Source organism: Prunus avium, chromosome 1 (genome assembly GCF_965620075.1).
Source record: "Prunus avium chromosome 1, drPruAviu1.hap1.1, whole genome shotgun sequence".
Taxonomy (NCBI): Eukaryota; Viridiplantae; Streptophyta; class Magnoliopsida; order Rosales; family Rosaceae; genus Prunus; species Prunus avium.
The window spans coordinates 34,489,349-34,614,462 of record NC_142284.1 but is presented as its reverse complement, the minus strand read 5'-3'; the positions used below and the strand labels follow the sequence as shown (position 1 = coordinate 34,614,462).

General features: G+C 37.7%; 13 protein-coding genes and 1 pseudogene across 19 annotated transcripts; 7 read left to right on the top strand and 7 right to left on the bottom strand.

The window, feature by feature from the left end:
• Positions 1-17,647: 17,647 nt before the first annotated feature.
• Positions 17,648-21,050, bottom strand: CHX19 (cation/H+ exchanger 19). Its single transcript, XM_021956569.2, has 3 exons — positions 20,428-21,050; positions 19,248-20,249; positions 17,648-19,037 (listed from the first exon to the last, which is right to left on the bottom strand). The coding sequence occupies exons 1-3, from the start codon at positions 20,614-20,616 to the stop codon at positions 17,778-17,780; spliced, it is 2,451 nt and encodes an 816-aa protein (XP_021812261.1). The 5' UTR covers positions 20,617-21,050; the 3' UTR covers positions 17,648-17,777.
• Positions 21,051-21,193: 143 nt separating this feature from the next.
• LOC110755367 (large ribosomal subunit protein uL18c) lies at positions 21,194-23,208 on the bottom strand. Its single transcript, XM_021956546.2, has 3 exons — positions 22,927-23,208; positions 21,959-22,120; positions 21,194-21,523 (listed from the first exon to the last, which is right to left on the bottom strand). The coding sequence occupies exons 1-3, from the start codon at positions 23,113-23,115 to the stop codon at positions 21,374-21,376; spliced, it is 501 nt and encodes a 166-aa protein (XP_021812238.1). The 5' UTR covers positions 23,116-23,208; the 3' UTR covers positions 21,194-21,373.
• Positions 23,209-23,641: 433 nt separating this feature from the next.
• On the bottom strand, positions 23,642-28,847 carry LOC110755384 (DEA(D/H)-box RNA helicase family protein). The gene is made up of 8 exons (XM_021956572.2): positions 28,360-28,847; positions 27,371-27,993; positions 26,521-26,715; positions 26,075-26,262; positions 25,287-25,500; positions 24,654-24,785; positions 24,293-24,468; positions 23,642-24,086 (listed from the first exon to the last, which is right to left on the bottom strand). Exons 1-8 carry the CDS (start codon positions 28,616-28,618, stop codon positions 23,849-23,851), a joined length of 2,025 nt encoding a protein of 674 aa, XP_021812264.1. The 5' UTR covers positions 28,619-28,847; the 3' UTR covers positions 23,642-23,848.
• Positions 28,848-29,639: 792 nt separating this feature from the next.
• RBL14 (RHOMBOID-like protein 14) lies at positions 29,640-31,194 on the bottom strand. Its single transcript, XM_021956578.2, has 2 exons — positions 30,840-31,194; positions 29,640-30,672 (listed from the first exon to the last, which is right to left on the bottom strand). The coding sequence occupies exons 1-2, from the start codon at positions 31,050-31,052 to the stop codon at positions 29,881-29,883; spliced, it is 1,005 nt and encodes a 334-aa protein (XP_021812270.1). The 5' UTR covers positions 31,053-31,194; the 3' UTR covers positions 29,640-29,880.
• Positions 31,195-32,262: 1,068 nt separating this feature from the next.
• Positions 32,263-34,943, top strand: LOC110755386 (Galactose oxidase/kelch repeat superfamily protein). 2 transcript variants are annotated; one of them, XM_021956577.2, is made up of 4 exons: positions 32,263-32,545; positions 32,655-32,793; positions 33,091-33,666; positions 34,066-34,943. In XM_021956577.2, coding segments are annotated over exons 2-4 (1,161 nt in total). In that variant the 5' UTR covers positions 32,263-32,545; positions 32,655-32,791; the 3' UTR covers positions 34,649-34,943. The 2 variants fall into 2 exon arrangements, with proteins under 2 accessions (XP_021812269.1, XP_088106250.1); XM_088250124.1 differs by lacking the exon at positions 32,655-32,793.
• Positions 34,944-54,449: 19,506 nt separating this feature from the next.
• LOC148297716 (uncharacterized) lies at positions 54,450-55,243 on the bottom strand (annotated as a pseudogene).
• Positions 55,244-55,649: 406 nt separating this feature from the next.
• On the top strand, positions 55,650-64,477 carry LOC110755377 (Alkaline-phosphatase-like family protein). Its single transcript, XM_021956562.2, has 20 exons — positions 55,650-56,189; positions 56,269-56,303; positions 56,388-56,509; positions 56,767-56,856; positions 56,983-57,102; positions 57,201-57,284; positions 57,370-57,447; positions 57,822-57,947; positions 58,030-58,119; positions 58,552-58,587; positions 58,686-58,741; positions 59,516-59,660; positions 60,318-60,762; positions 60,883-60,974; positions 61,144-61,693; positions 61,954-62,089; positions 62,301-62,342; positions 63,815-63,971; positions 64,077-64,160; positions 64,249-64,477. The coding sequence occupies exons 1-20, from the start codon at positions 55,927-55,929 to the stop codon at positions 64,387-64,389; spliced, it is 2,892 nt and encodes a 963-aa protein (XP_021812254.1). The 5' UTR covers positions 55,650-55,926; the 3' UTR covers positions 64,390-64,477.
• A 205-nt stretch (positions 64,478-64,682) lies between these two features.
• LOC110755378 (protein NRT1/ PTR FAMILY 4.5-like) lies at positions 64,683-67,929 on the top strand. The gene is made up of 6 exons (XM_021956564.2): positions 64,683-65,351; positions 65,468-65,561; positions 65,656-65,873; positions 65,966-66,388; positions 66,537-66,661; positions 66,786-67,929. The coding sequence occupies exons 1-6, from the start codon at positions 65,349-65,351 to the stop codon at positions 67,702-67,704; spliced, it is 1,782 nt and encodes a 593-aa protein (XP_021812256.1). The 5' UTR covers positions 64,683-65,348; the 3' UTR covers positions 67,705-67,929.
• Positions 67,930-69,146: 1,217 nt separating this feature from the next.
• LOC110755374 (pectin acetylesterase 10) lies at positions 69,147-73,737 on the top strand. 2 transcript variants are annotated; one of them, XM_021956557.2, is made up of 12 exons: positions 69,147-69,764; positions 70,267-70,349; positions 70,875-71,004; positions 71,121-71,194; positions 71,493-71,579; positions 71,658-71,782; positions 71,866-71,926; positions 72,430-72,483; positions 72,622-72,699; positions 72,932-73,037; positions 73,165-73,310; positions 73,454-73,737. In XM_021956557.2, exons 1-12 carry the CDS (start codon positions 69,560-69,562, stop codon positions 73,559-73,561), a joined length of 1,257 nt encoding a protein of 418 aa, XP_021812249.1. In that variant the 5' UTR covers positions 69,147-69,559; the 3' UTR covers positions 73,562-73,737. The 2 variants fall into 2 exon arrangements, with proteins under 2 accessions (XP_021812249.1, XP_088101816.1); XM_088245690.1 differs by lacking the exon at positions 69,147-69,764 and adding an exon at positions 70,033-70,136.
• A 31-nt stretch (positions 73,738-73,768) lies between these two features.
• Positions 73,769-75,409, bottom strand: HYH (HY5-homolog). The gene is made up of 4 exons (XM_021956558.2): positions 75,075-75,409; positions 74,620-74,938; positions 74,189-74,345; positions 73,769-74,080 (listed from the first exon to the last, which is right to left on the bottom strand). The coding sequence occupies exons 1-4, from the start codon at positions 75,214-75,216 to the stop codon at positions 74,015-74,017; spliced, it is 684 nt and encodes a 227-aa protein (XP_021812250.1). The 5' UTR covers positions 75,217-75,409; the 3' UTR covers positions 73,769-74,014.
• A 3,791-nt stretch (positions 75,410-79,200) lies between these two features.
• On the top strand, positions 79,201-82,370 carry LOC110755373 (neurofilament protein-like protein). Its single transcript, XM_088245684.1, has 2 exons — positions 79,201-79,522; positions 80,211-82,370. The coding sequence occupies exons 1-2, from the start codon at positions 79,478-79,480 to the stop codon at positions 82,032-82,034; spliced, it is 1,869 nt and encodes a 622-aa protein (XP_088101810.1). The 5' UTR covers positions 79,201-79,477; the 3' UTR covers positions 82,035-82,370.
• A 6,319-nt stretch (positions 82,371-88,689) lies between these two features.
• Positions 88,690-89,970, top strand: IAA31 (indole-3-acetic acid inducible 31). Of its 2 annotated transcripts, none has more exons than XM_021956561.2 (4): positions 88,690-89,053; positions 89,229-89,428; positions 89,561-89,657; positions 89,742-89,970. In XM_021956561.2, exons 1-4 carry the CDS (start codon positions 88,821-88,823, stop codon positions 89,797-89,799), a joined length of 588 nt encoding a protein of 195 aa, XP_021812253.1. In that variant the 5' UTR covers positions 88,690-88,820; the 3' UTR covers positions 89,800-89,970. The 2 variants fall into 2 exon arrangements, with proteins under 2 accessions (XP_021812253.1, XP_021812252.1); XM_021956560.2 differs by having other exon boundaries at positions 89,558-89,657.
• Positions 89,971-93,184: 3,214 nt separating this feature from the next.
• On the top strand, positions 93,185-97,281 carry BSH (transcription regulatory protein SNF5, putative (BSH)). Of its 4 annotated transcripts, none has more exons than XM_021956575.2 (10): positions 93,187-93,360; positions 93,478-93,566; positions 93,675-93,769; positions 93,864-93,929; positions 94,030-94,077; positions 94,165-94,248; positions 94,361-94,399; positions 94,536-94,618; positions 94,785-94,847; positions 96,249-96,729. In XM_021956575.2, exons 1-10 carry the CDS (start codon positions 93,311-93,313, stop codon positions 96,346-96,348), a joined length of 717 nt encoding a protein of 238 aa, XP_021812267.1. In that variant the 5' UTR covers positions 93,187-93,310; the 3' UTR covers positions 96,349-96,729. The 4 variants fall into 4 exon arrangements, with proteins under 4 accessions (XP_021812265.1, XP_021812267.1, XP_021812268.1 ...); XM_021956576.2 differs by lacking the exon at positions 96,249-96,729 and adding an exon at positions 96,830-97,281 and having other exon boundaries at positions 93,188-93,360; positions 93,858-93,929; XM_021956574.2 differs by having other exon boundaries at positions 93,189-93,360; positions 93,858-93,929.
• A 1,031-nt stretch (positions 97,282-98,312) lies between these two features.
• Positions 98,313-99,400, bottom strand: LOC110755381 (uncharacterized). Its single transcript, XM_021956568.2, has 2 exons — positions 99,066-99,400; positions 98,313-98,809 (listed from the first exon to the last, which is right to left on the bottom strand). Exons 1-2 carry the CDS (start codon positions 99,163-99,165, stop codon positions 98,685-98,687), a joined length of 225 nt encoding a protein of 74 aa, XP_021812260.1. The 5' UTR covers positions 99,166-99,400; the 3' UTR covers positions 98,313-98,684.
• Positions 99,401-125,114: the final 25,714 nt, after the last annotated feature.

The window sequence follows — 125,114 nt, the reverse complement described above, 5'->3', positions numbered from 1 at the left end:
TAAGAAAGTGATGGTTCAGAGAGTGAGACCTCCAAATAATGATGATTAGGAGAAGGCATTAGCTTTTGTGCATTTTCTGAAAAAAATTTATGATGTTACATTGAAGTTTAGTGCAACCAAAACTTATACATCAACAATAATTTTCCTAGAATTGGTTGGGTTACAAGTTCTAATAGAAACGAAAACGAAGGATTCTAGAAATCTTACTATGCAACATGTAGCATCTTCAATGAAGTTGAAATTTGACAAATATTGGGAGAGTTTTGAGATTGTGAATAAGCTTATATTTTTGGGCAATGTGCTAGACCCAGGGATGAAGCTTTCAATACTCCAAATAAGCTTTGGCAATCTTGGGGCGGATGCTAGAAAGCAAGATGAGGTTGTTAATGAGGTTGTAAAGTGTTTGAATGATTTGTATAATGAGTATAAAGGGGTTGGGAATGATGTTGTGAGCCAAATTGATGAGGATGAGGTTGCACAAATTGGTGAGGATGTTGATGCCACATTTCAACTAATGCAACAACTTCTGCAAAGAAGGAAGGATGAGCAATCCGTTGAGATATCCAATGAAGTGGATAAGTACTTGGAGGATCCTTTTGAGAGCCATTTGAGCAAACAATTCAATCTCTTGAATTGGTGGAAAGAGAACCAAACAAGATATCCAATTCTTTCACAAGTTGCCAAGGATATCTTTGCAATTCCAAGTTCTACGATTGCTAGTGAAAATACTTTTAGCCTAGGCAAGAGGATTGTGGAACTTTTTAGAAGCTCATTGTATCCTAAAATGGTAGAGGCATTAGGGTGTACTTATGACTTTAATTAAATTTGCATTGCATTTTTCGTTTGGGTTGTAACTTTAATTAAATTTGCATTGCAGTTTTCTTTTGGGTTGTAACTAAATTTTAACTTTATTTGCTCGGGTTTAAATTTACTTATTTGGGTTGTGAGTTTATTTGCTTAAATTTGTAAAGTTAAAATGTTTGGACTCAAAGGGCTTCAAAATAAACTTAAAAACTAGGTCTACAAAAGTATGGAAAAGGGGAGCTGCTAGAATGAGAAGGTTAATAAGCGGGATGTTAACAACCGTCCAACTAAAATGAACGGTTTAGTTTTAAAATTGTAGTTTTTTAGAACCGAGTTAAAATTACCATCACAAAAACTACAACCCGGAACTTGTCTCTCATCTCTCCCCTTTTCTCTAACGTACTTTCTCTCTTCTCTCTCTCTTTCTCAGAAAACAAATATGATTACAAGATTTTCAAAGTACAAAGAAAAGAAAAAAACAAAGACACTCTACTGTGAAGGACGCTGAAAGAGGAGGAACAAGGGTTTAAGCCCACAACTCAATTCTTTCACTAGCATGTATTTTTCTGCCCCATTACAAACTCTTTTATTCAAAAAATATTCTATTTTGCTAAACCCCTGTGTAAACTTATATGTTCATATTTCAGGTTGTGCTATCATTGATGTTGCAGAAAATGAATCATCATTACCCATTACAAGAACTATAACCTGAGAGCTCTCTTATTCTGTCTTTGTATTACAAAAATTATTTGCGAGATCTTTATAGTAGATAGAAAAAAAAAAGACCCATGATATGTTGAAAGAGCCTCTGGTAGTCTATCACTCGCCTAACTTTGCACTCTGCTTCTAAATAAGTAAAACCCAAGTTTTGAAGAACTTGCAGTACTCTTCTTCAACTCCAACTGCTTCAACTCCAACTGCGATGGTAAGTCAAACACTCCAAAACCACTTCTCTTTGTTTCTTTGTTTCACTGATTTTGCTTTTAATGTTTTCCATTTTTTTTTTTTTTTGGGTTCTCTTTTGTATTTATATTTCATTCGAAAAATTGATTTTTACAGTTTTTATTTTATTTTCATACATAAATATTCTTTCTTGTGTTTAACCCCTTATTGCTTTGGGTTTGATTATAACGCCTTTAGTATATTGGTAAAACATACACGCGCATCACCTTGAACTAGAAGGTAGGATTTATTTTTTCTTCAGTAGGCCAGGCTTCAATAATAAAACACCAATCGTTGTTGTTACAAGCGCTACAGTGTTTGAACTTAATCCTCCCATAGTTAAACATATCTACTACATGTCTTGAAACAAAGAAAACTCGGGTTAATCTTTGTCTCAAAGCATATTTGGTTCCTTTGATATCAATGTTGTTACATTGATTCAAATAACACAAAAATTCTAGTGCATCCTCTTTTGACTAACCAATTTCGAACATGCCAAGTAGGCCAACTAAATATGCCACTTCCAGATGACCTGCCATAGCCTTAATGCGCGTCCCATACAACTCAGGGTTCACGCATGCCTTGCATTGTTGAAAGAAAAGTTGGACTGAATGATTGGCATGGTACCAGTTAGGATGGTCTAGGTATTTTGTCATTGAAATGGTGTTCCACACTTGTGGAGTGTTTGAAAAGGTATGGAATAGTGGCACACAGAAGCCATATGGAAGAGATCTTCCGATGATTGAGTTGCACATATAACATCACTTTAAACCAAGCTAATTTTAGGATGAAGGCTTAGGGCATATCCAAATGGATATGCTTCATTCTCTTTCCTCCGATTGTAACGAAATGTTTCGAATTCATTAAAAGTGTTTTGGAATGGAACGATATGGGGAGTTTAAGAGGGGAGAAATGAAAATATATGGGGTTTTACTTTTGTTTTAGCTTCTATTTTTAGTGTTATAAGTTGGTATTTCGAATTGAGATTTTGCTTCTTAAGTTCATTATTTAAATAACATCTAATTGGGAGTTGGAACAAAGCTAAAGTGGGTTGCTATTAACTCGCTACTTATGGATCCATACTTAAACAACCACTTTATTGGCACCCTTTACAGGATAAAACTAATGGATTATTGACTAGTGATAGAAAGTCCCATCAAATGATTTTTCATTTTCACGCACTAAACCAACTCAAGTAAGCTTATTCAAATCGAACCAATGCTGATGGATTCTTATCCAACTAGTTACCTTCAATGAATTAGAATTAAAATAATATATTGCAAGCAAGGTCATATATTTGTAACAAATTTCACATTAATATTTTACTGGTTAAATATTATATTGCATTTTTGGGGTAAAAGGTGGCACAATCCTGACGGTACAAGTGTCTAGATCGTTACTAACCCACCCAAACACACCATTGGAGGATATAGTTCGATTTGGGGAGAGATGAGAGAGACCTAGGTGAGAAAATGTTTGAGTGAGAAGATGTATGAGTTAGAAGATGTATAAGTGAGGAGGTATGAGTTAGAAGAGGTTTGAGTGAGAAGAGGTACGAGTGAGAAGATTCAATGTGTCTTCGTCTTCATCTACTGCTCAAACAAAGAGGTGTTAGTATTGTGGAGTTGCAATGGTGCTTCGGGTTTCGAAATCAGATAAAAATCGGGAGAAACCATTTTGGAAGTGCCTAACCTGCTATGTAAGTTTTCATTTCCATAACATGTATATGGGTGAAAAAACTTACGTCTAACTCTAACACACTTGTTCTGCATATATGATAACTCCAATTAGGAAGCTAGCAGTTGTAATGAATTCGAATGGATTGATGTAACCTCCCCTCAACCAGAACACCAAGATGACAAGTACGAGGCTAAGGTGCTGAATATGCTCAAGTCCATTAAGGACACGGTATTAGTTTTATTATTTGTCTCAATTATTAGCTTCTTTGTCCTTTAATGACCAATTAAGTGCACAGTTTCAAGGGTTGTAAAAGTTCTTCCCAAAATGACCTATTGTGTGAGGCCACGGGACATCATTTCCACTTTGGTTTAGAGTTGCTAGATATATTGTTTTGGTTTTAAAAAATGTTGTTTATACTTGAAATGAAACATGGCTTGAAAAAGTTGTGGAAAATTACCTACATATGTTGTTTTTAATATGCAGATTTGCTGTTTTAGTCACTTTTCTTGCATCTAATTAGTTATTTGAGAGAACTCTCGATATAATGATGTTAATTTTAATATTGCCCTTAAAAGGCTCAGTCCTTTGTAATTATCTACAGCACTAATGTATTAAAGTTAGTATTAGTAACACAATCTCAATCATCACAAAATGTTTCAGACAAAAAAATAAATAAAATAAAAACCATCACAAAATGTTCAACTAATAACTATTTGTAAGCATCTCCCCGTAATATCTCTGCAACCAACTTTAACTGGAAAAATGGCATGTTATGTGAGGTGCAACTAGTTAAAGGAATCCTAGCGCTCAGAAACTCAACACGAACATGCCATAATTGCCTCTGAAGCAAAAGAAGAACCCAATCAATTCAAGTAATACATTCGAGCGTAATTGACAGTTTAAAGTAATAAAATTAAATTAATAAGTTGTGCTCACTCATTAGACTGCTGTGAAACATCCACACATTCCATTGGCCAGAGACACCACCAATCTTGGATGCAATCATTTACTTAAACGCTTTCTTCATAAAAGTTCATAGCATTCAAAATATTTGGAAGTGAAGTTGAAAGCAAGGCAAGTTCTTCCTTTAAGATCTCATCCGGAATAAGTGAAACCATTGAATCGTACACTTTGATTGCACAATTAACGAGATCAATCATTAGAGCCACCCAATGCTTATGCTTCGTCAACATACAATGGCATACACATTATACATGCTATGCCAACTCATCTCACACGTCGGAAGCTCCCCATTGACAACTTTGAGTAAACTGTTTCTAATTTTCCATTCCACCTGCTCTTTTTTTCTTTTATTATCCACAAAACAAGTATGGATGTGATTCTGTGAAATATAAAACATAAGTTGTAAACATCTCCACAAAGCAAGTATGGATATAATGTGTCATTATTAAATGCACTCAATCATGGCCTAAGACATACCATGAAAAATACATATGTGGTTGTCCACTCCAATACTTCTACAGCCTCAAATTTTTGTTGTCGCTTCCGGATGTGATACAACCCTAATCAATGTGCTGCGCATGGTTTTGTTACTAATGTAAAAAATTATGTACATTAAAAGAAATGCATAATAAATTAAACTTACATCTCCTTGCAGTCAACCGTCGTCTTTGATGAGGGGAGCGAAAAATTCAATCCCAACTTCCACATAGCCAAATTCCATCACTAAAATAGGAATGTAAAAAAGTTTTACATGAGAACATTTCAAAAATATATACACTCTCTTAAAAAACAAGGGACTTACTTTGATCCTTGGCGCCATTCCCAAAAAAAATTCATCAACTTCACCATATCATCATGCGAAATCGCCTTCATTGGGTCTAGCATCAAAAGTCGGGTTTTCATTGCCACAGTTTTATTCATCAATTCACTAGATTCGATGATCTTCCACATAAAAATATTTTTCTTCCTCTTCCATAATTGGACCTCTTGTTTCATAGGTTTAACTTCATCATTCAACTAAATACTCAATTGAGATAGCACAGTTGTAGGTTGATTCAAATCAATGTCCCCGACACTAAACTCAACATTTGTCAAAGATGTCGCATTCACCCGCTCTGAAGATGCCGCCATGGTGTTGCCATTGTTATCATCATCCCAAATAACTTCATCCCCCTCTTCCTCACTTCTTTTTCTCTGCACTTCCTCTTCTTCTCTCTCACTTCTTTTTCTTTGCACTTCATCCCCTTCAATCCCCTTCTTCCTTTTGCTCTCCCTCGTTTCTTTTACTTTGCCCTTCATCCTCTTCCTCACATCTATTAAATAGATGTGAAACGACACAACGATTGGTCCGATTTTTCAGTAAAGCTAGGTTCGTCCTTACTTCCAACTCAAACTTAGGATCTAAACAATAGTCCAATAGTTTTTCCATCCTTATGACCCTTACCTCAATGACTTTTTTTTTCCCCATTTTACTCGATCCAACTTGGACCTGAACAAGCTTACCACCTTGTTCATGTCATCAAGGTTAGCACATGAAGAGGGAATTGACTCTGACGAGACATAAGCAGGGCAATCCTATGGCAAACTCCAATATGGTTGTCTAATCTCCTCCTAACTCGGATGTATCGCCCGCAACTAGACTGACTGTTTAAGAATACAAACAAGATTCACATTCAATCATTCTACTTAATAATTTCATTTAACTTTATAAACAAATGCTTGGTTGCAAACCAAACCTCTTTACTCTGGAAAAAATAATTGTTCAACTTTTTGAACTCGAAAATAGACATCGTACGCCCAAATCTACACAATTCACAGGATATATGTCATTATTTAAGTTTTAAAGTTCACAAAACATAACTAACATAAACATTATTACCACGTACCTAGAAAGCATACGTCAAACTTTTAAAATTCCAGCTAGGCCTTTGCACTTCAACATGCTTACTCTACTTGTCCTTCTGATTTCTCCGGCTTGTTTTCGTTAATTTACATGATGCCTTACTTTTCCGCTTCCCTATTCCATCTTCCTTTTTACAGCTTTTGGGAAACTCTGCTGGTACGAACAATATATTGTCTTGGATTTTGTCAAAGGACACCAAACCCTATGGATAACTGTTGAACGCATCCAAGTCCTCTACAGGGGTCAGGTAATTGGCATTAATGTTCAAATGCTTGTCCCTTCCCAGAACCACAAACTCAACAAAGTGAACAAGAGCTAGCTTGTAGATATCATCGCTCTTTCTGCACCTAAAAAATGCTTCTTCTAATTCAGAACATGTAATTCCTTAGTATAGAAAATATCTTTCCTTAAGTCTGATTTCATCACTGTCTCCATTGGAAATTTCAAGCACTTCCCCAAAACAGAGCCCTGTGATGAAACAGAAATCCTCACGAGTGAACTGAGCAATGCCGCATCCTATTAAGAAACTCAGTCCATCCAAGTCTTTCTCACCTTGCTTGATGACTCAACGCAAGACAATCCCATGCACAATTTGCCCGCTAAATTGAATCTTATATATATTTCCAAGATGACCAAAGCGTGATTTCTTGAATTGCTCTAATTGTTCTTTTGTCAACTTCGGTCGAATTGTAGTTAGGCATGAATTCGCGTGCGAGCAGTTATTCACCCGTGACGCATATGCCTCTAATTCGAGCCATACTAGCTACACGTTGGATCCCATTTCCTGAATGAATTCTTACACAAATACAATATGAAACAACGTGAGCACATATACTACCAGTTATTTGCACTTACTACTAGGTACTTTATGCAACCAGATTTTACCCAAAATAAAAAATAAAAACATAATTAATCAAGTGTAATGGATCCTCAATTAGACAATGACATAAATAAATTTATTATCATTGTTTCTTTTCTTATGAAGCCTAATTAATCAAATGTCTACCCTTTACTACATAGTCATGCCTTTGGTTTGGGGTTCGATTCCTTAGGATACTTGGAGATTTTCCGATCGCCGGAATCGCTTTGGACACCCATGCGATGCCGGCGCATGTGGGGGCACGTGGGCCACTTTTTGGCCAGTTCTTGAGTCCTAAAATAATCCTCATGTCATCCCGAGCACGACGGTATGCTCGGATATGAATTTGGTTATCGTTTGATCGTTGATCGGATACCGCATATTAGGCGTTATCTAGGTTCGATATGTTCGGACCTTTGCATCAACTCCAATTTAACATATGTTGATCTAGGCATTCCTAGGATCGTGTAGGAATTCGCGGATCGTGAATCGGAGCCCCGGATGTTCCGATTCAATAATTTAAAGTATAGTTTAACGATAACCGTCCGATCGTACGATCGCGAGTGAACCAACCGTCCGATTTGAACCAAACTTACAGGGCAAGTTTAGTAAAGTGTGTTGAACCTATAGGAACTCTCGGATTGGTAATTGGAGGTTGTGGGCCCCACGGGCCCAGTTGATCAATTTTGGGTAGTTTGACCCCTTGGTTGACCGTGAGTCTTCCGATATAGTTTTTACCCTTCGAGAAGTACTAGGACGACCATGTAAACGAGCCTTGACCGGTAGTCGAGTTATTTTGTTTATGTTGAGATTAGGAAATTCGTTTTATAGTATTTAATGGAAATTCTTGGATATCATATTGATAATTGAAGTTATGGGATTTTCTTAAAGGTTATTATTTTTCATTAAATGATATCATTATGATTATAAATATAGTATTATATTATATGGATTGGGTAGTATTGGGTTATGTATGGAAGTATAATGTTTTAATTGTGGGATACGGTATGTTATGGAATTCATGTGAAAACAAATGTTGAATTCTATTTGAATTATTTCGAATGTTTAGAGGATTTATGTTTGTGTGGGTGTTCATTGGGTTGTAATGGCATTAATTTCATGGATTAAATTACCATGAAACTTATTAAGGGTTTATATGAATATGGAATGAAAATATATAGGTATATATTTATATATATAGATTGCTAATTGTGAATATTTCTACTGCTTTGATATTTGAGATTATGTTATAGTATTCCTAAAGGTTACTTCCGATATTTGAAGATTATGCATTATTGGAAATGGGGAAATCTCTAGGGGTTGGGGTTATTTAATTATCTATCTATTTATTATTTATTTAGTTATCTATTACTATTAAGATTATATATATATATATACTTAGTAGGGGAAAATGCGGAATTATGGACACTAGTTCTCAACAGTATATAGTGTAAATTTCAAGGTAGTTGAGAACTGATTTCTGGAAGGTGACAAAAGAATTTAAATATGATTTGTGAAATAAGAGAAATTTCAAAATAAGTGTTAGAATATGGGTTTCAAACCCACCTCAGGATTACCCTCCAAGTTGCCTTGAAACAATTTTGTTATTTCTGATAATGCCCCACGAGTCTCGGGGACGCCCGAACCGTGTGGTGCGAGGATTGTGGCTCGGATTGACTTGGTGTCTCCGAGACCTGCGAGGATTGCGGCTCGGATAGACTTGGTGTCTCCGAGGCCTGCGAGGATTGCGACTCAGATTGACTTTGTATTTCCGAGGCCTGCGAGGATGTGTCATATTATGTGACACAAGGAATTGACGGTATATTGTGGGAATTAAATAGGAAATTATGGAATTGACATAATCTTATCAAAATTGACGGTAAATTAAAGGAATTGACGGAATATGGATGGGGCTACGTCCAGGTGGAGAGTTTTCTAAGTTTAAAGGATTTTATATAGATCACAAATAATTTCTTACGCGATGAGTTTGTTTTATAAGTAAAAGGGAAAAACATATGTTTCAGTTAAGTTGTTGCTATTGACATTAAGATTTCACTTGGTCAATGTTATTTTACTAATTTTCTCGTTTTCCTATTTCTTTATAATAAGTTGATTATAAATCTTTTTATATATGTATTTATAATTGAGTTTTATGTGAGTTTCGAAGGAAATGTTAAAAATGTTTTCGCCGGTGTTTGCTCTATTTTATCTTTATTTTATTTTATATATATATATATATATAATAATAATCTAAGCCAGTAATATATTAATTGATTCATGAATTAGAGGGAGTTTAGTGAGTGGCTTACTTATGTTCTGAGTATGACCCATTTCGAGAATTGGGAGGTTGCAAAGTATTGCTTTAGAGTTTGTGAATATTATTGAGCATATCATTCACATGAGACCTTGGTTTGATTTGCAAATCACATGGGAATATAACAAATGATAAAGATACTCAAGTGCATTATAAAAGGGAAAGAACTACGTGTGGCTTGATCCATTGTTAAGGGTTTGGGCAACCTAGAGTTACTAGGTGCAGCCGCAAGTTCAAGTGATTGAAAAGTTATTCAGCTTATTTATTTTGAAATTTTGTTAATGTACTCTTGATGTTTTAAAAGTCGAGATTAGTTTAGATGACATAACGATTTATTTGGGTTAAAAAGGCTTGAGGCCGAAATAATGTTATGTTTGGTTGCATGAATTATATTATTGTGCATGCTGAACGTTTGGGATTATAAAAATTATGTTTTATACAGGTAAAAATTTTGGGAAATGAGTGAATTACAGGGGAGACTTTGCCGAATTTTTTGCAGAAGTCAAACTTGAATAAAAAGAATTTAGGAAACTTAGAAGGGTATTTTGGTCAAGAGTGCCCGATACCTGCCAGATGTCGGATACGCACAAGGTTCGGCTTAGAATCCAAAGTGGAATTTGGGTCGGGTCCTATCAACAAAGCACAAGCAGAAAATAATCCTAAATGCAATTCTTCTAGTAACAAGTAGAGAGAAAGGGAGCAACATAAACACACACACACAGAGTGAGAGAGAGAGAGAGAGAGTTACCTGAACAAGATTTAATGGGACGTGACCATAGAAAACCGCCGCCATGAAATTTGTAGTTAGTGCTACAACATTGATTGTAAGCTGCAACTGCATAAACTTGATAATATTTGCATGTACATCAACCCCATTTAAAAGCCTACATCCATTAAACAAATTCCAATGTTATATAATGATCAGCATTAACTATTTTCAATTAACAACAAAATTTTAAAAAATTCAGTTCAAGCATGTGACAAGATTATGTTGGGATTTATCTTACAAAAACAAACCACAAATTATTCATCAATTGGGCCTTTGGACACAAGTTACTTAAGACACAAGTTATTATTTATTAATCAATCTAGTAGACTTTCTCGAATGCTAATAGTGGCATGCTGTTGTTAATATTATGTTAACTCGCAATTGTACGGGGCAATTAGTAGTATAGCAAGACAAGTACGAGGTCGTACCCACGAAGACTGAGAAGTTAAAACTAGTTATGTACTTAGATTACCAAATTCAAGAAAGTAGGAGGTTATGTCTAAAACATAATTTAAAGTAAGAGTGGTTGTGATTGTTGAACAAAAGAAGCAAAATGAAATTGCAAACAAAAACAAGTAAACAAATGTAACAAAGAGTGGTTTTAAGAGTTGGAAAACAGATTTGGAGACTAGGGCATTCGAATCACCATAACAATTCAATTCTGGGTTATAAGGAGTCAAGTAACAAGTCTAATTCATATTCAAAGATTGATTCTAGCTAAAGTATGATTAGGCCATGATGACTAGTTCTAACCTTGTGTTCCTAATTCCCTAATTTGATCATTTGTTGTCTAACCTAAATTAAGCATTAGGAACCCATTAAGCATAGAAGAATAATTAAAACAACCAAGCATGTATCTAATCCCTGTTGTCGAATGTCCATACATACTCTTCCTATTCATAGTTCAATTTGAATCAAAGCATAGTGTCTACTCTTGATTCAAACCAAGATAGCTAACATACAAGTTCTAATGGTGATCAATCATTCAAACAAGTATATTAACTGATAAGCATAATGAATAAAAACATGAATCATGAATCAAACTTGAAACTCCAAACTTCAAACTTATAAACCCAGAATATTCATGTTAGGTTACATCGAAGCCCTAGTTATGAAATTAGCTGCTCATAATGAAAAATAAACTTATATAGAAATGAGAAAACATAATGAATGCAATAAGAGTAGAAAAACCCCTTTTCTGAAGTTCTTGTGGTGTCCAAGACTTCTTCAAGTGCTTCTCCACGTCTAATGCTTCTCCAAGAGCTTCCCCACGTCTAGAATGATGTATGACAGCTAGTAGGTGATTTGGGATGAGTTTGGGTGAGTGGTGATGGTTGAGAAAGAGGAAATTCGTAGGGAAATGGAAGGGAGGTTTTCTGGAGCTGTTTTGGTGATTTTGGGGCAGTTTAGAGTATTGGGTTGATTGCTGGAGTGTTTGGGGTTGTGGGAATGTATGAGGATGATTTCTGGATGTGTTGATGGAATGATGGAAGTGTGGAGGATGGCTGAAGTGAATTTTGTAGCTTGAAGACTTCTCTATTTATAAGGCTAAGAGGGAGGAACATCATGATGAAATCTGATCGGTTCATAATTGTATATCATTTTGTACCCTTCTAGCTTATGATTTGGTTATGTTATTGAGTTAAACTTGTGCTTTTAATTCATTTTCTATTTTGATAAGTCCATAATTTCATACACTTGCATGCCTTCTTTACTTAGTGATTTTGCTTAGTTTCTCTTTATTTTGAGTCACTTACCTATGTTTGTGTGTTTTGTAGGTTAAGATAGCAAGAGATCACATTTGATGCAATCCATGCATGTTAAGGGCTGATTGGGATAAGAGCAAGAGCTTAAAGACAAAACCAAAGTTGGGCCACACTTCTTGTCAGTCCAGTTTCGTAAGTCACCTTGCAGGTCTCATTTCAGCAATCTGCACAACTCGGATGAGGAGACATTCTTCATAGAAGTTGTTCAATTGGGTGTCTAGTATAACATATCCAAAATTCAGCCCAATTGAACATATGTGGAGTCCTTAGCCCGTCCAACACTGAACCATGCTCAGAAGGATTTGCAGCTGCCAGCTTTGAGCCTTGTCTCCTCCTTTAAGCCATGTGCCTCACCCATGCTGCAACTGACTTTGGATCCAACATAATGAGTGAAGTGGGGAGGCATTCCAGCTATGAAAGTCTAAAGGATCAAGTTGGTACATGCTGGAGTTATTATAGAGAAAGCATGTGAAGCAAAAAGAAAGAAAACAAATGAAATGAAGTCAATTCCAGTCTCTGTTCGGCAGCCAACTTGCAAGGCCCAAAACGCACACTTCTACCGCTCCGATGGGAATACTTTCTTCATAGAAGTTGTTCCAATGGGTGTCTAGTATAACATATCCAAATTTGAGCCCCATTGGATACGTTTTGAAACCTCTGGCCTTCCTACACCAAGACTGGTTCAGAAAACTCGTTTTTCAGCAACCAAAAGGCAATCACATGGGTTGGCAGCAAAACTGATCACCTTTGAACCCATGTGATGAAAGCTTGTGCAGCAGCAAAAGATGAAGGATGGTGTGGGAATCCATCATGATGTTCCTCCCTCTTAGCCCTATAAATAGAGAAGCCTTCAAGCTTCAAAACACACCCCAAGGGGGGGAGCTCTCAAACACTTCTCTAGAGCTCCCTTCCCTTCTCTCCCTCAAATTCTCTTAGTTTCTCTTTCTAAGTTGTCAATTGTTGTAACAAAATGAGTTTACTAAATTTTCTTTCAAGTTTTCTTAGTTCCACTTTACTTTTATTGTAATGTACATTCTTTCTTAAGTATTCAAGTTTAATTAGTTTCCAAGTTTCAATTATGATTTTTGTTCTTATTCATTATGCTTATAAGTTAATATGCTAGTTTGAATGATTGATCACCATTTAGGCTTGCATGTTAGCTATCTTGGTTTGAATTAAGAGTAGACACCATGCTTTAATTCGAATTGAACTATGGATAGGAAGAGTATGTATGGACATTCGACAACAGGGATTAGATACATACTTGGTTGTTTAAAATGTTCTTCTATGCTTAATGGGTTCCTAATGCTTAGTTTTAGGTTAGACAACAAATGATCAAATTAGGGAATTAGGAACACAAGGTTTTGACCAAACACCATGGCTTAATCATACTTTAGCTAGAATCAATCCATTAATCTAATTGAACTTGGGAACTTATTTGCTTGAGTTATTTCCTTTTTTCTTGTTTTATTTATTTTCTTTTTCATTTCTGTTTTATGTAGGGGAAATGAATTGGATCATTCAATCACCAATCCTCGTGGGATCGACCTCGCACTTACATATGCTATACTACCAAACGGCTCGTGCACTTGCGAGTATCACAAGTTGAGGATGCAGCTGAATCTATTTTGGTGCAGTTGAATCGAAGCAACAAAATCCAACACCACCATTCCTCCTTTAATACAATCCATAACTCCCACTTTATCTTGTCTATGTTAGTGTGGTTGGAATCAATCCCATCCCATACTTCTTTTGCTGTATCTCAAGCTTTCTTCACATGGGTGTTCAAAGTTGTTCAATTGTGACTGCCTTTTGCTGCCAACCCATGTGGGTTTTCTTTTTGGTTGCTGGAAATAAAATATTCTTCTGAACCAGGCTTGGTGTAGGAAGGCCTGAGGTTTCAATATGTATCCAATTGGGCTCAAATTTGGATATGTCATAATAGACACCCATCGGAACAACTTTTATGAAGAATGCATTCCCATCTGAGCAGTACAAGTGTACGTTTTAGGCCTTGCAAGTTGACTGCCGAAAATAGACTGGAATGTATGGTATGCATTTTGATGGGCCCACGGATTGGGCTTGACTTCATCAATTAATACGTTTTAGCAGTCCCTCTTGCAGTTCAGAATCTCTTCTTTCCAACCACATATAAATTGGGCCAATACAAGTTGGGAGGAGGAAGATAAGGCCGAAACAAATTGCTAACTCAGTCTGCTCGTTATTGCACCATTTTGCATCTTTTCCTATCCAAAGCCACCATTGCTACCTAAGGCCCAATGAACTGAATGATAAATAGAAAAGGGATTAAAAGCACAAGTTTAACTCAATAACATAACCAAATCATAAGCTAGAGGGGTACAAAATGATATACAATTATGAATCGATCACATGCTCGCATCTCACACAATTTCTTGACCCATTGCTACGTCCAAAGCTATTTTGGGTAAACAATAATTTATTTAACAACATGATCATGCATGTCAATCTCTTTTTACTCTTATTAGTGATGGTCACGCTTGATGTGCAAGCATAGGTGACCCTGGCCCAGGGCGACCAGAGCTACAACCCGGGGCCCAAAGCTGAGAGGGGAACACAAATTTTATTTATAGCCCATATATGTATATTTATTAAAAAAAAAAAAAATAATAATAATAATAAAAGGAACCAAACTTCAAAACTAGAAGGAGCTGTTCCTGATATGTTGTGGTGTCATAAATCACTTTTTGATTCTCTCAAGGAAACTTACTTGAAAAACAAAGTCAAATATATTTTATATATTATATAATATAATAAAAGAAAAACATAACATTGGGAAATTAAACAAAGATAAACCAACATGCCTTCTTCTTCTTCTTTTTTAATCAAAAAGCAAAAAGTCTCTCAAAAACAACACAAGAAGACTCTCAAATGCAAGCAAATTTTTATTTTTATTTTTTGTGATTCTCTTCTTCTCCAACACTGAGTTGGAAAACAATCCTTCACAAGACCAGACCAGTGCCTTTCTTTCAAAGGTTTTTTTTATTTTTTTATCTATCAGATCTTTCAAGGTTCTTCCTTTGAATAAATATTTTGTTAAAAAGACCAATGCTTCACTTGAAAATTTACCAAATGCATCTAAGCAGTGTTTAATTTTGATAAAAATTGTAATTTTAGTGTTTAATTTGTCTAAAGGGGCATACTTTTCGAAATTCGCCCAGGGCCTTAGAAAACCCTGGACCAGCTCTGTGTGCAAGATCTTATTATTTTATAGAGGATAACTTTGTTGCCGGTCATTTGATTAAGTTTAGCCTCATTGTAGAATTAAATTATTATGTTCTTGATACATCTACAACCAGTTCTATTTTTTTAGGCTGGAAAATAGTGTTAAGGTGACTCGGCCCAAAGGTTTGGTCATTTGGTTTTACACGAAAATTCAATTTGGTCACTAAGAAATTTTTTCATAGTAAAATTGGTCACCGTGTTTCCCAAAGTTTACAATTTATAGACATTCCATTATCTTTCGTTAAATGCAGTTTTTATTTTTAGTTTTCTAGGAAGCTTGCTCAATCTTGTTCCTCTATTATATTTTGGTGCTCTATATTGAAGTGTGAATCGATTAAGTGAGAACCCTATTGTGACTTCGAATGTTAATAATGAAACGTAATCAAGGTGATAGGGCATCAAAATATATTGGTAAATTTTTATTCCATTTTAATTTGGTTTAGCTTTTTTATTTTCCTTATACTTCACAATTTTGATTTCAACCCAAGATTTCCCTCAATTTGTTTAACCCTAATAGCACAATATACCACAACTAGTTGAGTTAGAGAAAGAAGATTGAATGTGCTTCCTAAGGAAATTTTTTTAAATTTTTTTTTAAAAAAAAATTGCACTTGAAGGAAGATAATAGAATGTCTATAAATTGTAAACTTTAGGAAACATAGTGACTAATTTGGCTAAATTTTTTTCTGAGTGACCAAATTGAATTTTCATGTAAAACCCAATGACCAAAAAAGTATTTAACCCTTTATAATATTTTACTTTCAATTTAGATACAAATTGAGAAAGAAAAAAAAAATCAATTAAACTTTTTTGGGTTAAATTGGTTAATCAAATTAGTTTGGTTTTTGAACCATATCAAAGAAAACCCCGAAGGCCATAAATCCCATCTCTCACCATCTTCGTTTGTTTATGTAAACCCTTGTTCCTCTTCTTTGTCTGTCAACAGAATAGAATGGGCTCTACAAGGGTGTCCCTCAAATAAGCTTATTCGAGGGATCCATTAATGGAAGCTCTCTGTATATGTGTGTGTGTGTGTATATATATATATATATATATATATATATATATATATATATGTTAGTTTAAATTTTTTTTTAATGTGTTTTTAGTTAAATGGAATTGACGAAAATGCCCTTAAATTTAATGGAGTTAGACGGAGGTGGTACATTGCTACACTCTATAGAGTTCAGGTGGTTAATAGTAAAAATTAAAAGTTCGGGTGGTAATTGTGCACATACTTAAAAGGTCAGGTGGTATTTATGCAAATTTCCCTTCTTTTTATTTTTATTTTTTTTTATACTAAACTTGTGTTGTTTTATTTGTAGATGGTGGCCATACACAATCGAGTCCTTCAAATTCACTCACCACCAACACTTGAGTTCTCTATGTTTTATAACTTTAATTAAATTTGCATTGCATTTTTCTTTTGGATTGTAACTTTAATTAAATTTGCATTGCGTTTTTCGTTTGGGTTGTAACTTTAATTAAATTTGCATTGCATTTTTCTTTTGGGTTGTAACTAAATTTTAACTTTATTTGCTCGGATTTAAATTTGCTTATTTGGGTTGTGAATTTATTTGCTTAAATTTGTAGAGTTAAAATGTTTGGACTCAAAATGCTTCAAAATAAGCTTAAAAACTAGGCCTAGTATGGAAAAGATTATAATTTTTTGACCCAAAAAGACCCAATTTAAAAGACCTAAAATGTTGAAATTTATGCCCAAAATGGCCCAATCGAAGAATACCGCATTTTTCGCGGACACCGACTGAGTTGCGGTTTCACTAAGACATGGTTAACTGCAAAAACTCGGCCAGTTTGTGGTCCCAAAATAAGCCATATCACAAATACTCGGGCTGTTTGCGATTTTCCCCAAAAGTCACAGTTACTGAATCACATCCACCCTTACTTCTCTCTTCCTCCCTTCCCCATTTTCATTTTTTGCTTAATTTTCTTATTGTTTGAAGTAATTCATTGTCATTTTTGGTATCTCACCTTCTCTTTTATGACTTTAACCTCTATTACATTATGAAATGCAACACAATGTAAAACAATTAGATGGAAATTCTTACCCGTTGATAAGCTAATAATCGATGAAAGAACAATAGAAGGTAGCTAGAGGTTTCATTTTTGGGATTTAGAATTTGAATTCAAAGTCTTAAATCTAGAGTTTAGAATTTGAAATCAGTGCCTAAATTGGATTCTGAATTGTGGAATATAAAACTTGTAGAAATGCCATTTGCATTGCTATAAACTTATAATTAAGAGAATCATGAGAAGAATGACTTGAAGTTAACCAAGCAATAAGAATGGTATTCATGTACTAAACAAGAAGAACCAAATTTTATATGAGAAATACAAGTAATTATAATTTGACTAAGTACATTATCGTTTCTATAGATCATCTCCTAAATCGATGTAATTAAGGATCGAAATTTCTAACAAGACTTTTTATTCCTCATCTCCTAATTAATTTCAGCAAATAAAACATTTTCTCAAACTCTCACACGCAACACTCAAGCCATTGACGTTTCCGGTAACTCATAATCAGCCTCTTCCACCACAAGCGGCTGCGACGCCGTGGGATTATAGTGTTGAAGCACCACAACCGATGCCGTGGACGAAAACTCCGACGCCGCCAAGAAGCTCCCCACGGGGCCCAACTCCGCGCAGTCACTCGTGCTGTCCACCAGCGGCGCCGTTGGAGGCATTCGTCCCACCACAAACAAATTGACATTTCTGCCCATCGATTTCAACACGACACAAATCTCCCCCTTGCTCTCCACCACCTTCTCCTCGTACAGCATCGAAGGCTCCCCGCCCTCCTTGTTCTTAATGTTCTTCACACTCATGTACTCCGCCAAAAACGACTCGTCGTCCTCCTTCTCGTCGCCGCAATCTTCCTCCTTCAAAATCTTCTTGTTCTTATCCGAAGTGATCCCGACCAACTTCGCGCCAAATATCAACGTCTTCCCCGGTGGGGCCACAAACTTCACTAAAGTCATCACAATCCCGGGATGCTCCGCCAGTCTCATGCCATACGCCAGCGCCTCCCTGTCGTCCTTCCCTCCGAAAAACGCCACAACCACATTATAGGACACGTCGCTGGCCGAGACCTGCGCAGTTCCGCCCAGACCCCTGTCCACCAAAATCCCAACCGAGCAAGGCGCGTGCCTCAACACGCGCTCGTTGACGGACCTAAACGAGTTCCCCAGAGACTCCATGGTGCCGTCGAGCCGCTGGTGCTTGTGGAAAGGGAGCAGGATCATGGCGACGCTCTTGTGGTGGGCGCTGGCGCAGATGTCCTCGTGGATATCGTTGAGGGAGGAGATGGCGGTCATGGGGCGGACCTTGACGGTGCTGAGCTGCTCGTAGGCCTCGAAGGCAATGACCATATGGTCCTTGTTGGAGTTGGTGTCGTCAGTTTTCTTGTTCCAGAAGGGGAGGCCGTTGTAGCGGGCCTTGTGGACCATGGAGATGGCGGAGGAGCGCTCGGAGAGCTCCATGAGGTGCATGGCGTAGACAGTGAGGCGGCCGCGCTTGCGAGTGCCACGGGAGGACTCGATGAGGTTGATCATAGTGGGAATGTTGCGGGTGCTGTGGAAGCAGGCCAGCATTCGGAGCTCTGTGTCGGGGTTTTTGCGGAAAACGCTGCGGTTCTTGTAGGGGGCTCCTCTGCGGGCTGGCTTGTAGATGGCCATCACCAGTGGGGTGGTGATGAAGGTGGTGAAGAGCGCCATTAGAACGAATATGGCGAAGGTTTGGTCGTTCAGTACCTGCCATGCGTACGTAGTGACGAATATAAAAAGTAATTAACTTGTAACATATATTGGATGTAACAAAATAATAAATAAATAAATTGTAAAATTTGTGCTGAATTTAACATCCAATCCAATATCATACGTACTAAACATTGCATTGCAAACAAGTAAAAGAGAGAGCAGCTAGCTATGCAGAGCATTAATTTAATTCGTAAACAAACAAACCTTTCTATCCTTGCCAATATTGAGGACGATGAGCTCCACCAGTCCCTTTGTGTTCATAAGGAACCCAAGTGCCAAAGCTTCCCTGAAGTGCACCTTACACATCATCGACAAAGCCACCGTCCCCACAATCTTCCCGAAAGAAGCCGTGAATATAACCAGCACCAGCAGCCCCCACGACAGCCCTCCGCTGATGGTCGCCACGTTCGTCTTCAACCCACTCGAAACAAAGTAGAGCGGCAAGAACAGCCCCGACACCAGATCCTCTATCTTCTCTATCAGCACCCCAGCGAACGGCCCGTCCTTCGGCACAACAATCCCAACCACAAACGCGCCAAACAGAGCGTGTATGCCAATCGTATCCGTAACGAAACTCGCCGCCAGCACCAGCGACAGCGTGATGCATATGTACAGCTCCTTCACCGGCTCGCCGTCCGGGGACCGCCGCGCCATCATGGCAAGGAGCGGCCTGAGAGCAAAAATGCAGAACCCGATGAACCCGGCCCCGCAGAGTAGGACCCACACGGAGACGAGAGGGGACGTGTTGGTGCCGGTTAGGGCGATGGCGAGGGCTAGGAGGATCCAGGCGGCGACGTCGTTTATGGCGGCGGCTGACATGGCGATGCGGCCGACGTCAGTGGTGAGGAGCTTGAGCTCGGCGAGGATGCGGGCGAGGACGGGGAAGGCGGTGATGGAGAGGGCGACGCCGATGAAGACGAGGAAGGGGCCCTGGCTGACGCCTTTGGAGACGGTGGCGCGGAGAACAAAGGAGGTGAAGACACCGAGGACGAAGGGGAGGGTGATGCCGGCGACGGCTATGCCTAAGGATTTCTTGCCCGTGCGGCGAATGGCGCGGATGTCGAGTTCAAGGCCGATGAGGAACAAGAAGAAGAGGAGTCCGATGTTGGCCACGGTGTCCAGTACGGTCATTGATTTTGCCGGGAAAACGGTGTGGAGAAACTTCTCGCTTCTCCCCAATGCCGAGGGTCCAAGTAATATCCCTCCCTGCAATTACATGCATGTGTGCATGCACGATGAATTGAATTTCATGACGAAATTAAATAATGCATGTAAAATTAACGGGATTATGTTGACAGACTGTGAACCTCGAGGATTATTATGTGGTTTTTTGTCGAAAATGGAAGAGAACAAAGATTAGGCGATTAATTGAGAAAAGACTTACAATGACTTCGGCTATAACTCGAGGTTGCCGCAGCGGTTTAAGAAGGAATGCGAGTGTTCTGGTGAAAACTACGACCAAGCAGATCTGGAGTATGAGTAAGGGAAGAGCAAAATCCAGAGGATTTTCACCTTGAAACGATCCATTGGATGTTGCCTTCATCGGGGCAACAGGGCTGGCCGGCGGTGCCATCTTAAGTAACTAACTTAATGAATCAAAGATTTAAGGGATCACCACAGGCACAATGGATCCGCCACCCCAGCAGCACCCCCACCCCAACGCACCCACATGTAAAAGGCAAATAAAAAATCAATTGATGAGGAGATGAAGGAATTCAGTTTCCCTTTTCTTTTGATTTGGTGAAGAGAATTTCCTGAGGCTGGCTAGATGTGGGAAGTCTTATATGATGATCGAATCTTTGTGTATGGCTGGATAGATCGATCTCTGCGTGTGCGTGTGCGTAACTGTAATTCGGCTCGGCAACGGACTTCGGGGGAGTAACAGAAGAAGCTATAGCACAGCAAGAGAAAGAATAATGCTAAAAATAGAAGAGGACAACTTGTTGAACGCTTTCTTTGCTTGGGAGTTGGGAAGGGCATGATAGTTCCTTGTTCCCCTCCTACATGTGGTTCTTGTTAGTTTGAAGATTAATTTCAACCTGAATTTATTTCAACTCCAGTCTTGGATTGACCCAACAAATCTCAACTTTGAATGCAATGCCCTGCTAGATCATTTGATAAGCTAGCAACCAAGGGACCATAAAATGAGATGAGAAGAACCGAGAGCATAAATAATAAAGTAAATTGAAAGCCTCTCCTTGGCAAATGTTCAATTGACTAGGAAAAAGCAACTCTGCTTACACATTAATACATTCTACCATCCCAAGCTTTTACAAAAACTGAAAAAAGGAGGTACATCAATCCAAAATAGATTTGAGTCCGACTAAATCTTAGAACTGAAGGCCATGTTCCCTAGCCGCATCAGCAAGGGCTTCCACACGACCGTGATAGGGGTATCCACCCCTATCAAAGGCCACCTTTGTAATCCCTTTCTCCAAACAGGACTTTGCAATCACTTCTCCCACCTTCTTTGCTACTTCCTGATGACACAAACGTGAGTAGATCAGGACTTTTGTTTGAAAAACATCAAAGCTAAGGGCAAGAAGTTTTAAAAAATACGTAGAAGGTAAATTTACCACATTAGCAATTGACGAATCAAGTACTCGGTTCAATAATAAGTCATTTTTCCAACTGTTAAGTTTATTACAATCATCATTTATCCATGAATCATCCAATATGAATTGACCTACTGAAAGGTAAACAGTAAAAGACGAATGATAGAAGTAGCCTACAGATTGATGCTATGCAACAGTTCAACTAAGCAATAGGCTTCAGAAAAATAAAGCTATTGAAAGCCTATTTGGCCATATTTCCATAACAGAGATGTACAACTGAAATAAACTTTTCAGACTAACGAACCACATGGCAGAGCAAGAATATTTAACAGGTTATTTAGTTGATATCTGTGAACTTACAATGGTAGGACCAGCAGTGTAATCAAATTCTTCAGAGATGGGTTTCTGCATTGTTGAAGCTGAAGCAAGTGTGTGCATCTTGGTATCATCAATCACTTGGGCATAGATATGCTTGTTAGAGCGGAAGACAGCTAACCTTGGCCTTTCCGGAGTCCCTTCAACCTGAAGAAACAACAAATGCGTCATCCATAATCATAACCAGCAACTCTCATTTTCAGGAGATATCTTTTAACTTATTAGAGGAATGAATCATACAAAAGAACCACTAAAATTTAGAGGCTCCTTGAACCAGCAAAGCAAACAAATGTTCACAAGATGATCCCATTTGGTAATTTTAACCAGTATGCTTTGATGAGTGTATAGAAGAAACTAATAGAATCAAAGGGAAATTGTTGCACTTTCATTTGCATTTCAAGGGGAGAGTGTATCAATGTTACTAATCAGCACCCAAATTAAAGCTTCCGAATTTCACTTCGAAAACTGCCAACAGAGAAAACACACTAAATTTTTCCAAAACCACCTAGTACAAGAACCTCTAGAGATTATGGGAGGCATACTCAAGAGAACTATAATCTATGTTTAATAAGGTAAATCAAGACCAAAACAACCAAAACAGGCTAACCCAGTTCATGTATACGTACAATGAAGACACATTTTCCTATCTTGGGAAGCTAAGCTCCAGTAATGTATGTTGGTATAATCTAATGGCAAAAAGTCCATGCTCTTGTAGAAGGGGAAGAACCCATTACTCAGAAACTGACAACAAAGAGTTTCTGGGTAGGTAGGGAAGAAGATAAGGGAAATTCGGAACACGTAAAGTAAAAGGGGGACAACTCAGATGCCTGGATTTTGAACGGTAAAATTCATCTTACATTATGTGGGTTGAAAGCGAAGCAACCAAATTACAGAAATTAGATAGAGAAAACAAGAGAGGGAGAAAGAGAGAGAGAGATGGTTGGCAATGGTACCTTCTTTCTGATACGAATATGGCGGGCGGTTCTGTCTTCTCTTTTGGTGGTGGCTTTGGCTTCCACAAGAAGAGACTGAGATTGAGGCCTTGGACTTAGAGTCGTTGTCACTCCCACAAGCTTAGGACGCAGCCATAGCTGTTGGGAAGACGCAATTGCAGTGCCAAGGAACGAAATTGACGCTGACATTGTAGCTCCCTATCTCTCTATCTCTCTCTGTCTCTCTACTGTATTTCTAAAGCCCCGTTCCTCTACTTGGCACCTTATCCCATTCCACCCAGAACACAACGCACCGTTCTCAACATTACCCACTCTGTTTTTTTTTTGGGCACAAGCTAAGGTCATTTCTCTACTTTTTGTAAGTGAAAAAAAAAAGCTTTTGCCAATGGGAATTTTTTTTTGGGTCTTAGGCAAATTTCTCATTTTGTTGTCCAATCTTGAAGATGGATTTTTATTTTTTGAAATTATTCAGCGAAAGTGTGATCGAAATTTTTTTTTTTGTAGGGTAATTTCCTTCACTTAAAGGAGTTGTTTTTTAATCCGCTGAAAAGAGATTCAAACTAAAAACTCTTTCGACATTAGGAAAAGAAATATTACTAGAGTAAGAACTTGTTTAGCATTGGCCTTATTTTAGGAAAGAACTTGTCTAGCATTTGTGCTGCTGGCCATGCTGGGGAACCAACTGATAAAATTTGCTGAATGTATGCTACCAACAATAAGAAGCAAACTTGGATTAAATCATATAAGATCTGCTTATAAGAAAAGTGTATATACGAGATTGTACTTTTCCAGAATGCCAAGCGCACATGTTTAAGAAAATGGCTGGTGATTTTTCCCCACACCAGCCTTGCAACTTGTGTGTCATGTGTCAGCTCTTTTGGCAATTCTAACTCATATATTTTACAAGCAGGCAAGTAGGCTGTTAATACAAAAGCTCATATGCAGCTGGTACATCATGCACGGGGTGACCTTTTCGGTTTCTTTCCGTTATCTTTCGTGCAAGGGAGACTTGCTTGCCCACCACAAAGATGAATGCCTTACCTATTCCTCCAGCACCTCTGGCAGTTCTTCCAACACGTCGAACATACTCACTTGGATCACGAGGGAAGTCGAAGAGTATTACATGATCTACGCCGGAAAAGTCGATTCCACGCGATGCTCTGCCAGATATTTCATAAACGTCAAGTTGCTATATACTAATATGACTCACATTTTTTCACCCCAAAAAAAAATATATATATATATATATATATATATATATATATATATATATATGACTCACATTTAAGGAACAAACAATTAACCAGATTATACTTGTTGTGCAAACAGAGTTTAGTACTGGAAATCATGCGCAGAGAGCAATTACCTATCAGTGCAAACCAAAAACTGTGAGACTTCCTTTGAGTGAGAATTGGTGAATTGCTTCATATTTGCAAGCCTAGATTCTTGAGCCAGAGCAGAGTGGAATGGTAGAACTTGAACACGAGTTCCACTTCTGTCAAAACGTGTTAAGACATTCTCAACTTTTCTGCATGTCTCAATCTGCAAATGGGAAAGGAAAAGCTAACTTGAATTAAAATTTCTCAAACGACCTGAGAAGAAATTAAGTTCCATATTCATAAAACTCTATGTTCTCTTTTTCCTCGAAAGAAAGTCAGAAATGTATGTGAAAGCCCACAATCCCCAGGTACATGGTAAGCCATCCAGAAGGAAAGGTTCCACCTTACCTTGTTACAGAAAATTATTGATTTTGCAACTGGACTGCCCTCCACAAGTTGCAGAAGAGCAGATTTCTTATTTGAGAATGCCATCTCTGGAGATCTTTCACTTCCATCATCTCCGCTGCAATCTACAAGAACCTGGACATGAATCATGATAATTAAAATCCATAATGTTGGAGTAATTAAAACTCTTCAATTCTAATCAAAATGATTTGAAGGGGAAGATAAGAAAAAAAGTTGATTAAAAGTAGAATTAATAATGCGGCAATGATAACAAAGGAATACCCTTTTCTCCAACAACTGATGGTGTTTTTCTTTTCTTTTATATCAGAGTAAGATGTTATAAAATTAGTAGGACTGTCCAATCAAAGTTGAGTAGGATAGTGGGAAGGCCCAGAGATCATAAAAGATGGGATGGGAATGAAGGCATTCCAGCCCAACATAATCTGGTGAACAGATCGAGTTCCCCGTGGAGCAGTTTTTTTTCCGTCCTCGATAGTCAACAAGTATGATAATGAAACTATGTAAACCATAAAATAAGAGCCTTCGTATTGACCTAATTACCAGGACCACAATTAAATCCATCATGCAACGCTTCAAAATATAATAATTAAGATACTAAGCAACAGGAGAACTAACCTCTTCAAGGCCAGGGCTTACACGGTGCATTCCAGGTGCCATGACCACTTTACAATCAGGAAAAGATTCCACTAATTTGTTGTAAATGCCAAGAGGTAAAGTTGCAGTCACAAAAAGATATTGTGTGGTAACAGGTGAAGAATTGATCAAACTTTCCAGTGCTGCTTCAAAATCCTCATCATTAAAGAGTATATCTACCTCATCCAACACAGCACTGCAACAAGAGGGTCTCATTATATTAGCACCAGTAAAATGTCTTGTCACATAATGATGTGCCATGTATGTAAATCAACAAACACAAGCATGAATGCAAGCACACACCCAGATCCACTCACAAATATAGAGATTGACTAGTCAACAACATCACCAAGAACTCCTAAGTTCTATTATTTATACTTACATCTAGATTAATTTTGGATGACCGAGTGAATTTACTTGTCATAGTGAAGGAAACATACAAGGTGTAACAGTTCAAGACAGTTTATTGTGGCTGGAGAAGACAACTACAATACTATACCAACCAAACAACCAAGATAGCTAATGAATACAGAACTGAAATCAAGGTCCATAGTTTTCAAACCTCCCAGAGTTGTTAAATAAACTTATCACTCCTTGACAACACAGGCTATGAGAACCCATCCCAGCAAATCCTTAGTTACTTATTCATGTCTCATGCTCTGTCCAAAATATATGGGACCAAAATTCAAATTACAAAGAAGCTTTAATTTATCAACCCAGAGACAATATGACAGAAAAAGTTATGCAAAGTTAAAGGAAAACTGGGTTACCATCTTAGATTTGATAATTGCAAGAAGCCCTCTTTAATTAGATACATGAATCGACCAGGTGTTGCAATTAGAATATCAACATCTTGTTGTAAATTTTCCAACTGAGTTTTCTGTCGATGACCACCTGTTACAACCATAGACCTGACTGGAACCCCAAATTTTGACATTGAACGGCAAATACCCAAAACCTGCACAAGTACACTTGCATTAAGCACTTGCTGCAGCCAGCATGACAATATAATTATAAATACATATAGGAAAACAGTTCACATTTTTCGAAACAGAACAAGGTCAAACAACTGAGAGCTGGCAATGAACTAATATGTGAAGAGCTCAGAAAACTGTTGTCGAATCAACCTGAGCAGAGGCGACAACTGACAACAAGAACTAAAAGCATGTAGATCACAAGATGAAAATAGCAAGTTAGAAACACAACAGAAACTGACCTGAGAAGCCAACTCAGCAGTCGGTACCAGTATAACGACTCGAGGACTCTGTGACAGGGGCTTGCTCAGTCCTTGAAGTTCTTCTTCCCTTAAACGCTGAATTACTGGAGCAAGATAGGCTAATGTCTTGCCAGATCCACTTTGGTCAGCTATAATAGAGGTTTTTCCCTCAACAACTGGAGCAAATGCCATGGCCTGCATTTATATAGGACGTGTAACAAGAGTATTAATTATGAGTTGGTGCATCCTTGTACAAGTAAACTAAACATGAACTTCATAAGAGTATATTAGCTGGATATTGCACATTCCACTAATTTTCTGATATTTTAACTTTATTAGCAACCCAACCTATCAAACTATCATCACGACATTTATATCATGGAATTCATTCAGTCAAATCTAAAGAAAAAGTATTTAAGAAGAACGCTTCCATGATTACAGTAGCTATAAAAATGCCAGATGTCTGACAAGGCAATCCTAAAGGATCACAATGTGATTGCAACCACATAGAGATTTCAGAATCCAACGTAGCAACCACAGGCAAAACTACCAGTCTCAACATACACTAGACTTTAAATCAGATAAATATGATCAGATGATTGAAAGGAAAACGTAATGAAACAGAGTCAGACAGGTACGTATAAAAACTGCATCAACCAAAACACGTTTCTAACAGGTCAGAAGTTCTAAGTACAGGAACAATAACAGGATGAAGTCCAATGAGTGAATAACTATTTATAATATTTTACACGACATTATATATGGGACACTTCTTGAAGTGGATACATTTCAAAGCAAACACCAAACCAAATTCTTCGCAGATGTAAATATGGGAACAACATTGATGTACCTGAATATGTGACGGGCGCTGGAAAAGCTGCCTCCTTAGACATTCAATCATATAGTCACCGCATCCCAAATCCCTAAAGGATTTTCGACTGAAAAAATCACTGTCAGTGGAAAATTTTCTTCGCTGCTTTAGGTCTGGCAACTCAGACAAGTCATACATGGACCCTCCTCCATTACCCCATCCTTTTGCATTAGCAGAAGAACCTCTTGAAACGGAAGCCTTTTGTCTGGATACCATGGTGTCAGACCTATGAGGCTTATGCTGTTTAGTCTGATCGTCAGTGAGCGGCTCAAAAGCATCTTTCACATTTACACCAGAGCGGTCAATGCCGTCTGCTGTCCCCTTCTTCCGCCTCATGTTTCTAAATTCTTCTGAGCGAGAAGCACTTGAAGCTCTTCCTCCATGACTGGGGGCATTTGCATTCTTCTTGTTCCCCCTAACTTCAAGTGTAGATTGTGAATTGATAAATGGTGGTGCATCTTGTACATTTAGTTCATCATCACTTTCATCTACTTCTTGCTTCATCCGAGAATTTTTCTCCACTATGGATTTCACTCTATGTACTTTCAATCTCCCAAAACTTGCAGCAAGTTTCCTAGTACGTGCTGGTTGACGGTCATTGTCTGTAAATGGTGGCACATGCTCAATTCCGACAGGATAAAAAATATGTGCAGTTTAGATGGGACAAATTATGTATGCATGTTCAACCAACCCCTGGATTACTAAAGTGCCTTATATTTACAACTTTAATTAGTCTAAAGCTTCACGGAAAAATATAATTTTTTTTAGGAAAAACCAACCTTGTGAAATTTGAAAAGATAAAATTGATTCTCAAAAGAGGAAGTCTTTGACTCACAAATATTAGTAAGTTTAGGTGGACATGAACAAACAGAAACAATAAGCAAAACCCAAATTGAAATAAAAGGAGAGAGAGAGAGAGAGAGAGAGAGAGAGAGAGAGAGAGAGAGAGAGAGAGAGAGAGGCAGGACCTCTATGGGTGGTGTTTCTGTTGGGAGGAGGGTCATTGTTGGCTGGTCCCAGAACAACGAAATCGTCCATGAGGTCATAAGCAGGTGCAGGGTTATCGGTGGGGCTCTGACTGAAACTACAACTTATCCCCCATTTTCTCATCTGACGAAGATGGACACACCTGCAGTTGTAAGGTGCCAGTGCCACCGTCCATTCTGGTTCAAGGCGTTTTGGCCGCAGGTGGTGGTTTACTGCTGGAGCAGGAGCTTTGGCCAGCATTTCAGTGTTTCTGGTTCTGGATATGGGCAATTGGGTATGGCTAATTGGCTGTTACTTATTAACAATAACGTATTGTTGAGCATCAACTCATTTAAGCAAAAGAAGAAGAAGAAGAAGAAGAAGAAGAAGAAGAGTCGTTGGATGGTGGAGGAAACAACGGTTATCTCTTCACTCCCTTATCACTACTCGTTCTGCTGCACACACAGACAGAGATGCCGCGCAGTTTACTTCGCTCGACGACAGTCGACAACACTCAGACGAAACAGGTCTGCTACAAACTTGGACCGGCCCAAAGAAAATTTTGGGATCAAAGCCCACTTTGGGCCTTTTTAAGCCCAGTTTTCTTTTTCGTTTTTCTTAACGAACCCTAGTTTTTTATTTGGTAGGAAAATATACTTTATTGAGAAATATCGTAAGACTTATTAAGACGTATAATGGGTATCCAAAATAGTCAATCCACAACCCAAATGCTCAGATTATGAACAAGAGCAGAATTTTAGTTAAAAAATGATTTTTAGTGAAAAAATTTGCTGCTTGAATACAATCGCATGGTACAAAGAGAGCAAAACTACAGAAACAGAGGCAATAGCAACAAGCAACATCGAGCCAAGTTTCCTTAACAAATGTCTTTGTAAAGAGTAATTACTATTTAATGTTAGAGAAACATATTAATATATGATTAGCAACGTTTTCTTGCTACCAAGATCGATAAAGTTGATTCTTGTAAAAATGCGGTGATTGCATTGCAACACACGTCTTTATGTTTTTTCACTATACGATTTCTAATTTTATTGTGGAAACTCTCTTGACAGCCGATGCTCCCATACTTCATTTTCTTTTACTAGTTTTCTTGTCAAATGGCAACAAATGTTTGATGATGATGCTTTTTTCAGACTTCGGTCTGATTTTTTTATTGTTTGCCCTTTAAATCAAGTTACTTTCATCTACCATTCCAGATGTTACATTGGACCTACCAACATTCATTCACAAAACATAAACCCAGGCCATCCTGAGACATAGAAATTCTCAACGATCAACAAACAATTGATAAAAGTTCAGCAATAGTTGGACAAAGACTAGTTAGCTAAGACAATACGTTCCAAGTTCTAACCAAATGAGTTGATTAAGCAGCATAAGATCAGCATCAATGATGCCAGATTGAACATTCAAATGAAATGGTGTGAGGGGAGGAAGAGGTATTGCATTTGCATGTCATGCATTGCCAACAACATCTGTAACAAGTCTCAGGAATAGGGACCCTATCATCTCCCAAATCTTTCCATCCTCCGCCGACGTAATTCTTCCAAAGGAAGGTCACCGGAATAATGTGCCGATCGCGGTGAAGCCATACCATTGGCACTGCCAGTGCCCCTCCTATTTGTCGAACACATTTCGCATACATTTAACCAAGCAGAATTCTCATACGTACAAGCATGGCATCTCCAGAAACCAGACACAGAAATTCCTCTCTGACCCCCACCAACAGGTCCTCTACCGGATATCTGCCTCCTTCGGAATGGAAACAAGCGTCGTAAAAATCTCACAGGCCATTTCAGCACACCAGTAAGACCTCTGATGATACCAGTAAGTGGGTCTGAGCCATTGTAAGAACCCCTCAACTGGATATAGACAAGCCCTGCAAGAATTCCACCCAAATGACCAATAAAAGAGACACCAGGAACCAAAAATTGGACCAGAGCCAATTCCGCCCACGCAGCGTAACGAGATGGTACCGGAATTCCATAAACATAACTGTTCTCAGTCTGGGAATTGAGCACAACCTTCATGGCAAAGAGCACCCCAGAAAACCCAACAGAGTATTCAGTGTAGTAAGCCCATTCATAGTCAAAGAACGCAAGCAGGGACTTGGAAATCAGCAGTGAGATTCCTTGGGACATGCCCAGTAGCACAGCAACCATGGAAGCAAACTCAGCACTGTCCATTGAATTTTCCAATTGAATTCCCTTCCACAAGAGGGAGAGCATGTTGTAAACCAAGTGAGACTCTCCCACATGGTAGAACGGCGACAAGAAGAAGCGCTTCAAGTCTCCATTCTGTTCAAGCAATTTCACAAACAGCTTACCCGCATCAATATATAAAACACCCAGTTCACATATGAAATCAAAAGAGCAAAAACTAATAATTCAAGGTTTATTACAGAGTGGCAACATTTCAACCATTTGGGGTTTTTGTGAACTTAGAAATGAGAATGAGAAATTACCTTGACGATGAGGTGGGGGTTGAACCAGACTTCTTGGAGGGATGGGAGAATGGGGTCGAGAAAAGCAGGGCGTAAGTAGATGAGAGAATTGGCGGCAATGAGTCCGGCGGTGACCGGAGGCTTCCGGTCGAGCCTGTAATACTCGCTCGCCGCGTGAAGTGCTAACAGCGGCAGCATTCCGTTCGATCGCGGCCCGTTTCTTGTTCTCGCCATCTTCGTTTCGGTTTAGGGTTTGATGATTTTGATCTGCAGCTGCAAAAACAGAGCCTTTTCTCTCGATTTGCCTCCTTGGTTCGTACGAAAAGCACCTTCTAGAGTCCCCAAGACGGTTCGGCTTCGCGGTTACTTTTTTCCTTTTTTCTTTTCCTTTTCCTTTTCCTTTTTTTCTGTGTTTTTAATTGGAGTGTGTCATGGGCTATTTCTGTTCGAAAAAGAAATAGCCTGGCCCATTAACTCATGGCGCTTCATGGCCTGCTTATTTTCTTTTCGATCACCTGCTAATGATTTGACAAAATAACAATAAAAACTCTTACTATACATTATTTATAGATTATAAATAAATAAATAAAAGCTCTGATCAGTGATCACCATAGCATTTTTTATGGTTTTGTTTCATTTTTCATATTTATTTTTACTGTTTTATCTTTAAATTGTTCTCATTAAGTTAATTCATTTTTTATTAATGGCGAAAGACACGAATTTGAGATTTTCTTTTAAGATGACGGCAATATTACCTCATTGTCCTTTTTTCCTTTTTCGTTCTATTTTCTCCTTCTCATCCCACAATTTGATCATATGATTAAGTCATATTGGTTAAACATTTTTAAAATTGAATAAATTAATTTTTTTATCAAAAAATTAATATTTATAGTGACATAAAAAAGATAGAACCACATTGTGAGATGCCAAAAAGGGGAGAGAACATATATGGTGGTACAATGAGGAAAGCAATTAGCATTTTCTTATTTGAATATTGAAAATAAAAATAGCAGTAGATTAGTAGTTGAATTTATTTACAATATTTTATATTTGTTGTGATATAATTTATATTTCTTGGTAGGAGTGGTATGTTATAAATCTGTCATATCACCATAGAATATTAGCCTGCTACCAAAAAGAAAATGGAGTTTCACTAAAACACCCAAAATAGGAGCTGAAATTATAAAAAAACTCAACACCCAAAACATTTTATAAACACACCCAAAACCCATCATTACACACACTCAAAATCCATTTATAAACACACCCAAAAAATATACAATTGTTGATTTTGGGGTTGATTTTGGGTGTGTTTCTATGTTTAAATAGTGTGTGAGTTTTTTTATAAATACATGTCTAGGATTGGGTTTATTTATAATAATCTAAAAAGAAGAAGAAAAAAACCAATTTCTCCTCCTTTTTCATGTTGAATGAATTAGCCATCTTTTTTGGACTTGGACAAAAGTATTATTCATTTTTCTCTCAGCTCCATCTTCTTTCAGTTCATACTGGTCCCTCTCCTTTCTCTCTCAATAGGGCATCTCTGGCACGCGCGTGAAGTATGTGCTGAGAGGCAAGGACATTGGAGCTGCTGTGCCTGCTGCAATGCAAAAGAAACCAGCTTGGTTTTGATTTTCTGCCTCTCTCACCATCAAATTTGGACACAAATTCCAGAGGCCCAAACAATTCATCGCCCGAAAGCGACACAATGGCTAGCTGCTATTTCTGTAAGTTCTTTTTCCCCTAAATTCTCTTTATCGTTTTACATTTTTTTTATATTATGTAATTAATTTCTTTGTCTGTGCCTATTTATCTGAACTTGAATTCAATTTGCAGTAAATTCATCAGAGGGTATTCGGTGCAAGCCATTCCCTTTTGTTTTTCAGTTTGATTTTTGATTTCCAAAAGAGGGGTTGCAGGTGCCCATGCCAGATTCATAAGAAAAAGGAACAATTTTGCTGGATAATTGATTCATGTAAGAAATTTTTTCTCTCAAGTCTCAACTAACATATCAGTCCCCATTATTGTCCCTCAAGAATAAAATTGTGTAGAAGTGATTTAATAAGTCAATCAGAGTTTTAGCTGATGAATGAACTCCTATGTGACTGTTCTTGTGTTTCTTTGCGGTTTTGTTTTGTTTTGGGTTTTATAGTTTTGCAATTGTTGTTTCGAATAACTGACCTTTATCTTATCTTTAATTCTATATGCATGTAGTTTTTCCATTTTGGACACAAGTATTTGTTTGTTTAATTTGTCAATCTGTGGGCTATAGGGAATCTGTGCATCAGTCTATCATTCCTGGATTGCCTGATGATTTGGCATTGAGATGTTTGGCAATGGTTTCTCATGGGTACCATGGACTGCTCGAAACCGTCTCAAAGACGTGGAGAGATTTAATCCGTAGCTTGGACTATGCCAACTATAAGGCTAGAGAAGAATGGTGTGGCAACTGGCTGTTTGTTCTGACAGAAGGCTCCAACAATGAGTGGGTTGCTTATGATCCTGAAGCTGATAGGTGGCATCCTTTGCCAAAGATTCCAACTGTCCATGCTGACTGGAAACACTTTGGATTTTCAAGTATTAGTGTTAGAAATCGGTTTTTCGTCATTGGAGGTTCCTATGCACCGCATGATCCAGCATTTCCACACCAAAGGCCTTTTATAACAAACAAGGTGATGCAGTTTGATCCATTTAAGAAACAGTGGACCAATGTGGCAACCATGCATACACCGCGTTCTCATTTTGCATGTAGTGCTGTTTATGGTAAAATTTATGTTGCTGGGGGGCGCAACTTATCTTGTCCCAGAGGGCTTGCTCTTGCTGAGGTTTATGATCCGGTGGCTGATAAGTATGTTCCTATATTTGACACTTCAAACATGTCCGAGTACTGATGTTACTATCAATGCTTCTTGCATTTATACTTACGAAGAAAAGTTTTTCATTTTTCATGTTTTGCTGTATTATCTTTCACCATTTTTGTGGGGGCAAACTACTTCAATCTTCCTTGAGGATTGGTAGACTTGTCTTTATAATCTGTTGACCTCCCTTGTTAAAAGTGTGGCCTGATGGTATTTACTGCAGATAGCGTATTGTGTTCATATACATACGTGTGTATGCATAGGTTTAGCTGTCTGTTTGTGATATATATTTTATAGCGAATGGATTCAATTGGATTTCTTTCTTTCTTCTATATTTTTTCTCCTAAACTGAAAATTCTTTATTTATGTTATGACTATAAATTTTGCAGATGGGAGGAGTTGCCACCAATGCGCAACCCTCAAATGGACTGCTTGGGCTTATCATACAAAGGCAAATTTCATGTTCTGAGTGACCAAGTAGGCCTGCCAGACCAAAATACCTCTGAGGTTTTTAGTCCATCTGATGGAACATGGCGCACAGTTGAAGACATCTGGCCTTTTTCAAGGGCAATGCAATTTGCAGTTCAGGTGATCGGAGATAATCGAGTATATACTGTTGTAGACTGGGGTGAGAGCTTGATTAAAACAAGGGATACCGAAAAAGGAGAGTGGTACAACATAGGCTCAGTTCCATCGGTGAATCTTCCTGATCACTCGCGGCAGCTGGAGGCTTTTGGTTATGGTTTTGCTGCATTAAGACACGAACTATATGTTCTGGGAGGGAAGGCTCTCAAGTGGGAACAATCAGGTGCTGGGAGGTTTGACATTGTGAAGTTGGGTTTGGTGAGAGTTTGCAACCCGTTGGTTAAGCCCTTGAAATGGAGGGAAACTAGACCCATGGTTGGGTCAGCTCGTGGAACTGTTATAGGGTGCGCGTCCATGGAAGAAGAATCTTCAATTTTCCCAAGGTAGGGTTTTAGGCTGGAAAAAGGGATGTATATGCTGAAATCTGATGCATTTTGTTCAATGGCAAGCCTCTAAGACTAAATGTGACATTGGCTGAGATTTTTTTTTTCGGGTCAAATTGGCTAAGATTTGATGATAGTGTGTGAGAAGATCATAAAATGGGGTGATTTTAGCTGATGCACTGACTAGAAAAGCCTTGCCTGGAGAGTGGAAACATATAGGAAGAATTTACTCAAATTTGCCAAAGGGAACATGCTTGGCTGTGATTCTGAATTTTTATACAATCAAGTTCTTTTATGACTTTTATGAGTAACAAACTTCACTGAAGTGTGTTACCGAGAATGTTTTTATTTAAGTATATAAAGTATAAAAAAAAAAGGTATATAGTTTAGATTATCGCTTATACTAAAAAACAGGATGATTACTATTAAAAGAACACAAGGAAGAAAGAAGTTGAATGCATGTATAGCACTCATTTATGTATGCATGTATACCGTCACTACATAGAATTCTATGGCCTTGTTTGGTGGGTAGGATACAAGTAGTAGGATTGGATTAGCCTAATCCAATATCATGTTTGGTGTTAAAAAATGAACGTGGATACAAATGAAGGATTGGATTAGCCAAATGCAATACCATGTTTGGTGTTAAAAAATGAATGTGGATACAAATGAAAATGTGAAGCATCTTTAAGCTCCCCCAATTGATATTACAAATGTGTTGGTGTTTCAAACGCCTTGAAGAGCCTTCCTTATTAATTACTTGATGACTATATTTTTTTATTTTTTTGTTGTTGTAATTTCATATTTTTAGATGCCCGTCTCATAAAAGAAATATACATGATAGGAAAAAAACTTTTGAAACGAGCATATAAAAAAAAAAAAATTGCACATAAGTATATATATATATATATAATTTTTGTGACATTCAATACGCGCAATAAAAAAGCTTTTAAGATGGGATCTAGAAACTTTTGAGACGGACATCTAGAAAAATACAATCGAGAAAAAATAAAAAGTTTTTAAGTCGTGATTAATACATACTAGAAAAATACAATTACAAAAATAGAAAAATACAAAAAAAAAATATTTGTAAGTCGTGCGTTATTTAAAAAAAGCCTCTCTACATGCATGTTGACAGATATTGACAGATGAATTATAATTGTACAACACATAAATAAAGGAAACTTCCCAAAATATCATAACTTATGAATTGTAAGATGAATTAGAAGTTAACATAGTCCATTAAATGGTGCCAATATATGCAACAAGTCTCCCTTAGTTGATCCCACAAGATATGCATGAGAACAATAAGGTCTAAATGGTTGAAAAGGTGTGCGTGGCTTCAACTGTGGCAACTGTGAAGGGTTATTATCACTACTAAAAACATCCAATGACTCAATGTCTCCCATGGCTTCAAGTGCGTACACTTTGCTTTTATAAAATATAACATCACCAAAGTCACCATTTGGGTTGGGGTAAGTCCAAGTGTTTTGACCTGCCTTGATGGAAGCCAGCATAGGCCAGCGACCGTAAAGTGCTACAACCACATGATTCTCTAGATTCATAGTGGGGTCAATGGACAAGATAACCTTACGAATGTAATGCTCATGGTAGGAGGTTTCGTAGTTAGAAAGTGTTAGAAATGTGCCCTAAAAGCCAATACATTCGATGTAATCTCCTTAGAATACATTTCATATATGATATATAAAGGGCAAACTTATTTTGTTATCTTTTACATCACGTAAAGAAACAAATGTCCAAGGTATTGCTAAATAAGAGATAAAGTAGTATAAAGAATATTAGATTCGGGAGACCTTTAATCTCTAACTGTAGTATCCCAAAATGTTCTTAATCATAGGTTATCAAATGGGCATTGATAAACGTCAAGATTAGCACATATTATGTATGCTAAATTAGGAGGATGGTTAGTCTCAAACCATTTGTGTAGTTGACTCACAATTATGTGGGTGCTCATTAGTGAATGAGTACACTGAACGCGATCAACCGTAGTTCTTGTATGGAGTATTTATCTATATGTCAAATGAGAACTCATTAGTTGCAATAATGCAAATTAGTCCTTAGACCTGAGGCATCATGGTTGTCTTGTGATGCGTTATTGATCTTTAATAGCTCTTAAATGCAAGCCGTAAAAGATTTGTCTTAAGTGTTGTTGGGATCTCTTAATTCATCATAGGGGCATGTGAATGTACAATAAAGAATCTCTACTTTGGATAAAAGAAGGAGAATGTTTCAAGATATGATTCAGCAAATCTTTGGCAAAAGTATTTTGAGCTTGATTTAGAAAGTTGTTCTTAATCATGTTGTCACAAGGCCCAACTTTGGAAGCCCAATGGGGTTTGGCCAAATATGCTTAAGTGAATGTGTATTGGAATTGTTTCAATAAGCTAATTAACACACAAACATAATCCAACATCAACCAAAAGAGATTTGGGAGATCAAAGAGAGATAAAAGAGAGTTTTCAAGAGTGAAACACTTTCATCTTTCAAAGGGGTTTAGTTTGAAACCAATCTTGAGAATCTTGTACTAGCATCCTTGTATTCTCAAGATACTTCCTCTCATCTCAAGGTTCCATTGGTGTGGAGACTTAGAGGCCATATACTTTTGTAGCTCATATGGAGGAGAAAGATTAAGGAGCAAAGATCAAAGATCAAAGAGGAGATCAACAAAGAGGAAATCATCAAGAGAAGACCAAACACAAATTGGTTCATATAATTGCTTCAATGGTAATTAGATCTTATCCTTTCTCTTGCATTTTCCATTTATGAAAAACATATCAATCTTCATGGCTTAAGATACTTGGAAGAATTTTTGTTTTTGAATTTAAACAACCACCATAGACTTCCGCTGTGATTAATTTGATTAAATGCATGTTTAATATTCAAATGAACTTCAAAAAAATGTGTTTGTGCCTAATAAGTCCCGGCTAATGAAGTTGACCGAAGAAACTTCCTCTCGGCCCTGGCGCCTACCCACGGCCGAATGTTGCAAGCCATTGTTCACTTTCTTTCGTTAAAAGCAAAGGTGAGCTTATAAAGCAGAGTCATCATGGCCTCGGTAATTATGGCCAAGGACAAAGGAAGTATGGCTCCTCAGATGCACGGCCAAGAAAGGAAAGTCAAATGGCGTCGCCACGTGTCATCAAGGTCCCATGCCTCATTTAATGAAGTAACGCCTCTGACTACAGCAGAAGACCCACGTCACGTAAGAGCATTTAATGTGCAGGAGAGGAGAGGAAGTGATTGAAGTTAGGATATGGCGAGTAAAATCAGGGATTAGGTGCAAAAATCTCACGACTTGTAAGGTTAAGTCACCAACTATCAGACCAGGGCATTAAATGCTCCACCAAGGCCCGAGACACAGAGTCCACCATCAAGGCGGCGGCCGAGGTTTATGGGGGTCACACCACCATACTTCACATTCCCAAATGTCGATTCGACTACCCATTAGCTCTGATCAACCTCACCATGCGGATTTTCAGCTTCTTTGTCTTCTCAAGACCTTCCCTATAAATACCAAGCTCCGACTACATTTAAAGGGTTCAACACCAAACACAAGCCTCCCATGGAGCAGATCATATTTTCCTGTCATTTACCTTCCTATAATGCATTTTCAATACTTTTACTTGCTTTCTTAGGAGTAGTGACAGTTTGTAGGAAAATTCATTCATCAATATATCATACGACCCTTGACTTTCAAGGCGCCGGAGCACCATCTTTGTTACTCTTTTGTTCATTTCATATATCATACGACTGTCGCCACCCAACGACGCGCCGGAGCACCACCTAAAAACCTACCATCAACACCACCATTAACGGCCTTGTAGCTTAGGCCGTGAACCTGATAGCCGAGACCAGTTCCTTTCTCAGCCACAATCGTTTGATTAGAAGTCAAGAATTAAATAGACGCACTACTCATCTATTCACCCAATCGCATCACCTGCAAACGCATGGTAAACCGTGCTGGCACGCCCGCGCATAACTGTACCGCACCAAAGAAGGACGACCCATGTTGACGCAGATCCCTTCGGCCCAGAACACCAGGCCGTGAGATTCGCGTTCGCCAAACAAAATATTTTGAAATTCCTACAGAAAGATGGGCTTTGCTTTTGTGAAAGGGTTCCTAAGTACTACCACGGGACGTCCTTGCTCTGTTGTTGGATCTACATTTACTTTGGCCAACCCACATAACCTCCTGCTAAAAGGCACTGGCAGTTGAATATTGTTGTAGATTCTTCCTTCACAAATGCTATACTCTACTCTTTAGTGGTTGTCGTCATGGTTTGGGATCAAGAGCATGGGGAGAAGTTGTTTGTTGTGCCACCGTTGCATTTCATGATTCTAGAGTTTGGAGATAGAAAGCCATTCTTTGCAAACGGAAGCAAAACGAACATGGTCAATGGGTTCTAATAACTTGGCCAAAATAAAAAAGACAAGTACTAGAAGACTTGCCCATTCCCCACTGCTAAAGCTGATAACCATGGTCTTATGGTTGGGATTCTTATTAGACTTACAACTGGACATGATAATGAATTATTTTTATGAAACTTTAATTTTGAAACACAAGGAAAAGGCAAAACCAGAGAACATAGGAACAAGGAAAGAAACTGTAAGGTATAATTGTATGCATGTGATGCAGAGAAGAATGCTTTGATAGTAATTGATGATGAGAAGTGAACTCTTTATATAAAGAATTGAAAACAAAATCCTTTAAAAATAATAGGGAAACTATTTTCCCACAATAACAAAAAAATACTAAGAATTGAGTAATGAAAACCCCATTAAATACTTTATTTTTTTTTTTTTTAAAAAAAAAAACAGAAACTACACAAAGTAGTTTACATACTTTCCCCTTCTGCATTGGGGTGGGAATTAAAGGGCTAAGGGGTGACTCGTAAGCTAATTGTTAAACGAAACAATTAGGAAACCCAATGAAAAATTGGATTTAGACGGCAGGGGCACATTGGCAAAAAATAAGTTCGGGACAATTTAATTGACTGAAAAAAGGTTTAGGGGAAAATCGAAAATTAGGTAGTACAACAAGTTCAGGGGTAGATCGATAGTTTATTCTAACTTGTAAGAAAGAAGTTGCGGGAGTTGGAGAAAATTAATGGCTACCTACATTTGAAGACCAGTGAAAGCCCAATGAATCAAAGACATCAAGGCATGGTGATTGATCACTCACCTCAAATAGAGGATCTCATAAGATTTGCCTGAAATTGGCAACCCACGGTTGTTCCTTATAAAGAAACACAGTAACCAGTCTTCGCTTATACTAAAATATAGTATATAAAGTATAAATAAGATGATTGCTATTAAAAGAACACAAGGAGATAATGTAAGAAAGAAGTTGAATGTATGTATAGCACTAATTTATGTGTGCATGTATACCATCGCTACATTGTATTCTATGGCCTTGTTCTATCCACATTCATTTTTTAACACCAAACATGGTATTGCATTAGGCTAATCCAATCCTTCATTTGTATCCACGTTCATTTTTTAACACCAAACATGGTTTTTATTTTTGCATTTTATGACTGTATAACCCCTTTGATTTTATTCAAATGAAAATGTGAAGCATCTTATAAAGGTTCAAGCTCCCCCAATTGATATTACAAATGTGTTGGTGCTTCAAATGCCTGCAAGAGGCTTTTTTATTAATTACTTGACGACTTGAAATACTATTATATATATATATATATAGATATTGCAATTTTTTTTTTTTAGATGTCTGTCTTAGAAAAGAAATATATGCGATAGAAAAAAAAAACTTTTGAAACGAGTATATAAAAAAAATACAATTGCACATTGTTATAAAACTAAGGGAGAAAATGTAGAGAGAAGTGATATGCAAGATAAAGTTTCACCATGTTTATTCTCATTTAATTTTTGGTAGAGCCACCAATTTATAGGCTTACAAGATAGGAGATTGAATACCATCATTTACAATATACCTATAGGTTATAAGCACTAATTACAAATACTTAGTGCATAGGTTACATAAAATCAAAAGGGTGGAATACTAAGAGGTATGGTGGTCATCCACCAACTCATTCATTTATAATACTCCCCCTTGGATGTGCACCATACAATGACATAGTTGCCTCATTAAAAACCTTGATTGGAAAATCCAGTTGGACAAAACCGAAGCCAAGGTAAAAGGAGTGCAACTTTCTTCTGGATCATTGATATGGTGTTGGACACGCTTATGTTGTCTTGTTAAAACCTTGCTAGAAAAACCCAGTGGGAGAAAAACCTAGTCGAATGGAAAAATAGTACAACGCGCATATGTCCTATATGTAGTAGAATTGGGATGCTCCCCCTGATTGATATCTCCCCCTGATTTTCATTAACTTATGGAATTTAGGCTTCATAAAATCTTTGGTAAAAAGGTTCGTTAGATTATCTTGTGAACAAATTTGTTTGACTCCAATCTCTTGGCTTTTTCTGAAACTATGTCACCCTTGATGAACCCTTTGATTATAGTAATACAAGCAACATTTTCTTCATACATGATCGTTTATCACACTATTCAACATTCTTTTCAATTTTTAAATGATTGAACTCTTTAGGAGCATCAACAACTAATCTAATAGTTAGAATATATTACAACAATATCAAATTTGAATTCAAACTACTCAAACCCATAGTGTTAACTCTTAATTAAGAATATTGTGGTACTTTATATCATTCAAGGGGTCACTTCATCTGATATATCTTAAATATTTTATGAGCTTTGAGGATTTCCATGCACTATACAGTCTTAATAAATATGCATTTAACACATGCTATAAGTTTCGCGCTAAAATAACAATTGTATTTATAGAAATGTGGATGCATCTATGATGGGATGGGAGACAAAAACCATGTCACTAGAAAACCTTATATCATATTAGTGATCTTATTTCACTTCACAAACGCCAATTCGGAACATTCATACTTAACATTTGTAATTCGGTGTTTGAGCTATAGGTTCAATATCCCACACTTCATATTTAGTGATAAATGGAATTTCCTATTTCCATTTTGGCCAATCACTTAAGTTGTCGACATTCATGAAATGAGATTTAATATAATCATAGCCCTTGATGATTGTAGCAGCTACTAATCAACCCTAATTCACAACGTTCTTTAGGAACTCTCACTTCTCCTCTTAACGGTAGGAAAATTTTCACACCAACAGTCATCAAAATTTAGGAAAATAAACTCACCATCATTATAAAAACCTTTTGAGATTATGAGTTTCTAACAAGACCATCCCCGGATGGCCCCTCGGAATCCGTGACGAACCCTGCATCCTATCCAACATCTAACCTATGACGGACCCTCTTTACTAAAAAGCCTTTTAACCCCAATTTAAACAGATAAACCTTTTTACTTTTGCCGAAATTTCGACAGAGTCTCCCCTGTAATTGGAACAATTCCCAAATTACAATACCTGCAAACAAGTACATAAATAATCCAAACTTTCAGCATGCACAAGGTAAAGGCTCGCATAACAGCTAAAATTATTCAAATAGGCTTCATGCCCTCTACCCAAACTCAAACGAGCAAGTAGAGCAACTAAGGATTTAGTTTACAACTCGGGTAAAAATAAAAGGTCAAAAGTGAAAAATGAAGGAGGAGTTCCTATAGTGCAAATAGTGGCGATACCTCGACTTGGTGGTCTTGACCTCGAATATCTAGAACTTGGGGGGAACAAAACATAAAATGTGAGGGGACAAAAAAAAGTGTTTAACATAATTTATATTCAATATAAATAATCCCTCCGTTTTAGAAAATAATGCCAAGCACCAAAATCCTTTGTATGTGTGCATATATACCAATTGATACTTGAAAATAATTCTATTAAATTTGTACCTTAGCATACCATTGTGAAAACCATACCTTTAATACTACCTCAATTTCTTGAAAAACATTGTAAACTTAAGCATTTAATCCTTATTATAAAATTGTATATCAACCTACCAAAATATTCCGTTAATACAAAATATAATCAACATAACCAAAAATTCTCCTTTTTCCCGCAACAATACTGTGAGAGTCCGTTTTCTTAAATGTTGAATAAAGAAAAATAAATGTTATTATATATTCTAAAAAATTATTTTGAAAAGAATGAAATATTTATAATTGATTCCGGATGGAATTCCCTATCAAATCGTGTCTCACCTCTCGACAAAGGACAGGTTGTTTACAAAGTAGCAAGAATTTTGGAGACTTGGTTCAAGTGATGATTATTCTGCAGCCTCTGAATTCGCCTTTTGGAAAGGCGTGAATGAAGAACTTCTTCATACTTCTTTGCTCAGCTTCAAGTTGAGGTGTTGAAAGTATGCAACGCCCAAGTACTTGAAATATTTCATTCATGCCGTCGTTAAAAAAATGGTGGTTGTCTTGGACATATCAGTTGCTTGTCATGGGAATTTGGAATTTACTCTACCGTTGGAGGTGTTCCAAAGCATAGATATAAAGGTAATGAAAATAGGTCAAAGACTCGTAATTGATATCCCTCCTGAAACATACACGGGATTGCATAAAATACATGTGGAAATATCTCGGCCATTACATCCATCCATACTAGGATTTTACCACATGTGTCCAATGCTTCAAGACTTGCGGATCGAAAGGAGTGTGGTGGAATAGCCGCCAAGGAAACAGACTTTCTTGGTAAATTCTGTTAGCCTCAAGAGGCTAGTTATCAGACTTAATCTTCATAAAGGTAAATATGTGTATTGGTATGCTGTCAATCGTTATGAATTTCATATTCATGCACTAAGACTGGAATTTCTTGGAATTGATGAGACTGTGTTTGCAACTTTTGAGATCAACGAGTTGCCCACCCTTCAAGAAGCGAGATTCAATAGCGGATTTTTTTAGGCCAGAGAGCATCTTAGTGGCATAGAACTTTGGGATATTTTGAAGAATCGAAGAAAGTATTTTCTACTATTGCTAGGGTGGCACCAATTTCCAAGTCGATGATTGTGAGAGATGGATGTCTTGAGGTAAGATACTTACAAGAGTATTTTCTACTGTTATTATATGTAAGTAAAGTTTGGGTTTATAAACCTCCTGCTATAATATACTTTTTATGGGAGAACAAGTTGAGAGATGTGCTTCTTATTAATGTGCTCACTTTCTACTAATGAAATGGCACTTGAGAACTGTTTTGCAACCATATTTCCTTCAATGATCGTCACAAGAACAATTATCTTGGAGATTGGACACAACTATGCCTGGGATTTCCTGCCCTACATGCTTAGTGCAATACCTAACTTGAAAATATTGAAACTCAAAATGGTCCGGAGAAAAGATGTGGAAGGTAATATCAACTTTGCTTGGAACTCCACATCAAGAATTATGCCAACTTGTTTGAGGGATAGTGTGAGACATTGAACTCCATGGCTTCAACAGAAGAGAAGTTGATATGATCTTATATTGAGCATGTTGTAGGAGAAGTCCGCTTCAAAGCTCTCTCAAAGAGGATGAATTCATTTTAATTTTTTTTCTTTGTTAGTGAGATTCAATTTGCTGAGATAGAAATGCATGAGCTTCCTTTTGTTTTCACCTTAGTTAGATTGTTCAGCAAGTAAACGTATACATACTTATGTGAGGTAGCATAAGATAGCTAATAAAAAGATAGACACTCTGATGTAACAAAATCCGACATGTGTTGATTAAACTTCAATTTTCTCAGATGTTGTGCGTCCACTTAATTTGCAGATTCAGACTATTATTTCACCAAACCTAAGAGATTGCAATGACATAGATTTTCTATTTCCAGAGTTTTAATATTGATTTTTTGGTTAGAATTTTAAACTGCAAAAAACATAGTGGGGAAATAGTTTAGATAAACCCTTGAACTTTAAAAAAAAAAAAAAAAAAAATGTTAAATAAGAGAGGAAATGTCAAGATTGAGAACATGCCTATTACACCCACATACATATCATTGAATTATAGGAAGGAACACAAGGACATTAATCACTCGAATGAAACTAACTCAGAAAGGAATTCCACATTCCATATTCATTCTACCAAGCTCAAGTGACATTTTTGATCAATTATTTACCCAAAAGTTCTACTTCTTTATCTTGCTTGCTAGTTACCATTATTTTAACATTACCAGTAGTTGCACACAGTTAAGCTGCATGTTGTATCCAATTTCGACTCCCGCTTAAGGAAGCTACTCAAAGACCTTAATGTTTTACATCTGTGAGCAACTGGACATCATTTCTTGTTCTTCTGTTTCTTGCTAAATCGGCATATCCATGTCACAGGGTGTTGGGTTTCTTCATATGATGAAAAAACGAAGCATTTCTCTTGTTTTTGTTGCAGGTTTGATGCTGTTATCATATCTTTAGAGGTTGGGTATGAAAAACCAGATGCAAAACATATTTAAATCGGCTTTAAGTACGTTATGTATGATGAGTTTACTATTGTCGTAGAGATTAAAATTTACTATAGCATTCTCGACAACATTTTCTTGATATAATGTTAAAAGGTATACATGGAAGCTGCTCTTTGATCGTTGCAGATCAAGTTCATGTGGATGTTGGCAAAGCAATACATGTTGTTGCCGATGATGAAATATGAGATAAGGTTGGAGCCAATGCCATTAGAATTTATTGCTAGTACGAGTTCTTTGTAGTATAAATACATGTGTGTGCCTTTTCTGATAATCTTATCAACACAAGAAGCATGAACGAATGTTATAGAAGACTGACCTCTCTCAAACAAAACATTTATGAGTTCATTCAAGTTGTTAGTGCTTACCATTGATTTGAATAAGCAGAATATGAAGCCTGGATGTAAAGACATTCACCCATATTCGAAATAGCATTTTCATTTCAGAGTCATAGCTTCCAAAGAAGTAGGTATACTGTATAATTTATAAATACCACACTCTACATTTGTATATTGTAGTTCAAGCTTGTTTTCCATATTCACTCTCTGAACAAAACAACATAATTTGAGGTACTCGATTTTTACTTTTTCCACACTATAAAACATAATGTCTTTACCGAGGGCATTTTATTGTCGAAACAAGCCTTTTGCCGTCGGAAATACCCTTTTTCGACTGCAAAAGTCCGTCGGAAGTCGTCGGTAAAACGATGGTTGGAAATACTTCTTTTTCGACCATTCCATCGGAAATAATGTATTTCCGACGCTCATGTTTCGTAGCTATTGCTTAAATTTCTATCGAAAATGAATTTTTAAAACGACCATGTATATTTATTTCCAACCCGTACATGTGGTCGCAATTACTTATAAGATTGTCGGAAATAATTTTTTTTTTATCGAGATTTTTTGTTTTTGCGAAGTCAGATTTGTGACCAAAGAGTGTTGTCGGAAATACTTTTTCCAACAATGATATATTATTTGCGAGTGCTAGATTTCGTCACAATTATCATTACCGACCAAAAGAGTGGGTGGGTTCCGACCCGATTATGTCGTGGGGAATGTTGTCGGAAATGGGCAATTATTGTTGAAAAGTATTTCCGATGATGAAGAGTTTGTTGGAAATATGCATTACCGAGAGGGAAATGCGGTCGAAAATGTAATTATTTTATATAAAAAAAATTAATTAAAAAAATTTTGAATTACAATATTTTCTAGAAATAGGTTTCTAATTATCCATATTTAATTGGTAACAAAAAAAATCATATAACACTATATTGTACTAAACTATTAAGCATTCAATTTAAATTATCAAGATAGTTAAAACATAAACAATCCACATCATCCTTAAACATATAAGCAATCCGCAAATATATCAAAATCTTGAAATTCAAAATACATATTGTAGCAAAATTAAAATGATGTTGCACTACTCGTCTTCGAGGTGAGCATCTGAACAACTTTCTTCATTGTTATGTCGAATCAAATATAATAATTAATAAGACATAATAAGTTAATTGAGAATAAAAATAACAAATATAATATTTAATAATGAGCAAAATATTGAAAAGAGAAGCAGATTGTCTTGAGCGTGCAGAAGTATTTGAGTTGTTCCCTCATACTTTGAACTAGATCTTTCAATTCATACACCACATTTCTCAAGTCCTTCACTTCCTCCTTTAATTTCTCATGTTCTTCTTCACGTTCTAAGCATGTACGTTTATTACAACTTTGGTCATCTAAGGGATACACATCTTTTGTACTATAGCCACCACCTAAGCCAAGGATACGACCGTGACTTGGCCCACCAATAACCTCCTTGTATTTTCTATACTTTTCCATTGGAACAAAACCTATGGTATGCACAATTGTGGATTTCGCCCTATTAGACTTGTTTCTTTTACTTTTATCCTGCATGAAAAAAAGTAAATCATCATAACCTAATATCCTTATAAGGCATCTACAAATAAACCAAAGCATACACTAGCCAATCATAACAATATTATTTTAAATTGATTTTTTACCTGCCATGTAGTCTACAACCAATAGTCAACCAGTTCAGATTTACCGCCGACCCACGAGGTTCTCCTTGGCAACAATAAGGCACAAGATGAAACATAAGTAAGCAATGAAGATGTGGTGATGGACAGGCTAGGAATAATGTGTTATGATGATGAGCTAGAGGGAGACAATTTTGGAGAGAGGGTTGGTGCAGAGGAGCTTTAGAGACTGTTTGATGAGGAGGAGCCCAGCTTGGAGGAGGTGAAGAAAGCCTTTGATGTGTTTGATGAGAAAAGAGATATGTTTATTGATGCAATGCAGCAGAGGTACAAAGAGTTTTAAGCAATTTGGGTTTCAAGGATGGGTTCGGATTGGACAAATGCAAGAGGATGATTGAGGCAGTAGATGCGAACGGAGATGGAGATGGGGGATTCTTAAAGCTCACTGCAAATTTTGATGTCTCAAGTTAGAATCAGCAAACATAATATGAAAATCCTTTAAAAACAATATACATCTTATACATGTAATATACCTGCCATGTAGTCTACAACCAATAGTCAACTAGTTTAGACCAAACACACAGCCATAGTTCGGATTTACTGCCGACCCACAAGGTTCTCCTTGGCAACAATAAGGCACAAGATGAAACATAAGTAAGCAATGAAGAAATAGATGTGGTGATGGACTGGCTAGGAATAATGTGTTATGATGATGAGCCAGAGGGAGACAATTTTGGAGAGAGGGTTGGTGCAGAGAAGCTTTAGAGACTATTTGATGAGGAGGAGCCCAGCTTGGAGGAGGTGAAGAAAGCCTTTGATGTGTTTGATAAGAAAAGAGATAGGTTTATTGATGCAACACTCCCCCCCCCACCATGATCTCCATTTACGATCTGCCCATGATCGCTCATCACAAGTAGAAGAGTATTCTCATATAGTCCCCCTGGCGCAGACTGGCTTTCTAGTGCTTCAACTACTTTCTAAAGCAAACTGATCAGTTTGTTGAGGAAATTAGGGGAGGATAGATAAAATAAAATAAAATAAAATAAAAGCTAGACCTAAAGACAGGTTCTTATACTATTTCTGGACACCCATTAAATGATGAGTTTTCTCTTTCCCAAATTAAATTGTCAAAGCAGTTGCTTTATATTCTAAAAAACATGCCACTAATCCAGTCAAAGTGGTACTCACTATCTCTCCTCCTTTAAGAGCACTTCCACCCATTTTTCATGTCAAAAGGCAAGGGCAATGGCAGTTACTATTCATGTGAATAGTGGCATCCATTGCAAAAGGTTGTGGTGTTTCCACCCATTACCATGGCAACCACTATTCACATGAGATATGAGGAGAGGAATTTGTATAGAGTTTTGGTGTGGGAAGTGAAGAATGACTAAGTATTTATTTTTTAAAAAAATTCTGAAATTTTAAGTATTTTTTTAGATTTTTTTTTACTTTTTGTTGTTGTTGCTAACGTCAGCAAACCCAGGCTAGAGGTCAAGCTGGTTTGGCCTGCGGGCTGACCTTGTCTCATGGGGCCCACAACTTGCCCTGGCCAGTGTGGCCTGCTCGAAGCTGTTGCCTGGGCTCGGGCCCTGTCCTGCCTGGGCTGAGGGCTATGGTTGGAAACACTCTAAGAGGACGGGTCCAGAGAGTTCGAGAAGTAAAAGGGCTTCCCATTTACTGTGTAACCTAATACGACCCGTGAAGTGGTTCGTCAAAAAAGGATCACTCAACAATTCCTCTAAGAATTGATGAAATAGATTGACATGATATAAATTAAAAAAATAAATACCTGAAATAGATTGACAACTAACTAATACAGATCAAGAGAATCCTAGCAAATCATCCATCAAGAAAGAGCTAACCCAGGCAGAGCCTCATCCAAATAGCAAACCTCCAAATCCAAATTAAAGCTCCAGTTAGCTATACAAGCTGCTACAAAATTATTTTCCTCCTGCAACTTCTTTCTTACAAGTTAGAGTAAACTATCATTTGCACCTTGAAATTGTACCAAATTTTTTATTTTTCCTTTAAACTTTTTTTTTAATCAATTAAAGATCCGAACTTTTTTTTTTCTTTTCCAATGTAGCCCTACCTTCTAAATCCAATTTGCCATTAAATATGAGGATTTAGACAGTTCATATCCTTAATTAACTAAAAAAAGGTTCAAGTAGCAAATAAAAAATTTGGTACAAGTTCATGGGATAAATCGATAGTTTACTTTACATGTTATACTAGGGGGTGGGCACGATCCAGTTTATCCTTCAAATTGGAGTCGAACTCAATACTTACACATGGTTTGGTTTGGTTTGATTTTCATACAAAGTGTCTAGAGGAACCGAATCAAACCGGACTTATACGATTTCGATTCGATTCGGGCAGTTTACAATTTGGAATAAGAGAAAAAGAGGAAGAGGTGAAGAAGAGAGAAATATAAAGAAAAAAGAAAAATGTGAAGAAATAAAAGGAAGATAGATGAACAAAAAGAGAAAGAGAGAAGTCCAATACGAGAAACGACTATGGTTCATTGAAAAGAAAAATAAGTAGGACTAGAGTTGTTATTTAGTTGGGTATAAATAAGACTAAAATAATTGAGTATTTATTGGGCTAAAATATCTAGATATTACTTAGGGTTACTATTGTGATTTGAATATTAGTTAGACTTAATAATAAATTTGGATATAAATGAATAACTAAACTTAACATATTTGGTATGTTCAGTTTGGACCGATTTTTCCACGGCAAGAATTAAGACGGGAATCGATTTAAAACGGTCTGGTTCGATTTTTTGAGCCTTGGTTGACTTTTTCTGTCAACATAGTTTTTCTTGGTTTTTTCTGACTCGATTTGGCTTGATTCACCGGTTCAAATGCCCACCCCCTATGTTATACCAATTAGCCAAGTAGCTAGGAAAGCCCAAAGATCACAATGGACTCTCTCATCCAATAATAATTACCTTCTTTTTGTTTCTGTTTACTCTGCAAAGCCATATTGATCTCTTTCCTTGTAGAATGAATGCATAATAACTTTTTTTGGTGTTACAATAATAGCTTCCTAAAAGAAAATTTTGCACTTCACAATCTATTTTATGTATTTGAAACCTTATTAGCTCTCTTCACTATTGTCCACAAGATTCAACAAAAAGATTGTAATGAATGGTTATAATGAGGGGGATCTTTAATAGCCATCTGATTAATTACAGAGCTATTATTGGGTGGCTGAGTTGAACCCAGGGTGGAATGAACCTAGGGTGGAAGGAACACATAGGCTCTAGTGGATCCAGTCTCTGCCAAGCAATGCATTGTAAGTGGTAAAAGTGGTGTCCACCACAAAAAAGGCAATCTTCAGCTTCTTGGTTCCTACTATGATGTCTGCGTCTAGTATGCCATAAGTCTTGGTGATGCCCCTAGTGAAATTGGTGACCGTCAGGCCCGTTAGGATTAGATCTTTCTTTGTTATGCCCATTTTAACCAAAAGCCTGTGAGGTAACAGATTGATGGATGCGCCTCCATCTACCATTACCTTAGGGATAGGAATGCCTCCAAAGTTTGCAGTGATAAATAATGGCCTGAGGTGGTTGGCCATTTTCTTGGTAGGTTTGGAAAAGTACAACTGTTCTGCAGCCATTTTAATGACAATTCTGTCTGTTTTGACAGCAATACTCTGTTGTTCTGGCCTTTCTTCTACTTCTGCCAACCTGTATTCGAAACTTTCTTGGGAGAGTACATCTCCTTCTAGAGTGCTTTCTTGTCTTTCTGCTACCCTGAACTTCTTTGGTAGGATAAACACCATATTAATGCCCAAATCACCTTGTAACAGGCTTTCTAGTTCTGCACCAAAAGCCTGAGTTTCTTCATCTAGTTCTCCATCGTACTCTATCTGCTCTTCTTCATATTCCTCTGTCCAGTCTTCTTGCTCACCTGTTTCGAGGAGTCCAGTCTGATCGTCTGCAGATGGTTCGTAATCCACCTATTTCTCTTCGTATTCTCCAATCCAATCCTCTTGATTATTAGTTGGAATAGGCCCAGACTAACCTTGTGATTGTGAAGGTTCCAACTGATTATTTGATGATGAACTTGGGTGGATAAAAGGTCTATTTGGAAATTCTGCTTCTGTCAACTTCTCTGGTCGGCATACTGTTTGTTTTGCTTGAAAATCTCCTTCCGGACTATTCTCAATTCCGGCAGAACTAATGTCTGGAAATACCCGTGTGTTCTCCATGTTCTTGAGGAAAGTGCAATATTGCCTCTAGATTCTCCTTCTTTGTGTCCTGGTCAGCTCCAAGGTCGGCTTGCCGCTCTTCCCGACAGAATACCATTTGCCTTCTATGATAGTTGCCAATGGCTTATCATTTCCAGGTATTTTAATTGGCATCTCCTTTTTCAGCTGCTCAATAACTTTTCTGATATGTTGGGCTAGCCTTTGATAGGATTTCTGTCTGGCCGAGTCTCTGGATAGAGCCAGAATTGAAGTCTGCTGGTGACAGGACCCGACCCAAATTCCACTTTGGAATCTGAGTCGGACCTTGTTTGTGTCAGACACCTAGCAAGTGCCAGGCACAAATGACCTAATTGCCCCTCTAGTCAAATTTAAAAGAAAACTAGAGTTTGACTTCTGCCGAAAATTCAGCAGGGTCTCCCCTGTAATTAGACCAATCCCAAAATTACACCTGTCAGACAAGCATATAAATATATACACCAACTGCCAGCATGCAAATAATTACATTCTAACAGTTAAGCATGCGTTCTAGAGCAATATCATAGCATCTACACAGAATTGGTTACAAGTATAAAATATTTATACAAATCCCTACATGGGCAAATGACGAAGCGGAAAGTGGTCTTGGCCCAGTGGTGGCGCACAGAAGTAGGACTACTGTCTGGGGGCGCAAAACATTAAAAAGGTGAGTGGACCAAAAACAAAGTTTTCTGAAAGTACATAACAACGTACTAACCCCACTGTAAAAGTAATTATGAAACTAAATCATTTCTTATATATACTCGTACTGAAATCAATGCATTCATATCTATATATATAGAGTCAATCACACATTTGGTCAAACCTTAAATCCTCGAAAGCATTGAAATCAACTTTAATCTACCACCTAGGTGTACCCATTTATTTCCGTCAATTCCTTTAATCCGTCAATTTTTTAGTTTTCGTCAATTCCTCGTACCACCAGAGCGGCACGCCCTCCCAGGTCTCGGGAAACACAAAGTCACCTGAGCCGCAATCCTCGCAAGATTCAGGGGACATTTGGTTGGCCTGACCCGCATACCTCGCTCCCACAATCCGGATATCCCTAAGACTCATGGGGCAAAAGTCAAGCATGTTGACATAACCGAAGGCAACTTAATTTTATTCCGAAGACAACCTTATTTCTGAGGCAACATTTAATATACTAAAGGCAACCTTAATTACTCTTGGGTACCTATGGTGGTTTCTAAAAATATATGAAATTCTGAAAAAAACTTAATAAATAAATGAATTCATGTTTACTTAAAACTCTGCTGCCATTTAACCAGATATTAAATTAGATTTTCCTTTTCCTATATCCTTTAAGGATATCCCTCTCGGCAGCATATAGATTGGAAATATTTAAAAATGCATATTAAAACTATGCAGCTCTAATCTTTGCATAAAACTTATTGAAGATCAAATAATGAAAATAAATTGCATAAATCAATTATAAAACAAAAAGTCCACTCACTGGTGATCTGAGCTAACTGGACCCTTTGAAGGTCCCTCCTACGGGTCAACTGTGCTCGGGTGCTTGAATAACCATAAAAATATTTTATTAATAAACCTGCTCAATAATATAATATTAAATTAAAACCATGACCCTCAGCTCCTAAAAGTGTGTGCATCACTTTAAAGGTCATTCCTATGCCCACGCTAACTTTCCTCTTAGTGGACATGGTTTAGAAGTAACTCAGGACTCAAAAGCGATAAAGTCCCCCAAAAAGTCAACTCAGGACCCAATGGGGTCCACGACCTCCAAATTCCGATCCGATAGTTCCTAGAGGTTCCAATCTGCCTAGGACATATGTCCCGAGAGTTTGGTCTCAATCGGACAGTCGGATTGATCACGATCGCACGATCGGACAGACGAACGATTTTCCGTAATCCTAGCCCTAGGGTTGGCATTTTTGGAGTATCCGAGACTCCAATTTACGATCCGTCGAATCCTACACGATCTTGAAAATACCTAGATTAACATATTACAGTTTGACTATGATCCAATGGTGCAAACGTATCGAACCCAGAAATCACGCACTAGGTGAGATTCGTTCGGGGTTCAAACGTTGTCCAAATCAAAATCCGCAAGTTCCTACGCGCTCGTGAGGACACGAGGATCATTCTGGGACCAAGAGTGGTCCCTGACACCTGGCTCATGCGCCAGCAGCGCGTGGGTGTGCATAGCAAATTCCGGCAGTTGGAAATTCTCCAGACCGCCAGCCCAAACTCCTACTCTAGGTAAAACACCTAATTTGGAACCACTTTTGTTCTTGGACTAGGGCCAAAAAGTGGCCGGAAGTGGCCGAAATCGGCGTCCCAAAACCGATAGAACTTGAATCCAAAATCAACCCTTCAAACCTCAAAATTTCTCAAATCCTACCCAACCATCAGTTAGAACATGAAAAATAACTAGAAATCCATACCTCAATCGTAAGATTTGGCGGCCGGAAAAAGAGAAACCGATGGTGGAAAATTTGTCAAAAATTCGATTGTTTCATGATAGATTCTGGTGGCTATCGCGGCGGTTGGTGGCGGGGGTTGGCTGGGGAGTGACAACGAGGCCTGGCCGGACATTTTGGGTCTGGTCTCGAGAGTTGGGGTGGTCGGCGCCGATGATTATGAAGGTTTGGAGGTGCGGTTGGAAGTGAAAAATAGAAGGGAGGGGGGGGGGGGGGGTCGCGTGGAGAAGAAGGAGAGAAGAAGAATCATATTTTAAAAAATCTGATTTTTGCTAAATTATGACTTTGCCCCTCGGAGTAATTTGATCGTATTTCCTTCAATACGACTCAAAATTAAGCCCACTACGTGTCTATGGACTCGTTTCGTCGCGCTCTACGCAATGGTACAAACGAAATTCCCAAATTCTTTACCGCTCAAAAAGTCAACTTAAACCTAATAAATTATTCTAGGGGCAAAATTGTCTTTTCCTCTAATAAACTATTAATTAAATATTAATTAAGGTTTGGGTTATTACAGCTGGTATGACGCTCCAATTCAATTCTATCAAAGACACTTTCTGTAGGCTGTTTTTGCTCATCCAAAGTTATCTCCAGTTCACTTTCGCATTTGCACCTGCTGCACAGAACTACCCCAGCTGAAATGGTTGCCATTGGCTTCCGATTTACCTCCTTCATGACTCTTTTGCCCATGTTGGGACTAACTTCTTCTATCAGCTTGCCTCCGAAAAGGTGTGTGTGGCTTCAGTTGTGGCGGCTGTGAAGGATTATTATCACTACTAAAAACATCCAATGACTCAATGTCTCCAATGGCTTCAAGTGTGTACACTTTGCTTTTATAGAATATAACATCACCAAAGTTACCATTTGGGCTGGGGTAAGTCCAAGTGTTTTGACCTGCCTTGATGAAAGCCAACATAGGCCAGCGACCGTAAAGTGCTACAACCATATAATTCTCTGAATTCATAGTGGGGTCAATGGACAAGATAACCTTACGAACATAATGCTCATTGTAAGAGGTTTTCGTACTTTGTGATAAGGATATCCAAGGGAGGGAGAAAGATGGGCTTTGCTTTTGTGAAAGGGTTCCTGAGTACTACCACGAGACATCCTTGCTCTATTGTATCAACTGTGGCCAACCAGGCACAGCTAGAGCCATAACACCTCTTGCTAAAAGTTACTTGCCGCCGAATATTGTTATAAACTCTTCCTTCAGAAATGTTGTACACTACTCTTCGGTGGTCATCGTCCTGGTTTGGGATCAAGAGCATGAGGGGAAGTTGTTTATTACACCTGTTGCGTTGCTTGATTATATAGTTTGGATATAGAACACCATTCTTTGCAAATGGAAGCAAAACGAACATGGTCAATGGGTTCTAATAACTTGTCCATAATAAAAAAGACGAGTACTGGAAGACTTGCCCATTCCCCACTGCTGAAGCTGACAGCTGTGGTCTTACGGCTAGGATTCTTTTTAGACTTACAACTGAACATGATAATGAATTATTCTTATGAAACTTTAATTCTGAAACACAAGAAAAAGGCAAAATCAGAGAACGTGGGAACAAGGATGGAAATTGCAGGGTATAATTGTATGGATGTGACACAAAGAAGAATGCTTTGATAGTAATTGATGATGAGAAGTGAACTCTTTATATAAAGAATTGAAAACAAAATCCTTCAATAATAGGGAAACTATTTTCCCACAATAACAAGAAAATAGTAAGAATGAGTAACCAAAACCCCATTAAATACTTGATTAAAAAAAAAACAGAAACTACACAAAGTAGTCTGCATTGGGGTGGGAATTAAAGGCCCAAGGGGTAACACGAAACAATTAGGACACTCACTGGCAAATTGGATTTAGACGGCAGGGGCACATTGGCAAAAAAATAAGTTCGGATCTTTAATTGATTGGAAAAAGGTTTAGGGGAAAATCGAAAATTAGGCAGTAAAACAAGTTCATGGGCAGATCGATAGTTTATATTTGAAAACCAGTGAAAGCCCAATGAATCAAAGACATCAAAGCACGCACGGTGATTGATCACTCACCTCAAATAGAGGATCTCATAAGATTTGCCTGAAATTGTTGCGGCCCACGGTTGTTCCTTATAAAGAAACACAGTAACCAGTCTTCATTTCTTCTACTTCTTCTTCTTCGTGTAATTACTTGTAAGATGGGAAAACGAATATGGGTTCACTGGGTGATCATGGCGCTTCACGTTGTCGCCATTGTCATCTTCACCCGAGGCTTTCTGCTCACTCGAACGGAGCTTCCATTTTACAGCAATTGCCCCGACGTTTTGCAATCCCCTTGCTCCTTCAGCGTCAACGAAAACCAAAACCAGAACCAAAACGACACCGTCGATCAGAATCAGCAGCGTTGTTGGAGCAAACCTGCTATTGGCCGCCTTGTCATCATCGTTTTTGATGCTCTCAGGTAACCCATTTCCATTATATCAAATTTTATCGAAGACAAGCATGTGGGCATCTCAATCTGTTAATCTTCTTTCTCTCAGGTTTGATTTTGTAGCTCCCAGTACTTTTTTTCAAGGTTAGCATTCTCATCTCACAACTCAGTGCCTGCAAATACAATTAAGTTTATAAATTCGAATGTATAATAAATCATATGTTGTAGAATCAAAGCCATGGATGGACAAATTACAGTTTGTACAAGACCTGGCAGCTAAAAATGCATCATCTGCTCGGATTTTCAAAGCCATTGCTGATCCACCTACGACAAGTTTGCAGCGTTTGAAGGTTAGCTTATCACTTCCTTGTTCTGAATTCTAATGCTAGCTTCAACATGGCTGCTCTGTAGAATGCTTCATGCACCACTTTTAGTGTATGGCTTCTGTGAATTATAATTTCTGCTCATTACATTTGGGTTTTCTTTTTCTAGTCTCACAGTATGCTTTGATATTCCAACTTCAGTGAAATTAGAGCCTGCTTGCCAGCTTTATGTCAAGGATGAATTTTTTAACTTCATCAATTTCTTCCTTTGCAATACTTTCTAGGGCTTGACAACCGGTGGACTACCGACTTTTATTGATGTTGGGAACAGCTTTGGTGCTCCAGCAATAGTTGAAGATAACTTGATACATCAGGTTGCTCTATCTCTATCTGTCCCCATCCCCACCCTTTACTTGCATCATGTCGTGTGTTGTATTTCCTTTTTTTCAAGTTATATAACTTCTTATTGTCATAAATTTGAAATGTGGACCAACTTGCAGTTGGCTAAAAATGGAAAGCGAGTTGTGATGATGGGGGATGATACATGGATGCAGTTGTTTCCAAATCATTTTGAAAAATCATTTCCTTATCCCTCTTTTAATGTTAGAGATCTTGATACGGTATGCCTTATATGCTAAACTTTTAGTAACATTTCCTTGAATGCCGTCATATTGTTGCTTATAATGATGGCTAAAAGTAATTTGTCTTACTGTTCCAGGTGGACAACGGTTGCATTGAGCACCTTCTTCCATTCTTGCACCAAGAAGATTGGGACGTTCTTATTGCACACTTTCTTGGTGTGGTATGGTTTGTTTCCTTGATTTGTGCAGTGATGAATACACTTGGATATTTTTTGTTTCCTTGATTTTGGTTTCTTTTTGGCTCAGGATCATGCTGGCCACATTTTTGGGGTTGATTCTGTGCAAATGATAGAAAAGTTGGAGCAATACAATAGCATCTTGCAGGTAAACCCTCAAACTTACTTATGGAAATTGCACATAGAAAGTATTCTTTATTGGACTTTCTGTTTCGATGGATTCCTAATTCTTGTTCACTTACTAATTGGCTGGTTGCTTTGGGTCCATGTGATAAACTACCCAGTTTTTGTCATTGTTTTGAAAATTGAAATTGAATAGTCAGGTTTGTTTCCTTCGTATTTCTTTCGACGTTGGTTTTACTTTCCCAATAGGCTGTTGACATGCAAGATATTGTTTTAGGAACATACATTGGGTGTTACCCTTTCTACTCAGCGTCATGTTCACCTAAAATGTGCTATAGGTCTAGCTTTTTTAATCTATCCTTCCCTAATTTCCTCAAAAAACTGATCAGTTTGCTTTAGAAAGTAGTTGAAGCACTGGAGAGCCAGTCTGCACCAGGGGGACTACATGAGAATACTCTTCTACTTGTGATGGGTGATCATGGGCAGACCGTAAATGGAGATCATGGTGGGGGGAGTGCTGAAGAGGTATATTACATGTATAAGATGTATATTGTTTTTAAAGGGTTTTCATATTATGTTCGCTAATGCTAACTTAAACACAGTGCAGGTTGAGACATCAATTTTTGCTGTGAGCTTTAAGAATCCCCCATCTCCCTTACCATCAGAGTTTGATACTTCATCTTGTGGACTAGATTTGGTACTGCCTCTCTTTCAAAGTATGCATATATGCTTGTGGCTTATACATTACATGGAGATCTTCTAACTTTGAATAAGTTGCTCCCTTTGCCATCCTTTTCTTATACTTCAGTGGAGGTTCAGTTTTATTTCCCTGAAACAGAAAAAAGAAACATTTAAATTGGTTGGACTGTGAGATATTTAAATTCACAAAAAATAGTTTTCATATTATAGTGGCGAATGGAACTTGATTAGATATGTCAACAGAACTAGTTTGTCTTCCAGACGTTTGATAGAAGATATCTTCGTTGAAGAATTTTATAGAAGATATATCTTCGTTGAAGAATTTTATAGAAGAAAGTATCTTCGTTGAAATGTCATTTTTAATTAGGTTATTATGAGTCATAAGCCAATTTGTTTTCTTCTGATTAAATTATTTGTTGTATGGTTTTAGGGAAGGAGGAATATTTGCTTCAGTTCCATCCATCAGGTTTGAATGGGTTAACGATATTTTTTTTTTCATCTTACTCGATGTAATTTATGATATATTTCCAAATACCCATCCTTAGTCCAAGTCACTCCCTGCAGCTTGACTTTGCAGTGACGGTATCGGCGCTGCTTGGTATCCCCTTTCCTTTTGGAAGGTGTAGTGTAAGCATCCTGTCAATATAAGTTTCACCATTATACATGTCATTACTTATTGATTATGTTGATAATGAAATAACTGCCTCAGCTCCTTATTCTTCCCTAAACTCTATAATACCATGGGCAACTCTATACTTTTGGTGAAAATGAAATGAAACATTTATTCAGCCTCAGGATTGTTATGTAAAACAATGTCCAGGAAGTCAACTTGGTGCCTTTTATTTGAGTCAGTGCTTACACGCAGGACAGTATTCAACCAGGTTGCTCATTTTTAAACTTGAAAAGACCATAAGGCAATTTATTAGATAAATCTGTCAGTGTAGCAAATCTTACCGAGTCAATGAATACACAAGATGGCATACAAATTGGTTTTTGTTAGTATCTTTTTAGGAAATCAAATGATCATATGGTTGACTTATATGGTTTTGTTTTGGATTGTTAATGTGGTACTCAGTTTGTTAGAGCATTGTACACTAAAAATGCAGCCATTCACTGTGTCCAATTGTCAATATCTCGTGTTTTTCTTCACAAGCTTAACATGCTTGAAAACTTTATTTCTAAGGTCTATGGACTCTGATAATTTTTCCAGTCTACATATCCTGGAGCATATGTTGGCTTCCTGCATATCCAAATTTTTTATGTAGGTCTCACAATAGTCAATGTATTGTGGACGGTTCACATCTCTACCGCTGTTGTTTCATATCTTTAGCTTTTTGTTGTTCTAAGAATTTGTATGCAAGTAATATCACTTATGACATTGGTTTTCTTTTCAGTATTGGGCGTGTTAATCCACAGCTATATGCTTTAGGGGCTGGAACATGGAATTTTGAAGACAGTGTGGGAAATTACCAAAATAAGTCAAAGTTGGAAGAATGGATGCTGAATTATGCCAATGTACTCTGCACCAATTCTTGGCAGGTATTTACTTTTTAGTTTATATTATGTCAATGTACTTCATTAATTCTTTCAGGAATGGATGAGTGATCCTTTTTTGACGAACCACTTCACGGTTTGTATTAGGTTACGCAGTAAATGGGATGCCCTTTTACTGCCCGAACCCTCTGACCACCTGGCCCTCTCAAGGGGGGAGAGGTAGCGAGTATCACTTTGACTAGATTAGTGGCATGTCTAGAAATCTGAATGAATCGAATTCTTTTATTCTTCTCATTATGAGGTATTTAGAAGATGTACAAAGTATACAAAGTTAACTATATTAAATAATAATAAACCCTAAACCTAATATATCACGCCAACAGCATGTTTATCAGAATATAAAGCAGCTGTTTTGACAGTTTTATTTTGAGAAAGAAAGCTCATCATTTGGTGGGCACCCAGAAATAGTATAAGAACCTGTCAGATGACATGACATCAAAATTCATTAGAATATGCTCAACAAAATGAAGCACATTTGACTCTATGGTTTTCTGGACTCAGACTTGGAGATGGGCATTGTAGCTCTCCAAAAAGATATGCCTTGTCAGCATACATTTGTTTCGCAACCTTTTGTTTCGAAAGAAAATTTTTGACCCTCCGGTATCATTTATTTTAAATAACAGTTGGATTCTTCTTGTTTAGGTAAAAAGATATATAGATATTTATTCAGCTTCATCTGTTATTGGATTTTCCAATGAAGACTTGCTGCACATAGCAAGCATGTATGCCAAAGCAGAGGAAAAATGGTCACATACTACACAGAAGTTGCTGTTACATAAAAAGGAAAGCCACAATGAGCTATTGCCTGCTCTAAGGAGGCAAATTGATTTGTATTCTGAATTCCTAGCAAGTGTTGCTGAACTTGCCCGCTCCAAATGGACTGAGTTTAATTTAAAGATGATGGGTACTGGACTTGGCATTATGTTGATATCACTTCTTATCCACTTCCTTGCAATTAAGAAAGTGAAGGAGCAATATGGTTTTTCTTTTACTTCATCTGGAGATTCTGGGATTTCCTTCGGGTTGATTTTATCTTGTTTTATGGTGGTCATACGTGCATGCAGCTTCCTCTCGAATAGTTTCATCTGTAAGTAATAGGTACTGTTCGTTTCTGTATGATGCACAGAATCCATGGTTAATGCTCACATTGGGAAATTAAATTTTTCTTTTTTTCTTCTTTTTTCTTTGATGGGAACTTTGAGAGCAGTGGAAGAAGGAAAAGTGGCATGCTTTCTTTTGGCTACAACTGCACTAGTTAAGATGCGATATTCAATCATGAAGAAGAAGATGAAATTAGAAGTAAGTTGTTTATTTACCTCAGGTTTCTATAATTGTTCCCTCACCGAGACCCTTTCATCAAATATTGCGAACATACTGTTTTCTATGAAGAAATATGTGATGGTGTAACTGACAGAAAAATCGAAATATGGTTTCTTGTAATGATCATTTTTCACTGATATAATTGCAGGCATTTGTTTTCCTTCTTCTGATCACCATTTGCAGATTTACTATTGAAGTTGGATTGTCGAAGCAGGCTCCTAGTTCTGAATTTATGAATGCATATCCTTCGTGGATGCTCAGGATTGCTGCAGGGTTTCCAATTTGGAATTTTGTTGCTGAAGCTTTACCGGTAGTTGCCCTGATTTTATTGGCATTCTTGCTGCGTGAGGCCATCACTAGAAGCTCTTCAAAGGGTATTTTGAAGTATATTATCATGGGAACTAATTTAAGTTATATGCTAATAGCAGTGCATTGGGCTTCAGAAAGTGACAGATTGAATCTGGCTTGGGTGCTTAAAGGCACTGGAAGAAGTTATATTCCTAGACTAATATATGCCATTGGATTTGGACAATTGTTATTACTGACATTTAATCAGCTGTTCAGTAAAAGGAAATCCTCAGATCACAGCAATCTCTTGTATATTAAAACAGTCGCCATGTTTTCTGCATGGAGCTCAACAATCATTATTCTGTTGGGAAAACAGGGGCCCTGGGTTGCTTTAGCATTCATAATTGGAGGTGCGTGTATTTACATTTTTGGTGCTTTAGTTTTCTAATGAATGGAATCTTTTTGGCCAATAAACTCTCTTTCTGCATGAATGCAAGACTTTTGCATTCACCTTTCTGCATGACTTGTTTTATTTATTTATTTAAATTTTGATATTTGTTCAGTCATAGAAGTTGTTTCATTGGATTACACATTAGGTTTTTAAAAATAATATGTGCTCTTTTTCTGAAACTTTTGGTATATGTAAGAAGTCTGTTCTACCTTATGACAGGCTATTGCATAATGAGGCTGGATAACATAGAACTGGATGTCAAAGATGGAGGCAGTTGGAATAGGATGCTTGATCCTGTTCCTGTAACACAGTGGAGCCTTTTTGCTGTTTGCCTGTTTTTCTGCACTGGTCATTGGTTTGTTGTTTGTTTCCCACTTTGAGGCCTTCATGTTTTCTGATTTCTCTTTTCAGCACATTTTGTGTTAGGTTCTGCAATCCCTTTGGTTTTGTTCCTACAAAAAGTAGTAGTTTCATTTTTATCTGGAGTTGAACCTTTCTGTAATAAATTTGTTTTCTCATCTTTTGCGCTCTTATGTTTCATAACCCAAAAAAAAACTTTTCTTCAGGTGTGCTTTTGATGGCCTTCGATATGGTGCTGCCTTTATTGGGTGAGTTATGGGTATCTGCTTTCATGTATATAGTTATTAACTTTTTGTAACATCCAGGGGTCGTTTGGCACGGCGGACTGTCATGGACTGGACTAAATCCTAGGACTGTCTCGGATTAACTTGGATTGGCCTAAGCTGGATTAAGTCCTGACCTACGTTTGGTGCTGCGTCGGACTAAGAAGCTGGATTGTAAAAATAGTGAAGACCTATGTTTGGTGTTGTGTCGGACTAAAAAATAATTATTTTAATATTTAATTTTAATTAAAAAAATAAAATTCTAATATTTAATTTTAATTAAAGATTGCTAAAACTATCTTATCTCTTCTTCTTCTTTTTTTTTTCTTCTCTTTTTTCTCCTTTTCTTCTTCCTCTCCTTCCCAGCCCGTTTCTTTCTCTCTTTTTTTTTTTTTTTTTTTTTACTTTTCTTCCTTTCTTCCTCTCTTCTTCTTCCTTCCCAGGCCATCCCCTTTTTTTTTTTTTTTTCCTTTCTTCCTCTCTTCTTCTTCCTTCCTTCTTAATCAAACTGTCTAAATTGAAAGCTGTAACCTTTACTGAGAGAGAAAGAGAGAGTGGTCAAGGATTTTAGGTTGAGAAAAAGAGTAGAAAGAGAGAGAGACAGAGGATGAAAATTCAATACCAGCTATTTATTCCATAAGTTCAACTTGATGGCTTCTATGTCATTTACCGGAAGAATCCTTTAATGGGTACCAATTAGTTTTTATAATTTTTGTCAAACCACTTCAAGACTGGGAATTCATGACTTCCTTCTCTCAGTCTCATACAAGAAAGCCCACATCTCCGTTAATGGTGTCTCCCTTGCAGTTTTCTTGATCATGGTGGATGATTTCTTGGAAGGTTCAATTGGGTTTGACAGTGGTTGTTGAATTTGGGTTCAATTGGGTTGTGGTTCCAGTGGGTTTGAATTGGTGGTGGTTGATTCGAGTGATTGGGTTTGAATTTATGGTGGTTGGTTCGAGTGACTGGGTTTGACGATGGTTTGTGGTGATTCTGGTGGTTTGGCTGGGTCTGTGGTGGTTATAGTTCTAGGTGAAGAAGAAGAAGATGGTTATTGTCGGACTCGCGTTCTCTGTTTAGCGACATCGCTATTTTGTGAACCGATTTTGAGGCTCACTAAATTGGAAGAGCTAGTGAGGCTTTTTGTTTACTGTTGGGCTCTACAATCCCATTTAAATTAGTCCCCTTTCAAACCAAACATGGGTTTCAGGTACAATATAGGACAGTCCTATCTAGTGAGCCCTACCAAACATGCCCCCAAGGGACTGAGGAAGCCCACACATTGGTCATGTTCAACATGTGCCATTAGAGATTTTGGCACTCACTTGGACCTATTATGTTTTGTAAGCTCAAGATTCAGTAGTGATTGGCTCCCACTTTTGCCCTTGTTACTGTTCACATTCTAGGACTTATATCCATTGCCATGTAGATTATTAAAAACCCCATTTTATTTTCAGGTTTGAAGAGTTCCTCCTAGTTCCCCAAGCAATCCTTCTTACAATGGACACATTTGGTTTTTCTCTCATCCTTCCAATATTTGGAGTTCCATTTCTTGTCGCATGCCTGGGTCAGAGCGAGAAAGGGAAGAAGTTCATACTCACGCGACTATCTCTGGTAAGTTTTTTTCCGTGCGTATAGACGATTGTTGTAATCTTTGTTCTTGTAAAAGGGATCCTTTTGAAAGTTAATTGGTCATTGTTGATATTGTTGATGTCTTAGGTGTACATGATTTATGGGCTCATCATGGCAACTTCAGTCACAGCCACCATAATATGTGTTACGATGCATAGGCGGCATTTAATGGTAAAGCCGTCTTTCTAACACAACTTTATTATTGTTTCCACAACAATTTTTGCACAGCTAAAACCCATAACACATGTTTAAATTGCAGGTATGGGGTTTATTTGCTCCCAAGTTTGTTTTTGATGTGGCGGGTCTGATCCTCACAGATATACTCGTTTGTTTGGCCTCACATTACTATTTCAGTCAAGTAGAAGACGATGCCCTACAAGATCTGTCTACCAAAAAATAAAAAACCCTACATGTTATCAACTCCAAAATTTTGTCTACATTTGTTATTGAATATAGTAGCAAATTCATGTGAGGTAAAGTTGAAATCTGCATCGAAAATTTTGCTGTAACTTCACAACCAAATGCTGGCATTATTAGAAAGGAATAACTTGATTGAAGCTCTTGTTTGTAGAGATTTAATAAACAGCATATTGGTTCAGAAGGTCAAGCGCATTAAAAATGGACGAAAAATACAAATGTGATGAGTATTGGATGTGAAATCAATGATGCAACTCAGTTTGTATGAACTTTGGCAGCCAAGAGATTTTGGAAGCTCCGCTTGTAAATTCAGACATGTGGAGGGCAAGGGGAGGTAGATTTGGACGGTTTTGTTGGGTAGCTATGGTCTTCAAATGAGAAAGCCACCAAAGCATCTGATGCCCTAAAGGCCGTTAGAATCTCACACCCCCAAAAGCAACAGAAAAAAAAGAAAAAAAGGCATCTAAACAAAGACTAACTGTCATCTAATGTTGCCCCTTGTAGTTGCACATCACATGTTTGAAAACGACATTTGTAATTAACATATATATTTTTTTAAATTTCTGTATAGTAGAACGTATGATTGGTGTATAAATTAAGGTAGAGCCGTTCGCTGTCGAAGCTACCTTGATTGAGATCAGTGTTGGATCTCTCATGGCCGGTCCGTCGGCTTATGCTGGTTTGGTCTTGCAAATGGTGTGACACTGTTTTTGTATGCTACCACTAATTAGATGGCATTGGCATTGGGATGATGGCGTAACATTTTATGCTCTTAACAAAACATTAATTCCTTGCCTATTATTAAATGTAGTACAATGCTGCTCACTCTGTTATATATATGTATATATCTAATTAGAACCTCCTTCACCATTTACACCAGGAGCCCTGTCTCTCTCTCCTCACTCACTCTTCTACTCCCAGAAGTCTCTACCATCCTTGGCCATGGTAATTACAATTTTAAACAAAAGCAAAAGAAGTAAAGTAACATGCATGGTTGTTCATGTTTAGAACTACAACGTATTTTATGTGGTTTTCTCATATTAGTTAGTTCCAATTTGCAGGGGTTGGACAGTGAAGTTGGCACTAAAAACTTAGCCTATGAACCTATGAAGAAACGAAAACATGGTGGATTTAAGGCCAACTGTTTTATCTTTGGTAAGTGATGGATCGATTAATGTACGATATGGTAACTGGAGGAAATTAATTATTTGAGGCAGCAACTAATTAAACTGCTTTCATTTATATGCAGCAATGATGTTCCTGGATAACATAGGCTTTGTGGCTAACATGGCAAGCCTGGTTTTATACTTTATGTTCGTCATGCACTTTGACCTCTCTGGCTCCGCAACCACCACAACAAATTACTTGGGCACTACATTCTTGCTCACAATAGTTGGAGGGTTCATCTCTGATGCCTACATGAATCGTCTCAACACGACTCTACTCTTCGGTGCAATTGAATTGCTGGTAAATCTTGTTCCTTCCCAGCTTCCCACATACTTAATTTGATTAGTTTGTTTCTTATGTTAATCAATGCATATATATGTTTTGGCTTGCAGGGATACATGTTGCTCATAATTCAATCCCATGACACAAAACTGCAACCTTTACCTTGTGGAGAATCAACCTGTGTGCATGGCACAAAAGCCCTGCTGTTTTATGCTTCGATTAGCTTAGTGGGACTTGGAGGAGGTGGAATCAGAGGAGCTGTCCCTGCTTTAGGAGCTGATCAATTCGACCACAAAGATCCAGAGGAGCACAAGTACATAGCCAGTTTCTTCAATTGGTTTTTGCTTAGCATAACAGTTGGTGCTGTGGTTGGTGTCACGTTTGTGGTGTATGTGAGCTCAAATATTGGATGGGACATAGGATTTATCATCTCCTTGTCCTGTGCTGCTGTTGGTCTCATCTTTGTTGCTCTGGGAAAGCCATATTATCGTGTTCGAGTGCCAGGAGAAAGCCCTTTGATAAGGGTTCTAGAGGTCTGATCTCTCTCTCACTCACTCTGGGGTCTCTCTCTCACTCACTCACTCTGGGGTCTCTCTCTTTGTTCCCTTGCTTAGCTAATAACTTGGTTATTATTAGTAATGCCAGTAACAGAGTACTGATTTTCTATGACCCTTTGTGCAGGTTTTGGTGGTGTCTGTAAAGAACTGGAGGTTGGAGGTACCCCAGAGTCCTGATGAATTGTATGAAATACGCGACTGTGAATCTGTTTCTCGAGGAGAGCTCATCCCCCACAGCAATCAATTCAGGCAGGTTCCTCAAAGCCTTAGTTTGTTATCACCACTAGTTCTCTTTGACAGTTACTTGCTATTCAAGCATGCCCGATAAAATAAACAAAACTGACTGACAAGTCCCACATATCTACTTGAGCAGATTGCTAGACAAGGCAGCTGTTCTCCCTAAAGGCACGAACGCAGCAGGAAAGTGGAAAGTTTGCACAGTCACACAGGTGGAAGAAGTGAAGGTCTTGACAAGGATGATGCCTATCCTTCTAAGCACAATCCTCATGAACACTTGCTTAGCCCAACTGCAAACCCTTTCAATCCAGCAAGGCACCCTCATGGACACACGCATCGGCGATTTTGACGTCCCATCAGCCTCAATCCCAGTGATTCCTCTAGTGTTCATGTCCCTTCTCATACCCGTGTACGAATTTACTTTCGTTCCCCTTCTGCGAAAAATCACCGCTCACCCCAATGGCATAACCCACCTGCAGAGAGTTGGTGTTGGGCTTGTCCTCTCAGCCATCTCAATGGCCATAGCAGGGATTGTAGAAGTGAAGAGAAAGCATGAAATCATTCACCACAATCACAAAATCAGCCTCTTCTGGCTCTCTTTTCATTATGCCATATTTGGAATTGCTGACATGTTTACACTCGTGGGGCTCATGGAGTTCTTTTATACTGAGGCTCCTGTTGGCATGAGGTCTCTGTCCACTTCCTTCTCTTGGCTCTCTCTGTCCATTGGCTACTACTTGAGCTCGGTTTTGGTTGAGCTCATTAACTTGATCACCAGCAAGCTGACAAAGAGCAAGACAGGGTGGCTAGAAGGGCGTGACATGAACAAAAGCCACGCGGACCTTTTCTATTGGTTCCTGGCAATTCTCAGTGTGCTGAATTTTGCAGTTTATGTTTGGTGTGCCAAATGGTACAAGTATAAGAACGATGTTTCACTTGATGAGGAAATGTTACTCAAAGCCGGTGGACGCAAAAATGATCAATCTTTCTCTGCAAGTGTAAGCATTGTGTCCAAGGCAGAAGAGAAAGAAGAAAAACAGAACGGCGCCAAGTGAAATTGGATGGCGCCAACTACAACTACTATCTCTTTTTTGAGTTCATGCATAGAGAGTTTTGAGTTCTGTGTCAAAAAACGTGGAACAATCATGGTATGAAAGGCTGTTTTTATGAAGAGTAGTAGTATATATATATATAGGTGGATGCATGGACAACAACATCATGTATAATTGTAATTTGTACCACCCCGACATTAAGGAAAAAAAATATATTTGATTTCGGAATGTCTACTTTCTAGTATGAATATCAATCACGGATAATAATTATTATAAGGTCATTTTTTCTTATATGTGACAGTGTTCTAGTGCCATACAATAATTTCTCGTGCATACATAAAATCGAAGTTGTCAACAAAACATATGGGAATGTGGGACATGGATATATGCACTAGCAGGTCTAGGATAAGAACTCATGATGGTATGCATGACATTGAAATGTCACTTACTGGGGATGATAATGTTAGATATTTATAAGTATGGGGTCATGTTCATGCATAGATACCAAATGAGTGAGCTGAAGTGTGAGTGTGGTACAGCTTTGCTGGGTATGGTTGGCCATTAAATAAAGTGTCGGCGGCCATTCTCAATAGTTAGGTGCTACCCTGTGGATTGCGTTTATCTTGGCACTTGGCCTAAAACATCATTAAATCCACCCTAAATTTAGAATTTGTGAGCTCATGAAAAAATGCAAGTTGACCTAAGAGCATCTCCAAAGGAGATGTCAAATCCTATGTGGCACTTTTAACGGATAAAAATAACAGCTGAAATTTACTCCAACCGAACTGCTATAGTCTATGTGGAATGGCGTATGAAGCCTCTGCTGTCAAAATTGCCGTCAAGTGCTAGAGACGTCTTTTGATTAATTTATTATTTCTTTGCCCAGGTTGTGGCTTTATCATTTCATTTAATACTTATCTATATTTTTTTTTCTTGTTATTATTTCATGTATCCGCTGTCATTATATGCTGTCATTATTATTTTTCTTTTTAATTATTTTCCTTTGTCATCGTCACTTGACACCACTATATTATTGAATTTTTTACCCTTGAAAATTTATGTTGATCTTTTTTATGTTATTTTCATCAACCAACATGGAGATGGATGATTTTTTTGTTTAATTATATTTATGTTACATTTTATAATTAATTTATAAGTATGTTAACTTGATTAATGAATTACTCTTAATACTAAAATATAAAAATACATTCATTTAAGAAAGTAATAAATAAATCAACACTAATGTAATAAAATAATATTTTAATTTGACATATCGGGTGGGATGTAAAACTATACAGGATGTCAAATTGCCACATCAGCCATCAAATTTAAATTTGATGTTTGGTATTTGACATCTCCCTTGGAGATGCTCTAACCAAAATATAAAAAAACCCATTTCTCTCCCGCTTCTTCTCCACCATTTTCTTTATTTTAGTAAATAACTTTGACTGTCTTGTCTTTTCCAATGTCTTGCTGAATTCTAAAATATCGCTGTTCATAAAAGATTTGATTTTTAGCCATTGCCAACTGTTGGGTTGCTCACTTCCTCATTTTACGACAACATTCCTCTTCATATTATTACCATCCCGCCTTCAGTCACATTCTCTCTCTGTTTCTCTGTATCTCTGTCTACCCCCTTCTATTTCTTTATTCTTTTCTTATGCACCACCCCCTTTCTTCAGCTGAAATACAGTGAAATAATTAAAGAAAAGGCTCGGAATTTAACTCTAGTTTTCTAATCAGCATTTGGGTTCTTTTTATTATACTCTCAACATTGTCTTAGGTGTAGCTTTTACCATTGTTTCGCTGTGCGAAGAGATTTCTGGGCAAAGCATGTGAGAGTGAGAGGTCAGCCAATATGAAGCTGTTGTGGGTTTTGGGGTTTATGGGGATGGTGTTGTACAGGACGGATGGTTTTGCGGATGTGAATGGTACAAAAGAAGAAGACTTGCATTATACTGAGAGTAATGTCTATGGTTATGGACCTAATGGTTATGGGGTGTTCAGCAGACCCTTGATGGTGGGTCTCACTCTTATCAATGGAGCTGCTGCCACAGGAGCTGGTTTGCCTCTATCCCTCACCTTACCTCCATGGACCATGCCTACTAGACTACTAGTATTAATTACTAAAGAGAAACAAAAAATAAAAAGTTCTCTTTATCAGCTCTATCTATTGCATATTACGGTTTGTCTTGATAGGCATACCCCTTTCTGATATTTTATTCTTAAAGTTTGATTCTTTCTCAAATCATTGGGTGGATTCAATGGCATGACAAGAGCATTTTATTTTTCTGTTAAAACTCATCTGTTTCTTTGTTGAATGCTTCTATGGCCAATTTCACAATGCTAAGGAAAAGGAACTGACCCTGTTTCCTGAATGCCTTGAGTCATATGATTGGTCTTCATATAATGTATTTGCCTGCTTTGTGCTCATGGTAATTATCATGTTTGCATAAAAACCAGGGCTTATTCAAATATTTCAATTACAGTAAACTAGAGCATGCCCTGCAGACTGTTAGTTAAATTCTTTAGTGATTTCTTGACTTCTGTGTTCTCTATGTGCAGTCTGCCTAGATGGAACATTACCCGGTTACCACATCCACCGTGGATATGGGTCAGGAGCAAACAGTTGGCTCATTCAGTTGGAGGTATGTCATCGGAAGTAAACTAAGACTTGTCACGCAGTTGAAAGAGAGCAATATGATAGCTCTGTTTTTATCATCATCACAATTGAGATCATTGGGTGATTGTTCAGTTGTATTACCATCTAAAGATTCTCGCTTGCCTAAGTTATTTTGTTCGTCTTTGCCTTTTGTATGGGTCTAAAGGAGATGCAGGAAATCGGTCTTATCCTGAGCTATCAGGGAAGAGACTTGGTATCACTTTGTTTCTTTTATTGGGTAGCTCACCGGTAACTTGGATTGGAGCTAAGAAGAATTTCTTTCATTTTGATGTTCAATTTATTACTTGTGAGGGAGACTGGGAGCCTGAGTTACCATATACAGCTTAGTGCAAAGTGAAAGGATTGGATATCAGCAGCATCCTACTGGGCTCCTTACATTTCTGTGGCATTTCTTATACTGGGAATTGGATGGGGAATTCCTACTTTTTGTGCTTGTCCCAAATCTTTTACTTGTTAAACTCACCTTTTGTTAAACTTCTTTTATTTACAGGGAGGAGGATGGTGTGATACAATCAGAAATTGTGTCTATCGAAAGAAAACTCGTCGTGGTTCATCAGCATATATGGAGAAGCAGATACCATTTGCAGGGATATTGAGCAACAAAGCTGGAGAAAACCCCGGTGGCATATCTGGCTGCATCCTTATTTATCTATACATAAAGCTCTACTTGTCCTTCATAGTTCTTTCTGGAGTAATTAGTAATCTGATATTCTGAATGGGACATAAATAATTGCAGACTTTTACAACTGGAACAGAGTCAAGGTTCGATATTGTGATGGTGCATCTTTTGGTGGTGACAGTCAAAATGAGGTAAGTGGGAATCAATGATCACAGGCTTCTATGTACTTTCTCATAGAAGATTTTTTTGTTGCTTAATTTCCAAACACCAGATGTGAGGAACTCAAATAAAATAAAGTTGATGTAGATACTGGTAGTTGTGATGTAACAAGTTCTTAAGATTTCTATTATAAGACATTTGCTGCATTCAAACCAAGCAGTATTTCTTTAGCTAAAGCCAACACTCTGGAGGACCATTTTTTATAGATTGGCCAGGTCAACCTTGCATTGCTTATGACTGAAATATAGTTGCTTATTATTTGATGCTCAGGCAGCCCAATTGTATTTTCGAGGCCAACGCATATGGGAAGCTGCTATGGCAGATTTGATGTCAAAGGGAATGCGCTATGCTAATCAGGTCTTTGTAACTGACTTTTTGGAGATTATTTTGTTTCTTTCTTCTGCTAACGTTATACATTTTACTTCGGATTTCTAGGCTCTTCTTTCTGGATGTTCTGCGGGTGGTGTTGCAACTGTACTCCATTGTGATGAGTTTCGTGCCATGTTTCGTGGAACTACTAGAGTCAAGTGCTTGAGTGATGCTGGATTATTTCTTGATGCGTAATAATCTTTTTCTTTTTATCAGTTTTTGACATGCCTTTCGGATTTTACGCAGATAATAATGGTGCTCTCTGAAATTGCAGAATTGATGTATCTGGTAGGCGCACATTGAGAAATATGTTTAGACGAGTGGTTAGCCTACAGGTATTATCCTTTGTAAAATAGATTATTCTTTATCCGCCTTTTAAAATTCTAGTCCTAAGGGATAAAATCTAGGTGATTCTAATGTGCTTATTGTGAATTGAAACTGCAATGACTAATTATAGATGCCAAATTACATTCTTGCTGATCCTCAAATGTAAATGGGTGCTATGGAGGCGTGTGCTGAAAGTAGCCATACAAGTGATCTTAATTACTTTTCCAATCAGTAGATTTCTAAGTCTCCTGATTTGTGCTAAAAAGTAATATGGTAACTAGAAGAGTCAAGTGGCCACAAAATAATCAGATAGGTAGCTCAGAAAGATGGGGCTGTATCTATGTGGATGTAAGTTTGTTGGATGTGATGATAGTATGAACTAGCTATGGTAATAATAAGTGGTAATAAAGCAGAAGACAGATGCAATTTGTCATTGACTGTAGAACTCCTACAAGTTTTTACTGGTTTCATCTGGGCAACTTTTTATGAACATAGATATAATTATTTGCAGGGAGCACACAAGAGTCTTCCATGGAGTTGTACCAATCGCCTCAACCCGACTTTGGTAGTTTCTTTTCTCGTATTTAATCCTTAGAGAACTTCTCTAAGCAAAAGAAGAAGAAAAAATTATACAATGAACCCGATTTCAGAAATGAAGTTTCCCCTTTAGTCTTAATTATTAACTATATCATTCGAATTTCAGTGCTTTTTCCCGCAGCACTTAATTGCAAGTGTCAAGACCCCCCTTTTTCTGGTCAATGCAGCTTATGATACATGGCAGGTGAGTTAAGATTTGCCAGTGTGCATCCTTTGTATCCCCTGAGGAACTAATTTGTTCAAAGTTGAAACTATTTTAAAGTCCCTTCTACCATATGACTCTTAATATGGCTCATAAAAGGTCTCTTATGAGCTTGTATATTCTCATACTGCATGAATGACCTTATATCTTGCAGTAGAACTATAATACCTGATGACTGAATAATCAATTTGAATCTTTGTTATCCTTTAATCAGATCCAGGCCAGTTTAGCTTCACCAACAGCAGATCCTAATGGCCTTTGGCATGAATGCACAAAAAATCATGCGCGTTGTGCTGCATGGCAGATGAACTTTTTGCAAGGTGATCTCACTAGTTTTGTTAGCGTCTTTTTTGCTTTGTGTTCCTAATGATTATTTAATTATAAGCTCAATGCTTTGTATTTCAGGATTGATTTCAATTATGTCTTTTATGTTTTTCAATAAATCAGGTTTCCGGAATCAAATGCTCAAGGCTGTAAGTGGCTTCTCAAGGGCCAGTAAAAATGGTTTATTCATAAATTCTTGCTTTGCTCATTGCCAGACTGAGAGACAAGATACATGGTTTTCTCAAGATTCTCCCCATATTGGAAATAAGGTATGCGCCCTATTGTGTACTTATTATTTCATAAGTTACATAATGAACAAATTCCCTGTCATTTCTTTTTCACATTATTTTTTGTTATAGATGAGTCTGTCCGTCTGTGTGGTGTACTCATGCAATCAATTATATATCTGCAGGGTATAGCAAAATCAGTCGGAAACTGGTATTTCAATCGAGTTAATATCAAGGCAATAGATTGTCCATACCCTTGTGACAAGAGCTGCCATAATCTGGTGTTTAGGTGAAAATTTCTGTATCATCTATTTATGTCTTCTCTTCCCCAATTATATTGCCAAGGGCATGTAACAATCTCTGTTTAAACCCGAGTCATCGCTGTGAAGCTCAAAGAGCGATCAGCAAGCTCATCTATTGTCTTTATGAGCCAATATATAAATGTACGCATCTTGATTATCTTTCATCAGCAATGAAGTCATTCATGTGTTGTATACAGATAAGAAGCAACTCCTCAAATGAAGTTCATCCAAAACATAAACACGTATCTAAATAAATACATGGCAAACGGAGAAGATAAAAGTTCATATTGAAACAAGAACACATAGCATAAGTAACTGATGCACAACTGCCATATGTGGGGGGTACTGAAGGCCCTGATTCACATTTTTGTCGAAACGGGACTCTAAAATTTCTAAATATGTTCATCTAAAATGCCTAAAACAGCACCTTATGCTTGTCTGCTCTTACTTAACTGATCCTGCCTTTGGCTCAATACTTTCGTCCACTTTCGGCCTTGTATTCATAAGAACCTGACGGACAGAGAATGAATTATGTCAAAATAATAAAATGCAACCACACAGAGTTTACATTTGTAAACCACAATTAGTACTAATTTAACAGTAAGAGAGAAACTTCACCTTTCGAAGCATGGCGTTTTCGTTGACGAGTGTAGAGATCTTTTCTTCCAACTTTGAATTGCTATCCTCCAATTCTTTGGCTCTTGATTCCAGTTCATTGACGTAAACCTTCTTTCTTTCCCGAGCTTGTTGAGCAGACACCCTGTTCCTTAGCAATCTGTAAACCAAATTAAATTGGACAAGTTTTTTGATAAGTCACTACAAACATTTCAATGAGCTTATTACTAAGCTGATATGATCAGATCGACCCATATATATTTATATCTATTTCACATCAACATTTAATTTTCTCATACCTATACATGCCTATATATAGTAGCAAGTTGTCTCCTAGCTATATGTGCATGCATGCAATTTGTACATACAAATAACTTGTGTAAAACAAAATATAGAAGAAATTAATTAATTTGATAATATTTCATAAATAGTACCTCTTGAGTCGTCTGTACTCCTTATCAACTGGGTTCCGGCCTCTTCGGCGTTTTGCCAGAAAGCCAGACTGAGCTTCTGGGTTGTTATTGTTGCTGGTGTTGCTGATGTTGCTGGTGGCATTGGTGGTGGAAGAGGTATTATTAGAAGTGATGTTATTGACAGGAGGAGGTAAAGCCTCCACGTCCGGAACCGTGAACATATCTTCATCGCTCTCTTCTGGAACATTAACATCATCACCATCATCACCATCACCATCATCATCATCATCATCATCATCATCATCATCATCATCATCCAATGACCAAAACCAAGGAACGTCTAATTAAGACCCCAGTACATACAATACAAATATACATTCAAAATCAACAATTAATAGAAATAAAATAAAAATGTGCAGCATTATTAATTTCCAGTCACCAAAAAAGTATCACAAAACTAATTAAAAATAGCTAACCTAGTTTGCTCTTCTTGTTGTTTTGATGAACAAGAAGAGAATGAGGCCTCAGTGAAGAAGACCCAGATGGCTGTTGGTCCAAACTGGAGGGCATTATGGGGTTTTTGGCTTTACCATCTCCTGGTTTGATGGGGACTGACATGGCTTTAGCAGCTAGCTAGCTCTGCTCTCTCTCTCTCGCTCTCTCTCGATGAAGAGGTTATGAAATAAATTAATATTGATTTATGTGTGTGTTTGTTTGGGTTTTTGAGTGTAGAGGCAGCAAAGCAAAGCAAAGCAGAGCAGAGCAGTATGATGGGATATGAAGACTTGTGTTGTGAGCAAAGCTTTGGCTCATGAAGGAACACGTTGATATAAACACAGCCGCGCTCCACTTTAACCCACAACAATACACAACCAACCATTTTTTCTCTTTTTCTCCAATAACGGCCAAACTAAAAACATATTATTATTTGCAGATGTATGTTACGCCAATAAGCCAAGGCAGTGTGTTTGCCTTCCACCGGAGTTCGATTCCCTTTTCGTGCATAAGAGTAGTTTAGGATATTGCTTTGTAAAAGGGATACCTTTTAGGGTATTCTACAATTTTTTTTTTCAACGATCCAAACTATCTATTTTTTAGGTTTTCATTCATAGATCATTTTTACAAAAAATTAGGCAAATTAGAAACCATTGACATCTAATCATGTCCTATAAAATCAATGAACATGATACTTCAAGAAAGTACTAAAATTTCAATAATTCAATTGAGTGGTAAATTGATATCAGATTCAAGTGATTTTTTTTTTTATAGAGATGATCTTTGAATGTATATATACAAAATAGACAGTTTGAATTAGTGAAATACAATGCGGAGTAGACACTACAAGAGTGTCCCTCAAATAAACTTATATGAAAGATCCCTCAATAAAAACTATATATATAATCTTCCTCCTCCTCTTTCCCTTCTTTCTCTTTTAAGGTAGTACATTAATATTTTAGAACATGTTATGCTCTGGTATATAATTTTTTAAAGGCATATGTTATTATAGATTATGGAAGAAACTAACAACAAACAAATGAAATCATCCAAATTCCTATTAAACAATATTCCATAATCACATCTTTCGCATTCAAGTTTCAATTCAACCAACCATGGTGGGCCAAGTCCTGGTGTGCATCCACATACCCAAAACATAGTAAATAAATAGGATATGGAGCAAGTCAAAAAGTTGGAAAGCTTTGCTTTAGTTTGCTTTAACTTTACAGACAGAGAGAGCACTGGTATGTCAAAGACCACAAAATTCACTGCTCCTGGAACCATTCTCGCATCATGCATTGCCTGCCTCTGTGCTTGCATGCTGTACATCCATGATTCTTGGACTTGCTGCCTCACTTGTCACTACCAACCCTTTTAGAGATTCCTATGTGTTATGCCATGTAAGATAAATAAGATCACAGCTTTCACTCGCGAGAATTGGAACTTGAAAAATCTTTTTCATTTCCAACGTTGTATTAAGAACTAGTTAGAAATAAGATAATAGCTTAGGATTTAGTTGTGTTTTGTCCAACTACATGATTTTACACTGATCCATAATTGATAGTGGTACCAATTGGCCTTCTCCTTTTAGAGATTCGAATGTGTTATTTCATGTAAGATAAATAAGATCACAGCTTTCACAAGCGGGAAATCGAATTTGAAATCTTTACCATTTTCAATGTTAAATTTAGAACCCTAGTTCATGATTTTACACCAATCCATAATTTTATTGTATTTTTGACAAAAAGCGATGGTGGTACCAATTGGCCCATTGGGTTGTTTCTAAAATTGAAATAAAGTCGAAGGGACTTGTCCAAATAGCAAAACAGAGTTGAATTCAAGGCACGCCCTAAGCACAATGAATGAATGGGCCCTGTATGGACAGCCAGAGAGCTATTTACAGCTATTGAGATATGGATATTCAAACTATGTGCTTGCGTTGACAAACTGGCTTGAGATCTAGGGCAACATGATTCAAGCATATTGGCGCTGTGGGAACCGAATTAAATCACCCTAGGTCAAATAATTCCTTCCATTTGGGGATTATTTGACCTAATTGGGAGTTACTCAATTTAATTGGGAGTTACCCAATTAAATTGGCAATTACCTAATTAAAATGGGGATTGATTTGATTCCTACCCTAATTAGGGATTTGATTTAAATCAGATAAATCAAATCCCTAATTAATCAAATCTCGCCTAATAGGGGAGGAATAATTCCTTTCCATCTACGGAATTATTCCTCTGAAACCCTAGCCTCCGAGGCTCCTATAAATACCTAGCTACACACAAGGGTTCAGGTACGTCTAAATTCCTACTGAAACTCTGCAGAAATAATTCTCCACAAACCCTAGCCACCATCTTCTTTCTCTCTCCCTCACACAAGGCTCCGGCCTCCACACACGGCTCCGGCCACCCGGTTTTCCTTGAAACACCCATCCTAACTTAGGCATCGGAGGGCCTTTGGCCAACACCCCCCGGGTGTGGTCCTTTTACTCCGATCTGTTTTGCAGGGAGAGAGAGGTGCGGAGAAGACGAAGGAATCTTTAGGCGAATATTCCCGTGGGAGGAAATTTGCTCTCACAGGCGCCATAGCATATGCCAGACTTGGGAGCTCTGAGCTAGATGGAGAAAAACTTACATATCCTGATTTTATTTCATACCCTCCTCATTATATCCCTTTCATCACTTGACTTGAGAGAGACGGATACAAAAATATGTGTACAAAACTGTTGCATCGAAGTTTTTCCGAGTGACACTGACAAAACATGTTTGCCAATTGCCTGGACAACTGGACGAGTGCCTTCCAAGTCCCAATTGCAAAGAGGATGAACGTGCTTGGCCTTTAGCCCACAAGAGCTACAATCTCACGTCTAAACCAAGGCCATCTTGTACATGTAGCAGATGGCCTACTTGGGCAATTAAGTGAGACATATCAAATGCTTAATCACTTGCCTTTTCTCTTCGGCAATTATAACGTGGTTATAGAAAGATCATATATTAGATATAAAGCAGCAGGGAGAGAGAAGTGAGTGGTCCATTTTCTTGAGAAAAGAAAAGGTGGACTGGCCTCTGCCTCTCCACATGCTCCTGGGTCAGTTGACAACGTGGGGTTCTTGGCATACCCTGCTTTCTGTCTATCCTCACCCCCTCCCTCAGAGAAGCTTTTGGAACTTGCTTTTATTATCCATCATCGCCCCCCAAACAATAATGTGTTTCACTAAGTTTCTACATGTTTTGTTCTGTTATGTCACGTTGGTAATGATAATTAATAATTATAAGAATCAGACGTGGGTTAGGATAGTGAATTCGCCTATTTACACACAAATTCGATTTTCCCGTAATTTAAATTAGTTTAGACTATTACTTGTATCAATAATATATAATTATAAGAAAACAATCCCCATATCTATTTAGATTACAAAATCTTGATTAAATATCCCTGAAGAATACAACTCCATAGTCGGTTGATTTGTCCATCTGTTCATAAGCTGGCAAGCCAATCAACAACTTCACATTCTCTGTTGCATCCCTAAGAATATTGGTTGCTTTGCTTTCAATTCTAAAGGCGGTTGTTGATTAAGACTTTATCATATATTTTATGCTATTTGAAACACTTTAGGCTGGTCATTCTGTGGGATGGGAACCAAGTAAACATCTAAATAATTGTACTTTGAGAAGAGAAAAAAGAAATCAATTAAGTAGAAGGTCATGACTCATGATCACTTTCTGTGATGACATGCCAAAGACTATTACTTTTTTCTGAACCTTCAAGCCCAAGTTGGGGAAGGAAGCTTTTAACTTTCTGGTCAAAGTCTGAACTTCCCAAAAACAACCAACAAGCTGTCAGCAGCAAGCCTGGTGCATGCCAAGGCCTGAATGCTAGGTAGATTTTTGATCTGTAAATTTTTGTATATCCTCACTATTTACCAATATAAATATATTAATACACCTGAAATGATAAAGTCTGAGACTGAGAGGGGGGGCTTTGTGCGTGCGTGCCACCATGTACATATAGAAGAAATGAGATTGAATAATATTTAAAGTGTTATTCTATTATGAAAGATTATGTGTTTATTTAAATATGATTAAGGCTGGGAAGGGTGAGTTGTCTTCTGGGATTAGTGTGATATGTGACGCCTTCATACATGCCTAACCAGCTCATGTGACAAACCCCTCTGTCAAGTGCTTTTCTCAAATATATATTTTTATGTATATATATATATATATATATATATATAGGATGCTTGCTCTTTATCTATTCATTTCTATTTGCCTTTCTGTTTCTTGAAGCTCAACCGGCAAAGTAAAGCACTCTTCTTTTTCTTCTTCTTCTTCTTCTTCTTCTTCTTCTTCTGCTTCTTGATTCTCATCCCATAGCCATCATGTCTACTGAGACTACTGTTGCATCTGTTCCTGCTGATGATCAGGTAAACCTGCTTACTTTTTACAACTGTTCTATTTCTTTCTTTAGTTAGATGTTGTGTGCGTATATATATATATATATATATATATATATATATATATATATTTATATATATATATATATTTATATATTTCATTATTTTTACCGACAGAGGAGTTGATATGTATAGGTCTAGTGTATGATATGTATATAACTCTTTGCATGTATGTTTAGATATGCAAGCACTTTCAAGCCACAGTTAGACTGGCTTTGTTCTTCCATGACCAAACTTGTTTCTGTGTATGAAACCTTCCAATTTTGGTAGTTTTATTTGCAACTCACTGTGTCCAGTAGATATTGGTAGAAGAAACATATTGAGTTTTTGCTTTAAAGCTGTTTGAAGAGCACCCCCTTCTCCAGCTGTATGCTTAGTTTGTAATATGTTTGTGTTTTTTCTATGGAACTTAGATTCTTTAATTTATCTCTTTTGGCAGTTCAATTGTTCACAATTTGTCTGTCTCCAACTTTCATTTCATTTAACTCACGGATCAATACGTAGAAAACTCGCAATATGTTAATAATTTAGGTCTCATGAGGATTTCTTGATTTGTGGATGTTGTTTTTACCAATCTGTTACTATGATTCGAAATTGGTTGTGTGTTCTATTCTTTGGTCATGTTATGTTGCAGCTAATATCATTTGTCTTATGGCAGCCAACTGAGGGAAAGGTGCATGAAGAAACAACACATGCAAGCAAAGAGGTTGAAGGTCCTCCATCCAAGGACGATGGAAAAAGGGATGAAAAAGAAGATCTTGTAGTTGTAGCAGAGAAATCTGATGGTTCAGAGTCTCAGTTAATTTCAAGTATGTCTGAAGAAACACCAGAGAATAACCAGACGGAGTATCCTATCGTTGTCGAGGGCCAGGTTGATCATGTTCCAGTCGAAGTGGGCGCGAAAGAGGTTGAGAGTTCTGATCAGGATCCAGAAGCATCAACCACAAAAGACTCAGCCAGTGAAGCTGTTGAAAGCCAAGCAGATGAGAGTCTAACAATTGAAAATGTTCCAGTGGAGAAACCAGCAGTTGAATCAGTTGAAAATACACCAGTGGAGAAAGTAGCAACTGAATCAGTTGAGGAAGAAGCAGAGAAGGCACAAACTGTTGAAGTAGATGGGGATAAACCAGTGGAGATAGTAGCAATTGAAGAAGCTGAGAAAGAAGCAGAGAAGGCAGAAACTATTGAAGCAGCTGAAAACAAACCAGTGGAGGAAGTAGCGATTGAAGAAGCTGAGAAGGAAGCAGAGAAGGCGGAAACTATTGAAGCAGCTGAAAACAAAACAGTGGAGGAAGTAGCAACTGAAGAAGCTGAGAAAGAAGAAGAGAAGGCAGAAACTATTGAAGCAGCTGAAAACAAAACAGTGGAGGAAGTAGCAACTGAAGAAGCTGAGAAAGAAGAAGAGAATGCAGAAACTATTGAAGCAGCTGAAAACAAACCAGTGGAGGAAGTAGCAATTGAAGAAGCTGAGAAAGAGGCAGAGAAGGCAGAAACTATTGAAGCAGATGAGAATAAACTAGTGGAGACAATTGAAACTGAGGCAGTTGAGAAAGAAGCAGGGCAGACACAAGCAATGGAAGCAGAAGAGAATAAACCAGAGGAGAAGCCAGCTACTGAGCCAGTTGAAAAACAGATAGATGATGAGAAGCCAAAGGTTGAAGCTTCTGAGGCTGATCCATCAACTGAAGCAGCTGGTCAGGCAGTGGAGGAAACCTTGGGAACATCTCTTGTCAAAGATTCAGAACCAGTAAATGAAGTGGAGGCTAAACCACATGAACAGTTGAAAGTTTTATTAGAGATGGAAAGAAATATTGAGAAGGTACTCAAGCCTGAAGAAAATGTTGCCACTGAAAGCTCTGTCCCAGCCATTGAGGAAGCTCAAGCAAATGAAAAAGTATCTCATGTTGCTGAGAATACAGAGAAAGAAGCAGGTGTGGTTGATGAGGTTGGAAAGTTTTTGAAGGATGAGACTGAGGTGAGTGAAAATGCAGAAGTGGAAGAAGAAAAGATTGTCAAAACAGAACAAGAAACTGAGGAGAAAATTGAAAAGACTGAGGCAAAGAAAACTGAGGGTGATAATAAGCTTGAAAATGTTGCAGAAGTTGCTGATAGAGAATTGGGTGAGGCTAAAGAGGTACTGGTCAAAGAAGATGTGTACAAGGACATCAAAGAGAATGAAGAGGTAATTGTGCCTTCTGCCATTGTTGAACCTGTAGGAGAAGCCAAGGCTTTGGATGATGCAAGTAAGTTGGAAAATACAGAAGAAGCTGCAAATGAGTCAAAAACTGAGCCTGAGACTCTTGAGGCTTCCAAAGATCAGGAAAAGCAAGATGTTTCAGTGAAAGCAGCACAAAAGCAATCAGGTGGCATCATATCAAAGGTGAAGCAATCTATTGTGAAGGTGAAGAAAGCTATCATTGGGAAATCTCCCAGCTCAAAAGTCCTCTCACCTGAAGTCAAAGCAGAAGAACCTGTCAAGTAAGTTTTGTCAAGAGAAAGATAGTTTATATATGGAGGTTTAAAAACCTGTGGTGTAGTTGATTGATCTGGTGTTTCCTCATGTGCTTGCCTCCGGAATTGTGAGGACATACAAGAGGGCAAAGACCATGCGTTTTGTTTTGTGTGGGATTTGCTAGATTTTCTTAGCTCTTTTCATCATAGGTACAAGGTGTTACTTGTGTTTGTTTTGGTGAGTCATGTGTGTGACATGTAATTGACATTATATTGATTTGTTTATTATTTTTAAGCTATAGATTGGTATCTTACATGTAAAATTACTTCTGGAAATGACAAAAATTTGTTTGCCTTATTGCTATAATGATTCAAAGAAATGTTATTAAAATTCAGGTGTATGATCAGAATTGCCCACTGAAGAATAATAGTAGGGATTACATCTGCATGTTAGTAAAAACCTTACAACTTAAATAAAGTATCTAATGCATATTTATAAATTTTTGTGAGAACACATACTTTTGATTGATCGCATGTCTTTGAACAAGTTTTTTAACAGGACCTTAGATAAGACCCTCACTATAGAATTCTCGAGGGAGTTATTTATGAATTGGGCTCAAGGCTGAAAAGGAGTTTTTCTTGGCTGAAGTTGACCACATTTATGTCCAAACTTAGGTGGGCTGAGCCGCTAATAATTGTGAATCATTCTTTTACCATACCCAACCTCTAATGTTTTTCTTTTGAAATTTCCTATTTAAAGGGGCATTTAGCAAAGAATCTAAAATATAAAAAATAAATAAATAAAAACCAGCAACTGGCTGTTAAATTTTGAAGAGACATGGTAACAATCCTGTTTGGACCGGAAATATACGCGCCAGCTCGAAACAAGTATTGGGTTCACTCTCCAAAATGGTATTGGGCTTTCGTTTACCAAAAGAAGGTAAAAAGCCCATACTATTCAACTATTGGTAATCAATTTAAGCTAATTCACATTTTTGACAATTGAGAAATAAAGTACCATTAATGGTAATTCAATCCAAAAAAATCAAAGCTGGTTGAAATAGTTTTTCCCAAAAGATCACAGTTTATTAGCGGCTAAGGTTTTGTCAGGGTAAAACCTCACCGTTGGTTGCTAGAATCCAAAGAAAATTGATAACCTTAAAAGCTGGAAAGTAAGGTGAGACTTACTTTACTTAAAAAGACATGGCTATTTATTGGAAAATCATCGGATTTTTTCTACCACCGGGATACTTGGATATTTATGGTACCAATGTTGGAAGAATCTGGGCATTATTGCTCACTTCAGCTAGGACTGGAGTGGAGAAAAGACACCCAATCAACCAGCTAATCAAACAAAAACTCAACAATCAATCCAGATTTATCAAAAGAAATCAAAGGTCATACAATTTTGCAATTACCAAAAGCAAGCAACCAATCTTCCTTCATAAGCAATCCAACTCAAGAAGAAGTTCAGAAAACCAAGAAGAAAACAAGATTTCCCTTGCAATCAAGACAAGGTAAATCAAGCAGAATTTAAAATAGATGAATTTTTCTTACAAATTTGGTTCAGCAAATTAGATAAAACAAGCAAAAGTCAGGTATGTCATTATATGAGAACATGAACAAATTTTTCAAAGACATCTTAATGTCTTGAAGTCATCTAGATAGCTTCCAGATCATTAAGAATCGACTAGAACAAGTACCCACCTGCAGTTCTGACCACTTTCCCAGCCTCTTCAAGGCTCAACTCGTTTATAGCTCTACCAACTTCAAACTTGGTATCGATTTCCAGCTAATCCATATTAGTTGAAGGTGCTGACGTGCAATTCCAGTACAGAAACATTCAGTCCAGTCAACAAAATTCAGTCTAGCCTGATCATAAGTCATCATTGTGACTATGTTTTCAAGCAAAAGTCAAAGTCCAATACCTCTAAGAACTACGTAGATTTAGAGATTCATCTGATACTTTGTGCTTCAGGCAGTTCTGCTTCGTTTGTTATGTTATCCATAAATTAGTGTATTTTTCTTTGCTTACCATATTTGTCTAGATAAGTTGTGAAATCCTCACCAATCTGAAGCATAGAAAAGAACTATCTTGGGAGGTTTCCCCACCCAAAATCACAATCGTTTGTTTAAAGTCTATTACTTGGGGTGCAAGTATATAAAGTCACTCAAATCTGCTAGGGTATTATCTTCTAACAGTGGCATGCTCGCATAAAGAAAGTTAATCTAGAAACCATTAAATGGTTAAAAGATTAATGGTGAAATTTACTTTGTCTTCAACACACTCAAATATAAAAAAGGGTAAACATATCCACTACTAGCAACACTGATATTGTCCTCAATTTAACCACCTACAAAGCCCAATATTTGTGAGGTTTTATCACAAAAGACATTAGTAATGTTAATAGTTGAACCATTCATTACATGTTCTTCAACAATGGTTCTTCAGAAAGGACTTTATATTCTTCAACAATGGTTCTTCAGAAAGGAAATTCAATAAAAATGTTATTTGAGGTGTTTTCTTCTCTTCAGTTTGTAGTATTTGTAGTATCTTTCAAATAGCATTGAGACTAGGTGTGTTTACACTTCTCTTGAAAGGAATAGGATTTGATTTGATGGTCGTGATTTTCAGAATAAATTAGCAAAAGGTCACCTGACCACCTAACATATATAGGTACAGCATAGAGAAAACTCCACAAAGCAAGCCTAGAAAGAGGATCGTGCCCCACACCAGTGAGGCAGTAACTCAAACACCTTCCTATATTTGACTGAGAATGAAAAGGACGACCCAAAAAAGAAACCAGATCAAGCTCTATATGTAGTAGATTAGGAGGACCATTTAGTAGGCACAGAATAAAGTTCAAAGAGAGAGAGAGAAAAAAAAAAAAAAAAGGGTTCTTCTTTTTTTAATTTTTTTTTTGTTATAGAAAAAGAAAGGGTTCTTCTTCAATATCTATCTAGCGGCCTTTATTGGGTTCATAAATTTTGAGACGTGAAAGAAAAAAATAATAAATAGAAAATTGACATTGTAGGTGACAATGGGGGCAGTGGTAATTAGATGTTGGGAGCTAAGGGTTGGTCCGGGTTGGAACTAATTGAAAGTGAGAGGAGCTAAAGCTTTCCCAAGCTTATATATGGTGGATATATATATTAATGCTTGAGATGTACACAAAGTGATTAAGATGAAGATCAATGTCATTGGAGCAAGGGAAAGATATGTATTGGCAAAGCCACTGTGGCAGACCGAAGCAACATTGGGGGAACAACCTTTTCTTTTACCCTTCTTTCTTTTGTTGGTTTACAACCCAAATCTTTCTCTTTCTCCCCTCAAGTCCCACTCACTTCCTTTGGACCCTTACCTTTCTTCACCACCAAGCTTGCCTGCCTGTCCCCCCATTACCCCTCTCTCTCTCTCTCTCTTTCCAAACAAATAAATTTCTTACCAACTGATGTCGCTATTTGTATCACATTTTAAGTATATGTTTAATACATATGAGTTTTCAAATAGATAGAATTTACATGGACATAGCTTTCCTCTGTTAGAAATGTGATCATCAATACTAAGTGCTAAATCTGTCCCGACATTTGAAGGGGGAGGGGATTTGGGGGCAGGAATCTACCTCTATTTTGGTTTGAGATCCAGACTTATATTATGCTTTGTGACGCTTGCAACGGGACTCTTGTATGATGCAAACAAATTTTTTAATGCATTTAGATAAACTATATGACTTGTGGCAGATGTCCTTGGTCACATCAATAGATAACCTATGACACATAAAAAATCACATTGTTGGAATGTTGGAACGAAACAACATAATTGAACTGTTTGTTCTCATGGAACATTGATTTCTCGTGTAATGCATTATGTATGGCGGATAAGATTTACTCAAACCAGGAAAGAATGTTGGTAACATGTCACGAGCTCAGTTATGAATCGTTGATGTATGTGGTTTTCATTACGTGCTCAAACACATCAACGGTTTTATTTGAAATTTCTCCATGTCATGAGCACTCGTAGGAACTGTCAGGTCACGGACACTTCTCAAATGAGGGATGCTTACAAACACATGATAACTGGTCGTGTGTGAGGAGGGCTAAACTTGAAACAATAATTTGCGAAAAGCATATATATATAAAATCACCACTATATATATATATATATATATTGATTCTAAAATAATTAATTTAATCCTGCATTCTTTTTGCACGTGTATTAGAGACCCAAGTGCATGTATTAAATAATTTTGGAATAATTTCGCAGACGATGGAGAGAGAGAGAGAGAGGTAGGTTTATAGGCGTTGGGTGCGGAATTTAGTTGATTGCATGTTTCATAAAGTTGAGCTCTTGTCTTCGCTTTTGAGAGACGTCTTGGATTAGTTCAAAAGTCTTTGAAACAATTTATCAAACACCTCATCGACCCTCCGACGACTTTTAAGACTTGTTTTAAGTTTCAAACCTCATGTCCATCTTTGTCTCCCCCATTTCATCCTTTCAATTACTTTAATGTCCCTTGTAACCTCGTCCATTATCATAATTACCAATAGAAAATGGTTCGATTTCATCCAGTATCTTCTATAGATATATTACATTCGCCCCATCAACCGTTAATGTAAGTGATCTTATATATATCAACGATTAATAATTATTACATGCCAACGTGATGTATGTACGAGTCTCTCTTATCTACTAAAATTTCATGTCGGATAGCTTTTCAAAATTGCTTCTTTTCACCAATCAAGTGTTCAAAGGGGCCAACAAAATTAAGGTCCAATTTTGTGTTAAATCACGTGAGATATGAATGTAATTTAAGGGAGGAGAGCGTGTTGCCAATGCCAACAAGAAGTATTGAAGGCGGTAGATGATGATTTTATAAATTTTGTCTGATGGGTGGTGGTGGTGGGAAAGCAATCACTTCACTTTATTACAATTATAAATATAAATAATTAATTGATGGTGGCTCGTCTGTCATAACCATGAGTCTATATGAGAGCAGAGGGATTAATGTGAAGGGACAAGGTGTATGTGCATGGCTGAAGCCTGAGGGCAGAAGGCTGTCCCAGGAAGGAGACCTATTAAACCCATTTTAAAGAAATCCTGTTTATTAGGTGTTTAATCATAAAATATACTCTGATTAATAATAATTAAATCCTGAAAGAGAATTTAAAAAGTATAAAAAGAGAAAAGAAAAGAAAAAAAGTGCAAGAGGGCAGATCATCTGCTCTCCAAAGTCTGTATTTGTAACTTTAAATATCTGCTTGTTTGTCTCCACTAGGCACTAGGCAACTCCCTTTTTCTTTTCTTTTTTGGTCTGAACCACGAGGTGGTCCTGGATGGGCCCCAACTATGGGTGGCACCTTTAAGCCTTAACCACAATTCAGACTAATCCCCGCTCATACCGGGTCGGCCCGTAAGGGGTAAAGTGCTAGCCAAAGTGGTGACTCCGTACAAGAGCAGAGATCGAACCCTTGACCTCTCTTAAGGAATGAGAGTGCCGAACCACCCACACCAACCACCTTGGTTTAGGCAACTCCCTTTGCTTCCTCATCTGCACTTCATGTTTATTTATTTATTATTTAAAATAAGGTTGCTAAAAGAAACAGTTGTCTGGCCATCAAGTTCCTTTGTTTGGTTGGTCCTGTTTGTCTGGAATTTTGGATTAACAAGGGTCTAAAATTTGTTTAACATAAACAAATATTATTGGCAAAGGAGACATACATCCAATCCAACCCAAGTATGCGCCTAAGTTGTCTATAGCCCTGTGGGTGCCATCATTATTACACCCAATTCTCTCCATATATAACTTAATTTCATGTCAACAGAAAAAACACATTGTATAGTATAATCTAATATAACTTGTGCAAAATAAAATATTAAAAGTTTCTGTTGTACATCTCTTCGTTACGAAGTCATAGCAAAAACGTACACACCAACCATGGAACACAACATTTCTCCTTGACAGCAAAAACTCAGAACATGAATTAAAGGCCTCACTAATTTCAATTTGAATGGGAGGCAGCCTCTTCAAAACTTGTACAACTCTGGAAGTGGGGACATTAAATGTGATTTAATTAACACTTATCTACTCTCCACTTTATAATCAAGGAGGGCCTGCATGCAATTCGATTGCCAACATGCAGCATGATTAATGTTGATATAGAAACACGACCACAGAATGTGAAAAGAAAAATGCAGTAAAAATTTCTCCTTTTGAGGAGATGAGCAGTAAATATCCATAAGAACAAAACAAGTACGTAAGTTTTCTTTCTCTGGTAAAATAGAATAATTAAATACTTCAGAACTTTTTCCACCTGTTTAGGCCCTGAGTAGGTGGTGGTTACTTTTGTTTTTCTATATGTGTTGTTTGATTCTTGAACAAAAGAAAAAATAAATTAAATTGAACAAAGGGCTTGTATCAAGTATTTAAGGGCATTTACCCCTACATCCAAGGTACTAGGTTTGATTCTTCGAGTCCTTTTCTAATACCGCTTGTAATAGAGCTTGGCTCTTTAAAACTGAAGAGCAACTCCTCCTTACGACTAATGATTTTGACACTTGTTAAATTTTTTAAATAAAGGAAAAAGCCACGCAGGATATGCTGAGTGGGCATGGTGGGCCCACCCTGGTAGCAAAATCAATGATAAAAAAACTGACTAGAGTCTTCTTATGACTAGTTCAGTTGTTTGGGAGTTGGCTCTGCCTGCCTCCCTCTCTTTTGTTTTGTAGTTTGTGTGTGTATATATATATACATGCACAGAGATTCATGGCCTGAGATAGCGGCTTTTTCTCTCTAAAGTCTTAATATCTGAGTAGAAAATGGGAAGAGCTGAACATTCATCATCTTCTTCAATAGATAGCAGCAGCCATCCTGATCTTCTTCTTCCTGTGCCTGCTGGCTCATCATCTTCTTCCTCTCTTTCTCAGAAAATCAATGGCAATTATGGTAACAGTCATATCAACACAAGAACAGATTTGGGCACTGATCTAAGACTTGGCCTTAGCATCTCCCCCTCTCGTCACAATGACTTGTCTTCCACTTCAACCCCAGGGTATGCTAATATCACATTCATTGAACCAACCAATGTACAAATTATTTTATTATATTTTTTTTTAAGAACAAGAAGAAAGTAAAAGTTTTCTTGGGTTTTTCCCAAAATATGTTCTAGATCGACTTTTGTGGTTGTAACTTGGTATGTATGTTTTGACTCAAAGTTGACATTTCAGGGAGGAAGCACTGATAAATTGGCCACCAATCAAATCTGTCTTGAGGAGCAGACTTGCAGGAAAAGCAGACCATCCCTCCTTATTTGTGAAGGTCTACATGGAAGGCATTCCAATTGGTAGAAAACTGAATCTGTTTGCACATGATGGCTATGCTGCTTTGATTGCAACTCTTAGCCTCATGTTCAAGGCCACCATTCTATGTAAGTTGTTCTTAAACACAAATTCTAGGACCTCCAATCATGAGATCACATCAAATCATAGTTGGGTTCATATTATTTTGGTCACAGTATTTGACTAAGAAAAGCTTCAATGCTATTTCCATCTGGAAGCAGGTCCTGAGGAAAATCATGTTCATTCAGACAAATATCAAGTGCTGACTTATGAAGATCAAGAAGGAGATTGGATGCTGGTTGGAGATGTGCCTTGGGAGTAAGCTTACCAACTTTTGATTCTCCATGTTTTTCATAGTTGTTTTCCTTACATTTTGTTTCTCATTTTGGGTTTGGTACACAGGATATTCTTGACAACTGTGAAAAGATTGAAGATCACCAGAGCAGACAGAGTTAGTTAATTTTTTTTTGGTCATCTCAGACTCAGTTAGTAGATATACTCTGCCCCGATACAGTTTTGTCTTAGTGGTGGTTCATAACTACATACTCAAAAGAAATTCAGATTAATACATAGTTTGGGGCTGCATCCAATATTCTGTACATTATCAAATATAATAACAGTTGTATTTGTAGACGTTTTTTTTGCTTTTGTTTTCTTGGTTCCTTTTCTCTGTGGAGCCAATTATTCTAGAAGTAAAAGTAAAGGGAAAACAACATGGAGCTTTTGAAAATATGCTATGAGGGTAGGGAAGGTTTGCTAATATGGGACCATAGATGATGGTCTTCATTTTTTCTTGTGTGCTTTCGCATTGTTAGGTGGGATGTGGTCTTCGTGTCGATAAATTCTTCCGACCACATCATCCGTACGATCATTATCGCGAAACAAGAACCCTCTTTTTTATTTAATTTTTTTGAGAGAGTGATCGCACGTGTGACGTGATCAGACCGAGCCACTCAAGACCTTGTTCTTCACGTCCCTTGTGACAACAAGTTCTGTAGCCTTTAACTCTATGTGATGATGATGATGATTATCAAACTGTGATAGATCCTCAATCAAAGACTCTTTGGGTACACGTGTTCCGGCTTGTGTTGTGTGAGCTTGTTAGACGTGCACGCCATCATGCTCATGATTCCTATGGTTTTGATTGCAGAAGAGAGATCAATTCAAAAGATAGATAAAAGTTGCAAAGCAAGCATCATAACTTTGATCCTAATAATAATGTTAACGAGTGCAAATATTGACCGCCCAATTTCGTGAAATGTGGTCATGTGGTGCCTCGAAAGCAATAGGAAGCTATTCTTCATAATCTCATCTCAGTGTATATTTTGTGCCCACAAAACCCTTGTAGAGGTTTTGTAGATATATATGTAGGTAGGCAGGTAGGTATATTTGCACACAAGTCAGATTGTGAAAGGAGAGAGCGAGAGAGGACGTATTTGTTTGTTTGTTTATTCTTCTTGTTATTCTTTGCAGGCCATTTCAATTAGTGCAGGCAGAAGAGTAATGTTATTAGGTGAACCAACCACTAAGCTGCCACACAAGGAGAGAGAGAGAGAGAGAGAGAGAGAGAGAGAGAGAGAGAGAGAGAGAGAACCTAAACTGGTTCTTTTTTCTTTTCTTTTGGCAAATTGCAAATGGCGCACGTACTCTTTCTTATTGACTAAAATTGTAGCACCACCAAGTTTAGGCAGTTTAGCTACCAAGTCATCCTCATCAATGATGATGCCATCTTGGCAGTCTACAATGGGAGGAGCTATTCCTCTTTGCTTCTTTTATGCAAGTCATAGTTAGATATATACATAATAATAACTTATTAAATATACAAAATTAAAAAATAAAATAAAATTATGTGCACATGTTAAACTGTGATTAACATGTTAGTAGATATAACTACTTTTATGAGAATGAACCAAAGTATTCTCCTTATTTAAGGAGAAATTCTAATGTATACGTTCTACTGTAATTGGTATACCCCAATTCTTATAAGTTTGATTTCAATAATTAAAACTTACCACAATAAATATAATATTTGAATTAAGTTGATTCCAATACCATCCATCAACCCTTAAACCAAGAACCAATATATGTAGATTTGGGTTATGATCTCGCACATAAGTTGGGATCCCCTCCTCATAAGTTAGAATAGTTTAGAATAGGGTTTTTAGGTCTAATGGTCTTTGACCTTTAACTCTATTCGCATTTTAGTCCCTCAATTTTCAAAATGGTTCCTGTGGTCCTTCAACTTCACTTTTGATTGCATTATTAGTCCTGACGTCAATTTCGTTAGCTTTTTCTGCCAATTTTGAGCAGGTGCATGACACATGGTGTACTATTGAGAGTTAAAAACGGAAATTACTTGTCTCTCCTCTTTAAAGGATGATGTGGCCTACTAACAAGATAACACATGTATTTATATTAAAAAAAAATATTTTTAAAAATAATAAAAATGATGGACCATTTAAAAAAAACTAAAAACTAATAAAATCTGAAGCAGAGAATGCAACCATGAAATCACTTCTGTTTTTGGTATGAACCACGAAATCACTTCATACTAAGGATTGTAGCAGATTTTGTTCTTAGTGATAATTGGATTAGTTAACTACCTCATTTTCCCTTTGATTCCAATTCGTCTTTCAACATTCTTGATTTCTCTTTGATATTTTGGATCTTTCTCTACATCTTATCATCTTTTTCCATTCTGAAGCTTTGGTTTATCTTAGATTTTTTTTTTGGGAGATTCACTATTATACCCAATATAGGAGCCCAAATTATAAAAAAACCATATATGAAATAAATTTTAGAAACACACCCGAAACTCATTTACAACATAACAAAAAAGCTTTTAACTTCTTTTAAATTACAAAACTGACATTGATTTCTTAAAACAAACCCAACCTCAAAACCTCATAAAAAAAGCCCAAAACACTCAATAGGGCATCAAAGTAATTTAATAATCAAAATTAAATTCAATAGGGTTAGCTGTCATTTTTTGAGTTTGTTTATAAAAATTAAATGGTATACAGTTTATCTATATTATTAGTGCTAAGAATGGGTATATGACTAAATATCTCTATTTTTTTTTTGTGAATTCATCTCAGATTTGGTTATTTCTATGCCCTAATAAAGGTATATGGGAGATGAAGGGGGTGTGGGTGGGTTGTGGCTGGAGTGAGTGGTTGGTGAAGTGAAATGGTGAGTTTGGTCTGGAAGTGGAAATGGTCAAGTTGGGTGAGGGGTTCAGGTAGGGAGGGGTGGGGGGGACGAGGTAGATAGGGGTGGTGGGTTTGCCGTGTGATGAAGGAGGTGGGGAGCATGGTGGAGGGGAGAGAAGGGTGGTTTACAGGGAGGTGTGGAAGGGAAGATGGGTTTTTAGAATGGTGGGAACTAAAAACATCATAAAAGACTATTTTACCCCTGCATTTAACAATAAAGAACCAATAATGTAATCAAAAGTGAAATTAAAGGATAACGGAATTATTTTGGAAATTGAGAGATTAAAATGCGAATCAGGTTTGTTCAAGGACCGTTGAACATAAAAGTCCTTTAGAATATTACCTTGCCCAATAAAAACAATAATAAAACTCGACTAACCAATATAAGGAGGTGTCTCGGGTTTGAATCCAACCAAAAAAAAAAACCAAAACATAGCCAGCCCAATTTGGCATTGAGGCTCGATTATTAGGTCCATTTGTTTGTTAACCAACTCGTTACGCTATTGAACCACAACTGACTGGCGGGTAGGATCGGCCCAATCCAATCTGTTAGCGGGTCCTGGAAGGTCGGGTTTGAATTTACCCGCAGCTCGTCAAGCCCGTTGAAGAGTGCAAGAAAGAAAGCAGTAGGGAGGGTTTTTATAAAGAGGAAGAATCTCCGAGACTCGGACCGAAGAAAAGAAGAAGAATCGGGTCGGGCATGTCAGCCGCTCCGAATTAACTGAAGAAATCTAAAATTGGTTGAAGGAGGGAGAAGCCATGAAAGGTCAGGCGTCGAGTTCCTACAAAGGCGCTGTCAAGTTTAGGATGTGAGTTTCTTGCATCTTATTCTTCTTCTGTTCTTTTCCGTTTTCTCTCAAGTGTTTTGGTTTTCTTCTACGAATTATTGCCAAATTTACCTTATGTATACAAATTACAATGGACAGGCCAACAGCCCAGAATTTAGTACCGATTCGCTTGGACCTCGATGTCGATGGCCAAAAGTTCAAAGACACTTTCACTTGGAACCCATCTGGTAGAAGTTGGATTTTCTTCATTTAAAAAAAAAATATATTTAAAATTTGACTCTTGCCCAGTTTGCAGAAGTTAATTATGGGTTTTGTTGTGTGGTGATTGATGGCAGACCCTGACTCAGAGATTGTGGTGTTTGCGAGAAGGACAGCAAAAGACTTGAAGCTTCCTCCGGGTTTCATTACAGTCATGGCTTCTGCCATTCAGGTTGGCACTTCAACTATGTCAAATTTTCCCATCAAAGTTTCTACTGAAAACTAAACACTGATAGCTTATGACCATGTTCTCTGATCAGTCACAGATTGCAGACTTTCGGTCGTTGGAAGGCCAAGATATGTACCCGGGCGAGAGGATTGTGCCAATTAAGGTTACCCCTTATCATATTATAACTTGATTATCTGTTCTGGCAAGTGGCAAACTTTCAATGCTTTTTGCTTATCAACAAAACTGTGATGTGTTATTCTCAGCTTGATCTTCGAGTGAACCATACTCTCATTAGGGACCAGTTTTTATGGGTGAGCTTCAACAGTCGTTTGTTTCATCTTATCTTTTCAATACCTCCTGCTCTTACACTTGGGTTCATTCGTTTCGAGGGATTTCAGGACTTGAACAACTTTGAAAGTGATCCTGAAGAGTTTGCTAAAACATTCTGCGCAGATTTAGGTATTCAAGATCCTGAAGTGGGGGTAAGTCATCGTATCAGTTTTTTAAACAAATGCAAAGGCTTTTGGTTTGTGTCAAAGTTGGAATATTGATGTCTTTTCAGTTTTGCTAACAGAAGTGATTCTCTTTTTGCAGCCTGCAATTGCCTTTTCAATTAGGGAACAACTGTATGAGGTTAGATTTTGTTGCTTCTTCGAACTATTGTGCATTTATTATGCTACCTTTATATGAGTTACATTATGCAAGTCATGTGAATGAATTTTTTATATGGATTCACTTACTATGGTCTTTTTTTTGTTTCATCTTCTAGATTGCAGTGCAAAGTGTAGCATCAGCAAGAGAAAACAGAATAAGCAAAAAGGGACGCCGAGGGGCTGAGTATACTCCAGTCAGGTTTGTGTGTTCAACTTTTTTAAAATAAAATGAAGAATGAATAAAATTTATTTTTTGCCCCCTCTGTTGAACACAATTTATTTTAGGATAGGAAGATATATACATTGTAAAGCCTACATGATAGTATATATGTCATTAACTCTCTCTCCGAATCTCTCTCTCTCAGTAAAGCAGGTAGTACTGGATTGGACCTGGTGAAGTTATTCGGTCACAAATCTAGTGTTGTTCGGTATGTCTTCTAACTATGCTAGGTTTTGGGAATTTCTTAAATTGGAAAGCTTCATTGTTTATGTTAAAAATGCTACCATTGCTGTTCTTTGGAGTTTATGTTTGTCTTGTGGCCAGTGATATTTAGGCCCCTCTTCACTCCATAGGTTTGGTTTTCTAGTTTTTCCAGTAGTGTTCAGGGACGCAATTCCCTAGGGTTCAACATGGGAATTTAATATCTTCATTAAGGTACAGACACCTTTTAATGGCCTTCCGACAACCAAGATCATATATTTTCAGTAAATCTTCCTGGGATAGCTATACTATGAAATTACCATTTATTCAAAACACTTTTTCTTTAATATTTAAAATCAATTTCCGTGGCATATGAGATGCTATAACCTTGACCTAAGACAGAAGATATGTTGGCATACTTAATATAATTCTATGGGTTAAAATCATCTTCCACTCGTTACAGATCCCAACAGCTTATCTTCTTTTAGCACAATCAAGAGTAGTCTTCTGTGTTTGGCTTGCCAGAAGAACTTATAGGTGAATGAATCTTCACGCCTTACATTTGAAATTTACTGTTAGTGTTCCAATAGCAACAACTTTACTCATAATCACCAACTCACTCTTGTTTCGATCTAATTCAAGGAGAAAAATGCTTTGGCAACAAGGCAATGGGCCTATGTTCTGTATCTTATTTATTTTGAAAATTAAAATTTTGTTTCATCTGCATATAGCTACTTACTAAATCCTCTATCAACCACTCTGTAAATTTAAGGCAAAAGGTCACTTTTGGTCCCTGTAGTTTGTCACTTTTACCACTTTGGTCCCTGTCATTTCAATTTGGTCAATTTTGCCCCTGTAGTTTCAATTTGAAGCAATTCAAGGACAATTCTCAATTTCTGTCAAATTTGTTTAATTCTGTTAGTGGTGAAGGGGCAATTCAGTCAACAAACTACAGGGATCAAAGTGGTAAAAGTGACAAACTACAGGGATCAAAAGTGACTTTTTGCCTAAATTTAACATGTTGAAGTCCCCATAAACAGTGGAAAAATGAAACCTTCATTCTGATACTTTACCCCCTTCAAAGCTCTTGAAGAAACTAAAGTCAATACTTTGCTTGAATGGGTTTAAACCTGTCAAAATACATATGGATATTAAGTTCTTACATGCACCCATCCTTGTAAGTGAAGTAAAACAGTTCAAGGTTGAGCTCAATGTTACAAGTACTTCCCAATGATAGTGCCCCCTATATTATGTGTTCAATATCAAGGTTTTTCATTTTAACCCTCTGATTATGGTTAAATTCAGTACTGTGTGTTTAACTTTTTTCTTTTAGTTGATAGAGTTGTTAGAAAAAGGTTAAAACTGAGATACTGATAGTGGTTTGCCACTTTGCTCCCAAATTTATCAGGAAAAGAAAGGAGTGGGATGTATACGAACCCATTGTTGATCTTCTATCTAGCGAGGAAGTGGATGCCCTTCAAGCAAAAGAAGAAAGGCTTACTCGGTGAATGAACACGACTGTGAGGGTTTTACTTGTAGTTTGTATAGGGCACCTGTAGGTGACTAACTAGGAGTCCAAATTCTACGACTAATGAAATAGGGTACTTTAGTTGACTCGTGAGGTGACTGAATTCTCTGCATGATGAAAATTTTCAGTCATTTTGGCACCAATTCTGGTTCTCTAAGTTCATTTCTCAAAGCCTGCAAGGTGCCCCTCCACATATGAAGAAAATCTTCCCTATAACCATTGGACTGGATGTCTCAAATCCATTTGTCCCGTGATCAGCATGTGAAGAGTTGGATGTAAGAGGCCGATTGTGTACAATGGTTGCAGGAATTCCCATAACTTGCATTGTGAATTTAAATGCATAAAAAGGCAGTTTTGCTTGTGTCCTTGTCTTCCAAAGTCAACTCTTGATGCAATTACTTTTCCTATCATTCATTATCGGCTTTGAGATATCATCTTCATTTGTCCACTTGCCACAACAGGACAATTTGATCTTTAAAAGGAAGGAGATGAAGAAGAAGAAGACAGATTCGTTCATATCCATCCAAGTCTTGGTGATGGTGGTTTTAAAAGAAGAAGCAGGTTGGTGGATATTATTTTTCGACCAGTGTGAAAGTGGTGACGATCCAAAACCCCCCAATTCATGCATGGATATGGACTTTGGAGCCTACCCATAGCTAAATTTCCTTGCTTTTGACTCCTGAATTGGAACCTATAGGGCCGTACACACAAATCAACCAATGCAAATTTGAAGTCAATTTGGGTGACCCTTTGTAAAGGCACCGACTTTGAGTCTGATTGGTCCAATAATTTGATCAAATGAGGAACTGCCTGACTGGACAATTTTGAGGGCGGCCTTCGTGTACTGAGATTGTACCTTTGTTTAATAGATCCAACTGGTACATTTTCTTTGCTCCACCAGTTTCCTCCAAAATTCCTGCTTCACTGTTCCTAGCTTCATTTTTTATTTTGGACAGATTATAAGATTAATAACAAATGCAAGGGTCACGTTATTGTTTTTTGTGTAGTTGCATGACAAATGGGTTATAAAAAAGAAAAAAAGGTTTTTGACTCTCATCTTCTATTTTCTGTCTCCATCAACTCTACTTATCCGAAACTTCAATGTCTTCAAAATATCGAAAACTCGAGCTTCAAAATTGTGCCTGCATCAAAACCAATGTTAGAACATCGTAGACTTCCTTGTAATTTTGGGGGGTTGGACTTGGATTTGAATCGCAAAAGTAGTGTGCATTTTGATTGTCAGATTTTCTTTTTGTTTTTCGTGAAATTGTCAGATTTTTTGTCATACAAGAAAAATAAAAGGAAAGACTCCCATAAAACGGGGATAGCCCAATTAATAATGCTATGACTGGTGTGATAACACTCCCATGTGGCATAACATTATTAACGGAGAATAGCAAAATAGTGTTATACCCTTTGCAATTGGAATATGTTTTTCCCAAAAGGTAGATTGCAAATGAAGATGAAAACCAAGCATTAAATAGTATTTTTTGTTTTGTGTGGATATAATAAACAACTTGCCCATTATCTCATGTTTGGCATTGTGAGTAGATGGGAAATTTTTGGTTTGGCCTATTAAATTTGTTTTCTAGCAGTCACAAGAAGCACATCATATTTATTACAAAAGCAATGTGTTGGATTTTTATTAAACAGCAGAAAAAAGTAGTTGGGAGCTTTTTGATTTGTTCATAGAAATCCCATTCACTTTGTTTGATTTGTTCTGTCAATTGCCCATACAAAAACTTCTGACTCTTACTGTATTCGAATTAGTTATCCAACAAATAATCTGCACTATATTTCCTAAAAAAAAAAAAAAAAGGACTACACAGTAAAACAAGTCAGTTGACCATGCAAAATTGTGACGCTGCAAGTCTTACTTGAGGACCAAAAAGAAGAGATAAGATGGTAAACTACAAAGAAACAAGAAGAAGAAGAAGAAGAAGAAGAAGCTGATTAAATTTTTTTTTCTTCTAAATTTCCATTAATAAATCTCACTGTGATCTTTAATCACAGGGATTGCCTAAAACTTTCTTGTAATGGGGGCAATTTTACAATTAAGCCTCACAAATCCCCCCCCTTTTTTTTTTTTTTTTTTTCTTGGTAGTTTTGAACAGCTGAACAAGATGATCATCTAACACATCTCTATCTACAAGTAATTCATGAGAACCAAAATGACGCAAGCTAGCATGACCCAAATGGTATACACAGATATGCTAATTGCTGAATTGGGTCTTCTTTTTTTTTTTCGGTATTTTTTCGTTTTGGTTTTTGGGGATGGATATTGGCCTATTTTTTAGCCATAGCCATCCATCTGTGTTAAGAAGCAGTGATGTTGCAGGCTGAGGGCTTGGACTTGTCCAGAATAGACCACATCACCTGAACATCTTCATATGAGCATGCCATCACTTCACCATGCAGAGCCATCACGCTACTTTCACTCCCTGTTCATAACATCATGGAAGAACACATCACTCACTGTGTTCCATATTATGACTCATATACAATTGGCATCAATACATATCATTATCCGATAGACTTGTTTGTCAGACTGTGAATTTAGACCACGTGTTCTAATAAGAATTAGCCATATTATTGGTCCAGATTCATAATCCAACAACATAAACGTCTCATTACATTGCCAATGTAAGTCTAACAAGAGAACATTTCAGAAAAGTGGTAATATTAATATGTATGTACCTTGCAGCTGGGATTTCTTCTGATCTCTGCCTGGCTGCTGGTTGAAGAAAGTGCAAGCTTTCCTGAATGGAGATGTGATGGTTTTTTTCCAAGAAGGCATGTGTGCTTTTCAAAATTGGTGTTCCAATCAATGTAGAGGCTGATAATGTTGCAGAGCAGTAGCAGAGTTTAGAATATTTTGGACCCAGATGACTGAAATCTCTCAAGGCCTTTTATGCAGCTATCTAGATGTAGAGAGCTGGTGTGATTATATTATATATATATATAGGAGGTGGAGAGAAAGAGAGGGGCAAGATCCGTGAGATGGGCCTTTTGAGATTAGAGCAACATCACTCTTTTTCTTTTTTCTTTATAAATTTTTTATTTTTCTTATCTCATCTCACCAAGGTCGCCGACTGCACCAAAGCACATGGCGCACGCTCCCAAACAGGCCCTTCCCTTCCCTACCCTTTAGACCCTTAACACGTGAATCCCTTTACTTTTCTGAAGGTGACGTATATTATGGGATTTGCCCATCTTACTCTTTCTCTCTTCTTTCATTGTCACATAATAAGCTAACCAAATTGCCTTTTCACCAAGGCTTTTAGACCCCATCACCTAATTGACTCTGCTCACCTTTACTATTACATTGTATTGCATTACGATCTTTTTGTTTGATGATAATGATTGCATTGCATGCTTATATGTCCCCCTTAGAAGTAATGCAATTAGCCAATTACTTTGCTCCTTTCTTGACTTTTTGATTGAGAAAAATTTGGGTGCGGGCATCCTCGCCACATTATAAGATGAGTGACAATCAATGTCATGTTAAAACGTAGCATGTATATTGCAAGTTTTTCTTTAAGATTTCAAATTTGTAATACATGTTATAATTTAATTGGACCCCAAAGTGAGTTTTGCCATCACTTAAGACGAGATTTCCCGTAAAATATAACATGTATTACAAATTTGTATATATGATTGAGATTCTATTATACAAGTTATGTTTTGACTGTACAGTTTTTGTCACTCATCTTAGTCTAGGGTAGAGAAATCCACACCCAAGTGTTTCTGCTAACCTTTGACTGAGTGAGCCCCCAGAACCCCCACCCATTGCTGCAAATTCTTGGTCTAGTAATGTGAGATATTTTATACATGATTATGGAACAGGCCTAATTATCCATTATTATTATTATTATTATTATGTCCCATTTATATGACCCCCACATGCCTTGGTAGGCAGAAAGACTGACCAAGACAGCCAAATCTATTTGCAGCCTCTGTATATTATGCTCTCATGACATATACCCAACCCAACCATGTTGTGTGCTTATAACTAATTAAACCCATTAATTTATGCTTAAATTCAGTTACTTAGATTAATGGATCCATCCGGGATCAAACCGTACTTTGATTAATATCTAATAAAACCGGATTAGTGGTGCGTTGATTTTAATCATGGGTTGACAAAGCATATACACACTCCATAGGCAACATGATTTAATGTCACAACATTACCCTACCATTATCAAATTGATAAATTGTGGTCTCAAGGCAGCAATATTTGCCCTATTAGCGGCGGGTACACATGATCTTCTTTGCATAATGTGTTTTTCTAGCAACCCAAGAGGGTCATGTTGCTAAAATTTTAAGAAAAAGAAAATGGTTTTAAATTAAGTCAAGGCTTAGCAATTCCTTGGACTCTCAACAACCCAATAGATTAATATTTGTTTTAGAAACTTAAAATGCTCTGTTATGTCTCTGAGCTGAGCACTTGTTCTCATGTAAAATTTTCATGCAGTGTGAAAGTTCATCCCCCCTTTGATTTTTGCATCTCACATGCTCACAATGGCAGTTTACCCTCTGATAAAATATTTTTTTAATCATAGTTTATGAGTGGATCTTTTGATTAAACAATAACTGAGAAGGATGATTGGCGGACAGTTTTCACATGTAGACAGAGCAGACTGCATGTTTGTGCACTAAATTGATGGTCGGTCCTTGTTTTTGTTTTTGTTTTTGGATTTTTTCTGAAAACTTTTCAATGGATGGTGTTGGTTTTTGCTAATCTATGCGCATGTCTTTTTCACTTCTTGGTGCCTTTTTTCTTCTTCTTTAAATATGCTTTGTCCTTTTTTTCTCTTGGATTTTTCTTTGACAAGACTCATAGGAAGCACAGACGACCCACGTAATAATTGACACAAAGATTATGATGATAAGGAGTGGTGGTGGAAGAAGTTGCATTGCAAAAGGCTTGTGAGGTCTAAGTTTGCAGCTGAAATTGAAATTGGATTTTGCAGAAGTGCAAGAAGAAAAATAAGAAAGAAAAGGAGGTTTTGATTATACGGACAGGCCAACCAACTAACCCGACCCAACTTCGTGCAAGATAGTACAATCGGGGTTTGGTTTGGTTTGGTTCGTTGCCTCAACTTTTAGGCCATCACAACTTTGAGGCTCTCAGCTGCTCCACGCAATCATGTGTGTGTGTCTCTCAAAGCAATGGAAAAGTTGTCCCCACATACTTTCATATTTGTAATTTGCTTCAATCAATGCCCATCGCTCTCACTTCCCACTTGGGTTGGGTTGAGTTGGATTTTCATAATAATGTAAGGAGTTTATAATTCAGATGGTTAAGAAATAGTTACTTTTACGATTGAGATCTTGTGTTTGAATTTCTTCGTTCAATATTACTTGTATGAAAAAATAAAAAAAATAATGCTTATGCTTGACTAATTAATTAATTGGAGCACAAGGGCGATGAGATTAAGCAATTTTTTTGGGTCATCATGTATGAAGAGTGTGATTAAATTAGTCTTATTAGATGTTGCTTCTGGATATAAAACATATAGTTTATGATTCCTTGTGATAACTCTATAGAGAACAAATTTAATACAAGAACATGTGCAAAACCTAACAACCAGAAGGATTTTATTTAATCTTCCAAAGACTCAGAGTAACTAAGCACTGATTAAATTAGATAACTGTTTGTGATTAATAGATTATTTTATGTTCTAAGTTGTAACCATAAAAATTCAAAATCAAAACAAGAAAGTCTTCAACGAACAATTGAGATAGATGTTTTTAGAGAATGTGGTATAGATGTCAGCCTCCAATGTTGTTTCTTCACCTCCATTACCTCTATTTGGCAATACTGATATGAGCATCTTGTGATTTTCTTCTCTATCTTAATTAAAAAAATTGAGAGAGATTAAAGGGAAAACTTTAGAATTTTATGGCGGCATTGGCCCCTGACCCCAACAATCAGACTCCAATGTACTTGGTTGTTGTCATATATTAAACTTGATTGTGCAAGGATTGTGTAAGATGGTCTTAAAGTTTTATCTCCCTCTATTGATAAAATTACTGATATTGTATGTAGCATGAATTGATCTAATAAGAGACATGAAATTTGGGTGAAATGTTGTAATGATTTCAATATGGGAAAGAAAAATATAGACAATGATGTGCCCCATAGCTGTCTGCCTATGAGCTTTTGAGTATTGCTATAGAGTATAAAGCTCCTTTGCATAGGTATGTTCAAAAGGTAAATGATCACGTTCTTGTATTTTACAAGTATCTAATGAAGAAAATTGGACAATAGCTCAACTTGTTAGTGGGTTTTTACAAATTTTTTATTCTTCAACAAAGATATTTTCTGGTGTGTATTATCCTACTTCAAGTCGTGTTATTAATTATTTGATAGATATTCATGCATCATTTGCTTGCTGCATATTCTGAATTTACTGTTTTTAAGGGTACTTTGACTGAAATATGTTGAGGCCCCAAAAAATCCAAGGTTAGGCCCAAATATATTCCTGGCCTAGTGCGATACCTTACTGAGAAGAAACCCGATTTGGGCCCGCAAAAGTCTGTCATGCACGCTCGCATGAGTCACAATCCATGTGCCATGCCAAATAAACATACAATCCGTCACGCTAAGAATTGAAATGAGTCTATTAAATGCACTGACTCTACGAGCCCATGCTAATTATCCTGTCAAACATCATATACCTTTTCAAAGGCGATAAAATTCAAGCGCGCCAATCGACATGCCATGCCAAGCGGAAAATCATTATTTTACACCTAGCCACGCTACAAGCTTAAGTGGGCTCAAGCCACGCAAATGCCCGGGGCTTGCTGAGTGGGTTGTGGTATGGATGGTTACGAGCATTCATGAGGCCTATTGATGAGTTGAGAAATGGAAGTTTTGGGTTGCTTGGGAGCCCCAAAACTCGAGCTCATTTCTTGAGCCCAAATATGTGGGTAAGCATGAAAGAGAGAAAAAGCTAGCCCATTACCTTAGAAAAGTGGCCCATCACCTTAGTAAAAATAGTCTATCACTTTAGAAGTTGGCCCAAGTGGCTTAGAAAATATCTAAAAAATCTCCAGCACATGGTTTGAAATGAAACCATGATAGAAAACCAAGAGATGTTTGTACGCTCAGGCTGTTGGGAGACTCCAACACATGGCCAAAGACAAACCCAACGCAAGCCATCAAAAAAACCAAGGGATACTTGAGCAAAACACCCTTCAGACCAGCCAACGTTATCTATCTCCTTCCTTTACCAGACCTTGCCATGAAATAGGGGAGGAAGCCTTAGAGCTCCCAAAAATCTTGTCTTTGTGTGTTTGGACAGAAAAGGATTTCACAAAATAGGATGAGTCAAAGGGAGAGAAGAGAAATGAAGGAGGAGACTTGGCAAAATTGGAGAAAAGCCATTAGGGTTTCTTGGGAAGGAGGAGCTTCCAGCGGCTATAAAAGGGGGTGTCTCCTACCCATTGAAAGACAACTCAGTCGAAGGCAAGCAAACCATACCCAGAGAGCAAGCATCATCTCTCACCTCTGAAACCCTTCAATTTCGAGCCATATTCCTCTATCTCCTCCAATTTTCTCTTCTGGCAAGCTATTCCAGATCTTGACAGAGTTTTCGTCAAGTTGCCGGAAACTACTCAACACACCCATTATACCCTCCATCTCTCTCTCTCTCTCTCTCTCTCTCTCTCTCTCTCTCTCTCTCTCTCTCTCTCTCTCTCTCTCTCTCTCTCTCTCTTCAACAAACCTTCTTAGAATCCTTCCCCTTTCCTTAGAACCCCTGTTTCTCATAGGAATTCACAGCCCTCTCTCTCTTTAATGCTAAACTCATGATTGCTTTGCTCTCATCCCACAAGCTTCTCATGCCAAGCTAAGAATTTATCTGTGAGCGATCATTGTTTTTGTTGGTGAAGATAACTAGGGTGCTTCCTAAGGCTCCACTACCCTTTCGAAGCATTCTTGGGGTATGATTCTTGAACTCAGACACAGGGGGTAATTTCACCAATTTGCTCCTTACGGCAGCCCAACCCATTTGTAGTTGCCGGAATGAAAAAGCCCCCACAAAATGAAAGTGAACTTTGATAAGTATTGGGCTGAGTTTCCTACTGTTTTTTGCTTTGCTACTATTATGGACCCTAGGTTTAAATTATTTGCAATTGGTGAATGGTTAAAGATGATGGCATTGATCAATTAACCATTGACTCAAAACTTTATGATTTCAGTTATTTGATATCTATAAGAAGAGTGTAATGTCTGATGTGGGTCAAAATGTGCAAACTTCAATTGTAACTTCAAGTACCTTGAGCCAAGCTCCTGGTTCTATAGCTATCCTATTATGAGAAATTTCTCTATGCAAGGCTTGAAAAGGGCAAAGCTATCTTCTTCTTTTTCTTCTTCCATTGCTACTTCCGAGTTACAATTTCATTGATATACCAACAATAGAGGTTGATGATGATAATCAGTTTAGTGTTTTGGGTTGGTGGAAAAGCAATCAATCACTATATCCTATTGTTTCCCTTATGGCTCGTGATTTGCTAACTATTCCAACTTCCACTGTAGTATCAAAATCATGGTTTAGTGCAGATGGTAGAGTTGTTGTTAATATATGAATTTTGAGTTTTTCTTTTGGGTTCCCTTGACAACTTTGTAATAGGACAATCATTGTATTTACTCAAGCTCAAGTTTAGACTAAGAACTTCATCTCTTGGTGTGCCTAACCAGCTACTATCCTATGGAGGCTTAAGCAAATTGTCAAAGGTAAATCATGCATTGCATATCATTGCATTAAACTGTTTTCATAAATGATGACTAGTCATCTGCTTCTCTCATGCCTAGTCATCCTTGCTCTGTAGGATTTCCAGCTGGTTAACCAATTGTTTTGTCCTATTCTCTTTTCTCTCTCTGCTGCCATGTGTCATTCTGACCTAAGGGAATTTTTGTCTGTAAAGGCTAGTGAATTCCTCTTTTGGTAGCTGTCTCTTTTGTGTGGAAGTTTTGGAAAGATTGGCTTGCCATCTTTCTCTTTTTCTTCCTCAAGAGAGAACCATATATTTCATCCATGAGTTTTTCCAATTGATTTCTTTTTGAAAAACTGCATTTGAAACACGAATTTGCATCTAGCTACTTAAATCACTCTCTCATTTATATCTAGGTCAGATTCAAGACTGATTTCTTCAAGAGTATGGTTTCTTGAAGAAATTGGTCATTCTCCTTTGAATCCAAATTTTGGTTTCGGTTTAAGTTGGAGCTTGCAAGCTAGTTCCATGGGATGAACGAGCTGGAGAAGGAGCTGCCATTGCCATGAAGAACTGAGTTTCAAGTTTTGCTAAGTTGGAGAAGAAGATTGCACGAAGGAGGTATAGCTCATCTTCCTAAATAGATCTAGGTGTTTCTTGAGCTTGGTTGTGTTTCCTTTGTAAGAATCTTTTTCTACTTAGTAGATTGCTTGGTCGGTTGATGACTCCCAGTTTTTTTCCCAATGGTGGGTTTCTGGGTAAACAAATTCTGTTTTGCATATCTGTAAATTTTTCTGGGTTTGTGTTCTTGGTGGTTGACTAGTCATCTTTATCTGCTGTTTGTTGTTTACTTGATAATGATGATTTCACACACTTTCACCATAGTTGTTGCTAGCACAGGGGATGCCTAGATTGACGGGTCCCTCTGAGTGCCTAGGTTGTCACTAGTAATCTTCTAGGGTTGCAGGTACCTTGTGGCATACTCTGTGTGTTCTCTTGATTGTGGTTGTTCATGGCTGGCAGTTGACTAGTCATATGTGTATATATGGTCAAGGTCTAAAGTGTGTGTAGATTGTTGTGTTGTTGTGTCTTGTTTGTGTCGTTAAATTTACCCCTCGTCACCTAAGTACCAATTTAAGTTGTATATGAGAAGAGGGCCAATTTGAGTCCAAAGACAATAGAAGCATTAATTTGCTTGAAAGACTGGGCCTTAGCAAATTTAAGGATGAAAGATGCAACACAAGATGAGCAATGCTTCGAAGAATTAATGAACAATAGAGCATCAAGACCAGATTGGATGGCAGCTAGTGAAGATGTTAAAAGTGAATGTGATGAAAATTTGACAAGTCAAAGTTGAAATGTTATTTAATTGAAAGCCTAGCCCATGGGGCGGGCCTGGACTTTGATTTTTTGGTGAAAGGCTAGTCGACCCAAGCCCAACAATTTTGGGCCGGGCATAACGAGCCCTATAGCAAGCAAAGTTTTTCAAATTGCCACGTAGGTCAACAAACTTCAATTTAAAAAGTTTTGGTTTGCTACTACCATTGGAGATGCTCTAATATGACTTAAAAGGCAGTGTTGTGGGTTTAATTTAGAACATAAACCTTGGGGATCTTCCACATGGCGCAATTAATTGCTAAAATAAACTTGCATGTTGGAGTTTTACCAAAAATCTAAAGCCGCAAAGGACTTGTAACTCGAGTAGTTAAGAGTGTAGGCTTGATTTCCTCTCCCTCAATATCACTTGTATTAAAAAAAAAGAAAAAAATCTCCAAAGCCAACAATTTTTTTTTTCCTATAAGGAATGATAACATACAAGACCAGTAAAGGCCGTGGACTTGATTCTCTTCAAGTGTTCAAACTTTGAACTTTGAAGCCTCTTTTTACTGCGAGATCCATTTAAAATGATGAAAGAATCTTTGGCAAGTCCAACCAGAACTGTAGAGTGTTAGACTGAATATGAACACTAAAGTAATGGGAAAAAATCGCAGAGCACTGCCCAAACTGATGGCTCTGAGTTTTGATATGCCCTCAATCGCAGGTTAATTGTAGAGTGTAGACTGATTTGTCTGGGATTTAGAACCCCAATAGAATTAAATATTTCACCAAACTTGAGCATCATTGTTTGTGAACCATGATTTAATATAAGCATAGCTATAGCGTTTCAATGTTTCATGGAGGTGGTCACAATTTGACCTAAAAAAATAAATAAATAAAAGGGACATCTTTCATAGAGAAAAGGGTAACTTTTTGTTCTTTATGCAAAGCATCAATTTTGTTAATCCTATGGTCTTTTTGTGTGTATGCTAATTGGTAATTTCCCTGCAGGCTATGGGTTCTGTGACCTCTTGGGCCAATGCCATGCACTCTGCATTTGTTGCATTATTGGGGGATAAACCACTTGGGTGTCTGTGGGTATTTAGATTTTGATTTGGATAACCTAACCAAAGGTTTGGGGATTAAGGTTGGGCCCATGCATAGGCCCTCGAAAGTTCTAGGTATTTTTATATCAATAACTTTGATTTTCTAAATAAAATAGTGCTGGAATCCTGTTCTAGTAAAAACATGTTCTAAATTCTTCCCATAGATCTTAACCTAGTTTGATCTCAATCACAAGTATAATGCCTATAATTTGTGATTTACATCTCTCCCTCACGATATAAATACTTGAATGGGAACTTCCCTGCTGTGTGGTAGGATGAGTGACAGACATTGTCCAGTTAAAACATAACACACAAGAACTTTATACAAATTACTTACATCGATAAATCTCATTAAAACTGTAGTTACTTATGGTTTATTATGTTTTCATGCGTTCATCTTATGTATAATAAGAAAATACATTCAAGTTAACTAATCACATATAGTGGAGTAGAAAGGCTTTGAAGACAATACCGCTTTAAAGATGCACATGTTAGAACCATAAAAGGGTCTTCATAAAGGGATCTTTAGACGGTCCAAATGCATTTAGATGATTCTCCTATCATGTAGCTGCGAAAAAGAAACAGAACCCAGTGAGAGTTACTTTTAGCCTGGCATGCCATTGCCTAGCTTATCATATTGATTGTAGCTTCTTTCACCTCAATGGAAAGAGAGAGAATTCAGAAGAGCAGTTAGAATCCTTAAAGAGCAAGTAAAAATAGCAAAACAAAACACTTTTATATTGTCCTAGACACTTTTTCAAGGTGTTTGGTTTTTTCTTGGACTAGCCATGAGTTGGAAACCACAAGCATTAGGTTCCTGCTGCCATTTTAGTCTCTTAGACCCAAAACCAGAGCTCTGTTTATTCTTTCTTCAATTGGAAATTGGCAGCACATCTCACTTAATCTCATGGGTTAATAACTTAATTTCTATGATTAAAGACTTTAACTATTCTGAGTAATGTGGGCTGTTTGTTTATGAGTACGTAAAACGCACGGCACTGAATTTAGCTATCTTCTCATTCAAGATACCAAACAGTGCTTTGTTGTTACAAGGGATGCCAAAATTACATATATTCCCTGCAGGTACACTATGTGGTACATATCATTGCTCACTTGGAAGTGGACAAAAATTCTTTTTTCCCTTTAGTTCTCTTATGGGAAAAGAAAAGTTGGCAACTTTAATTCATTATGATGCTAGCTTTTGATGTTGATTTTGATTTTGATTTTCACAGCTGGGGATATTAAGAGAGACTTTTACCCATTTTTTTCAGTTTAAGTTTTTAGATATGTGGCTTTAAGAATAGGAAAAAAGAAGGACAAAGGGAGATATACAGAGGGAGCCAACCAAAAAGGCAAAGGAGCAAAGTTATACATAATCCAGGTGAAACTGCACTCTAATACGTATTGATTTGATGGTGAAGATGCAAGCAAAAGAGACAATATTTTCAGTTTTTTCGATCGCGTGCTGTTCAAGATGAAAGAACAAACAAACCAATTTTAACTAAAACAAGAAAAATAAAAGACAGAAAGAACAAAACAGCAGTTCATTGCTTTGCTGCAGAAATACCAGACTGTCCATACATGTTAATTTTCTTCAATATATTCAACATATAGTAAAATGTGTTGGCACCTGTTGCATGTATTTCTCTAGTAAAATGTGTTGGTTTAATAACTTTGAATTGTAATTGATGACAAGTTGCTAATACTTCAACCGTTTCATATAAAGATTATTTTAACAGAAATATAAGCAACCAAGCAAGAAAAAAAGTTTGAAGGAGGAATCTAGGTTGTAAATTTTTATTATCTGGATTTTATTGTAACTAAGTCACAGATTACATGCACACTTCCAAGAAAAAATTACAAGAGAAGAAGAAGGGGATGGAGGAAGCATGGCAAAAAATTGAAGTACAATCAGCTGGTCTGATCAACCACTACTACATCTCTAGCTTAATTTGATCAAACAGCAAAGGTTTGGCACTCGGGATCGGAAACATGACTAGCATAGAATCTGGTAATGAAGTCAGTGGCTTTGCCGTCGATGCCAGGCTCAGCAGTCCAACCTCCTCTGTCTTCATCGCTTGGACATATTCTTCTTCGAACATAAACACCACCATCGTCAGAGTAGGTATCGTCTCTGCTGTTACTAGAAAAGCAGGCCTTGAATATGTTGCAGAAGGAGAAGATTGAAGAGGACTTTCCCATCTTGTGCTTAATTGGTTTCTCTAGTTTTCTTGACAAGCAAGGTTTAAGGTTGGCTACAGCTATGAGGGTTTTTGTTACTAGTTGCAATGGCATGAAATATCTGTGTCTATTTATAGTGGAAGAAACCAAGTAGCTAGCTAGGCCTTAACATGGGCCAGGAGAATCCAGCTAAGTTGGCTGCTGATTTAAGATGATATGGAGGGTCAGGATTCAATGATATGACTTAGTAGGAAAGGATATGATGGTTGTAAAACTAAGAGAAAGCATAAGTGTTATTGTCCTCTGCTTTTGAATTGACCCAAACAGTTCTCCTTGGTGGTACAGTACCCAACTTTTTCTTTTTCTTCTAACCATTTTTCTTTGGCCCCAAAAGATGCCCTCTAACCCTTTAAAATAATGCCTAGGGAAAACTTAGATTGGATTTGGAGGCACTTGTAATTTAAAATGTATCTGTCAGAAAGCTGATGCATGGAATTTAAAACTAGAGAAGTACTGTAACTGAAGTGAAAAAGGAAATCAGAACATGCATACCCCCAAGGAAACCAACACAAAATCTGATCTCTCAGATTATCTTATGGTACTGTGAGGTCCATTGCACCATCAGAATTAGTAAGATTTAGAGAACCATTCACTTTATTTTGCTTCCAAATCAAACATAAAAATTGAGAAATAAGACCAAGTATTTCACTGAGAGTTTAGTTTAGACTTGTACTGAATCAAATTCTTGGAATGGCATAATTGGTTGCCATTTTTAAAATATTTGGTAGCTTGATAAAGTCGCACCGCATACTTTGTACCTAGCAAAGAGTTCTCTTAGAGGAAATCAAAGGGAAGGGTTCAGAAAGATCAAAGATGGAAGCAGAAAAATCAAAAGCAGGCTTTTGAATGTGCAGTGCTTTTCATTACTTAATTTTTTTAAGGTTAACTTTTCGGATAAGCATCGGCTGTTAAGGGTTGGGAGATTGCTAAGAAAGACCCCACAGCCCTTCACAGCTACAAGCAAGCAGTGCATTCAAGCTGTCTAGCTTTGTGGCATCTCGAAGAAAACCCTGCACTGGAGCCACAGTTTGGTATGCATTTCTCCTTTTCAGGGTTTTTCTATTCGAAGTTCAGGGCCCAAGATCTCTGCCTTTAGCCTTTAGTTTGTTTCATTAATCACTAATTAAGTATTATATGTTTTCTTGTTGTAATCACATCTGTTGTGTTATGTCTTAACTTTATGCCCTTGTGCATATAAATATATAATTAGGCAGAAGGGTTTGATGATATACATGTATATATGATCATATCCCAAATCCAGCCACGTGGCGGACCGACAGTCACCGGATATATCATATATGTAGAGGGTTAAGTCTACAAGCATGCAAGGCATATAATCTGTGCAAGTAAAGACATTCCTCTCCTTATACATTCAAAGCTACAATATTAAACTGACCAAAACCCTGGTCAATAATCACAACTAAAACTACACCATCCAACTCAGAACCAAAATATCAATCCACTTAAGACCATAATTCTACTCATGTCATTGTCTAAGTATCTGTTTCTTCAAAGGTTCCAATTACTTGCAGAGCACATGTTCTCGCTAATCTACTAGCAAAAAAACGATTATAGAAATATTACTTTGATTACTTTGACATGTTTTCAACTGCTTCTAGCACATGAGGCAAAGATTTTTAAGTAATTTCAGATTACCTTAGCCTTTGGATATTTGGGTTGGGCTTCGGAATAAGAGGTGGCTTGGGCTACCCCTCACAGGAGAGAACTCCGTAATTTTGTGACCCATTTGGATCTGGGGATTAGACGGCAATAAACAAACTGGGCCAAAAGAGCCTCCACTTAGATTATGAGTATGACCCAAAAAGGGTAAAATTTACAAGAAGAGGGGTTTAAAAGAGTCATTTTATAATGAGGTCTTATATATGGTCCTTAGGCGAGACCATTTCTCTTAACCCTTGGAAAAAGAGAGAAGAATGAGAGATGGAGAAATTTACTGGGATAAGAGACAGAGAACACCATTGAGATTGCAACCCGTCACCTTACAACAAAACATCAACCAACAAAACTACAGATCCACAAATTTGGACACAAATATCCTTCCCACAAGTAAAACCCCAAATCCAATAAATGGGTGTTTCCCTCTTTTCGGCCGGGTAGGCCGATTGAAGGAGTTTTTGGTCCTTCTTCTTTTGGATGCGGGGCGTGCCACCACTAAGCCCTGAAATTGGGCTTGAATGGAATGTGAGTAGATGGATGTGTTGCGCTTCTAACTTCTGATCAAACGATTGATCGGCCAAGCAAGGAACCCCCTCTTGGCCTAGGTTCTTTCATTTCCTTGGGCTCGAGGATGGTTAGGCTTCGTGTGGATGTTTTTGTGATTTTTAAGTTTTTAAGTAAAAATAATGCAATTAAACTAAATGTGTGTGTAAACGTAAATCAAAGCGATAAATAAAGCAAGAACGAAATAAAAGCGATAAGAACGATAAGAATGATAAACTGAAATAAACTTGAAATTAAATTTAATTGAAGTGCGATAACAATGAAAAGCAAAGCAATGGAAATAAACTTGAATCTAAATGACAAGAAAATATAAATTGAACAAGAATTGAAACTTACACTAGAAAAAGAAAGAACTCGCTACACTAGGTGCTTGAAAATAAAATCCTAAGTCTAGGAAAAGAAAAGTGCGAGACGAAAGATAGGTTTATCTGTCTGATGTTGTGTGTCTCTTTCCTTCATTTGGTGAGGTTTATATAGGGCACTCGTCAGCCCATGGGCTGGCCATTGAATGGCCAAATGTCAACTCTTCTTAAAAATCTTTCCTTTCAAAGCCCTCCTAAATCCGTGGGATTGCATTGATTGAGATATTCTGACATGCTTGATTCTTCCTTGCTTTGGAACACTCGGAGTTACTATCAAATTCCTTGATTTTTTTCCTTGCGAAACCTCTGTCACGTGCATATAATCCTCCGAAAATTTGGGCTTGAATTGGTGGCTTAAACTTGGGCCTCCGATTTTATTACAATTTTATTACATATATTATATAAATAAAAAATAATACAAGAAGGGCTAACACTCTCAGCCCGACTGCCCATTTATTCCTTCATATATATATTATATAAATAAGCCACCAATTTGTAAGGGCTCCAAAGGCTCCAGCCACATATACTATATGTATATGTGTATCCCCAATTTGGAGACCAAAGGCCCCAGCCTCATTCACCCAGCCGCAAAGAACTTAAGTATTAATTACCAAGTCTCAATTCATCCACTTTCAAGCCTCCAGCCACATTAAATTAAATTCATATATATATATATATATATAAAATAGGGCAATGAAGTTTCAATTTAAAGAGCCCAGCCACATTATTCTCGCAAGCCCACTCATTTGATTTCATTTACTTTTATATGCATATATTAATATATATGTATATAATAAGTCAATCAAACTCCCAAACTCAAAATCCTTTCAGCCCAGCTTGCAAACAAACTAAATATCCCAGCCGCCATCTAGCAAGACTCGGCCGCATATTTATCCCAATAGTTTTAGCCGTGCCCAAACACATGTCATAGCCCCAGCCAATTTCGAGCCCAGCCAGCCACATTTATTTGAATTTATATATATATAAACTCCAATTAAAAAGCCCTTATGCCCAACTCGCAAAGAACCCAAACTTTTCAGCCGCTCCATCCTACAGCTCCAAACCAAAACACCCGGCCGCCATTTTCCAAAATTGGGTTTGTTAAAAACCAAACAACACCCGGCCGAGATATCCCAAGTCTTCCAACAATTCTGGCCGTGAGATATCCTAGTAGTTTCGGCTGTGCCCAGCCAATTTTGAGAGCAGCCCAGCTAACTGCATTTCGAACGACGCCCGGCCGCTCCATCATTCAACATAGTCGGCCGCTCCAATCTAGCAAGCCCCGGCCGTGGTCTCAAAAGCCCAAGGACTCCGAAACCCAGCTGTCCAGTTTCACATGTGCCCAACTCCGTAGTTGAGAAGCCCGACCGCTATTCTTCTCGTGCCCGGCCAATTCTCGTGCTCGGGTTAAGTGGATTTCTACCACCCCTAAACATTGCCCCCCGATTTGTTAAGCTCGGAATTAGTGTAGAGGTAAGCAAATTGAAACCCAGGACCTTTCAATTTCTAAAGTTTGAGATTTTTCTTTGCTTGTCTTGCACGTTATTAAATTTTGAATAGGGTAGGAATTTAGGAAGACATCAATTAAATTGGAGGGACTTTTGAACTTCCTATCCGTTAAAACCCTAGATATTACAAATATCCAAGTGTTCTATTTCATTTCCATCTAAACACTTCCACCATAGCTATAGGTTTTTAGGAGGTTTTCTCTCAAAACCCATATTCTCTTTCCCTTCAAATTCATCATTTCGCACACCGCATTCACCCGAATCAACATCAAACTTGAGATTTGCAAGTTTCTAGGTACGTTGCACTAATTCTTGGTTGATTTTGGCATGATTTTGATGCATTTGTAGCTTTCAAAAGTTTGGAGTTGAAACTTTGAAGTATGAATAGTGCCATGATGTTCTTCATGTTCTTGATTCGAATCTTACTTTCTTCACTATATTTTCCTTTGATTCGATTTTGCCTCATGTTTGTAGGATGGAATCCATTCCAAGTGATAGCGCCCAATTGTTTGAAGACATGAAAGTGGCTATGGACAAAGATTTGGGCAAGCAAGTCTTCGCCTACTTCCTCAATGCTTTTCCCAATTCCGCCCAATACATTCTCAGCCCATTTTTCTCCGCCTATCCGGAGGAGGTGGCAAAGGTGTGGGTGACGCAGCCAAGAAATGGCCCAATTTATGTTTCAGACTTCACATGGGCAACCGTTTGGGAGAGCTCCAAGCCATTCAAAGGTTGGCCAACGGGAAGCCCCATCAAAAAGGATTCCGCCCCAAGTAAAGAAGCCCCACCAAAGAAAGCATCATCCGCCGCCGGGAAATCCAACCACTCAAGCTCGGCGGAAGGTAAATTCGATTGGTGTCATTGGTTCAAAGTTTTAGAGCCAAAATTGAAGGGCCATTGGAAGAAGGTTAGGATTTATGATACTTTACTTCTATGTGCGGGAAGCCCCTTTCCTTGCGACCGATCTCTCATCATCGCGGCGCTATGCTTTTGGTCTTCCTCCACCAATTGCATGAGGCTCGGTTTTGGGATGATGACACCCAACTTGCTAGACTTGGCCGCTATCACCGGCCTTCACCCTCATGGAGATGATTTCTCGGCCGCCAACCTTCCGGAATCCAAGGCGGGCTTAGATTTCCACAAGTCAAATAAGACTTCCGGAAGTTGGGTGAAGACATATCTTGGCCATGGCGGAGAGCCCACCGACCCTCCTTCCATCAATGGCGTATCCTACATTGAGCATGTGGCTTTTCTTGTCATGTGGTTGTGCAAGTTCTTGGCGTGCCCAAAATCCGGCGGGATTACTAAGGAATTTCAAGTCTTGGCGGAGGTACTTGTGGATGGCCATCAAGTGGCCATGGGCCCAATCTTTCTTGCCTATCTTTATAGAGGGCTCCGCGAGGTAACCACTAAACCCATGGATTATCATGCTTCTGGCCTTATATGGATTTTTCAGTTATGGCTCCAGCTCTATTTTCCAGAGCTAAGTCCCACCACCATTTGCCCCAACAATAAATTTCTTCTGGGCATTCCATTGCTCAACGCCCCACGCCGGAAGCATTATGTTGAGGATTGCTTCCGATTCTTTTATGAGTGCCAGGAGAGGACTAGGGAGCATCTCTCCATTTGCCTAGATCACCGTTTCCCGGATTATCTAGCCCTGGATATTTCCTCATTTCCTACGGCGGAGACGAAAGAGGAAAGACATAAGATGTGGGCGAGCATCCTCATCAGCCGAGATCTTCCATCCGGCCTAATGGTGAACAAAGGTGGCAATTATCATTGTCGTAGTGAGCTTTATTATCCCGCCGCCGCGGGCTACCAACTTGGTTTTATACAGAGCATCCCGATACCATCTATGGATTCCGTCAACCTACTTTCATCTTGGCAGGCGGAATTTAAGGATGCAAAAGAAGTGTCTGCTACGCAAATCTCACGGCCTGGAGTTCCGGGCCGAGGGGATGTGCGTTGACACGCGGTTTCTTGCTTTTGGGTGCGGTGCGGTTGTGCGCGGGCGTGCCAGCACGGTCTACCGTGCGTCGAGTTGGTTGATGGGGATATAATGGTTGAGTGGTGCGCCTGTTTGAACTCGTCTTCTAATCAAACGATTGTAGCCGAGAGAGGAACTAGTCTCGGCTGTTAGGTTCACGGCCTGAACTACAAGGCCGTTGGGTGGTGCTGTTTGGTGGGTTTTGGGCGGTGCTCCGGCGCGCTGCTTAGGGAGCGACGGTCGTATGATATCTGGGGTGAGTGAGCGAATAACAGGGATGGTGCTCCGGCGCCTTGAAAATCAAGGGTCGTATGATATATTGATGAATGAATTTTCCTTACAAACTATCACTACTCCTAGGAAAGCAAGTAAAATATTGAAAGTGCATTACAGGAAAATATAAGTTGCTCCGTGGGAGGCTTTTGTTTGGTGTTTGAACCCGTTGAATGTAGCTCGAGCCTTGTATTTATAGGAAGAGTTCTTGGAGGAGCAATCGAGGCTGAAATTATGCATAGTGGAGTCTGATTAGCGCAAGTGGGTAGTCCAATCGACATTTGGGATCGTGAAGCATGGTGGTGTGACCCCATAAATCCTGGTGAATATCGGCCGCCGCCCTAATCGTGGTTTCTGCGCAATTGGTCGTGGAGACGCATTTATTGCTCTGATAGCTGGTGACCTAATCTCTCAAACTGCAAGAATTCTTGTGAGAATGTCTGCGTCTAATCACTCTGTCTTCTGTCGCCAAAACCTGATTTTAGTCACTTCCCACCTTCCCTCATGCATTAAATGCTTATTTGTGGCCAGTGGGTTTGCTGCATTAAACAGGCACTACTTCATTAAATGAAGCATGGGTCCCTGCTATCACGTGATGATCTGACTTTAATATTTCTGGCCGTGATTTTGCTCGGCCTCGGCCTGCACTCGAGGCCGAGATGATCATGCCTTAGCATTTTTCTTTTGTCTTCAGGAAGGCAAAGCACCTTGTTGAAACGCTGCGTTTCAGTTTTACGAGCAAGTGCCAGGGCCGAGAAAGGGGGCTCCTTCGGCCAGCTCATGGCCATGATTTATTAGGCACAAATAAGAAGTCACCACCTTGACGAGTTTCAACCAAGACTTGGTGAAATCTTTCGGCATTTCGATTAGAGATCCCTGATTTGGTGACTCCAATATTTTCATCCATTGGTGGAAAGAGATGTCGGCCGGTTGGTTTTCTCGGCCATGCTCGGAGATTGAAGATAGGATTTTCAAACATTGCCCATGATCATTGGCCTACCAGCAAGAGAAAGGGAAAAAGAAGGCCAAAGCAAAAGGTAAAATATTTATACTTTTCCTCATTTTAATTTTGGCTATCTTCCTTCTTTCTAACTGTTGCGTAGATACAGCTGCACCAAAATGGATTCAGCTGCATCCTCAACTTGTGATACTCGCAAGTGCACGAGCCGTTCGGTAGTATAGCGTATGTAAGTGCGAGGTCGATCCCACGAGGATTGGTGATTGAATGATTCAATTCATTTTCCCTACACAAAACAGAAATGAAAAAGAAGGGAAATAAATAAAACAAGGAAGAAATAACTCAAGCAAATAAGTTCCCAAGTTCAATTAGATTAACGGATTGATTCTAGCTAATGTATGATTAAGCCATGGTGTGTGGTCATAACCTTGTGTTCCTAATTCCCTAATTTGATCATTTGTTGTCTAACCTAAAATTAAGCATTAGGAACCCATTAAGCATAGAAGAACATTTTAAACAACCAAGCATGTATCTAATCCCTGTTGTCGAATGTCCATACATACTCTTCCTATTCATAGTTCAATTCGAATTAAAGCATGGTGTATACTCTTAATTCAAACCAAGATAGCTAACATGCAAGCCTAAATGGTGATCAATCATTCAAACTAGCATATTAACTTATAAGCATAATGAATAAGAACAAAAACCATAATTGAAACTTGGAAACTAATTAAACTTGAATACTTAAGAAAGAATGTACATTACAAGAAAAATAAATTACAACTAAGAAAACATTAAAGAAAGCTAGAATTGAGAACTAGAAAGCAAAACTAAGAGAATTTGAGGGAAAGAAGGGAAGGGAGCTCTAGAGAAGTGTTTGAGAGCTCCCCCCCTTGGGGTGTGTTTACAAGCTTGGGAAACCTCACTATATATAGGCCTAAGGAAGCTGAAAATCTGAATTAAGTATGGCTAATGCATACAACACTTGTTTTATAAAATCTGAAATGGTTGATGCACTTCACTAATGCATACAACACTTCCATTATAAAATCTGAAATGGTTGATGCACTTCACTAATAAATCCCACCAGCAGCCCTAGCTCATCTTCATGTCACCATGACCAAGCTTCCAACCAGAAATAATAGCTCATCCTGAGGTCAGCATGACCAGCAACTTCAAGGGCTTACGAATTGGGCTTCCCTTAAGCAAATTAAGACTTTAAGCACTCAAACTTGAAGTTCAGAATGTCTTCTTTCCAGCCATATATCATTTGGGCCAATCCAAGGTCGGAGGAGGAAGTTAAGGCCGAAACAAATTGCTAACTCATTTTCCGCGCTGATAAGATCCATCCTGAGCATGGTTCTGTGTTTGCTAGGTGACAGACTCCACATTTATCCAAATTAGGCCCTAACATGCATGGATTGCATCATTTACTATCCAAAGCCCTCATTATTACCTAAAGCTCAATGAACTGAAAGATAAACACAAAAAGGATTAAAAGCACAAGTTTAACTCAAAAACATAACCAAATCATAAGCTAGAAGGGTACAAAATGATATACAATTATGAACCGATCAAATACCCCCAAACCTAGATTTTGCTAGTCCTCGAGCAAAACAACACAAAACAAAGTTAAAAACAAAACAAGAAGTTAACTAGACCACTTTCGTAGGTAACTCGATTGCATTGAGCGAATGCAACAAGCCTTTAAACCTCTAGGCATCCCTAGTAGGAGGAGTTGTGTCTCCTGAGGGTTTAACAGTTACGATACCCACAAACGTTTTTCTAACTCTACAAAACAAAATGGTTAGAAAACTTAATAGATTTGTTAGTCCTTAAGCAAAACCAAAACCAAAAACAAACATAAAAACAAAAACAAAACACAAAACACAAAAAAAACAAAAAAAAACAAAATCAAAATAAAAACTCAAAACAATCTTTCCGAACATTTTGTGAAGAGAAATGACTCATGCACATGACTTAAACGTTTTGACAATAAAAGCTCAATTTTAGACATTATTCACAAAGCGGCAAAGTTCAAAACATAATATGCTCAAAGTGTAGTAGTGTGATAGCCAAATGCAACAAATTCCCCAATCTTAGTTTTCACACAATTTCAAAAATCATACCAAGCACAAATGCAACTTCAAATCTCACCGAAGTTGTCCTCTCACAAATGAATCACTCAGAAGAGGGCTACAATGCAACACTCAATTATAAACATGAGATTAAAGTTAAATCATAAGGGACTTAACTCAAAATAGGAAGATGAAAAACTTGCATTAATATGATCTCAAGAAGGATGCCAAACACTTAAAAGTAGAAAAATGGATGCAATTCAACCACATGACATTTAAGATCAATTTAGGTCTTTAGCATAGGTTGTAATGGGGCCAAGGGTGTAAGGTGAGTAAGAAATGAAGGGTATGGATAAAACAAAGTCCAAGAAACTCAAAATATAAGAGCATAAAACAATTGTTTACAAGACTTCGAATCATCACGATTAGATTTTTTCTTTTACGCGATCAAAACTCTTTATACCTTCATTTACAATGATTCATACTCCTTTCCTTAAACACCAATTTATTTTGAAGGCCCAAAAATGAAACCCAAAAATGAAATTTCATTCAACCACCACTTAATCACAACTTTTCTCTTTTCTTTCACCAATTGAGTGAATTTTTATTTTATTTTTATATATATATTTTTTCTTTATGTAATATCCCTTCCCAAACTTAGCATGAAAAACACAACCGAATTAGAGCTCATGAGTTCCTTAGAAAGGTAAATTCTTGTTTTTCGGGCTAAGGCGAGGAAATATAATTGGTAAAATGAAAGAAAAGGTTTACATGTAGGCTCAAAATGGTTAACAATGGAAAATCATGCTTAAGCATGCATAAGGTTAGCTTGAAAGGCACAAACGATCCAAAGAGGGCCTTAATATCACTTCTTAAATGTCATGAAATCAAATTGCATAAGAATGAATGACTTTTAAGTGTTCAACCAAATCAATGAATAATGATATCAAACAACAACTTTGATGACAAGAAAATAAGAGTATGTGTATAACACTCATGAAATGAAGCACAAGGCTCAAAAGCTCACATTATATGGTTATATAAGTCTAATTTATGCTTGATACAATTCTTTGGGTCATGCAAATCCTTTAATTGGAAAATTATGAAACAAATGGCAAGTGGAAAGAAGGTTTTGAACATGTCATGCTAGAACGATGCCAAATTAATTAATTAATTAATTATTATTTTTTTACAATAAAAATTTACAAGGAAAAAAATAAATAAGAAATAAAATTCAATTTTTTATTTAAGTCATGCAACATTTATCACAATCTCATCAAATGTGTTCGGAAAGTGACTAAACAAAACAAGATTCAAAACAAGAAAGAAATTTAAATTTTTTTTTAAAATTTTTTAAGAAAAACCAAGTTTACTTGCTAAACTCCAATACCCCCAAACCTAGAAATGAGCATTGTCCTCAATGTTTAAAAATTAGCCACAAACAATGTCATAACAACAAATGAAAGGTATTAAAGCAAATAAAAAAAAATCACAAAATCACAAAAGAAAACAAAAACAAAATAATTATAAAATAAAAATTACAACACAAACAAACAAAACAAAACAAAAAAAAAGAAAAAAAAGAAACAGTAAACCCTAATCACACAATTCTGAAACCCAACAAAATTTTGAAGCCCAAAGCCCACAATTTCGAAACACAAACCACGGTGAATTTAACCCACTTTGAAACCCAAACTAAAGTGAAACCCGACCCACAATTTGTTTTCATTTTCGGCTTTTTATTATTATTTAGTTTTGTAAAAACAAACTATCGAACCGTGATTAGCAACACAAAGAGCGGGATTTTAACATGGGTCATGATGTCTCAGTTCAGTGTAAGGGACCAACAGACAGGGCGAGACACGTGTTGACGCATAGAGGCGCCGCAAACTCCACAAGCAAAAATTACGGGCTCATGGAAAGGCGCGAAGACTTTACTTAACGCGTTCGTTCAGAAAAGACACGTCGTGATAAATGAGTTGGGTATGGTTGGAAGGCGAGAAGGTTGTGGGACTCAAGGAATGCTGGAGATTCAGAAAATGCTCAGATGCTGCAATGGCTAGGGTTTGTCAAAGACTAAGTCTATAAGAAAGGGTGAAAAAAAAAAACACAAACTCAGAAACACACAAAAGAGAAAAGAAAGAAAGAAGAAAAGAGAGTGAGAAATCAAATGGCCTCTAACTACCCATTTTCGTTGGATCTCAACCTAGCTCCACCGACTCAGACACGAGGCCAAGCAGCGGCACCAGTATGGATGCCCTACTTTGCTTCCGCACGAGGGCCTGTGACAGTAACTGACTCAATACTCCTGGACAACGATGTTGCCATTGGAGTGGCTAGAAATTTAGTGACTCCTAAAGATATACGTGTTCTGGGGACAAGGGATGACAATCGGGTCGTGAGCGATGCCCTGGCACTGAGCGTGCAGAGTACAGCAACAGTCGCAAGTTTGGGTCATCGCCTACTTGCGAAGTCCCATGAGGTAGAGGTGCTGAAAGGTCAGTTGGCGGCGGAGCGAAATATGGTTGAGGAGTGTCAGACTGCTATAAAAAGCTTGAAAAGGGAGAGGTCAAGGATAGTGGAGGTGAATCGACACCAGCTAGAAGTATTGCGGGACGAGAATAGAAACCTATCAAAGATGGTAGAGTTGTACTCTCGCGACATGCGAAAACAGCTGGAAGACCTAGACCGACCGGGTAAACGCAAACAAGCAGATCGCGAGAGTAGTTACGCTCAAGCTAAGATTGCGATCTTTGGGAGCTCAAGTGATGAGCCCCAAGAAGCTGTGCGTGAAGCCCCGGAAGAGGACAGCCAGAGGGCCAAACTCAAAGCTCCAATGGTCGAGACACCAAGCACCGAGAAGAAATGATTTCCTACTGCATTATTGTTGTTTTTATTTTATTTTGTTGTTTTTGTATTTTCGTTATTTTGTTTCGGAAATAAAAGAGTAAGGTTGCAGAAAGAAAAAGAAAAAGAAAAAGAAAACACACTTTCCAACTAAAATAAAACAAAGACGACAAACGGAAAAGAAAACACATTTCCCTAACTAAAATAAGACAAAGATGATAGCCGAAAGGGAAAGGCAAAAACACAAAGCACTAGAAAATGAAAGTAACGGGCAAAAACATTAAACACCAGAAAACACGGAGGAAAAAAAAAAAAAAAAGTAAAGTAAAGGTGCTCCCCCTTGAAGCGATTAGGTCGAGCACGCCCGGGAAATCCGAAATGGTGTTGGCTCTCTCTCATCAGCATATGTCTATTTAAACCACACCTCTGCAAGCGGATGATACCCAGCATTTCTTCCTGCAACTCAAGGAAAAACATCAAAAAATCCAGAAACAAAAAAAATGGCATCCTCATGCACTCACCTTGATGATCTCAACCTTGAGCTCTCACTTGCACCACCGAATGCCCAGACAAGGGCTCCTCCAACTCCTGTCTTCCCAAACTCCACATATCATCACGGCACGGCCTCAAACTTTACTGAGATAATACCAAACTTTTCTGAGGCAATGCCGAACAGAGCAGCGCTGCTGGGAGGCATGATTGGCAGCAAGCTCACACCGACAGATCATCTGCATGTGGCACAGAGGTCTGACAAGGCAGCGGTGGAGGAGTCCCACAATTTAACTGTGCTCCACGCGGTCTCCACTACCAATTTGGGCATGCGCCTACTAGCAAGGACAAGGGAGTGTGCCACGATGAGCGAGGAAATAGCTTCCTTGAAGGCTATGGTGGCGGACTTGCAGAAGCGGCTCTACTGTGCCAATCAGCACGTGGAAGCACTGCAGAGGAAAAATGAGGACCATGTCGAGCTGCTGCAGATTCTGCAAGTAAGAGAAAATAGAGGCAAGCCATGATGATGATGAAGATGAAGAAGAAGAAGAAGAAGAAGAAGAAGTTTTTTTTTGTTTTTTTTTGTTTTTTTGTTTTTTTTTTTGTTTTTTGTTTTTTTTGTTTTTTGTTTTTTGTTTTTAATGCAGCGTTTGAAATAAAAATGTGTTTTAACACTCAGAAATAAACTAACTAACCATACCACGTAAATAAATAAATAAACTAACTTAACAAAACAAAAACAAAGACTATACAGAAAAGAAAACAAAGAAAATAAATAAATAAATAAAACTTAATTTAAAAACACACGAATATACAAGCAACTCACGGATGACCAGTTAAGGGCCTCAGAAAACACAGCCAGGGGATCCGGGAAGGTTGGAGGGGTCACAATGGTCCCGCTTAAAACCCAAACTTCTTAGACACCGAAGGTGTCGCCTAAAGAACTCCTAGACACTGTATTAACGGAAGTGCTCACTGGGGTTACCATAAGTCGGCTCATATGAAAAATAATTTTTTTTTTTTTTTTAAAATTTTTTAAAAATATATTCTCGTAAGAAAAAGAAACAAAAACAAATTAAGATAACATGAAACAACAAACCATAAACGAAAATGAACTAAGTACTCTAAACAAACTCAAACAAACGATATAAATTATTGTACTAAAAGAAACAAATCAAGAAACCAAAGAAAAAAAAAAAAAAAAAAAAAAACAAACAGCACTTTCTATCACCTATTTATCACCATTTGGACAGATTCGTTTCTATGTTTTTCAGCTTCGACCTATGTTCCGTTTTTAGGCTATAACTTTCCAACCGTAAGTCCAAATTTTACGTTCTTTATATGGTTGGATTCAGCATAGAAAAACAAAGAACTCAACGCGGACCAAAAGGCAAAACAACTACGAAAATAAACAGAATTCAAAGAAGAGAAAGGATTGAAATGCTCCCCCTTGAAGCGATTAGGTCGAGCGTGATGCACTTGGAGGTCGCGACTTCTCCTACTGCTCCACACTTCCTATCTTTATGATTGAAGTTGCCATCTCTCTCCATTTTTATTGAGCTATCATAAATTGCTAAAACAAACACACAAACTTGAAATGGAATTAAAAGGATTAGGAAATAAAAACTAAAATGAAAAGGAAAATCAACACACATCCAATTCCATGCTTCAAAGCAACAAGCACCAATGGGTTGTGTAAGCTGGGACTTAAACCCAGTTCTCTTGCTTGTTGGGCAATTGTCCTTTTCTGTTGGACTACAAACACAACTGGTCCATTAACGTCATTCACTTTAAAACAAGAAATTGTCTAGAAAAACATGAAAATGAAAAATAAAAATAAAACAAGTAGGGAAAAGAAATAGAACCAAACTATGTTGCCAATCCTCGGCAACGGCGCCAAAAACTTGTTGCGTAGATACAGCTGCACCAAAATGGATTCAGCTGCATCCTCAACTTGTGATACTCGCAAGTGCACGAGCCGTTCGGTAGTATAGCGTATGTAAGTGCGAGGTCGATCCCACGAGGATTGGTGATTGAATGATTCAATTCATTTTCCCTACACAAAACAGAAATGAAAAAGAAGGGAAATAAATAAAACAAGGAAGAAATAACTCAAGCAAATAAGTTCCCAAGTTCAATTAGATTAACGGATTGATTCTAGCTAATGTATGATTAAGCCATGGTGTGTGGTCATAACCTTGTGTTCCTAATTCCCTAATTTGATCATTTGTTGTCTAACCTAAAATTAAGCATTAGGAACCCATTAAGCATAGAAGAACATTTTAAACAACCAAGCATGTATCTAATCCCTGTTGTCGAATGTCCATACATACTCTTCCTATTCATAGTTCAATTCGAATTAAAGCATGGTGTATGCTCTTAATTCAAACCAAGATAGCTAACATGCAAGCCTAAATGGTGATCAATCATTCAAACTAGCATATTAACTTATAAGCATAATGAATAAGAACAAAAACCATAATTGAAACTTGGAAACTAATTAAACTTGAATACTTAAGAAAGAATGTACATTACAAGAAAAATAAATTACAACTAAGAAAACATTAAAGAAAGCTAGAATTGAGAACTAGAAAGCAAAACTAAGAGAATTT

Coding starts and splice junctions, on each gene's coding strand:
- HYH (XM_021956558.2), bottom strand. CDS start 75,216: ATGTCAGTCCCCATCAAACCAGGAGATGGTAAAGCCAAAAACCCCATA. Junction 74,346..74,619: donor GAGTACAGACGACTCAAGAG/GTACTATTTATG, acceptor TTTGGTTTACAG/ATTGCTAAGGAACAGGGTGT. Junction 74,081..74,188: donor AAAACGCCATGCTTCGAAAG/GTGAAGTTTCTC, acceptor TCTGTCCGTCAG/GTTCTTATGAATACAAGGCC.
- BSH (XM_021956573.2), top strand. CDS start 93,311: ATGAAAGGTCAGGCGTCGAGTTCCTACAAAGGCGCTGTCAAGTTTAGG. Junction 93,770..93,857: donor TCATGGCTTCTGCCATTCAG/GTTGGCACTTCA, acceptor TTCTCTGATCAG/TCACAGATTGCAGACTTTCG. Junction 94,400..94,535: donor TTAGGGAACAACTGTATGAG/GTTAGATTTTGT, acceptor TTCATCTTCTAG/ATTGCAGTGCAAAGTGTAGC.
- LOC110755386 (XM_021956577.2), top strand. Junction 33,667..34,065: donor TATGATCCGGTGGCTGATAA/GTATGTTCCTAT, acceptor TAAATTTTGCAG/ATGGGAGGAGTTGCCACCAA.
- RBL14 (XM_021956578.2), bottom strand. CDS start 31,052: ATGGCGAGAACAAGAAACGGGCCGCGATCGAACGGAATGCTGCCGCTG. Junction 30,673..30,839: donor ACCCCCACCTCATCGTCAAG/GTAATTTCTCAT, acceptor TTGCTTGAACAG/AATGGAGACTTGAAGCGCTT.
- LOC110755377 (XM_021956562.2), top strand. CDS start 55,927: ATGGGAAAACGAATATGGGTTCACTGGGTGATCATGGCGCTTCACGTT. Junction 56,304..56,387: donor TCCCAGTACTTTTTTTCAAG/GTTAGCATTCTC, acceptor CATATGTTGTAG/AATCAAAGCCATGGATGGAC. Junction 58,742..59,515: donor ATCCCCTTTCCTTTTGGAAG/GTGTAGTGTAAG, acceptor TTTTCTTTTCAG/TATTGGGCGTGTTAATCCAC.
- LOC110755381 (XM_021956568.2), bottom strand. CDS start 99,165: ATGCCTTCTTGGAAAAAAACCATCACATCTCCATTCAGGAAAGCTTGC. Junction 98,810..99,065: donor GAAGAAATCCCAGCTGCAAG/GTACATACATAT, acceptor TGTTATGAACAG/GGAGTGAAAGTAGCGTGATG.
- LOC110755384 (XM_021956572.2), bottom strand. CDS start 28,618: ATGCTGGCCAAAGCTCCTGCTCCAGCAGTAAACCACCACCTGCGGCCA. Junction 26,716..27,370: donor AGCGCCCGTCACATATTCAG/GTACATCAATGT, acceptor ATATAAATGCAG/GCCATGGCATTTGCTCCAGT. Junction 25,501..26,074: donor CAATTATCAAATCTAAGATG/GTAACCCAGTTT, acceptor CTCTTGTTGCAG/TGCTGTGTTGGATGAGGTAG.
- CHX19 (XM_021956569.2), bottom strand. CDS start 20,616: ATGGCACCGCCGGCCAGCCCTGTTGCCCCGATGAAGGCAACATCCAAT. Junction 20,250..20,427: donor GAGTTATAGCCGAAGTCATT/GTAAGTCTTTTC, acceptor ATGTAATTGCAG/GGAGGGATATTACTTGGACC. Junction 19,038..19,247: donor ATATTGGCAAGGATAGAAAG/GTTTGTTTGTTT, acceptor TACGCATGGCAG/GTACTGAACGACCAAACCTT.
- IAA31 (XM_021956560.2), top strand. CDS start 88,821: ATGGGAAGAGCTGAACATTCATCATCTTCTTCAATAGATAGCAGCAGC. Junction 89,054..89,228: donor TCTTCCACTTCAACCCCAGG/GTATGCTAATAT, acceptor TTGACATTTCAG/GGAGGAAGCACTGATAAATT. Junction 89,658..89,741: donor GTTGGAGATGTGCCTTGGGA/GTAAGCTTACCA, acceptor TTTGGTACACAG/GATATTCTTGACAACTGTGA.
- LOC110755373 (XM_088245684.1), top strand. CDS start 79,478: ATGTCTACTGAGACTACTGTTGCATCTGTTCCTGCTGATGATCAG. Junction 79,523..80,210: donor CTGTTCCTGCTGATGATCAG/GTAAACCTGCTT, acceptor GTCTTATGGCAG/CCAACTGAGGGAAAGGTGCA.
- LOC110755374 (XM_021956557.2), top strand. CDS start 69,560: ATGAAGCTGTTGTGGGTTTTGGGGTTTATGGGGATGGTGTTGTACAGG. Junction 69,765..70,266: donor AGCTGCTGCCACAGGAGCTG/GTTTGCCTCTAT, acceptor CTCTATGTGCAG/TCTGCCTAGATGGAACATTA. Junction 70,350..70,874: donor GTTGGCTCATTCAGTTGGAG/GTATGTCATCGG, acceptor TTTTATTTACAG/GGAGGAGGATGGTGTGATAC.
- LOC110755367 (XM_021956546.2), bottom strand. CDS start 23,115: ATGTCAGCGTCAATTTCGTTCCTTGGCACTGCAATTGCGTCTTCCCAA. Junction 22,121..22,926: donor ATATTCGTATCAGAAAGAAG/GTACCATTGCCA, acceptor TTGTTTCTTCAG/GTTGAAGGGACTCCGGAAAG. Junction 21,524..21,958: donor ACACTGCTGGTCCTACCATT/GTAAGTTCACAG, acceptor TTGTGTCATCAG/GAAGTAGCAAAGAAGGTGGG.
- LOC110755378 (XM_021956564.2), top strand. Junction 65,562..65,655: donor GGCCAACTGTTTTATCTTTG/GTAAGTGATGGA, acceptor ATTTATATGCAG/CAATGATGTTCCTGGATAAC. Junction 66,662..66,785: donor CCCCACAGCAATCAATTCAG/GCAGGTTCCTCA, acceptor CTACTTGAGCAG/ATTGCTAGACAAGGCAGCTG.